The sequence below is a fragment of the Aptenodytes patagonicus genome, chromosome 3, assembly GCF_965638725.1.
Source record: "Aptenodytes patagonicus chromosome 3, bAptPat1.pri.cur, whole genome shotgun sequence".
Classification (NCBI taxonomy): domain Eukaryota; kingdom Metazoa; phylum Chordata; class Aves; order Sphenisciformes; family Spheniscidae; genus Aptenodytes; species Aptenodytes patagonicus.
The window spans coordinates 17,608,649-17,751,909 of record NC_134951.1 but is presented as its reverse complement, the minus strand read 5'-3'; the positions used below and the strand labels follow the sequence as shown (position 1 = coordinate 17,751,909).

Sequence of the window (143,261 nt, the reverse complement as noted above, 5' to 3'; positions counted from 1 at the left end):
CACAGATTTAGCATACTGATGAGAGGATTTCAGGTGCATCACAGAAACATTTTTCTTACAACATGCACCTGGTCCATTACGAAGTCTTGGTGAGGAAAGCCTCTGTGGTGGGATCTCTTTGGTCATCATGAGCACAAGCTCCATCTCAATGGCTTTGCCTTCATTCAACTGAGTTGTAGTCTGAGGATCAAACATTGTGCCCAGCCCCTGAGGTCTACACACATGTTTATTAGATCAAGTCCTCTGTGGTCTCTGAATGTGGCAGCGTAGTCTAATGCAGAAAGATGAGTTTAAGAGCCATTTGATCTTGGGTTCCTATTGGATCGTCTCTGACTTTAGTCAGTATCTTTGAGTTTTGATATTTTTCTGCCTATCTGTAGGTACTACCTAGTAAGAAATGGATTTTCTAATCTTCCTGCATAGTTACTGGAGTAAGAAAAGACTTGATTCTCCTTCTGAAATTACTTGTCTTTCCATTGTCTCTGTTGTGAGCCTACAGCAACTGCAATCCTCGCTTAGGTACCTAAACATTACATTGGGTGCATTAGACTTGACTTTCATTCTCTCTTTGGTTACAACATTTCACCTCTAAAGAACAAAAGATTTTGCTGTGCTACAGTGCTAATTCTGCAGCATGTCCTTTAGGAGAAGATGAAAGGCAGAGGAGAACAACAGTGATCGGAGAATGAAAAGGGAAAGCATCGTTGCTAACAACAGAAAAATAACTTCCTCTCCCCATCCTGAGTTGTCAGCATGCCACCAGACCTCCCTGCCCACTCGCTCCTGCCTCACTGGCTGGGTTGGGCAGCAGTTGCCCCCTTTTCTTTTTCAGTAGGGTTATAGAAATCAATACAAGTAAGAAAAAGGAAGAGAGCTAACAAAATGCTGAAAAGACATTGGTGACAGTTAGGGGGTGGAAGAGAAAGTGTGGGTGTGAATGCTAGAATGAGAAAAAGAGAAAGATTGCCTTTTAAAAACAGGAAAGAGCTGGTAAATAACCCTGAGTAAGGCCATGAGTACAGGAAAGAGCAGTGTAGAGATGGATAGCACAGATCAAATGCAGAAGAAAATAAATGCAAATGAAGAATGAATAAGAAGAGTAAGAAAAGAAAATTGAGTTTGGATGAGTTAATTTTATTTATACTCTTTTAAATATAAAGAAGTCTTTCCCTGGAGACATTCTACTTCACAGTTAAAAAAACCCAACAAAACAACAAACAAACCAAAAAAGTTATGTCAGTCAGATAAGAATGACAACTCGCGCTGCCTGCCTTCAATCCTCAGGACAAACATATGCAAACAGCTCTAAGCCTGGAAATCCTGCTGCAGAAATCCACTTATGCCAAAAGTCCTGGAGGTGCAGTAGAGAGATTGCAGCATGGATAAACAGCTCTTCTAGGGATGCCAGGCATGTATCCCACTTCATCTTGTGCCGCTTGCCTCCTTTTTCAGGTAGACCTATAGAAATGATTCAGAGGAAGATGAGGGAAGATATACACAAGAAATCAGTCCTTTAATAGAAAGCAGTGGCTTGCAGTTGGGTGTGTTTATCTCAGCTCCCTGAGGTTTCAGAGGGCTCTCTCCTCCCCCTGCTCCAACCCTCTCTTGCTGCCGCTCTTCCCTTGAATGAGTGTTAAGCTACTGCTGCAAATCTTTTTAAACTCTGATATGAAACATCCTGCCTCTGTCACTGTTGCCTAGTTTATGCTTTTCCTAGGACCCTTTGAATTAGCCGGAGCAGGGCTAGCTGGGGCCTAGTGGCAATTACTCTGAGGGAAGGATTGAGTGCTTCCCCAATCTGCTGCCACTCCAAATCAAGCTGGGCAGGGGGAAGAGAGGCTATTTTCTCATCAGGTAACAGTGTTTGACTGAAGATAAGCAGAAACAATCAGAACTAAGCTATAGCTTTTCTGTTTCATGAAAAGAAAGTAGCCTTTCTTACCAACTTTTGCTGACTGCAGGAGTTCTGCTCCACACAATTACCTCCGTAATTACCTGCTCCAGAGAGACTGTGAGCATCTGCAGATCCCACAGAAAAAGGAAATAATGGCAGGGAAGAGGGAAGGAAACAACACCCTCTTTCCTCTGGAGGAATGAAGAGAATGGGCAGAATTTTGCAACTCTTGGTAAGACGGTGTGGGAAAGACGAAAACCAAATACCACACATAAAAAATAAGCAAGACAAGCACAGAAGCACAAATTAATAACTAAATGACTCTGATCTTGCCCAGGGCCTCTCATTTAGTGGTGTTTAGCTTTAGAAAAGCTGGAGGGAGTCTAGAATAGGAGGATAAGCCAATCCAGAAGTCATACAGCATCTCTCCTGATATCAGCAGAAGATGATCTGCTCTGAGGCATGTCCCAGGTTTACCTACGGTGATGAGCTGATGGTCATGACAATCCAGCTAGATGTTTGTCTGGTCTGGTGGTAATATGTTAGAACCCCTGACTATGGAAGGGGAACTCTGCTGTTCTTGTCAGCAAGCTGCTGGTTGACTCCTAGGTAAGGAGCATGCACTTCAGTATGTGCTCAACCTTACAACATATTAAACAGTATGTCTCCCAGGAATTAAAAAGCAAACCCCAAACAGGCTCATGTTTACCCGCTAGATCCTCCTCTTGAATCTTACTAGTCCAATTTAAAAGATTGTCCGTACATCTTCTGAATTAGCCTGGTGAGCTGATATGGGGAAGAGTGTGACTCCTAAGTATAATTGCTATGGTTGGTGTGACTGATCAATGCCTTCCAAAAAGATAGGAAGCTCAGATTAGTTGTGTGTGTGATACGAATGGGAGCATACTGACGAGTTCCTCATACTTGGCTTCAGTCCTGTTTCTTGCAATAAAGACGCGTGATAGTCAAGTCACTGTTAAGACTCTCCCCATAGGGTTGAAAGCTTGGGGTCCTGGATTTAGGCAGATGTGCTCAGCTTATATGAGCCATTTGGAAAGGATGGTCTGTAGGTCGTTGTGAAATAAAGTGTGAAATCGAGCAAGTGACAGCACTAAGGCTGGTGGGAGTCTGCTATTCTGGAATCCCCAGATGCTCATTTTGTGGGCCAGCGTCCTCTGAAAATATCCTCACAGATCCATGTTGATGCCATATTGATGCATCTTGCATCCTAGCTCAGCATATCAGATGGTGTTGTAGGCTACGCAGTCCATGGAGACAGCCATGGTTTTACTTTGTTCCCTCTCTTTCCCCCACTCCTCCTCATTAAAGAGTATTCTTTGCCTGACTTTGCTGCAGTCATCCCCTTTGCTTTTCACATGTAAGCGTACAATACGCTTACACACATGTATTGTGCCTTTCAGTGTAAGAAACCATGAGGACAAGCAGCTAATGTTGGCTTTTATTTTCATTTTTATTTTGTCTTCATCTATTCCTTTGGATTGGGTTGTGGAAATTTTGTATTTATGCCAGATTTCTTCTTTTCCTTATGATTCCTCTACTCTTTATTTTTGTCCTCTTTAGTGAGGATGAGCAGCGAGCCCTTCTGCCGATGTGCATCTGGTTTTGTGCTGCACCAAACTTCTTTGCAAGCGTCCCTACTTCCATATCATTTTAGCATGCATGTTATTTAGCTGACTTCTCTCCAAGTTGCAATTTGTGCTGCATTTGTCCACATTCATTTCTGGATTGTGTATGCAGATAAGGAGCTGTGCACATTTTTGTAGATACAGAATATAGTTGTTTTTCTGACCGCAGATGGCTTACTAGGAGATTTCCTTAGATATTGCTTCAGTAAACTTTGAATGTTGTCTGTGGTGACACTGCATAAGATGCAGACAACATACTGAGCTCTAACAAAGTTGCTGTAGCCTCCACTGCTGCAATTACTAAGTAGTCTTGGTGTGTTAGTCACTGTAAACAGGGTAAGCTTGGTGTGGATGAGACCAAAGTGAGTCTAACTGCTAATCAGTACACTGAAGTGCACCCAGGATCTTATATGTGCTGTAATTACCAGCTAGGAGGAATTGAAGCTGTTGACAGTGAACTGAATCAACTGAATACTGATAACTGTGGATATGGATATAGCTGTGTATTATAAATGTTGGCCTCGGAGCCGATACTGAAAGTTGAGCTGCAACTCAACTTTTGAAAGTATTGAGCTTTTGAAAATACTGTCTGTGACATAAGACTGGCAATAAGGGAGCAAATTCAGAACTCCTGAAGGTAGGTGACAATTGGTATCTGATACCTAGTTTCAATCTCCTAAATTACAACTGACAGAAATTCTGTAGCTGAACCAGTCAGGTAAGGCCTGACTGCTGGTATGTAGAAATAGGCTGTGTCACAGCCTTCTCCTGTCGGTCGCCCCAGCATGTCTCTACCTGTGCTGGGAACTTTAGCCACTCCTTCTCCTGGAATCTATAAAATCTGTACGAACTCAGATTGTCATGATGGACTGTGTCTTTCTCATAACTGCGTACCCGTCAGCTAGCTGCTTTGCCCACTGAAATCACAGTTGTACTTCTGGGGCACGTCCATGGGGAGATGGTCCTACCACTCCATGGATGCCTGTGCTCTGCTCTGCCACCACCACCACTCTGAAGACAGGACATGCACATGTGAAAAGAAGCATCCCTGCCCAGGTATGGAGCTTCCCTGATGGGAGGTCTGACAAAGCCAAGGGAATGGCAAACTCATGACGTTTTCCTTGCAGAGAGCAAGAAAAGTAATTGCTGAGAAACTGAAGAATGAGTAATGATACTAAGAAGAACAAGCAAGTAAAACAAATGCTTATGAAGCAATAACACTTTACCCTATGCCAACAGAAGAACCAAACTTCTTTTGTGTCATAAAGCAGTGACAAACTGACCCTGATAGGAAATGAGGTTGTGTCTCCTTCCCTGTTACTTGTCATGGGGGAGGAGAGAGAGGTGTGCAGAGCAAGCTGAGCAAGGGGGAGAGCTAAGCTGTGGTCTGCCTCCGGCTGGGGGGAAGATCTTGGGCCCATGAAGCACCACCATCTTCATCTCATGGCTATCAAAACTGTGACAGTCTCAAATTACCACAGTATCACTTTCTGCCTCTGCATGGCATTTGGGTTCTTGTGAATTGAAAGTTGAAGTCAAAGTATTAAAAAAGGCTGCATAACAATATCAGGCTACTAGGCTGGCAAAGCCCAGGTACTTAAAACAGTGTGGGTATTTCTACTGCTATGGGATCGCTGGATAGGGATTAGCCCGGTGCAATGCAAGTTATCAAAAATCAGGAATGTGGCTTGCTAATGTAAAAATAAAAGCAAGTCTCGGGCTGGCTTTCTTTGGGGCAGAAAGGGTGACTAGTTTAAATTAGTTGTGTGATGTCAAAGACCACAAGAGCTGGCAGGCTTGAAAAATAAGGGAACAGAGGGTAATGGCTGGTTGCCACAGGAGTAATCACTATGGTATTGCTGACATCATGAGAAGAAACTAACCTGCTGGTATGCTTGTGTAGATGTTTTAATCAAACGGGAGTTGCACGGTCTCAGCACCAGGGTGGGGTGTGCTCTTTGACTGATGGATATTGAGCAGGATAATTCTCTAGCAGCTTCCAAGTAAACAGAGGTGAAACTGAAGTTTGCGCTGGGAGATCGAACTGTATTAAGCAATAAAATTTGCTTTGGCTTGCACCTCTGAACGTTTGCCTTCTGCAGTTGCTAGCACTGGCTCACAGATCAGTGAGTTACAATATGGGTGAGTGTGCTTGGGGCTGTGTGGGTGCTGTTACTGTGTATTATTTGTTCCTGTCACAATTCACCTCTTTTTCCAAGCGCTAAAGCTAATAGCAAAATAATGAAGAGTGACAAAAATCTATCTGGCATGTCTCCAAATCCCTCCCACCAGCCGTAACTCATTGTGACTTTATTTTGGGCCAATATTTCCTTCTCGTTGAAAAATTGCCCTACCATTTGCTTTAGTTCTTTGACCTCTGACTTAAAAAGCAGAAGCCTTGGCACACTACTTGTTTGTATGAGCCCTGGCACTTGATGAAGAGCTCTCCAAACAAAACTCTGTGCCTATATACACAGATGATACAAGTCTAATTAAATCCTCTCCTGCTTCCCCTCTTAATTTTTTTTGATGAGGTTTATTTAAAATGTAGGATTTAATGATTTCTCTTCATATTAATTAGATTAAAATGCAGTAGGCATTTTCCTCTTTTTTCTTTTTTGTTTTTGTTTTTTTTTCCCAGAGGTATTATGCAAACTTCATCTAGATAATATTCTTGCCTGCTCAGTTCCTCTTCATATATTGGCTAGAATTTTTCACCACCTCTATGCTGTAGATTGCTGCACACTCTGGTGGCTCTTGCATTTCTCTCTGAGTGGTTGCAACAAGTGTCTGAAAGCATATGCAAAGAAATATTTGTGCTTCACTGAACTTGATTGCTGTTCAAACATCAACTAACCATGCTGTTTGTTTTAAGACACTATTGTTAACGTGACCCCATTAACTACAAATTTGCTTATTATGTTCTCAGAAATCTGAACAATCAACAAGCAAGGACCATGAACTCTGGAAAAGTGCACCCTCTTTGCGTCGAATAGGGAGGGCAAACTGAAAACAGAGTACTCCAGGTGATGTCAGGAATGGAGAAGGTCCCCCTTCAACCAAATAATTTTCTGAAAATGATCTTTGTGAAATGTTAAAACTTTTTTTTCTTTCCAGGAAACTAGAAAAAGGAAAAAAATAGCTTTCATAACAAAACATGACTTAATCTCTACAATGCAATAGAGAGAGAGAAGGGGGGAAATGGGAGAAAGCAATAAAGGGGATTGATGAAGAAATGAGGAAAATGCACTGTCTTAAAAGGTGAAAAGAAAAGATGTAGGCATGGGGTCAGAGGTTTCCAAGCTTGTGAAAATTTGTCTGTAGATGGCTAAAGGTAGGGAGGAACAAGCTGTCTTTGTTTTCTTTTATTACTGAAAACATTCATAGTAAAAGTTAGTGAACCTGTCTGAAAAATGCAGCACCACTTTCCATGAAAAATGTTTATATTACATTTTAGTTTTCTGGAAATTCTGTTGATCTGACCTGTAAAATTGATGGGTGGTGGAAAACCAGAAAGGCTCCTCCCCATCCCCTCGAAATGCTATCAAGACACCCAAAATTTCAAAAGCAATAGTTGTCGTGGTGTCAATGTGGTAACTCACACCATCCAGATGGGTCTTTCTAAATACATTTATGCTGCATACATCACTGTAGCCATTGCACGTGTTCTCATTCTGCTCTAGATGTGTTCATATGCTGCAGCTTCTTATAATAACCATGTACTATTTGGGATTGTGTTAAGTGATGTGACTTATATGTGTCACATGTCAGTGGTTCTGTTCTTTTCCACGGCAAGATACTTAGTGGGATATTTTGCATATATGTGCTACATATATAGCATGAGGCTGTTGGAAAGCCTCTCACAGACAGTGCAGACTGTGGAGTTGACGGTTTGACAAAGGCTTCATTTTGCCCTAAACTAGCCCCAGAAATTTCCCTCTCTTCAACAGGCAAGGCTGCCCTGGCTGGAAGCTCTCTGGACTGGAGGAACAAGGCTGTTAGTGGTCTGCAGTCCAGAGCCCTACAGGAGGCTGCTCAGATACCCTGAAGTACCTGCAGCACGAGTGATTAGGGTTGGTTTTACTTTTTTTATCCAGCAAATATTGCAGAATGAAATTCTGTCTCAGTTGTGGCTACAGCAAAAATTAACTGCGCTGTAGACACTGTTGAAAGCCATTCTTAGCCTGACTACTACAAACCACCTGGATAAATCTGTCCAGTTTATCTACTGGGATACTGAGCAGCCTCAGAAAGAGATTTGTTATGATCCTTTAGCATCATTCCTCTTTATTTGGGTTGTCTCCATTCTTTATTATCTTTCAGTTTTCCTATGTTGTTGTATATATCAGTATAAACTGTTACACCATGGAATGCCTGGGATGATAGTGCCATGAATAAATTAACAACATTTTCATGAAAATACACAAAGAAAGGTGCTTATGGAGAACTTGCCTTGCACCAACCAAAAATAACATGGAGCACAGTGCCGGGAAGAGATAGCAAGATGTCAGTAATATAGTCAGAGCAAGCCTAGTCTAATCTGAATTTTTCTCGGGTAGAAAAGGGAAGTCGTGTGGATGGTTTGTCCTGGCAGCAAGTGTGGTAATAATATGGGTCCATGCTACAACTATAACTGTTCTATGTACAGGCATTTCTTCTTACCACCAAAGCTTTGTCAAACATGACAAATTTAGAGTTGAGTCCTAACTGCAGAGTTTGTGCTTCCTTTCTATGCAGACACAGATTCCATCATCCCAAAATAAATGTAAGATAAGGTAAACTTCAAGTTGGAAATATATAATCTGTATGTCTTAAAGCCCACTGCCCCCCCAGTCTGAATGAGACGATGTTCTCCCTTTTAGCCAAATATCCAAACTATTTAACCCACCTTTGACCTCAGTAAAGCACCCGTATCTTATGATATTGGCTTTGTCTGCATTACTGTGAAGTTACTGCATTGAATAACATCATATAGAAATTTCTAACTTTCTTGCTTAAAGACTTCTGTCCTGAAATCTGTCTCTGGCTAGTAGCTGATCAACAAATATTATTAGTATGGGATTAGTTGGAAAGAGTCCAACAGATATAAATCACCTTCATAGATCACCTCAGTGGTTAAATCTACCTTTCTGTTCTGCAGCATTTAAAAGATTTTCACAGTCCACTTCTTCTAAGCATGCCCAGTCCCTTTTCTTATCTTTATACAACAGTGGTTATAAATTGTACCAGTCAGATCAATAAAAGGGGATTTTGAAGAAGGGTGAAAATAAATGTCATGCTTCATAATTTCGTCAAGACATCACTATCTTTATTATTGTCACGCCTACACCTTGCTAAAAATAAGCACAGGTTAGAAGCCAGAGCCAAATTCATTTTCAGAAATGTCCTTTTCAGGTGTTCACGAAGAAATATTTGAGACTGATATTATGCACCACCACTATGCCAAGTTATACACCTTCAGAAACTCAGAGAAAGCCAATCTTCTCCAGGCTTCCAGCCTAAACGGTTCATGACACTGTCACTCACTCTGAAATCCTCCGTGAGCTTTCCATGCACTCAAGCCCTCTCAGAGGAGGAAAAAGTTGCCTGATCCTTAATTTGGGGAGTAAAATTGCTAGTGTTTCCATTGGATTTCCGTGTGTATACATACCTGCTGCGGAGGAGGGCGGGAGTAAGGAAGAGGGAGCCAGCCATTTCTCAGCAGTGCCCACTGACAGTGCAAGAGGCACGGGGCACAAGTTAAAACATGAAATTCCATCTGAACACAAGAAAACATTTTTTTCTTGTGAGGGTGGTCCAACACTGGCACAGGTTGCCCAGAGAGGTTGTGGAGTCTCCATCAGTGGAGATATTCAAAACCTGACTGGACGTGGTCCTGGGCAAATGACTCTGAGAAGGTGAGGTTGGACGGGATGGTCTCCAGAGGAGACCCAGTTGCAAAGGGCTGAGGACCGTTGCAGCCTCATCCATTTTGTGAGTCTGCAATTTCACATTGGACTCCAGGAGCTGCATATATCTTGCAGATGCCTCAACATATTGAAAGGGATGGTGCATTTCAGCATCCCTAAAGCTATGTTATTGTTGTTTCAGAAGGAAATTTCCCATCTACCTAGGAGTCTCCTTTCACATGTCCATGGAAACTTTTTTCCTTTGGAATATGGGGTATATAGACCTTAACACTTGCAGGGCTCGTGTCTGAATGCACAAATATAAAAGCGGGGAGGGACGAGGGAAATCTTGCTGGGCTGCAAGCTGTATTGTGAGCTATCGTCTCCTGCAGTGATCAATGAAAGTAGAGGGAAGCCTCTTCCTGTTACCAATTACCAGGTCAAGCCCTTCATCTGTGAAGACTAAAGCAGTTGAGAGAACCTGCAGAGGTTAGATTAAAGTTATGGATTGAAATCCCTTGTGTGACAGCTTGATACCTTTAGGTTTACAGAGGCAGCTAATTTATTACATCAGGATTACATTCCTTTGAATGCTCTTTGTGATCCAGCTGTTAAGATGTAGTGCAAATGCATACTTTAAATTCTTGTATGAAAGATCTCAGATCATTTAAGTGCTCTCTTGGTAGTTCCTCTACCTTTTAGGGAAGATAGGTTGCTGTATGTATGTGGAAACTTTTGTTTTTGAAGTGCCCTTGCTATACCTTTGTTACAAGCTTTATTATGGTTTGACATGTGGTGGGATAAAATAAAGTTTAATCAGTCTGAAAGAAAAATGAAGGCTACAGAAACAGCGCTTACTGGTGCCTCCTTTGTGGGTTCATGCCTGCAGCTCTGGTCTGGGGCACTGCTGTGTTCAGCAGCCTCATGGGACTGTTCCCAGCCCAGATGCTGCTTGTACAATACTAGGGTTGTGGGGATGTGGAAAGCAGCCCCTGTGATGCAGAGGGTGATTTGGAAATGCTTAGGGAACTCTGCCTTCTTTAGAAAATCTTTCATCGAAAATCTTTCTCAGCCCCAGCTGAGCCACTCTCTCTGGTGCATTTACAGCAGCCTTACTTCAGCCCTAGAAGTAGTCCTCCCTGGACTGCAGTGCAAGGGGCTATATCCCCCTAGGGTACCTGCTAGGGTTGGGCCCGTTATACTGTATTGCTGAGCTACCGGTAGCACTAATCCCTTACACCCCACACCGCAATGGTAATTTCTGCATTTTCACACGTGCAGCCCTCACTTCAGGTCATCTGAACCTTGATACATATGACAGGCCTTCAAAACAAACCTTCACATAACATCATCAGACAACTTGCATGAATAATTTTTTTGAGAAAATCTGAAGCACGAGGACTACTAGTAAGGAGAAACAAAGACAGAGACGGGGAAGTGAGGGAGGCATCAAAGGCAGAGAGACTGGGGGAGGAGGATGGCTCCAAAGTAAAACTATGCCACCCACGCTGCCAAATTGTTTATTTTAAGGAGAGGCTGGAGTTTAGCATGCATGAAAGCATAATACTCATGTCCACCTCAATAAAGAACACCGCTGTCTCAAGTAGACAAAGTTGGAGGGAATTCAGCATGCAGCAAGCCCAAAAAATTCCCTGAAAATTAAACATAGGTGGAAGAGCCAAGAAAGCCAGAATTGACCAGAGCAGACTGAGCTTAAATAAGAGTGCCTGAGTGGAGATGCAATGGCTACAGGTACACAACAGGAAACAGTAAAGAGATCAGGGATGGAGTATCACCGTTAATGAGCGAGGACAGAATGAGGAATAATGGGCTCAGTGTGGACTGGACTCAAAAGGTGACTATGAAAATGGCACCGTACCCAGGAGGTCTCTTTTTTGTTTGTGATGTTCAAATGTCTTTCACAGGCAAACCACTGCAGAGCAGGCTTTAACAGTGAGCTCATGCAGTCCCTCTTTCTTGTCTGGGAGGGTGTATATGCAGCAGAGACTCCCTTTGTAGGGCAATTTCCCTGCTTTTCTCCTTTTACTGGTACACTGGAGCCACAAGAGGGCCCAGTGTAGTGAAGAAGCATGCACCTGAGATGCCTCAGGGGAGAGGGAGTGCCCTGTCCCCCAAATCAGAACAACACAGGGGTTTAGACAGAGTAAAACTGCAGAGGCTGTGGGAAGAAGAAAAGCAAGGGAAAGGGGCAGGGATATCAGCAGGAGGGAAGAGAGGAGGCACTGGTTAGGAAGGGCGACCATGGGAGGTGAATGGAGGGAGCTGGAGCATGTCCAGCCCACGGAAGCCCAGGAATGGGGTGGTTCCTGTTTGTGTGTGCCCATTGCAGTCATCTGGGGGCTGAACTTGCTCTACTGAGCAAGTGAAAACACCAGGGCTGCTGGTGCTTACAGCATAACTGGTCACGGGTGGGCAGCATTGGACACAGCCTGTAATGCCACCATTTCCTGACTCCCCGGTGTCCAGTGCTCCGAAGAAGGGACTTGGAGAGTTCAGAGGTGGGTGGTCAGAGTGCTCCTTGGAAGGTGGGCAAGCAGTGTTTCTCCTCTCAACCATTTTAGAAGTTTGGGCTTATGCTTTCTGAAAGCTTGTTTGCAACTTCAGTAACACTGAGTTTGGTTTCCTCCTATAGCAGACAATCATCTCATTACTAAATACATTGATTTCTTTAAATGGAGATGGATACTCCTTAGCTCTGCTACCCCATCTCCAGGGCTTGTAATCATTTACTTTTGTGCCACCCTTAGACTATGAAATACTTTCCTTCTGTTTATGCCTTGTCCTGTGATGTATTTAGAAAGTCAATCATATTCCTTCTCAGCCCATGGTTAGCAAAACAAGCCATCCTTTTTCACTCTTTGTGATAAGTTGTAGTCTCCTGCTCATCCTAGTTAACTTCCCTTTACAACTGCCCTGCTTTGAACCCCTCGCTCTTGTGTGCAGTGGGCAGAACAAAGCACATGGTTGCAGATTAATTCTCATTTTCTGTTAATACAGCTTCCTGATCCTTGCTGGAAATGTCTGATGGCTTCGTAAGTGTTCTTTGGACAATTTGTTGAGGTTGGTGAGTGCAAGCTCAACAGGTCTTATTAGTCTGACTTCAAAAGCATAGAAGACTTTAAGACAAGTTTTGAAGAAAAGACGAATTAAATGGATAGGATAAGGTATAAAGTAAGGCTGGATCATGCTAGATTAATCAAACCTATCCTTGGTAAACGAGGCAAGGTGCCACTGCACTATGCATATATGAAATGGTGTTGCAGGGAGAAACGTTAGGGAAGTAGAGAAGACTGGTGCTGCTTCAGGGACTGCACGGTCTGTAAGGAACTGGCTCACGGGGAGGGAGATGCAGTGAGGATGAAAGCTTTGACAGCAGGAATTTGCTAGAGAAGTTTCCCAAGGTCTCTCCCTGTGGGAAATCTCACGGTAATGTTTTCATTAACGGCCTTGGCACAAAAATGAGTGTGCTAATGAACTGGTTTTTTGCATCCCCAATAAATAAGAATGGAAGACCATTGAAGAAGAGGCCTTCAGAATGAATGAGGTAAGTGGATGAAACAGGACCATACAAAGGTCAGGATCATGCATGTATGAGTTATGGAAATATTAATGGAAAATAACAGAGCCTAGAGCTAATGCTCCAGCAATGGAGCATTTAAGGTAACTGGAAACTTTAACTGGGTGTCTTGGACAGTCTCAGTGGCAGCTAGTGAGTTGTGTGTGTTGTTCAATATGTTGTACAATAGTTTTTCTTGTGCTCCTACTTGTAGCTCTTTTGCTCTGAGGAATGAACGCTATGTCCTTGCCATGTGATCTGCGTCCGGCTGGACTCCACGCGTTTCTGTGGGGCCCTGAGCAGGCAGAAAAGTCCATTTCAACAGACAGCACCTGGGCTGGACTGAGACCTCTGTCACCCCAGTATCATCAGCAAATGTATGCATGGTACCTGTGGTGGCTGGGAAGCAACTGCTTATCCTCAAGGAGATGGAAGAATCTGGGATGCGAAACATTGCTTTTGTCAAGCTTACCCATTCATGCATTTCAGCATTACTTTCAGGAATGCATTACTTATGTCTCTGGTTTCTGGTTGTAACAATTCACCTTTTCTGTCTTTAAAAGAACTGTTCCTTCTTGGGAGGGTATTCTTGATTGCTAATATTTCCTAGTAGGTATCTGGTCCTTATTTTAAGTCATTCTCAGGAGTGCTGGACCAAACAAACCACCTTCTGCAAAGCATGACTAAGCTATGTAGCTTGATGAAATTTCATTTACACTGTAAAGTCATTTTGAGGAAACCTAGACCTTTAATAAAGGACAGAAGAGCTTGAAAAAGAGGGTATAAGAAAAGGTATTCTCATTTTGACCTTACTTTGGATTGTCACATCCACAAAAAATTCAGGGTATGGTTTCACGTGGGAAACATGACTGAGGGGGGGACCTTTTCTGGTATGTGCATGTGATTTGCTTACCTGGATTAGAAGGAAGGACACTACTAAAGAGGTCCATTAATGGCTGTGCAAACAGCAAAGGCTTGCTACCAGTGGGTGCTGTGTGTAAGATAGGACTTTGAGTAATAGTAGGCAGACAGGTCCTCCTGGCAGGGCCAGGCCTTTTGGCAGAGGCATTAATGGAGCTGCAGAGACTTTCATCCCAGCTGAGCAGCCTATGGACATGGAGATGGCTGAGCCACCAGTGCCTCCATTGCAGCTAAAGGGATTACAGCAGGAAGGTGGCACAGCCTTGAGATGGAGCTCCCCATGAGCCTGGGGCGAGGACTGGGGGAGAAGAGAGATGAAAGTCTCAGGCATTTAATGAAAACCAAGACACACTAGGGAAGAGATTCTGGTAAAGCTCCACCAAGGCTGCTAGAAGGATGAGGAATGTGATCAGACTCAGGTAAAGATCAGGGAATGATTGATATGTCCCTGGGAGAGGAAATACTTATTTCTGAATTACTCAGTCTGTAATATTATTGCCCATGGCTGCTTCGTTTCCTCAAACAACCGTTTGCATTTATGCAGTGCATTTAAAATCAGCTTTCTGCAGAAATTATTTTAACAGCCGCCAAAGGCAAAACGATACACTTAAAGTGTTTTTACAGGGTGAGTCATCTGCCTGTAAGGCTATAGAAGGATGACCATGTCAACATGACTATTTGATATCTAAAGGTGTTATTGATTCATAACCTTGTATCACATCCTAGATGTTGGCTGTATGGGGGACAGTCTCCAGGATCTCCTGGCCTGGAATAAAGAAGGTGCAGAACAGAGAGAGCAATCATGATCTAAGCTTGAATCTCAGTGTTATTCATATATTCCTAGTCATTGAAATTACAGCTCCACCTAAATGATGACCATGGCACTGGCAGTTGTCTCAGCATTTGAAGATACACTTCCTGAAAGGAGAAGAGATTTACACTTTTCAATGAGTTGAGAAATCTTGTACAGACCTGTAAAAACAAGAATAATATAGTTTATGCAAATTTTACATACTAATTTGCTCATTATGGACTGTCAACTGTAAGAGTATGCAAAAGGGACAGATGATAATTGTGTTACCGTCTAAGAACTTGTATTGGGTTTGCGTGACAAGGTTTTGGTAGCGGGGGGGCTACAGGGACGGCTTCTGTGAGAAGCTGCTGGAAGCTTCCTCCATGTCCAATAGAGCCAATGCCAGCCGGCTCCAAGACAGACCCGCCGCTGGCCAAGGCCGAGCCAGTCAGCAACGGTGGTAGCGCCTCTGCGATAACATATTTAAGAAGGGGGGAAGAAAAAACTGTGGCAGAACAGTAGCCGGAGGAGAGATGAGTGAAAATATGTGAAAGAAACAACTCTGCAGACCCCAAGGTCGGTGAAGAAGGAGGGGGAGGAGGTGCTCCAGGCGCCAGAGCAGAGATTCCCCTGCAGCCCGTGGTGAAGACCATGGTGAGGCAGGCTGTCCCCCTGCAGCCCATGGAGGTTAACGGTGGAGCAGATATCCACCTGCAGCCCATGGAGGACCCCACGCCGGAGCAGGTGGATGCCCGAAGGAGGCTGTGACTCCATGAGAAGCCCACACTGGAGCAGGCTCCTGGCAGGATCTGTGGACATGTGGAGAGAGGAGCCCATGCTGGAGCAGGTTTGCTGGCAGGACTTGTGACCCTGTGGGGGACCCACACTGGAGCAGTCTGTTCCTGAAGGACTGTGCCCCATGGAAAGGACATGTGGAAAGGACCCATGCTGGAGCAGTTTGTGAAGAACTGCAGCCCATGGGAAGGACTCACGCTGGAGAAGTTCATGGAGGACTGTCTCCCGTGGGAGGGACCCCATGCTGGAGCAGGGGAAGAGTGTGAGGAGTCCTCCCCCTGAGGAGGAAGGAGTGGCAGAGAGAATGTGTGATGAACTGACCGCAACCCCCATTCCCCAGCCCCCTGCGCCACTCGGGGGGAGGAAGTAGAGAAAATTTGGAACAAAGTTAAGCCCAGGAAGAAGGGAGAAGTGTAGGGAAGGTGTTTTAAGATTTAGTTTTTATTTCTCATTACCCTACTCTGATTTGATTGGCAATAGATTAAACTAACTTCCCCAAGTCGAGTCCGTTTTGCCTGTGACGGTAATTGGTGAGTGATCTCCCTGCCCTTACCTTGACCCACGAGCCTTTCGTTATACTTTCTCTCCCCTGTCCAGCTGAGGAGGGGAGTGATAGAGTGGCTTTGGTGGGCACCTGGGGTCCAGCCAGGGTCAACCCACCACAGAACTAAACTCTTAACTCTTTTTGGCAAGAAATGTGAATGTACAAAAACTAATGACTTGCAGGAACAGTGAAAGGATGCCACAGATTTTTCCACTGTTTTTTATATAGATCACTTGATTGTGACAGTAACTTTAAAACTGGTCTTCCTATATTCACCACAGCTCAAGTCACACATCTCAGCAGGACAAAAACTTCAGAATTATGGAAGGGAATTAATTTTGTCAGTACTTGAACATGTGGAAATGTTAAGGCATGTCCAGCTGTTATTGTGTTAAATTTAGAAAAAAACCTGATCATATGTGCTGGAATTTGACATGAAAATTAAGTTGAATCAAAAAATATTGGAAAAATATTTGTTTAATGAGGCATATATTAGCTCTCAAATACTGGCTTCACATTTTCATTTCAACAGTGTTCATATGTTTCAGGAATCTTTGGGTTAGAAGTGATTTGGTATTTTTATCTTCAGCTCCTGGCTGTCTCCATTTCTGAGAACTAATGGAAGTTGCTGCTTTCATTTCTGCTTGAAATTCAACAATGGAGAGACCTTTTTGTGTGTGTGTTAACAGACTTGGACAGATTATATAAACCTGCTAAATATTGATTCTGCAAATGCTGAGTGTCAAATTAATTTGAATTATCCCTTTAAAGAGCTTAGGCACTGATTAAATATACTAAATGCCTTTTTAAATAATAAATTGATGCTTAGATAATTATATATATTAATATAACTGCATATTTTATGATGGTAAAAAAGCATGCATGGCAGTAAAAATGCACACTCTGTTAAGGACAGTGGTTCAGCTTTTAATTTTAAGAAGTGTCCCTCATTTCCACCCTAGAGACTTAAAGATGCTACTAGTGAATAATCCATTTAACATTTTGGGCAGGAGAGGGTTAGGAGGTCCAAGCCCTCATTCAGCTCTCAGCTGCAGGGGTGTAGCTCTCCCTCCCTCTGCCCTGGCCCCCTTTCATGAAGGTCCTCGCTGCTGCAGAGGGTTACCCAGCTGGACTCCTTTGAAGGACAGGGTCCTTTCTATAAAAGAGTAAGAAACACTTCCATATCTGCCACAATTACATTTTACTGATGCAAAAATATACATTTTACTGAACAGCTGCATAAAAATGCCTTGAGTAGCTGGGCTGAGGTATATCCAGTCACCCGTGGATGTGAGCCACTGGAGCTGGCTGCTCCAGCCTGTAGTGCAGCCAAGATGCTGGGATGCACCTTACAGCAGAGCTGACCTGGAAAGCATAGCTGACACCTTTGGGGATGGGGTCAGGCTTTGCTTTCCAGTGTGAGGGTACGTGTGCTGCACTTTAAAGTGCACTGTCTGCACATGTTGGCACTCGTCTGCATTAGCAGGCAAAATTGGCTAGAACTGCCCAGGGATCGACATTTTCCCAGTCTGCACAGACGGTGTAGTGCTGGTGTGACGGGAACTGCGTCAGCTCGCAGGTCTCACTGGGTCCTGGCTCTGGCTGACCCTACACTAGCTGTGCATGACAGGGACCTCCAACAGACCCTAAAATGTCTCTTGTGCCCTGTGCAAGAGACCTGATGCTTCTTAGTGAGTGATCTTGCAGGAGGGAAACCTAGGAGTAGCCAAGGACAGGAGTCGTCTGAATTATTTTCTTGGTAGCTCTGTAATAAAGCACAGGGCAAGGGGTAAGCATGAATACTCTGTGATGGACGTTTATTCAAGCCAGTGGAGCTATGTCCTCTTACCAGCATTGTCCCTCTGAAGAGCTGTTCCTCTTTTATGATCATGACGTGCACTTATACGATGGTTCCTGTTTGATGCTGAGGTCTTTGTGCTCTTTAAAGTTCTTGAGTGGGTCTTTTATAAGCGGGAACAAAAGTTAAATGTTCCCCTGACTTGGCTTCTCAGCTGTGCTGGTGAGTCAGGAGAAGAAGGGCTGCGATATGTTTCTGCCGCTGGAGTTTAGCCACTGGCTTTTCTGCCTCATGCAGAGCTGCTGGGACGTTAGCACACTGGCTGGTCTGGCAAACAGCAGTGATGCTCTGGTCTGAACCAATGTGCTGGTACAGAAAGTCCCGTCAACATGGAGGGGAGGGGATGGATTTAGATTATATGGAAATCTTCATAAAAACACACTTCCTTTTTGTGTTAAACATTTTCTGGCTTTCATTTCTTTTTTATTAAAATAGGTTCTCCCATTTCTACCCCTCATCTCCACCCAATGCCTGTTTTTCTATCCATCTGCTGTAACATTGTTCCTTAAGTAAATACAAAGATTTAATGAAGTGGTATCTCAGAGTAGTTGCTTTCCCTTTGAAGCCCCACTGGAAATTTCTTACGCAAACCACATTATCAGGACAAATAATATTCTTCTGACTCCTTCACATATGAGGTGTTGAAACAATACCAAGTTCATGGCACGTAAGATGCCCCTTTGAGTCAGTACTGGAGTCAAGTGAAGGAGATAAAATAAATTTTTCAGTGTGGTTCAGATTTGCTCATGCAAGTGAGTAAGCTCAGAGCTCTTGATCCAAGGCTCTGAAGTGTAGTAGCAGTCAGAAGTTCTGCTGCCAGCCTTTCTCTTATAAAATCACCTTGTTGTTCCTCCCTGTATTCAATGTTGCATAAAATGTGCACTGGCTGGCAATAAAACACTGCATGCAAGGCTGGAAGTAGAGCACCGTGTGCACTAAAGTGCTTACTGAGCACTTTAAGGAGCATTTAGGTTCCTGCCTCTTGGAGATGGTCTGTGGGAACTGTGTGTTCAATTCCCATGTGTCCTCTCCAGAGAGGGGGAGGCACCCTTGAAAAGACTTATGCTTATTCTTGCTAAAGCTGTCTGAGTTTCTTTTCCAAGTGATAGACTTTGGGAGCAGAAAAAATTAAGTCTGCTGCTCTCAGTAGAGATGGGGACACCTGCAGTGTGTGGACATCACCTTCCTGGAATCCAGGCTTGAAGGAAATGAAAGGGAGTGAAATAGGTCTCCTATAGTCCAGCCAGGTGTCTACAGGAGACAAGGTCAGGAATGGTGCACAGGTGGCTGGCAAGAAATGAGCAATTTACCAGTCCCTAGTTAGAGCCTGGGGTAGGGGATAAATTAAGGTTCTCCCATATGGATTCCAAGGAAGCTGGTTTAGAAATCCCACAGGGATGGAGTAGGATTTCAAAGTCAAGCATGGATTCAGTAGAAAGTTGTTTCATTTTTACTGTTTTATAGTTACTTATCTTTGCTTACTCTTGCTAAAGAGTGAAGAGACATCCTTTGATTTGATCAGAAGAGCCAGCCATTTTCAGGAGCACTGTGATGAAGCCCTCTGACATCAGGGGCCTCAAGTGTCTGGAGCTCATGACTGGTGAGGGAGGCAGCAGCTCAGATGAGGAGGAAAATGAGATATGGTGCAATGAACTCAAACACAGTAAAGCAATCATGCCATCATGAATTCCCAAATCTCAGACTTACAGCCTTTACAGTGACTTTAACTACTGCTTAATGGTAGTTGAGCAGCTACATCTCTTCTGAAGACGAGGACCAAAGTTTTTATTACCTTTCTACCATCTCTTGCAGATGACATTCTGGTTTAATTCCAGTCTCATTCCAATTTACGAGGCAGAGAATCACAGCTGTAACTGCTGATATTTACTCCTCTCCACAGAGAAGCCAAGTACAAGGACCTAATTCAGCACAGCAGTTAAGTCCAAAGTTTGTCTTCTACTGAAGTTTGCCGAGCCTCGAGACAAATATGTGTGTGTGAGAAAGAGTATATTTAAGTGTGTGTTTAATCACGAACCAGCGTAGGATGAACACCTGACTTCCCACCCCATGTTAGCTGGTCCGAGGCATGCTGGTTTAGTGATGCTGAGAAACATACGGCAGCTTGACCCCCTCTGTAGAAAAGAAGGCATCTTCAGTCTCCAGGGGTGGTGCCTCAGTACTTTTTGCAACATTTAAATCATTTTAAAAGGTCTTTAAGAATTTACAGTAAGCCCTTGAGTTCTTCCACAGGCCACAAACTAATTAGCTTGCTCCTTAAATTCCAGCAAGTTAAGTGGAAATGCTTCAGAGGTTCCTACCCTGGAAAATGTAAAACATCCTTTGATTAACTCCCCACTTCATGATAATGAAGGCCTGGATTTTTTTAAAGAGCTTGATGTGATTTTTAAATTTGTTTAAGTGTCAGAGTAGGTTTCCAGTCAGTGTTAGAGATTAAACTGGTACTTTACTCAAAGTTAGAGGGAAAGAATTTAGTTGGCCACCAACAAGGAGAGACCCTTCTGCCATGAGAAAAGGAGTGTCCAGCTCTGCCTGCTGGCTGAGGCAGTCTGCAAAAAAAAACCCAACAAAGCAATGTACTACTGCAAGTTGCAGATGAAGATGAACCAAAGGCTGGGGCTGCAGGCCCTGTGGGTGCCCAGTATCGACTCCACGTGTTAGCTGTCAGTTCTCACGCCTGTCTGTGTTTGCCATGAGTCTGGAGAATGAACCATAACTCATCAGAGCTGTAAGGGTGTTTGAGAGAGACTTGTGAACTCTCCCCCTGGACCAGGCTATACGCATGCTCTACCAAAGCATGGCTTGCATTGCCCTGCTGACCAGTCAGCTCTCTTTCTTGCAGTAATCTCTGGAGATTTGGGGATCCTGCTGCCTCCTCCTTGGCCTGCCTTTCCCTTAGTGCATGAACACTCGTCCATCCTTTTCAACCGCTCTCACTCCCTCAAAGATAGCACTGGCTTTCCTCTCTTTGGTGCTTGTTTCTAAGGTATGTCCTGCTTCCTGAATACTCTGGCTGGCAGATTTGAAGTGAGATCTCCTTACAGACGACAGTAAAGGAAAAATAAGTCTATTGCTTAGGTAGCTGTTAAATGCAAAGGTCAGGTGAAAACTCAAGGGATTTGAGAGGCTACAGTGAGAGAACAGGCTCTTCAGAGCTGCTGAAAACCGTGAGCTGGCCAGTCCCAGAGCAAAGCAATCATACTGTCATTTACCCGGAGATAAAATAGTCAGAGGGGAGGTGGGATTTCTTGCAGGTCTAGTTTTAACCGACCAGCTGAGGTTGGTTTGTTGCCAGGTCCTGGGATTAGGTCCTGTGGGGTTTTGACCATGCAGCCACAGAAATGGAGACGTTGGACACTCCCCCAGTCCTGATGCTGAAACCTCCTCAGACAAGGCCTTGAAAGTGCTCTGTGAGGGTGCATTGCAGTAGGGAATCGCCAGCAGGTGCAGATCTGGCATATCTATGCCAAAATACACAGCTTCACTGTGAAACAGGCAGCTGAGAGCCATATCTGGTCCTTGAGACAGGGAGTGGCTTCACGCAAGATCTGGAGGAGCTGGCATAGCCAGCGCAGTTTAAAAATCAACTTCCCCATTGCAGCACAGAATTCCCTGTTCTCGGATCCTCTCTGCAGTGAGAGTCAGGACTGGGGAGACATCCCCATGGCCTTCTGCGTCTGTGATCACTTAAAAACTGATATCCCAAGTCCTGGGGTTCCTGGTTCACTTTCACTAAATTGTGGACAAGAAAATGCTCTCACTGAGTTAACTGACATTTTTGCTTTGTAAATCCTGAAATCCTTCATGACTGACAAATATTACACCTCCAAACGGGTGGTATTTATTTTGTGCCAGTAAGCCCTGACTGTAGGAGATGATGCCACAGAGCTAGGTGCTGTACCATTATGACCAGCTAGTTGAACTTGTGAAATAGCGGACTACCCTACAGTTCCTGAAATGCTTAAAATTTCTGCTGCCCCACAGGATCCGAATACACAAGTGCCCCTGTGACATGAGAGGGCTTGTGCCTGCTGTCTGAGTGGTAATTGCCTCCCAGCCCATCACACTGTTCAACCTCTCAGTACGGTCCTGAATGAGATGTCCCCTCTCTGCTCCCTGTCCTTTTCTGCTTTATCCTCACCCCAGATCCTGTTTTTTTCTCTGCCTGCAGCTGCAGGGATGGCTCAGACCCACATTTGTGCCAACTCACTGAGATGCTGTTTTTGCCCGAGGTTCCCAATATTGGAAAAACCTTTGAAACAATGGGTGGACCCTCAACAGTAAATTTTATCTGCCTGTCAATAACCTTGTTTTAGCTACCTAGTTTAATTGGGCAAGGCAAATCTTGGCCTTGGTTTGTTAACTGTTTATGAATGCTTGCACTGTGTGTAGTGTGCAAAAAACCTCTACAAACTCTACTGCTGGTTGTATCCTTAATGTACAAGTCATTAAGGTGTGGTTGCTAAAAAGGCTATGTTGTTTTGTGTGTCATTGGCTACTCAACACTACGTTTCGTTCCTCTAGTGGGGGGGCTTGGTTGGATAAAGCAGCTAAACAACTAAACTTCAATGAAAGAGGATTTCTATTTACTTCATATGCCACAGAATTAACAATCTGCTGATAAACTGGCTCATAAGGGATGGGACTTGCAGGAGGAGAAACCATTTCTACCTGATCCTTGTTAATAGCTATGTAAGACCTGATTTTGTTTTCCAGGGGAAGCAAAGTATACAGCTGCCAAGGGTGAAAGATCTGGGCAGAAGACAATTGAGGGGAAAGATGAGAGTGTAATAAACTGAAGCCTAATGAATGAGAGGGTAGACAGAACAAGTACTTGGGCAGTAGGTCATGAAAGTCTGGGGAAGACAACCAGCCCAGCAAACACTTTATTGTGACAGGATGGTTGCTTCTGTATTACAACTATTTAAATGCTTTCATCCATTTTCCAAGTAAAAATAACGTAAAAACTCTTTCATACTCTCAAGTCAAAATGTACTGCTTTATTTTTTCTTCAGTGGAGACATTGTGGAAGGTTATGAAGTAGAAAACATTGCTATGTTGCTGCAGGAGAACCGAGTTCCTTCCCCCTAATGACAGTTTTGCACTCTAATATGCCTGAATTTCTGTATCAGCCTGCTGCTCGTCTTACTTAGGTTGTAACATAAGGCAGGATACAGATTGTGTCTTTCAATGAGTGTAGTAGTAGTTAAGGAGATAACAAAAGCCAAAGTAGCTGAAAGCAAACTACCCAACCTTTTTATAAAGGGAAAACTTGCAAAGCAAGCATGCTACAAGGAAAGGCAGTTGTATAGTCTCAGAAAGTAGGTTAGGGTACCCAAGACACAATTTAAATTAGCTAGTACAGAAAAACAGATCTGGGACTATTGTAAGACATTCCTCTCTGTTAATATTGTAGAAATGAGTAAATCCAAGGGAAAAAAAAGTCACATTTCATATATACTGTTTCATGTTGTGCTGATTTCTTAAGACCTCAGTGAATCATCTATACCTAAACTCTGTGGGAAGAGAGGATGTCAGGAGGAGACTAACATTTGTGATCCAGTATAATAAAGTTACGGCAAAATTTACGAGGGAAGACTGGGTTTTGTTTTCCATGATTAAATGTAGGGGAACATTTGAGGGTCTTTGCTTTTGTTGTGCACGGCATGTATCCATGCTAAACTGTTATCATTGCTGTCAACAAGCAAGAATAAAAGCCTGCCCTGACTGGGATGCCACTATTTAGCAAGACAGGAGTTAACACGATTACTTGGGAGGGTGAAGGACAGGAGTGAATCGTGGCACAAGTGAGACGAGGATCATGAACCGTGGCACGTGGGCTGGGAAAGGCTCTTGCTAAGGCTGCTCTAAGCACCATAGCTGCAGCTTTGGCAGCAGTGTCTTGATATAGAAGCTCACACAGTGCAAATAGCAGTCAAAAATCAGCAAGTGAACCACTGCAAAATGTAAGCCATCAGTTTTGGTTCTTGCTAGCCAAAGGCAAATCTTTATGCCTGAGGCTGCTAATGGAGGGGGCTGCAGCCAGCCCCTGCTGCAGTTTCCATGGCTCCGAGCATCTCTGGGGGGTCTGGCACTCTGGATGCTCTCATTTGGCCATCCCAAGCGGAGTCCTCAACAGAGTCAAGCCTCAAATCTTTTCATTTGGCAAGCTGGTAACCTTCTCTCCTAATGTGGAAAGGATCCTCCATTTTAAACACACTAAGTTACTGAGAGGCAGAATATCCAGTCGACCTGGAGCAGCTTTTACGTCCTTGTTCAGTTACGCTTCAGTTGTTCCTTCAGCTGAGAACTTGCCATAGGGGAAAACACCACTTATGCCCTGTCCTTATACCTTCCTAGCATCCCCAGGTGAACAACGCAGTTTAAAAAAAACCCTCAGTATTACCTTCTATCTTCTTTATGACATGGGTCACTCACCTGAAAATAAGTTCTTACCTGTTGGTAAAATTAGAAACCTTTGTGTGAAGTCAAAGTTATTTCTATAGCACTTTGTAACTACACTTATTTCATTTGGGATTAAATTCTGCAATTTCCAAAGCAGTAACTGTGAATGCTGGTGAACCTTATGCAGCAGAACTGCAATTCTGACCCCATTACAGTCTATGATAAAACTCCCAGCTCAGCTGGAGCCAGGATTACAAGACGGGAACAGGAACAACATACATTCAGATGTTCCCAGTTTTAACTGTCTGGTAATATCACTAGAGCAAAAGAAAAGGTGTATGTATGCAAGTTTGCTTGTAAATGTTTATATTGATATAGAAAATAGAATTTGAAAATTCAAATTAAAATCTTGAGAGAAAGAAGGGGTTAAAAAAAGTGGAGAAACCCTGTCCAGCAGCAAATAAAGACAAGCAGCCTGATCTTTCATCCCTCAGGATTTCCAGAATCAAGTGCTATTTATATTCCTACCTATAGGAAGAGAAGAAAGAACAAGCAGTTTTGTGTGCACAGGTACCGATGAAGCCTGGTTTCCAGTGGATTTCTCTGCCAGTTGACCCCTGGCCCAGTGGATGTCTTCTTCCTACGGAACAGAGGAACCTCATAAGATGGCTCACACAGCTGGCGCTAACGCGTGAGCTTGAGCTACAGCTTTTGCATTTGTCAAGGCACTTGCAGTACGCTTTCTCTCCCCGCTACTCGCTCAGCCCCTGTGCTCATGAAGCTTGAGGAACTAGATTATCTCTGAGTCTTGCTCTTCTGTCAACTTCCGGCTGGGATGAGCCAAAGGGTTCAGAAGTTATTAGGAGGAGACGAGAAGACAGCGTGGCTGTGTTAAGCCTCGTTCCCATAGAAACATGTCTAAAAAGTGTATTCATCCTCAAATGGCAGGAAGGGAGAGCTGCAGGGGACAGCTTGCTCTTCCTGAGAGCTTGGCCGTGGGCAGGGGGACATGCGGTAGCTGTCTGGTTTGCGTCTTCATGTGCTCGATCCCGCGCTTTGTCAGCAGGGCGTAGCTGGGCACCAGGGAGGAAGACTCCCCCCCAGTTGCCTTGTTCTGACTGCTGATCCTGGGTGAGGTGGGGACCCTATTTTGGAAAAGGGACTGCGTGCCTGCACCCCGGGAAGGCATGTGTTCAACACAGCCTCCCAGAGAGCCGGGCAGTGGGCAAAGAGACTGGGAAACTCCCGAGACAAACGTGCTCCCAGCTGGATTCAGAGAAGAGGGAAAAACAGACTTTTCCCTGGGGCTCAGAGGGACTGCACAGGGCTTGCTGCAAACTAAGAGCCTTGTTGAGCCCACCAAAGGTAAGCGCAGAGGCTGGGATCTGCCCTGCAAGGCCATGGATGGCAAGGAGGAGACCTGCTTGCATCTTATCTGGCATAGTTGAGTTTCTCTACATAAAAATCTTATTTTCCAAGTAAAACATAGCCTTAGAGAGTTGAGACTGTCTTGGTGGTTTTGAGTGTTCATGTTAGATCCACCTCTTAGTTTGCACTGGTTTGTGGTGAACCAGCTGTCACAGGTGCAGTGGTTTGCCATTGTGGGGTTTCATTACAGCATGCAGCTTTGCTATAGCAAAGAAAGCTGCTTTGAGCTGAGAGAGGGAATGATTTCACTGTGCCTTGGTGACAAGGACTCTCTATTCCTAGTACTCACATTCTGCACGGGTGTCCTATGGTCCTTACGTCCTGTCACTGGGCACCTGGGGACTTTTCTCACAGATTATTGAGGGATACCAGGTAGAAGCTGGCCAGAAAGAATAGGGTTTCTGGAAATGGGGGCTGAACTTGCTTATTTCTTCCATGCATCTTGTAGAAAATGATATTACAGTGTCCAAGTCATCATGTCGGACCAGGCAGTATGCTGCAGCATTACAGAGCAACTTCTGCATCCAAGGTCCTTCCAGATTATTTCTCCGTGCCAAGCTCAGTACATCCTAAAGCATCTTGACTTGTTCTGCACACTAAGGGTGTCTTTTGAACTCCTGACCACCTGCATGCGCTGGGTCGCCGAGCAGAGCAACGACGTGATGATGAGCTGTTGAAGATGCAGGTTGTCAGTTCAGTAGACAAGACTCTACTGGGTCTGCATGAAAGGTATTTTCTGAAAAACCTGTGCAGGGTCTTCCCTGAGCCATTTAATAATAAGTATGGGCCATGGGGGTGGGAAAGAAAGGGAAACAAAAACCAGACGAAAACCCCATAAGCAACACCACATTTTGGGCTTACTCTGTTGCTTTTGCTGAAAATCTCTTTCCAAGTAGTTACTAAACCCTTCTGGGACCACGTCCTGCTCAGTAGAGCTCCTCTTTTTGATGTCTTCAGCAGAATTTCAGCCCTTAAATGGACTGCACTTAATAGTTGGCATTCCTGTATAAATCTAAGCTGACATTCCTGTATATGAGTGCTTACGGTGGTCATCTGGGCTCCTTTTGAAATCAGTCATCGTTCTTAAAGAACAGAGCAACTGAAGTCTTGGAAATATGGAAAAGAGATGTAGAAGAATAATGAAAATGATAATAGGAAATCATACCAACCCAGTTCATGGCTTGAGGTGACTCCTGTTCCAGTTTTGACAGTGTGATTCTGTTAGAAATGTTCCTTATTTCTCCACTGGGATGATGTCGCAGCCTGGTGATGATCCAAGCTGGCAGGGTTGAAATGCCAGCTGTTTCTATCCTCCTTAATTGCCATATTGCATCAAAGAAGATGAAAAGTCTTCTGTATATGTATGTGGAGATGTGGCTGAGGGGTGAGCAGGTAGCATTCTGGTAAAGGCCTGATAATGCTGAGCCAATTAAAGATAATTCAGGATATTTCAGTTCTGATTCAGTAACTGCAGGCTGAAAACAGTTTTTGCAGAAAATGAATACATTTTCTCCCTCAACTATTTGGAGTTGTTGGAGAATTTTGTTTTATTTTTAAAGCAACTTTTTTAAACTTTGACTTTTTTTCCCTCCATGTCACTTGAATCTGATAACTGCATATTTATTTGGGTAAGACAAGCTCTTTCTTCTTTACACTGAAGTTCTTGTAACTTATTTTCTGTTTGTCTCTTTGAAATCCTGAGGTTTTTTGTAACCAGCCTAAACTTGAGGAAGTGATGAAGACAACCAACTTAAATGTGCTTAGAGAAGAACTGGGTCAAAAGTTTTGGCCTAAAATGTGCTGCTGCTTTTTTAAACTCATTTTTCCTTTGTTACATCCTCTAAAACATTGGAATGGAAATCTTCAGGCTTTCAGAATGTCATTTTATATGCACAATGCTTTTTTTAATGTCAACAGTTGTTTGTGGGTGTAGCTCACAGTTTTTAGGAAACTAGCTCACTCTCTTCCATCAGAAAGCATCTTTAATATTACATATGTTGAATTCAGCAATTGCACCTTCCATGATAATGTAGGCTGATGTGAGATCTTTCCCAAGCTATATCCAACTACCTTTCTGCACATGGTTTGTTTATTTCTCATTTGTCAAATGTATCTTCTCTCCCATATTTCTGAAATTACATACATAGACATGTAGCCATTTTACAGAGTTCACACTTCTCTTCTGTTTGTCTCTTTTTTTTTCACATCAGTATTCTGGGTACACCGTAGAGCCCTTCACCTAATGTGTGCTCTTAGTTAGCTGAATAAGTTGCTTTGCAACTGAACATCCCTTCTAAAGATGTGTTTGGGTTTTTTTAATCAGTATAGGAAAACTTTGTCTACACTGACTTTTCTAAATAGTGTCAATCTCTTGATTGTATTCTCAACCAGCCCATGACGCCAAAGCTGCTCTTCCTTCATTTACTTAATATTTTACAACCTACATTAGTACCATGGCTCTTGCTTCCTGGTCTATGTGTGTCCCGTGTCCCCTGAAGCACAGTCCTTCAGGAAGCAGCCTGAGGTTTGCCCATCTCTGGTTGGTTTTTGTTTCCACCCGGCAGAGAGAAGTGGGGTGCTGCGGGTGCCCGGAGCAAGGGCATTGCTGCTGGCCATGCTCCAGAAGCAGGTCGCAGGGCAACCTCTAAAGGGGAAGGGCTTGAAGGCAAAACCATGCACGAGGTCACCTTTGAAGCAGAAACCCAAGAGCTCCTGCTGTTGGTCTGCATTTCTCTTAGGGGCTGAATTTTCCACTGCAGAGAGTTTGGACCTCAAGTTTCCCCTAATTGTAACAGCACAGCTGTAGCTTTAATGGCAAATCCATTCACTTAACTCTCCTCTGTTTCGGACTCCTACACAATTTAATAACATTCAATAGCAAGAAATTAAGGACTTGGACTGTGTAAGACCCCCTTCCACTTCATTTACATGTGCCCGTTGGAATTGCCTCTGAACAATAATTTAATAAAGTGCAAACCTGGATGAACAACTATTCCCACATTTACGAAGACCACGTTATGCTGGCAGATTGTCATCTACACTAAAACAGGACAGGAACAAAATGTTCTCTGCTCCGCAATATGAACTTTTTGGAGAAACCTCAGGGCTTCCACAGTATACTCTTTGGAGAACTAGGCCAAAGGTCAGCAAGTGAAATTTTGGGCTATAAGAAATCAGCACTGGAAACTCAAAAATGTTGCTGATACAAAATCTATAGAAAAAACCCAAACACTTAAAATATTGATTTTAAAAGCAAGGTCATTGGAAAGAAGCTTTGAATACTTTTGTATCCTCAAAAAACTCATGAAGAATAAATCCCCACTCTTCACAAACTGCCACTTCACTTTTAAAAGAAAATTACCATTCTCTAACATTTTAACTGCCTGAAAATTTTGAGGTACCATTGCAGAAGCTTTAAACTCTCTTAACTCCAAAATTTTGCTTCTGTGGAAATAAGAATAGGGTGTAAAAGCCATAAGTATTTTTTTTTTTAGAAGAAATTTTAGCTTGCTGTAGGGGTGAATTTTCCTTTCCATTTCCATTTTCTTTTCTCCCTTCATAATAAATGAAGCATTTCTAGAGGCACAGAATAGGCTTAGAAAACCAAGGCTGATTTAATTAGTCCCTGTATTTGTGAGATTGTAGGTGCTTGACCAGTGTATCTCAGGGTCTACTTACCTCGCTGTAATTGTTCGGTTTCCCACTTTCTTATATGAAGTGGAATAAGAAGGAAAGCATTTTCTTCCATTGCTGCCACAGTGAAAAAACTCTGAGGGAAAGAGCAATAAAAGCTTCAAAGAAATGGATGGCACAAATATCTTAGTTCTGCAAATGCATGCAACATTGTGTTATTATTATTCCTGAAACAAATTCAGGCACTAAATTTGTGAGGTCCAGGGATGGTGTTCCCTGACTTCTAGCAGTAAAAATTTGAAAGCATCATAAATTATCTGATGGGAATGAGGGAAGAAAAGCATCTTAGAGGTGGGTTAGTGAGGAAATAGCAGAAAGCTATAGAAAGCCAGGGCCTGAGGGGGGAAGATAGGCCTGCAATTAGGCAGCATATTGAGGCTCCAATCTCAAATCAGTTCTTGGCTCCGTCATAGGCTTTTTTTAAGCTTGGGCAAATTAATCGGTTTCTGTCCCTCAATTTCCAATCCATAAAATTTCCCCAGAATGTCTGGCAGGAATTCAAGCGCTATTGTTACAGGCTGTCTGTAAAAACTGAGATATTTGGGGTTTAGGCTGAGTTTTTGACAATGCAGAAATCTTACCCAATCAGTAGCTCTTGCATTACTGTTACTTCAAATGGTGCCAGAAAACAGCCTCATCTTTTCCTATATAGTTCAGGAATTTAATTTGGATGTCTCCTCACTAGCAGGAACTAACAAAGCTCGAATTTTAAAGTTCTAATTTTAGTTCATCTCTATTACAAAGTCAAGGGTTTCTGGTTTTTTTCTTTGTTTTGTTTTTAATGGAAATTCTTCCCAAAATATATCAGTGATGAAGAGCATCAGACGCAATACGCAGCATGAAGGATGTGATAGCGGCAGCTCTCAGCACAGGCGGAAACGCTCATCTCCCCCGGTAGCTGGTTACTGCAGACTGATTAATAAAGCACTGATAGCCACTGACTGGGATGGTCAAGAGCAGGAAGACATGGTGGTAACACAGCTATGTCAAATAAAAAGAAAAAAACCCCCAAACCAGCAGCTTTCTTGTTTTCCTTCAGGCACAGTCCCACAGGACTTTGTACTCAGGGTGTCTGTTTTTCTTCTGTAAGTAACTTGGATTAAAAGAGACTTTGCAAAACTTACAATTTTTAGTTTGCAAAGAATTGGGGTGCAAAGACGGGAGAAAAAAGAGAGAGTAAAGATTGAATCTACTGTCTGCTGAAATGACATGTGGTGGGTTAGGTCTGTCCACGGGATGGGAGATTACTGTGTTATGAATTTCATTTCATATATGCATGGTAAAAATTTATCACCAAGCATTCCCTAAGCAATAAATCTCCCAGCATCCCAGATCACCAAGGACTTGAGCTTTTCCATCCTTTCTCTGGAGCAGTTAGCGTGAGTCATCTGTTAGGAACAGGTATCTGAATCCCAGATAATTAATCTCTTGTGATTACAGTAGTGTCATTGAATCTTCATCTGTCTTCTGTTTCTCATGTGAAACAAATCTTTGGTTATTAAAGTAGCCAACAGAAGGGAAGAGGCTGGGGGCAATGGTAACAAGAAGCAGAGGAGTGAATTAAAGTTTTTTATATATATATATATATGTATATACACTGTTATTTATCAAGCAAGTGCTGTGCCTTGGAGTACAGCAAAGGCCTGGATTAGACTTTGGCATGATGGTAATGATCAGCCATCAATGGTGTTAGGATAGACGCAAGAGAGGAAAGTGGGCAGAAATATGTGAGCTCTAGAAAGCAGGATTCAGATTTCAAGGATTACCAAGGATTTCCAGTTGCTAAAAACAAGAAAGCTGCTATGAAAAAGTATCATCTGCCTGCTCTGCACTTTTTCCTAATGAATTTGTTGTTATACTGAGATGTCATGTACAGTCACTGAACTTTCCTCCTTTTTTTTTTCCTGTTTTCACTATATTTTCTGTGACTTTTCATCTTTTGTACCTGTAGTTCTCTTTTTTAATCATAGGTAAAGCTTTCTTGGCCTGTAGTGTGAGCAGCTGATGGGGAGTGATGGCATAAGAGGGAATATAAGTCCCACTGATAGGTCGAGGCTAAGCATTAGTGGCACGGCACGGCACGGCTGCCTGCGATTGCCAGAGCTGAAGCCGATAAGCCCAGCGATCCCTTCTGCCCTGTGCTCCTGCTAATGAGTTACAAAAGATAGGAAGTTCTGTCCTTCTCCTCCTCCTCCTTGTAAAGTAACAACAGCAACTGAAGGGTAGACTGAATGTAGAGGTCCTATGAAGAAACAGGAGCTGCAAATTTTTGGTCATGCTATCAAAGTGAGGACAGCTGGTTTGGATATAATATTTGTGTAGTTGTTGCTATTTTAGAGTATTGCCATTCTCTGTCATCCAGTATTACCTGGGAAAACTGCTGATGGAGTTCAGCTGTAACTTGTGCCAAGCACTTTGTAGTCACTACGCAAAAGATGATCTGCTGTCTTCAGTTTCCTCATGTAATGAAATGTGAGGCAAATATTGGAGAGGAAACTCTTGCACAAGGAGATGAAGTGAGTCACTTGTGGTTGCGCTATCAGTCAGCTGCAGAGCTGGGACCAGCGCTCGGCTCTGGAGGGTCAGACCAAGGCAGCTCAGTCCTGTTCCTAGCTTGAATTGACTGATTTTAGCTATAACTTCCAGCTGGAAAAAAGTGTTTGTTTGTATCCTGGTGTGCTTCTTGGGATGGTGGAAACGTGGCAGGGCTGAGGGCAATGTCCCTCTAATGCAAAGTTTGGGGGTGTCATTCATTGGGGACTTAAAATTGTTTTCCTGTTAAGGGGTGTGCTGTGTGATCCATGTGTTTCTGACTGAACATAGCCAGAGACACCCATCTTATTAGCATTTCTACCCACAAACATCTTTAGTCTTTGCTTAGAAATGGGAACTATTTTAAAAACAGGCTGTGAATACAGATTCAATGATGTTGTTATAATTACTGTACCAGACAAGATGGCTCATTTTAGGAAGGGGAAAGTAGTTACAAATACAGCATCTCATAAAAGAGACTTTAATTAAGTCAAGAGGCAAAATATAATAACAGTCTTTTTAATGTAGACATGCTGTATCAAAGATCCCCAGACTGACAGGAAGATTAAGCTGGTTATGGTTTCTACATTTGCGTAACTGTTGAATTCAGCACTTGCCAAAATAGAGCCTGGATCATAAAATAGATGAGTTCCCATATATCAAACCATGGAAAGTTTTCAGGATTTTTAATTTTTTTTAATTTGGATGAAACAGTTTTATTCACAGTGAATGGTTTAATACCATGCACATTTGTATAATGAGAGATAGAAGATCCTTAAATTAATGAAAATTACCCAGATTCTACCTCAGTTCTTCCCAATACAATTAAATGCTGGGCACATCTATACACATGTGCAGCGCTCCCACTAAAGCACTGCCGGACATGGCAGCAGCTTCCATGGTTTTTCCCATGTCCTGTAAGAGTCCTTCAGTGGTGGTCCTGTGATGCTCCCCACTAAAACCCTCCAATGACCTTCCCAAAGGTCCCTAGCCCTTGTGCCTCCCTGGGGGTGACTCTACTTCCTACCCCAGCTTGTCTGTGCTTGCAGTCTTCTCCCACTCTGTGCTGCTACCTATGCTCCATCCCTGCAAGGTGGCAGGGCTTCTCTTTAGGTTGGGCTTGGGATGCAGTAATAATCTCGGAGGAAGCAAGTAAAACTTTTTCCATATCCTTATTCTCTGAATAAGCAAAACTTCCTTGTGTGATTTAGAAAGTCAGGCTGTGTTGGCTTGATCCCTAGCACTGCCTTTGGAGTGGACGGTCCACCTGGGCTGGCTCCTGGACGTCTCCACTGCTTCCATGCCATGGTCAAAGCCGCTGGGTTTGGCTGCTCTAGCAGCAGATGGGACACTGGAGCTTGTACCCCAGGAAGGAAAGGGTGGGCTTTACTGACCAAATAAGCATCAAGTACATCTTGCACTGTGGGCTTCTGCTGCCAAGTCCTTAAGACCTTGGACTGAAATCAAAAAAGCTTCAGTTCCTACCTTTGCCATAGATTTTTTTTTCCAAGTCAAGTAGGTCTGTGTCAATAAAGATAAGTTTAGGAGCCTGACTCCACTTGGAATGTTACTTATTTCTGGTTAACTTCAGTGTGACTTAAGCACCTGGACCTAGATCTTCTCTATTTATGAGGTGTGGATCCTTTGCCTCTTATTTGCCAAAGCTGGTAACCCTGTTCCCCAAAGAGCTAATTCTGTGCATGTGAAATAATTTGTATAATAGGACACTGCTACAGAAATACTATTAATTGTTAGTGAAATTCTGGCAGAGAAGTAGTAAATGAGAGTTGAGAATCACTATCTGCTTATGCAACTTCATTGGGACTTTAAAGTGGGGAGCAAAGCAAGAATATGGTGCTATAGGCTAGACTGTAACTTCCTGATAATTTTTTTTATAATGGTCCTTTTGAATGAAAGATGTTTTGTGAATGTTATTTGTAATCATTCAATACTTTAGAGCTACCCTGCTATTGCTGACTGTCATTACCAGGAAAAAGCAGGCCTTTTGGAATTCAAATGAGATGCAGAGAGCATCATTCACCAGGCTGACTCCGCTTTTGTTGGCAATCTATCAAATATGCTGCCAGTGGGAGTCCGATTCTGCAAGATGAAGAACAGTCAAATCCGCTGGCCCCACTGCACCCCATGCTGGTTTTCAGCCAGGTTTGAAGATGGGTTACTAAACATCCATTCTCAGCCACGGCTGGTGGCAGGGTTGATCGTGGCTGCTTGAAATTCTCTCGAAGGCAGGAATGTTTCGCTGGCAATGGGAGAGATGTTGAAGGCTCACGGACCAGCACCTTGTTGCAACAGCATCAGCATTTTCATCAAAAAGATCCTCAGAAAAGCATTGCCTCTACCTGTAGTATTTTTGTTGCTTAGGGTTTTTTTCACTCCTCAGGCTTCTTGGCAGTTTTTAATAATGAAAGACTTTTTCACTAGTAGTTCATGCACAGCATTCTCAGGATGCAAGTAACCCTTGCCTGGTTAAGGGTTTGGTTTGATGGTTTCTTCCATCCAACTTAGCTTTCACTTAACTAAGAAATTACAGGGAGGTATTGGCTTGGTTTGGAGCCAGGAAGCAGTTTCCCAGGGCCGGGGTTATTTGCCTGCATGTTTGGGTCAGCTCTCCGGGCACGGTCCCTTAGGCAGGGACTCTCTAGGGACATCTGGGCAAAGCCACTGTAGCTGTTGTGGTTCTGCTGTTTTGCGCAAAGGCTGCTCTGAACTGCTCTGTCCTGGGCTGCCTGGAAGATCCCACCTCGTTTCGGCTAGTCTGCAGCTTTTGGAGGTGTCCTTCAGCTGCTTGGCTTCTGCTCTGGGACTGGGCATACCATAAGCATCCCTCTCCTGCCCTCCTTGGGCTCCAGCTCACTCATACCTCCCTGCTGTCCCAGGGCTCCCTGCCTTTCTGCCCATGCTTCAGCACAAGCACAATTCCTACCAACAACTTAAGTTTTCAACCCAGGATAAGAAAAGAACAGGTTAGAGGGTAGTTCCTGAAGTTAAGAGTTCATTCTTGCTTTCACCTTTGAAGATAAAGCGATGTGAGGACCATGATGGATGGATGAGGTATTTGGAAGTCCAGCAGCATGCAGGTATACTGAAGAGAAAGTGGGAGAAAAGACTCATAGATGAGTCAGCTGAAGGTACCACCCTCCTACCCGAAAGCACGTGGAACAATAGACTGTTGGAAAGCACCTGGAAGGACCAGGTAAGGCAGGTAGCAGCAAATACAACCCGGTCTTTTAAATTCCCAGGTATTTTATCTTTATAGTCAGATAAAAGTCAATGTGCTCAAGGGAGAAAGAGGTATCAGAAGTACTGTCCTCAGGCTTTGGATGTTACATGTGAATGCTATGTCTGACCAGTAAGGGAAGCACGGTCTGTCTGAACCTACCATGACATATGTGTGAGGTTAGTTGATAACAGTGTATGAAATGTGGTAATGATTCACTTCAAAAGGAAATGAGGTTGCTGTCGGGCATTGCTGCATCTGTCCTGGATGTGGTTTTGTTCTGTGTTCTTCAATGATTACCTGGATGATGGACCAAGGTAGTCTGAGCTTGTTAATCTGCAGACAACATGCAACCAGGAGTATCTGCAAGTACATCGGTGGGCAGGGTGAGAATTCAAAATAACCTTAACAAAAATGGACTAAAACTGTAGGAGGTGAGTCAATGACAGCAAATGAGAGGTGCTGACATGTGTGTGGGAAGATAGGGAACATGAGGGTGGGTGGCAGCCCCTCCTGGGGGAGGGCTGACAGGGGTGGCAGGCTCACGGTGACCCCGGCGTGGGGCTGTTGGAGAGGCAGAGAAGAAAGGACAAATCAAGCGCCCTTGGTGGATAGGATAAGAAATAAGAAGCTTAAATTTGCAGGGAGAAAGATTCAGGTTTTACATTAGAAAAAAATTCTCAAACCGCTAGGAAAGCAAGGTCGTGGCAAAGCAGGGGGAGGAAATGTTTTCTGTTCTTATGTCTCCCTTCTATCAACTGCCAAATTATTAACAGCTGAACTGTTTCCAATGGTGGACAGTCTAGTTCATCTGAACTGGTTTCAGGCAAGTGTTTCTTGTTTTTCAGACCGAAGTGCAGAGATCAGCACTCAGTTGTCTGTCTCCATGACAGCAAAACACTAATTTTGTGGGGAGGGGAACACTCAGGGAGATTTAAATCGAGAACCTTTTGGCTCTGGAAATCTGGTGGATAAACACTAGTTTTGCTCCTGGCAGATGTTCTTAGCACAACTCTTAAAGAAAGTAAGATGTGAAGTTGGGCTGTGACCGAATGCACGGGCAGTGTGGGGCGATGTGCTGGCACAAAATGGGCTGGAGGAGAGATGGCTCTGCCTCCCTTCACAAAGTGCTTGAGAACTGGTGAAACGAAGGGCTAAATATGAGCCTGGCATTGTTATTAATGTTACAACTAAGATGCTAAGCCAGAAAAAAAATGGAGGAACTGAGTCATTCCTTTTTGTTCCTTACCGTCTCTACTTGCCATCTTTAGCTTGCCTCTGCTCATCATGCCCTCTTCTCACATCCAGCAACCAGCCACAGGCTTTGGCAGGTTTCCCAGCCCTCCTCCATGGTCCATCCACCACAGCTGGAGACAGTAAGCTCTGCTGCTGGCCACACTATCCTGAGAGGGTGGATAAAGACCCTTTCCTCAATCCGGGACTAGATGATAACATTCTTTAAAAATAATGGGTCCTACATTTTGCAAAGGTCTTGTCGTGCCTCCAGCCGTGCTTACTCCTCTACAAATCCTTATGCAGCGAAATGTCCCGGCGCTTGCTGTGGTAAGGTGTAGAAATAGCCCACTTATTTAAAGATGCAAAACAGTGATAACCTTGCTGGGTTATATTCCTGAGGCTGAATTATCTTCTTACACACTGTTGCCCATTCAGTTCCTATGAATGCCTGGGTAGGTGAAAGGCAGTGTTGGGTTTCTGTTGTTATACGTTCCTTCTAAGTTGCTGCCGAATTGGAAATTTAAATAATGTACGTGGGTAGAGTTCCAGTCAAGCTGTAGAGGTCCCATTTGGATGCTGAGTGTCAGGGTTCTATTCTGATCCTTAGAGATGCTGAAATATGTTTTGTGAGATGTAGTCAGGCAGTGGTCAAGGATACTTGAATCTTTTATGACTTACTTGGTAAATGATATTTTATTGCTATTGTAGCAATCAAGCTAACGGATTGAGTTTTCTGATTACTTTCTGATATCATTTAGCAATTCCACTTGCTTTTTTCTCCATGAGAAGCATTTCCTATTTAATTTCTGAGATGTTACCAGTATCTGCATGATAATGGTGTCATGCTTAGGGAATGGCTCTACCTGGTAAAACGTGACAACTATTAGCACGCTTTAGGTTACGGTTTTAGGCACAAGGAATTGCTCAAGTGCATAATCCTGCCTAGATGACAATCCAGCTCTTCCCAGAAATATGGTGATTTTCAGAGTTATAGAAGAGTGAAGGAACAGAGTGAGCGTGTGGCAACATGTTCACACCTTCTTTCCATCTGCATCTCCAACCTGTTGAGAGCCATGGGTGGTATTTCTCCAGGTTGATACTCTTCAGTGGGCTCCCATCCTCCTCCAGATTTGTGTAACTCCATTTTTTGCACCCACAAGCTTTTTGTAACCTGTGGCAAGGAACTCTAGAGATGTTTCATATTCAGGTATTTTCTGCATGTTCACCATTTTGTCCAGTTGGAGAGCATTAAACAAAAGTGGTCGGAGCCAGGTTCAGAAACCATCATCCTGTTTGCCCTCCCTGTCCCACTTGGACTTTGTGGCTCTCTATGGTGCTTCTGAACTGTTGTCTCTACTGGCCTGAAGACGACCGGTGTGTTGAGCCTTTGTTGCCTTTCTCTGTCTTTCCCAGCTCCAGTCGATGCTGCTGGAGGTGGAGGACACCCAACTTGCACACCATGTGCCAAATGGAGATGTTCCCTGCATGGTCCCAGTCCCATAAGGACAATTTCTTTTCTGTTCTTTGCTTCTCTCCTTGTTTTTATGTTCCCTACTTTTAACAGCTACTGTGTTGAATTTCTCAAAAACTATCCCATCCATTAACCATATGGAAAAAGGTAATTTAAAATTCATCATTGTGTAGGATTAGAATTTTTCCATGTGTGTCACTTTGTATTTATCCATAAATTACCTACCAGCTTGCTGCCCAGTTGCTGCCCGGTGAGGTCCTTCTGAAATTCCTCTGTCATCTTCAGATTTTTTTTGTTCTAAATAACTCTGTATCATCAGCAACATTTTTCATGTCATTATTCAAGCTCTTTACAGCTCATTGCATCTATTATAACTTCAGGACCTTTTCCTGAGTGGTAATGGTTTGTTCAGAAACCACTGTCATGGAAGTAAAGCAAGAACTGTTTTTCTCATGTTTATTTATCCACAGTGAATTTAATTTGCCATTAGAGAAAATTATGTTGCTCTAAAAACCAGAAGATATTTATTTAAAACAGATTTTGGTAAGAAACAAAGTTAAAATTAAACTACAATAATGAAACAGATTGTCTGTTTTAAGACATGAAACTATGACAAGTGTATTAAGGCCAGAACTTGCTTTAATATCTGAGAATTTAAGTTGACGTAAATGAAATATAATATTTAAGAATGACATTGCTTATTTCCAAAGTTTGAAAAAGAAAGAGCATTAAGCTCATAAAAGTCATCAGACAAGCATCTAAACCAAGTTTTTTGTCAAAATAATAAGACAGTTTTACAGCTATTTCATCTCAGCAGGAATTCAGTGGGGTTTTTGTTTCAGCATGTTCATTTAGTTCAGCTCAAAGACAAGTTAATTGAAAGCTGAAAAACTGTTTTGAAATAGGAAAAGCGAAGTGTGATTTTTCTGCACTAACATAGAAGTAAAGGTGAGATGTGAGGAGACCAGCTCTGCTGGTTTTAATGGCTTAAAGGACCTTGTGGCTAGTAATGGCCAGTTCAATTCACTTGCCATAGAAATGTGTATGTTAATAAATGAGAAACCTTTTCAATAGCAATCACATTTCATTAAAGATGTAAAGAGTATACAACCAAAATAATTGCTTTTTTAAAAAGTTGTTTTTGTGCTTTGTATCTGTATTTTTAGCCAAATGCATCTTGACCCCAATTACCTAGGAAAAAGTCACAAGCATGTAACAAATCTTTAACTTACATTTTGAAACAGGAAATTATGAGCTACAATAAAAATTGGCAATCTGGATGTACAAATACAGTCTATCCCCCCAGTCCTCATAAAGTAACATGTGTACCTCCATCTTTTATTGCAAAATGTTGTATCCTGGTAGATGCCAGGCAATAAGAATGATTTTTTTCTTTTAGTTCAAGTAAAATATGCAAAGTATGATTAAAATTAATTCATTTCTATCTGCAGTTGGCAGAACTTGTTGAAACTGGTGAAAATTGCAAGTGGTCAGAGTCAGCTCTTTAGGAAAGAGCTGTCGCTGTATGTGTACTTCAGCATCCTCTGGTCAGCCAGCAGCTCGGTGCGCAATTCTCTCTGGCTGATGATGCCGAAATAATCTCGTAATCTTACTTCCAAGTCTGTAAGCAAGATATCACAGCTAGACAGTCACACATTATATCGGTCTATGGCAAAAGGTTAAAATCAAGGGGAACAGCTGGGTGACTTGAGTAATATATTCTGGCTAAAGTCTTAATGCAATTTAGTAGCTATTCCAGGTAAATCTTAGCATTGATAATAGAAGTCTCCTGATCGGGAAGGAACTGGGGATTCCCTTCTTGACAATGCCTCTGATGCCCTGAGCTTATAGAATCATAGAATCATAGAATAGTTTGGGTTGGAAGGGACCTCTAAAGGTCATTTAGTCCAACCCCCCTGCTGTGGCCAGGGACATCTTCAACCAGATCAGGTTGCTCAGAGCCCCCTCCAACCTGACCTGGAATGTTTCCAGGCATGGGGCATCCACCACCTCTCGGGGCAACCTGTGCCAGTGTTTCACCACCCTCAGCGTAGAAAATTTCTTCCTTATACCCAGTCTGAATCTACCCTCTTTTAGTTTAAAACCATTACCCCTTGTCCTGTTGCTACAGGCCCTGCTAAAAAGTTTGCCGCCATCTTTTTTATAAGCCCCCTTGAAGTACTGAGAGGCTGCAATAAGGTCTCCCCGAAGCCTTTTCTTCTCCAGGCTGAACAACCCCAGCTCTCTCAGCCTTTCTTCAGAGGAGAGGTGTTCCATCCCCCTGATCATTTTCATGGCCCTCCTCTGGACCTGCTCCAACAGGTCCGTGTCTTTCTTATGCTGAGGGCTCCAGAGCTGGACGCAGGACTCCAGGTGGGGTCTCACCAGAGCAGAGCAGAGGGGCAGAATCACCTCCCTCCACCTGCTGGCCACGCTGCTTTTGATGCAGCCCAGGATACGGTTGGCCTTCTGGGCTGCGAGCGCACATTGCTGGCTCATGTCCAGCTTTTCATCCACCAGGACCCCCAAGTCCTTCTCGGCAGGGCTGCTCTCAATCCCTTCGTCCCCCAGCCTGGATTGATACTGGGGGTTGCCCCGACCCACGTGCAGGACCTTGCACTTGGCCTTGTTGCACCTCATGAGGTTCACACAGGCCGACTTCTCCAGCTTGTCCAGGTCCCTCTGGATGGCATCCCATCCCTCTGGTGTGTCGACCGCACCACTCAGATTGGTGTCCTCTGCAATCTTGCTGAGGGTGCACTCGATCCCACTGTCTATGGCATTGATGAAGATGAAGATATTAAACAGTAATTAAACAGTTATGAGTTTTCATTTTCAGGGTCTCGATAGCAATGTGCGAACAGCCAGCAAATGCTGCAGCTTCCTCTGAGTGAGATCTGGCACTCAGAACTTCCCTAGTTTCAAAAGACTCCTCCTGGACTCTTTCAGAACCTGTCTGAGCCTCGGCCAGCGCATTGATTGCAAAGAAGGCCAATTAACAGCAACCATGGACTGAGCTTTGTTTATGCATATGTGTGTGGTTTACCTCTAATATAAAAGAAATGTGGTAATTGTTCATGTTGGTAATGGCCTCGCTTCTTCATCTACCCCCTCTGAGGTATGAATCAGCTTTCTTGCTTCTCTGATGAGCTAAATAGGGTGGCCTTCTCCGAGGAGGATTCAATTAACATGCAAATATCAGATTGTATAGAGAATAGCTGACACCTCTGTCTAGACCTTGTGAACTTAATTCATAAAGCATTGTAAGCAAAATAATTGCTTCTTTTCTGAGGCTGTAATTGCCAAGTACATTATACTTGGTGTTCAGAAAGAAATTATCACTGTGCTATCAGACAAAAAATCAGGAACTAATAGGAAACACACAATTTTATGTCAGGGAAATACAAAACAAGGTCATGTAATTTCTGCACATAATTGTGATAATGTAAGGCCTAATTCTGCAAGACCATGAAATTCACCCACTGAACAGGAGTCCTGATCACAAGGGTAATTCAGGAGTGGGATCCTATTAAAATAATAATCGTGAATAACATTCCTAACTAGACTTAAGTTAGGATAACAAAGCACTGCAGTAAGCATTTGGATAAGACACACATTAGATTTGATCATAAGATGCATGTGTAGATAATGACATTTAAAAGTTTCAGAGAGTCAGCTGACTTGTTTTTATCACATGTAGATTTTCAAAGCAAATTATAACAGGCTGCCTGATTAGGGAGATAGTATCTCACTTGCTGATTTGAGGCAGAATTTGAGAGTAGATGCTCTCACTCCAAATCAGTGATCTAGTACAATCAGGCAGATTTCTTTTGATTGCAGTATTTTTATGGATGGACCAGATGAAGGAGATGGAGCTAGTCTTAAAAAGCAGATTAAAAATGTAAAAAGAAAAAAATCTTTTTTAGCAAAGAAAATATGAATAGAGCTATATTGGAAAGGGAGGATGTTAGATGCTGAAATCTCATGTACTAAACTTGTCTAAGCAAAATACCTGTAACGGGGTTATCAGCTTCAAAACAAGGCTCATGTTGGTAGCGTTGCCTTCTGAGCTATTGCAGTGCTCCTGGGATAGCTCAGGGAACCAGAACACTAACAAAGCTGATTCTTTAAAATATGAAATGAGGAGGAGAAAAAAATGTCACGTAATGTAGAGCAGGAGCAAGTAATGGCCTGGGGTAAAATAAGAGGAAAGGACTAGACTCCTGCCCAGGCGCTGCCTGCCCGGTGGGTTGGAGCAGTTCAGAAAGCACCATGCCCTTCCCTTGGGAGCTGCCCTCGCCAGGCACTGGAAGGGGATCATTTCAGATGCACCAGGGTGTGTAAATGCACGTGGGGAATGGATGGGATCCTTGCTGCCAGCTGTGGCAGGACGACTCCTAGAAACACCTCCCCATGCACAGCTCTCCCAGCCCTGCACAGCCGGTGGCAGGGAGGGGACGGTTGTCAGCACAGGGGCAGGGCTGGCCAGATTACACGTGCCTTGCCCCTTGGTGTTGACAAGGTGAAGTGCTTTGCAAGGGTGGATAAAGGCCTCAGGTGTCCCTGTCCACACCAAAGAAGCAATCTGCAACAGCAACTGAGAGCCAGTAACTAACACAACTTGGTGCCCGTTACTGAGCTCGCTTCTCTTAGTGCAAAAACATGCTTCATCCTTCCACGTGTGAAGCCCTGATGTGTTATCGTTGCATTCATTTTGAAAGGAGGCCTCTTTAACTATGCTTTTTAATGCAACTCAATGCTGTTGATGGAAGTGTGCAAGGGCTTGCCTTGGACTAGGTGAGGGAGTAAGCAAGCTCTGACACAGTTGCTGTATAATGAGAGGTGAGATTATCCCTTGGAGAGAGATTTTCATTGCTACTAGATTAATCTAGTTAGGCTTACTTGTGCCAGGCATTTACGAGTATGTTTAAATGAAGACAAGACGTGCTCCTTTTTCAGGATTCACTTACTGCCTAGGCACTGCTTGCCTTTCCCCACCCTTCACCCACGTGTCGGTATCCAGTGGCAGTAGCCACAGTCTTTTCAACTGAAACTGCAGCTTCTCACACAGTGGGACCCCAAGTCAGGGCATCCGGATACTACCGTAGGGTAAACAGCAGCATATGGGTGGTAGTATGTTACATAAACTATGGGAGAAAGAGATGTTAATATGATTATGAGACATTCACCATTGCACTCCTGAATTTCAGAAACTAATACCTTCTGCGTACACAGGCCACTCTGTACCTGGGATTATTGACAGAATTTTAATTTATACGTTAAATACAATGCACTCATAGTACTGGTGTGATATTGCAGCAATCTTCTTATCTTTCATTACCAACACCAGAAACAAAGACTATTTTATGCTGGCATCTGCATTATTTGTAAGATGTTCTCCCTATTAATCACAATAATTTTATTTCTTCTCCCCTTCCATGTGCATATGCAACATAGCAGCTGGGTTTCACCATTTTCTTTCTCTTATTGTTCAAGATTAAATTTCTCAGAATCGTATTTTCTCTTCCAAGTAAGACTGACCATGCAGTCTGATATTGCTTCTTTTCTGAGAGTATTAGATTTCTCAACAGATAAAATATGGACACTATTAGATGGCATTGACTTTTTTAAAGCTGTAAGTAGTAACTGATAAAATCAGTAACACGGAGCATTTTAAGCAACATTTCATCCTAATAATTCTTCAGCTTAGTCTGATACAGAAATTAATTTTACATAATGCGAGAAGATATATTTACAGAGTCTTGAAAGAGCATATCTTCTTCTGAGTTATTGAGAGGAGGAGCTCTATTTTCTTTTTGAAGTTTCTCTCATTCTTAGTGGTAAATGGCTAAAGATGCTATTCGGCTCTGTGTGTTAAAATTTTGAGCAGTGGAAGATCTGGGTAATCTGCCGTATAGTTATTACAGTCACGCTGTGTGAGTTTTATAACTCCGTGAGGGTCTGCAAGAGGCAACCAGTAACCGATGCTGCTTGGCTATTTGAAGGTGGGTATTTGCAGGGCTTTGTTCTTAGAGACAGCAACACCCCGATGTATGACAGTGAGATCTTGTAAAGACGAAGTCGTGAAGGTGGAATGGCAAAGGGGCCTCTGCAGTGCTGAAGTCCTCCGCTAAGGCTGTGACAGCAACTGGAGAAAGCGCGTGTGGCTGAGGATGAGGGTAGTGATGAAGCCGCCTTGCTCGGGGGCTGTGTGGTGTAGATAGGTCCAGAGCCAACTTGGGTGCATGTGTTTGGGGATGGTCCAGCAGGTTGTGATCTGCAAGGAGGACGGTTTACGTGAAGAGCTGAAACAACGTCTAGCAGATCCCTAAGCCAGAGGCATTGTTTTTTTCCTCCTTTACCATAGATGGGTGGGTAGATTAGATCCCCACATCCAGAAAAACTAGTGTCCCAGGCTTCTCCGAAAAGGAGCTGCAGATACGCACTAAGTGGAGGACAGAGCTCCCAATCTTGTTCAGAGACAAATATCTGGGTCCGCATGTGTGAAAGAGGACTGGGGTGGGAAAGGCAGCCTGCAGCGTCAGGGTCAGGACGGGACGGGAGCCAGAGACTGCAGCTATTGCTGTTACTGAAGTGGGAGCAATGGCACCTGCTTCTGTGAAGTGTGGAGATGGAAAGAAAGAGCTGGGGAATAGCTGTGATGGTAATAGAGAAGTAATATTGTTGATTCATACTGTTGTAACACTTAAGGGGCAAAGCTTGGGGCTCTGCTGTGTTAAGTGCTAGGTAAACACATAATTGCCGTCAGCAAATGAGAGCAAATGTCAGCTTTGCTTTGAGGTGAGAACCCCTTTCTAATTAAGGGTAAACTAAAGCCCATGGCAGGCCCAAGTTACTTGGAAATGTCATGTTCTGCAGCATGGTACAGGGTAACATAGAGACCTACTTTTTTGGGTAATTGAAAAAGGGATTCCTGAGCTATAATACATGGCCATGAAAGGTCTCCCTTCAGCTTGTAACTCAATCTTGCATTTTTTGTCTTTCAGAAGCTTGAACTGGGTATTTAGGAGGGGCTCAAGATGACTGCTGGCAACAAAACTTGACATTTTTCTGGCACTTAATGAGATAAAGCTTGTTTAGTCTCTAATTTTTTATGTTACTAAATATGAAGACTATTACAGGTAACTTGTATTTCATCAAGGCTTACCTTTTCTCTGTGCCTCCAGACTCTTGGAGGAGAAGACTATTTAGAGTTGCACAGCTGTGTAGACTTAGAGTTACTAAACAATTTCCATTCTCAAGTCCTGTTTTTAGTTGCTTATGCCTTGTCAAATAAGATTGAATTCAAGTGGATTACATATTATACTGCCTATCCCAGAGCTTGGTGGCTTTGCAAGCTTCAGAAATCTGATCCAGCAAATTTGGAAAAAGCCTGACGCAAACCAGTTTAATTTCCTTAAGTCAGAATTCTTGGAGCTCTTTAGCCCAAGCTGCAGTGCCTCATTTTTGAGCAGGAATTGAAGCTAAGTAGGAGGGTTTGATTTGCAAGTGGATCAGTTTTCAGTTTTCCCTCTCACCCAAATCTGGCCAAGATACAAACCTCGGAAAAAAAACACACCACTATTTCACGTACACTTTAGATATATGGTGGTGCGGGTAAGTTCTTGGATGATTTCATCTCCAAACCCGAGGCTCCAGCCCGCATAGTCTCTGGAGCTCTTCCTTTGTAATTGGGCATTGGAGCCAAGAGCAAAGAAATGCTATGCTTGCAGTTGAAGCATATGGATGCACAAAGCAGAGCTGTGAAAAGCAGATGAAAATGAGGCAGACTGGTGAATGGGGAACAGATGTAAAGATAGACAGGGTAATCTGGGTGGTAGGAATAGGAACAGGGTAAAAAGCACAGAAAGGAGCTGGGATATGAAGCAAGAGAAGATGGTGGGGAGGCAGGTGGGTCTGTAACCAATGGGACATATGACCTTCTAAGATCAAATTCAGGATGACTGGGTTTCTTTAGCATCTTCCCCAACAAATGGACTAGAAAGAATGTCAAGTAAAATGTGAGTGACTTCCTACACAGAAGGCAAGAGTTTGCTGTCTCTGTTCCACTAGCTTAGTTTGAAAGGATTCACAGATCGAAGCAGCCCGGTTTGGGTAAGGACTGCTTTGGGGTGGAGCATAGAGACAGCTGAGGTGCCCCATACACACAAGAGACAGCAGGCCAGTGTATCAGGGAAGCAGAAAAGCGTTGAGACATTTCAGTGGAAAGCCTCCTCAGTCACTGCTGCGGGACAAGGCCACCTCTGAGGAACAAGGCCTCAAGATTAAGCAGACTAGTCTCTAGTGATAGCGTTGAATAATACTGTCAAAATGCTGGCAGACATGTTTCAGAACACTCTAATATCTTATATAATATCAGCCAAGGACTGAATTGCTTTGCCAAGCTTCATCAAGACAACTGGGACAGACTGGCAGAGCATATCATACTGCAGGATGCGTGATACTTCAGGAGGGAGAAGTACAGGAGAGAGGAGATATTGAACTTAATATATTTTGTATTAACACTGGCTGCAGAAAATAAAGAGCTCTGTGTGTTTCCATGCCAAACCTGAAGCGGTCCATTCACATCCGTATGGCAAACCCTAGCACTTATTTGCCACCTGGGTTAAGGGTCTGCTTATCTCATACAGGAGAGACAACTTGGGTGGCAACGAAAGGGCTGTTAAGGATTGTCAGCATTTGAGCAGGGTTGATGTGGAGATGCAATGAATGGACCAGGCAGGTATTAAACTTAGCGGGTAGCCAAGGGGTGTTGATCATAGGAAATTGGCAATCCTGCAGCTTGAGCACAGGCTGGGTGTGATACCTTGGCTGGGAGCAGAAGTGAAAGACTGGGGGAGAAGTGAGGGATGCAGCTGAGTCATGAAGGCAGGAGGCTGGGGGTGTATGGGGGGTGCTTTGTGCTTCCATTCAGAGCCAGGGAGATGTGAGCAGCAGTATTTCAGTTGTGAATGACTGATGTGGGCTTGTTTTGAAGAAGCAGCCTTGAGTCTCTGCAAAATATTTGTTGGAGGTAACGTTTGCAAGAGCAATACATTTCCAATACAAGATTAGTGCTCTTGAATCCAACTGAGGAGGCTTTTGTGAAAGATGATTTGTCTTGCAGGGAGCTTAGGGACCCTTGTTGGATCATGGGGGCCATGGAGACCACCCAGCAGTCTTGGCAGACCCCCTGAGTGGCAGTGCAAGGGGCTGCCGGCTCTCAGAGCTGTCTGAGTGCAGTCGTGACATTAGTACAGGGAAGGGACCTTCCCCTGTGCTCCCAGTTACATCCTGAGTTTGACCACCTTGATGGGGTGCACTATGAACGATCCCATGGTCACTGAATGGTTGTTTGTAGAGCTGCTACAAAATAATAATGAATTTGCAAGAGTAAACTCAAATAATTGAATTTACTCATTTGGAAATTTTTCCTGAAGCCTTGTTTGACTTCTGCATGCCTTTAGCATATGCATATCCCGTAAGTGCCAGGATAAATTCTATATGCAGGTCATGAAACAGACCTTTGAATGGCCTCTCAGGGAAATGAGGGGATATTAAAAACAAGACTGAAAAAGTACCCCTCCAGGGCAATGCTTTTCTGGCAGAGATGGCCTAAATGGCCCTTTTCGATCACCATATCAACACAAAAAAGTGTGTCAGAGTCTTACTTCTAAAACAGAGTAGGATTCAAAACTATCAAATATTGGGTTTAGCAGAAATATATAATTTAACAATTTAATATTAACAATATATTAACCTAAATTTCATATTGAGTGCTGCTTCATCTGCACTTAGACTGAGTCTAAAATGAGGCAGGGGTCTGTGGCCCTGTCCCGTGCAGCCTTGGTCCCCATGCTGGGACCACGCTCAGGGTTTCCTTTCTGTGGGCTGAAGGGATGAGTTGGGGCGTACCCGGGTCCTAACATGGACTTGGGCAATGTCTGGGTCCCTCTATGTCCAGCAGAGCCTAACAGACATTGTGTGTGTCACAACAGGCTTTTTCTTGCCTTGCAAAAGTCCACACAAAAGAAACTAACCTTGAGACACACTTTCAGCGGAGAAATGATGTGCTTAACACACGCAGAGAACAGGGTTCATGCACTTTCCTGGAAACACAGTTTTCATGGGACAGAATTTTCTGTCGGTGTTAATGATTTACCTTGGGAATATGATTCCATAACTCTACTCAGGTTCTTCATCTAAGTAAAAGAAGTTAAATTATGAGCTTCAGAGTCTGAGTCAGGGCAGGTAGGTAATGTCTGAGAGGGTTTGCAAACCAGTTCTGGTGGTGGCTGCATCATATTTCTATAAATGCTGGTTTCAGTGCTGATACCGTCAACATCATATAGGCCTATTGCAGCAGCATTCTGTATCTGGAAGAAAAAAAGAAAAGAAAAAAAAAGCTTTGGTCTGGAGCTGAGATTTACTTTTCCCTCTTCTTTTAGGCTCATGGTTATTGTATTACTCATTTAATTCTGTGGTCACTTTTCAGGAGCTACTGCAGGGGATTTTGCCTCCTCCTCTCCCCTGCGAAGAAGGTTATACAGGGAGTTTCCAGCTGTGTTCAAGTACTGTGCAAATATAAACTTTTAAAAAAATCTGTCTTTTTAAATGGTGAGAGTCAGACATCTTTGCACAGAGTTGCAGGAAATGATGGATGAAGTTGGGAAGCTTGTTACGAACATGAGTGGTTCTGCTGCCTGATCTATTTGTTTTGTACTTAATTGTGGCTTAGCTTTAAATGAAGCTAAATGCCAGAGCTGTCAATCGAGCACAGAAATGGTACAAAATCTGGGAATCTGGCTGCAGAACTCATGTTGCTCAAGGCAACCTGCATTTGTAGTCAGAGGAAAAGGTAGCCCATCTTGCTTTTCCTACAACACAGAGTCAGCCATTTGGGTGATGTATATGCTGCTGTATACTGTAAGTGTTGGTGATACTTTCCATGTAGAAAATGCCATCAGTGTGACAGATATTCACTGCCAACACATGGAAATGGAAAGCCTGCTGCAATTCAAATAGAAATATCCTGGGAGATTCTCAGCTATGTTGAATTAAGGAAGGAAGAATAGATCAAATGTTTTTTTCTAAGCTCAGTTAACTCCACGAGAACAGGACACAGCTGTGAATCCCTTAAAGGCAGTACACATTCTCTGCCAAGTTAGAAGGCAATTATTCTTCATAAATCTGTCTTTTTAAATTCAAGCAGATCGATTGTCTCATCCATCCTTTCCCTATGCAAGCACCCAGAAAGGCTCTTTTAGCACCACCTACGACTAAGTACCCCGCTTATCAGGAGAGCCACACCATGGAGGCAATGAAAGCCTTGTCAACCCTGCGTATCCCTTTATAATGGTGGATGTAAAGGTATGTTCAGATTTTTAATGTTTTAATCAAGAAGTTTCTGTGCTGTTTTTAAATATTGTCTTGCCTTTAGTTACCTGATCTCTATGCAAAGAAATAGGACACTCCTAAAAATTTATTGTTTAGCTAATAGGCAGAAAAGTGTTGCAAGAAGACAGGATAGTTTCCTTACGTATACTGTCATGGTTGCATCAGCATAGGGCTTCCAGAGCTGTGCTAAATTGGCTTGGTTACAAGACAGTCATGTCCTAATAGCCCTGTTGTGCCAAATCACCCTGGCTCTGAAAGTCAAAATGGCTTCTGCCCTTTCTGGTGACCTGTAGTCATGGCTAGACATTCAGCAGGTACAGTGAAGGCAAATATTGTTTGGTGCAGTTGTGAGCAAGGCCTATGGAAAAACATGTGTGAGACTTGGGAGGATCGGTTGCCTTCAGGGCTTTAAGGTGCTCATTGTGATCTGAGTAACATGCTGGTCTTGATGTTTTTCACTTTTTTTCAGATAGGGAGAATGCTTTGCAGTCTTTGTAAAGTGCTTTTTGAGATTGTACTGATTACGCCCATTACTGCTATGGTGTGTCTTCTCTGGCTGACATTTGGTGGATTTACTAAGGCCCTGAAAAACCAAAAAACGCTATGAGAAAGGGAGAGGAGTTAGCATAAATTGTCCTCTCCCACGCTGCAGTGGCACAGCAATGAAAGAAAGGGTGTTCATTTATCTTTTTTTTTTTAAGACCATATTGGTATACGTACTTCATTTGCATTCTGTTGCAATGAAACAAAGCAGGTAAATGAGATGTTTGTCCTTATCAACCAGCCTCCAGAGCCCAGCCAGAGAGATGTGCCAAGGACAGCTGAGGGGTGGGATGTGGCGTGGAACAGACCCAGCAGCAAGTCCTGGGTCAGCTGCTTGGTGGCACTGGGTAGGACTGGGGCAGCCTGGGGACACACACTAACTGTTGCCAACTTAAATCCAGGGGAAAAGGGTGTTCTAGGTATGAATAAGTATGGGAAATTCTGCTGTCACCTAGGAAACTTCTGGTTTACCTCCACTGGCATCATAGAAGGGTCCCCTGGGGTCTTAGTCCCACCCCTGATCCCAATATGGCCAACTTCAAAGTTAGGTGAGGTTGCCCAGGGCCTCGTCCCATTGAGTTTTGAAACTCCAGGATGGAGATACCATCGCTTTCCTGGGCAACTTTTTCCTGTGCTTGACCACCAACCCTCATGATGAAAATGTCTTCCTCGTTTCTAACCAGAATTTCCCTTGCTGCATCTGTGACCGCTGTCCCTTGTCCTCTTCTTCTGCATATCTGTAAAGAGTCTGGCTTTGTCCTTCTCTGTCACCCACCATGCTGTTAGGCAGCGGGAGGCACTGCTGCTTCCCCCCAAAACAGCAAACGAAAGAACTAGAACTGAGCCAACATATTCATAACAGCTTCTGAGGGACTGAAAGGCCATGTGAATCTCAATTTGTGAATCATTTCTGCTACAAAAGCAGAAGGAATTCAGAAAAGTCAACAGCTTGGCATTGGCACTTCCAGGACAGGAATTTGAGTTTTCTTCTCTCACCTTGACTTTGAAGAGACCTAGATGTTGACAAGGGATGATGGGAGAGGAAAGGGTTAAACAACCTGGAATCTGAATTGAAATACTGCTCTTATTTTGGCCCATCCATAATTTTTTGTTGATATTTTATTTCCACAAAAACTGGAGAGAAAAGCTTTGAGCGTTACTTTCTCAGCTCCTAAGGAGACTGGAGCACAGCTTGCTGGTGACTTCACGGGAGCTTTGCTCCAAAACTGGTGGGGTGTCTGGGCTTAGACAAGAGGGCTTCCACTTTCTCCCACATCTCCACTGCAGTGTTGGCCAGCAGAGCTGTGTTTTTAAACCCTGAAAGCGTGGAAAACTGCAGCTGCGAATCCTCTGATAAATCACAGGAAAACAGGACTAGAAAGATTCACAAGGGCTCATTTAATCTTTTCTCCAGCGTCAAGGCAGGTTGTACCACTTTATCATCCCTAACCACCACTTGTCTGACCTGTTCATAGTGTGATGGAAATTTCAATCCCCCCCAGAAATCCAGTCCAATGGTTTGCTGCCCTTACCTGCAGATTTTTTTTTTTTCCCATGCGTGCTCTGACTCTTACATGCCTTAATTTAAGCTCATCTCTCCTGTTCACTGCAGATATCCCCCTCCACTTAAAACAACATTTTACATAGCTGGAGAATTATGTTTCCCTTCAGGCTTCACATATTTAGGCTAAACCCCAATTCAGTCAGCCTCTGCTCTCAGGGTGTTTTCCACCTCCCTGCTCGGCAGCCAGGATCTCTGCAAGTGCCACTCCTCAAGCCACAGTGCATCACTCTGGCTGGTGTGGAAGGGTAATTTCCCATTGTATGGGCTCTGCTTCTCCTTTATTTACCCTAGAACGTCTGTCTTCTCCACAACAACGTGACGCTGTTGATTCATGTTCACTCTGCAATCCACAACCACCCTCTCAGACCTTTTTTTGGCAGAGCTGCTGCAGCTGAACCCAGGCAAACCCAGTTTGCACAGCTGATTGTTCCCGTCTACCTCACATGCGTCTCTACTGAACCGCATCCGTTTTTCCAGGCCTTTTCCCCAACTTGTCAGCATTACTTTGAATTGTCATCTTGCCCTCCTCTGTGCTTGCAGCTCCCACTTGCTTTGCCTTGTCTATAAGCTAATAAGCGTACTCTCCATTTCTTCATCATCTGTACCCTTACCACATGCTCTTCTCTTCAATTGACCCTAATGTTTTTGGACACAAGGGAAATATGTGATGCTTTACCTGCCATCCACTTAAGAGCTTAAGAGCTCTAAAAAGCTGAGTCTCGTAGAGATGGCCTTTTGTTCCCCTTGCAGCAAGATCCCCACAGCAGAGCTGGATGCATTTTTGATTGATACAGTAACCCTTCCTTCCTCTCTACAGTTGCTTTTTGTGATGTCAAACAGCTTCCGCACTTGCGAATGAAGGAGACTGTATCTGCTTACAATACATCTCCTCTTATGCACATTTTAAGTTCAAGGAATGGCATGGGCTTATAGGAGAGCCTTTCACTTTGAAGGATGCCAATGCTCTTAATAAATGAAGTCTATAGAAAACCATGGCTTACCATTATGGAAAGAGCGCTCGTTTGATAGCATGCTATGACCGTACCCAATAACTTTATACTGGGAATGAATAATGCCATAACATGGAGCTCATGGAAACATGAGCTGACACAGGACAGACCCCTCTGCCATTCTGCACGTCTTTGGCCGGGAGGTGTGAGTGGAAGTGCCTGGTCCTGTGCCACCGAGAGTCACGCTGAACCAGGGCATTGGACATGTCGTGGTTTAACCTCAGCTGGCAACTGAGCACCACACAGCTGCTCGCTCACTCTGCCCCCCCCCCCCCCCGCCCCAGTGGGATGGGGAACAGAATCGGAAGAGTAAAAGTGAGAAAACTCATGGGTTGAGATAAAAACAGTTGAAATAAAATAAAATATTAATAACAATAATAATAAAAGAATATACAAAGCAAGTGATGCACAATGCAATTGCTCACCACCTGCTGACCGACGCCCAGCCAGTCCCCGAGCAGCGGCCCCCCCGGCCAGCTTTCCCCCAGTTGATGTACTGAGCATGACGTCACATGGTATGGAATGTCCCTTTGGCCAGTTGGGGTCAGCTGTCCTGGCTGTGCCCCCTCCCAGCTTCTTGTGCACCTCCAGCCTTCTCAGTCGGTAGAGCATGGGAAGCTGAAAAGTCCTTGACTAGTGTAAGCACTACCTAGCAACAACTAGACCATCGGTGTGTTATCAACATTATTCTCATCCTAAATCCAAAACACAGCACTGTACCAGCTACTAGGAAGGAAATTAACTCTATCCCTGCCGAAACCAGGACAGACATTAAAACATCTTTCCTGGAGCAGTGATAATCTTCCTGTTTGTTAGTTTGTGAGCAGCCTGCCACTTCTGGCTTGCATAAAACTGAATTCTCAGGTGATCTGTTGCTGTTGTCAAAAAAAGGCAATAAACTTCTGCCTCTTGTGTGGGTATGCTCTTTTTCCAGGAAGCAACACGTAAAGGCCAGAGTCTGTCCTGGGAAGCCCTGTGCAGAGCCTCGGGGAGCCCGCTGAGATGCTGGCACTTGGGTTGCATGGTGCCAGCCATAAACCAGTCACCCAACGCTGGCTCCTTCAGTATTCAGTTAAAACATGCCCACTATACAGCCTGACTACATATGTCAGTCTGTAAGCTATAAAAATCCCACATCCCCTTACCTGAGAGTGGCAAGTTAAATGAGTAGTCCCAAGGATTCAACACCTTGAACTGGACATTGTAATGACTGGCTTAAAAAACTGGGAAACTGGAAGAAAACATCTGTTTGCTTGCTGGTGACTCAGGGCTCAGGGTTAACGTTTTCAAACTTGCCATGAAAAATACGGACTAGAAATATAATTGGTTTGAAAATTGAAGTCTGTGTTCACAAGCAACACATGAATTCCAGCATTTGGAGCTTTGAAAAAAGCCCAAATGTGATAAGGTCTGCAAACAAATGGAGATTTTATAGGACCAGTTGTAACACAGTAGACGTGATAGTGGAGGCAGGGTGGGGGGAAGCAGGCTAAACTAGCGTTATAACAAAATATTTCAGAAAATATCCCTCCCTGTTTACAGCTGGGGCAGGAATGCTAACCTGAAACAATTTCACTCATTTCTTCTATGCTTTCTATATTAAGAGGTGCTATTTTAGATTTCTACTCACTTCATCAATCTAACTACAGGGTCTGCTTTCTCTCCCTGGGCTGAATCCATCCCAGGAGGAGCTCTGTAGAAGACTATGCAGTTCTGTCAAGTATGAATTTGACCCACTGTGCTCAGTTGTCCTACTAATGCATCTGTCTTGGGTCTAAGTGCTCTCCTGATTTGTACTATAATTATCCTAAAACTAGATTTTTCTAAATTTCATTCCCTCGTAGCTTTTTATAGTTCTGGGAGTTAATTATTCAGAGCTGTGGAAGTTCTCAGCAGCACTTTTCCCCAGCTTTTATGGACACGGTTGCATTTGGCTCATGCAGAGTGGAGTGCATGCTGGCGCTTCAGACGGGGATGAGGGAATGACTTTGGCCAAATGTTAAACACACTGTGTTCAGCGTTTTCTTCTCTGACACCATCTCCTTGAATCTTTTGAGGCACTCATAATCTCTGAGCCTAGTAACGTCTGTATTCCCTCCCTGGTATTCATAGGCTTTAAAGTAACCCTTTACCCGTTACAGGTTGATGCCACCTGTAGCATAGTGGGGCAGGAGGGTTTGCGATGAGCACAGGGACCAGTGTGGCTGCAGAACTGGGCACTGCCAAAAACACCCCCACATTTTGGCTGGGATGGGAGTAAAGTGGAGCAGGGGTGCAGTGGGGAGGCTGAAGGAGACAGACTTCTAGCCTGGAACCAGAAGCTGGGGAGACATTAGCAATCTCGTTTTGCTGGCTGGGAGCGAGTGGACGTGCGGTCGGGGATGGCTGGGCTCTAGGGGACATGCCAGAGGGTTGTCTCTCTGGGGTGCAGGCTGGGGGAAATGTGTCCTTACAGCCCTAAGGCTTTGTTCAAATTTCACTTGAGTTGGAAGTTATGAGGCATGTTTGGAGGGCATGGAGACACCAAAGCACGGACCTACAAGGCTGCTGCCAGCAGAGCTCCTCTGGCTTCCTCGGCTGGGGACAGAGTGGACTCCAGCACAGACATGTGGGGAAAAGCGCCCGCGTTGGGGTGTCACTCCGTCCCTTGCCAGGCTTGCCCCATCTGCCTGGGGAATCACAGACACTTCTTTCACTGAGCCCTTTCCCCTGGAGGTTGCCACTCACACGCTGGGGATTTCCATCGCATGGAGTGATGGTGAAGGGTCCATGCTGCAGCCGCCAGGCTCTGAGCAGGACCCCGGTTCCCCTGTGGCTGGCTCTACAGAGGCAATACAGCAGTAGAAAATGAGATTGAACCTCTTCTGCCTCCCACATCTTCGTTTGGGTAAGTGCAGAGTGTGTACTTTAATTAGCGATGATACATGAGAGAGACAGGAGATGAAGCAGTGTTCAAATTAAGTGTCTACAGAGCTGGTGAGAGGGTAAATATGAGCTCCCAGACTTGGGAGATTTTTTTCAGTCCCTTCTTCCACAGCAACAGGAATTTTTAATTTTAATTTAAAAAGCAAAGAAATTGCTTTGCAATTGTTGTTGCAGCATTTTTTTTTCCCCAAACCCACCACCTTTGATGTCCACCTCACAGCCCCCTGTGCTTTATGGCATTGCAAAACCCAGGCAGGGTTAGCTGGGCTCCTGCCATGGATGGGGGCCAAGTCCCGTCCCGTCCCCCCCCCAGCTTTGCATCAAGCAAAGGGATGCTGCTCCCATGCTGCAAACCCATGGGGAGGGCAATGGACTAACGCCTGCATGACACCACCAGTCCTCCTGCAGCAAATCACCCTTTAACAGAAGCAAAACACAACAGGTTTGGGTTCTTTCCTCAGGGATGGAGGCTTCAGCAACCTGCCCAACTCCTCTTTCCCATCACTTTGCACTGTTGGGGGGGGCTGTGGGTGCACCTCTGCCCCCACCCCTGCATGCATTTCTGCTCCCACAATCGGGAAGCGCTGCTCACAGCCATGTACTTTGTACCACTGCCCATCCCTGGGTCATCTGAACACCTCATCCTTCACGCTGAGCATCCTATTCCCTGCTGGAGTGGACGGGGGCTTCAGACTGAAAGCGGGTGGGATGCTGAACACAAATATTACACGTGCCAGGAGGATAAATGAAGGTTTACTGAAGAATAAGTTAACCTTACATTTCAAAATTGTTGTTTCTTAAGCGCTTGACTTCCTCTGTGCCCTATATGACAGATTTTTTGCTTGCTTTTGTAAATAATACAGTATTTAATTATTGGACAAAGCGTGCTCCATAGCGAAATATGGTTTCTAATGCATTTTAAACTGGTAAATACCAAGTATTCACACCTCCTTTGCTATGATTTCACTTTAATAATGATTTTGGTGTTTCAGTATGAGTCAGACAACAACACAGGAATTGCTGAAGAAATTTCATTGAAAACCTCTCTGAAAAACCAGTTATGAGTCAGAGGAAACACAGCTGAATTTTACTGGTTCAGGCCTGGCTTGGTCGGGTCTGTAATTTCAGAAACCAAATTCCACATCTGGAATTGTCTACAGTTTGGCTATTAATAGGATGTCTGTATTTTTATTTCAACACCACCACCTGGGTGGGACCTGCTTTGGGGAGGACAGCAGCTGCCAGCACCCACTGCTGCCTGGCGGAGAGGACCCCGCTACAATGGGAGATTTCCTGCAGGGATGGCTCAGAAAAAATGACATTTTTTCCAATGGAAAAATGTATTGCCAATGTGAAAGAAAACCATAAAGAGAAGCAGCCAGGAGAGGAAGACACTGGAAAACCCCAAAGGCTCCAGAGTCCCTACTTTTTGCTTTCTGCCCCTGCTAGTGTAACTTGTTTACCTACCTTTTTGTTACCAAAACCTAAATTTTATATGCCATTAAAGGCTGGCTGTTCCCAACAGGAGCCCAAAGAAAAGCGGCAGTTGCGTTGCTCTTGGGAGTTCACATATCCAAGGGCAGAAATGTGCTCTTTGCATGGTTGAGGCCAAACTGTCATTAATTAAGCAGTGCTGAAACTCTACCAGTTTATGTTAAAGGTGACCCAGTCCAGCACTTTTTAGGAATTCATCTGGTTTAGGAACTCATTGGGTGCCCTTTATTGCTTCTTAATCTCTGTCAGCATGAAGGAATGTCTCTAAAAGTCTCTATCAGACAGAATTAATGTCATTCAGACACCCCCAGCATGGAGTAAGTAACTGAACTTCTCTTACTTGCCTGGATATCATTTTATATAAAACAGGACACATGGTATCATGATAATATGAAAAATCTGGCGGTATTTGCATGGCAATCTGAGTGCAGAGAAGCTGCTGTGGCTTCAATAAGCTGTGCCACTGTTTGCCTTTGAACACTGTTGGGTGTATCGTCTGAGAGCGGCCGCACCAGCGGGTGCCATGAGCACCAGTACCTTGCCAGAACACCAGCGGGATGCTGATGAGAACATGGTGTCATGTGTTGTCCAGGATCCTGCTAGCAGGCTCTTTTATTGGATTGTTGTCTGTTTGGAGGGGGAAATATATCCTCTGCTTGAAGCAAAATGCCTCATGGTTTGTGTTGTGATAAAAGGTGATTATACTTCCCTGAAAACTGCAATTGCTTTTATTTGCAAAGTTGCTGCCCCTCTCTCTCTTGTTTCATAAAAAATGCATGTTTTGGTAGTGCTGTGGCAAAGGTAGGGCAGGATGCTTGGCAGGGCCAGAAAGTAACCTGCCCTTCAGAAAAGTCCTCCCATTTCAGCAAGAGCCCTCTACATTTTGCTGTGGTATCCTCATCGGCTGAGCAGCACCAGCTGCCAATCAAGCTCCTTGGGGGATGCTGCTCCCCTGTGTGCCTGTCCCAGGCCCACCACGTCGATGTGTCCTTCTGCCTCCCCCTCCTCCTGCACCCACCAGGTCATGCACTGAGCCTCCGTTGCTGCCTGTCCCAGCTAAGCCCGTCCAACCTAACCCTGGTGCCCAGTGGGTCGGAGGCCTTAGCAGCGCCTTTTGCTAAGCCCGCAGGCTGCCGTGGCTTTGTGGGATCGTACGCTGCGACCTCCATCCGATGGGAAACGCATGCGGATTTTTCAGGCAAAGCCCAGTGAGTGAAACATGGTTGTCCGCATGCTTGAATGATCGGAGGGATGGAACACCTCTCCTATGAGGAAAGCCTGAGAGAGTTGGGGATGTTCAGTCTGGAGAAGAAAAGGCTTTGGGGAGACCTTATTGCGGCTTTTCAGTACTTAAAGGGGGCCTATAAGAACAATGGGGACAAACATTTTAGCAGGGCCTGTAGCAATAGGACAAGGGGTAATGGTTTTAAACTAAAAGAGGGTAGATTCAGACTGGGTATAAGGAAGAAATTTTCTACGCTGAGGGTGGTGAGACACTGGCACAGGTTGCCCAGAGAGGCGGTGGATGCCCCATCCCTGGAAACATTCAAGGTCAGGTTGGACGGGGCTCTGAGCAACCTGATCTAGTTGAAGATGTCCCTGCTCGTTGCAGGGGGGTTGGACTAGATGACCTTTAAAGGTCCTTTCCAACCCAAACCATTCCATGATTCTGTGAAATCAGAGGACCTCATAAAGCAGCATTTCCCATGGGATCAAGGTCTCCTGCTCAGTATCCGAAGGCAAAGCCATGTGGATCATTCAGTGCAATTTGGAGGAAGTCAGATTAATTTTGGCACAGGCGATGGAGCACTCTTGTATTGCTCCTGTTGGTAATTAAGAGAAAGCAAATCACAGGGGAGGACAATAAAAGTATTAATTAACAACACTTTCAATAAGAAAAAAGTTAGAATTTTACAAAAAGGTTGGTTTATGCCTGGAGAAAATCCTTAAATAGGGTAATCACCTTGTTGGGCATTTGACAAATGCACACTAATAATTAAATGGTGGTATTGATTACGCATTTAGATAATCACCAGATCCTTCGTGCTACTGCAGGAATGTCCCAATTCTGCTGCCTCAAGCTCTGATTTCAAGGAGTGAAATATTATAGAATCATAGAATAGTTTGGGTTGGAAGGGACCTCTAAAGGTCATCTAGTCCAACCCCCCTGCAACAAGCAGGGACATCTTCAACTAGATCAGGTTGCTCAGAGCCCCGTCCAACCTGACCTTGAATATTTCCAGGGATGGGGCACCCACCACCTCTCGGGGCAACCTGTGCCAGTGCTTCACCACACTCATTGTAAAACATTTCTTCCTTATATCTAGTCTTAATCTACCCTCTTTTAGTTTAAAACCATTACTCCTTGCCCTATCGCTACAGACCCTATTAAAAAGTCTGTCCCCATCTTTCTTATAAGCCCCCTTTAAGTATTGAAAGGAATTTCAATATTAAGTATTTCAGGGTCAATTTATGCGGATGGAAGTGGTGTGAGGACATGGGTGTCCCAGCAAGAAGGCTTGAGCCCCGGGTGAAGGGTGCAGCATGATACAAAGCCCCTTAATCCCAGAGCGCTGGGGCAGCAGCATCCTGATGCTGGCAGGTCGGGTCCCGTAGCTCTTGCAGGCCTCTGGAAGGCATCCTGGAGCACACAGGCCAGCAGAGTGCTAAATTAGCATCTTGTTGGCTCCAACATCCCAGAAAGCGCTGTCAGGTTTCTTTCTTTTCCTCTTTTGTTCAGCCGTATGAAAAAAAAGTGGCCTTAGCAAAACCGAAAGTCGCTGTGGGGAAATACCGGGTTTACTATATTATTTTTTATTGCCCTGATTGAACAAAAATACTTGTTTTGTTTTGCTTTTTAAAGCTTTTGTAATGCCAGGCTAAAACATTGATTTTCATTTAAGCACACAGATATTTTTCACACTTAATTTCCGGCTTTTGCATTTTGCTGTTGTGGTTCAGAATAGAAAAAAGTAACAGCATTGGTATTTTCTGCTGCATAGAAACACTTGAGTTTTCTTACTCTATCCCACCTCTTTCAGCATAAATCTGCCATTTTGGACCACAAACGCAGAGTTCGCTCTGTTGCATCCCACAGACGCGACCGTCTTTCGATGGCTCTGTGGGACCTCTTCCATTTCGAAGGCTCCCTGTTATTTTCTGCTTAGACAAGTTAGACACAGCATTTTGTGTTTTGATATTGCTGCTGCTGCTGGTGTGGGTTAAAACCCCGGGTGGGAATGCCAAGACCAAAACTGCTGAGGCCCTCAGCATGCCACTGGATCAAGGGTGGATACCCAAAACCCTGCTGCTCTGCCCTGATAGCAGGTATCCTTGTGCGTAGAGCCCGCGGGAGAACTGGGTTCTTGGAAGATGCAACTCGAAATAAGCGTGTGCAGGCTATGGAGCACAGGAAATTCCAATTTTTTTATTAGTTTTAGTTAACACGCCCCCTGCCCCCCACTTTTTTTTGATAGTAAATCCCAGCAAACATTGTGGCAAACCCCAGAGTGCAAAACTACAGTAAAGCACCATGGAGAGAAATGAGGCTTTTTAATTTTCCCTATTTAGCAAGGTTTTTCCCTTTTTTGTGTAAGCAGCTTTAATATTAAAATCTTATTTAAAACATCTAACTTTAGTGTCTGGCATAGCAACTGCAGCCTGGGAGGCAAAATCAAGTCTCTTTTGGATTCCCATGTAATAAACTGGTAGACAACAGTAAATGAAATGAAAATGTGCTGGTTTAATTCATAAATTTGTCACCTCCGTCAGGCCTAATTTTTTTTTAATATTTCCTCCCTCAGTCATTCTATTATCGGAGAGAAAAACCACGCAGCCAAATTTCCTTTATGTTGCTTTAACCATTGTTCTCTTTGACTTTGAAAAGGACACCAAGTGTTCTTATAGATGTAAATGTGCTTGATGGCTTTGGCTGCTCATATGCTAAGTCCCCCGCAGGCACTGGGGTATCCCTGGGGCAACCTTAATACAAATGTAGGTAGCAAAGTGCATTTTTTTCTTTGTCCAGCTGTGCAGGCTCACATCTGCTGTTCTCAGGCTTTCTGCCAATCATCACAGCTCTTACTATTCATTTTTCCTCGCAGGGGAAGAAAGCACCCAAGACAATCTCCTGCTAAGAGAAAGAGCAGAAATCATGCAATGATGGAATATTGCCACTGTGTTTGTTACTTTTTTTTTTATATTTATCTGATGTCACTGGCACAGTGGCAGGCATAGCAAGTAGGTTGGAGATGAAAAAGCATGCAAAAAACCTACATTAAATATTGTGTTGTAAGTAAATTCTCTGAACACCCATTTCCACTTGCTCCACATTATATTATTCAAACTAGACAAAGAGACTCTGGAGGGTACTAGCAGATTTCCCCCTCCTGCCTCTCTCCATCCTCCAAGGTCATTTAAAACAGGCCAGGAAAGTACACTAGAAGATACTGCAGGGAACAATCCTGCTTTGGCAGGAGAATGCACTGTAAAAACCTACCTGCTCTTTTCCACCTCCAGTTTCTGTGATCCAGATGACTGGCAAAACCCCTTGGCATATTTGTTTTGGTAGTACATTAAATACTGGGTCTGCCTGTTCAGGCAATGCTGCTTGCCCATACTGCAGGTGAGAGCAATGTGTGCAGCTGGCATTTCCCAAGTTATGTTTATTTGCCTCTGATGTCCAAGCTGGAAATGCAAATGCAAGGAGTACAAAGAGGGGTTAAACTGATGCAGGCAAAGATTCAAGCCCCAGCATCTGGCAGCAAAAAAATGGGAAGCTTTATAGATGAACATCCAGGTTTTTTTTACTGGAAGACAAAACTTATCAAAGAAAATAGTTCTGATGATAAACAATTTTCCCTCATGTTTCCCCAAGCACCTGCCATCCAGCTTGGCTTTATCACAGTGAAATAACACCGGCTGCACTTCTCCGTTGCTGTTTTCATTTGAATTTCTCTGAAGTGATTCCTCGGTGAGGGATTTCCAAAAGCAAGATTAAAACAGGATGAAAAAAATAATTAGTGTCTTTTGAAACATTGCTTTCTTCCATCAAATGTAAGTTGTGAGGATGTTCAGTGATGGAGGGGGGTGCTCCTCTGACCGCTCCCGCAAGGTTGTCCTGCAAATGCCCTGGCCAGGCAGGACACTCCTTCCCAGCTTAAACTGCTGGCCAGCAGCTCCCCCCGGAGAAGAGCCACCCGCCTCCACGAGGGCCGCGTGGGGATGACCAGGATGACCGTGTCCCCAGCTCAAAGCCAGAAGACGTGCTTTTGCTGTCACTGTCTGCAGTGGAGGCAAGTCCTGGCTCTTCTGGGAGAGGCAGATCAAAGCCTGTCTGACCCACACAAGCTTTCCACGAGACACCTGGCCTGAAAGCGGCTGAAGCAATCAGCCGCCTTCAAGGACGCCACTGCCAACCAGCCCTTCCTGAAGCACCAGCATTTTCCATCCCAACAACCATGACAGGTATCAGGAGACCAACGGGGAAAGAGTGGGCTGAATCCTTAATCCCTGCCAGCAGTTTCTTCTTTTGTTTTTCTGGTGCTGGGCTGTCCAGGTCAAGCTGATGAACAGCTCAAAAAAGGTAAATATTGCTTTAATCTCTTCCTCGAGTTTATCATGCCAAACCACAGGAAGGCAGGTAATAATTCAAGATTACCAATAGCCTTCTGAAGATCACATTATTATGGCAGATACGTAAAGAATAGCAGCATGCCACACACATCAAATACTTTAGTTTCCATCTAATCCCTTGGTGATTATACCCCAGACAGCAGAAGGAATTTCACATGGTATTTTCAAATTCAGCATAGTTGGAATGATCCAGATGAATCTAATTTAATCCCTCTTTGTTTCTCTCTCCTGACTGTGGAAACAGAATGAAAAGCAGAAAGAAAAAACAAACAAAAGGTGAGATGCCAGAGCTGCTATGGATTTAAGTTTGAGAAGGCCCATGCTAGGTCATCATGGGAATATTACAGATAGGCTTAATGAACATAACACCATCAACAGAAGAGCTTCAAATAAGCCAGATACACCCAGTGGGCCCAATCTTGCAAATGTGCCTACTTTCATAGAATCACAGAATCATGTAGGTTGGAAAAGACCTTTAAGATCATCGAGTCCAACCGTTAACCTAGCACTGCCAAGTCCACCACTGAACCATGTCCCTAAGTGCCACATCTACACGTCTTTTAAATATCTCCAGGGATGGGGACTCAACCACTTCCCTGGGCAGCCTCTTCCAATGCTTGACAACCCTTTCGGTGAAGAAATTTTTCCTAATATCCAATCTAAACCTCCCCTGGTGCAACTTGAGGCCGTTTCCTTTCATCCTATGACTTGTTACCTGGGAAAAGAGACCAACACCCACCTCGCTACAACCTCCTTTCAGGTAGTTGTAGAGAGCGATGAGGTCTCCCCTCAGCCTCCTTTTCTCCAGGCTAAACAACCCCAGTTCCCTCAGCCGCTCCTCAGAAGACTTGTTCTCTAGACCCTTCACCAGCTTCGTTGCCCTTCTCTGGACACGCTCCAGCACCTCAGTGTCTTTCTTGTAGCGAGGGGCCCAAAACTGAACACAGTATTTCACAGAACATGAAGTTCTCATAGTATTATGCTCAAGTACGCACTTAAGTGCATAATATGAGAAGGTAACTGCCTACATATGGATCTTAACTGGCAAGTGCAGGGCCTGACTGTCTTCATGTGGCACGTTCTCTGAAGAGAAGAGCAGAGCTGGGAGGCTGCAGAGCAGGAGCAACAGCCCTCACAAACTCATTGCAGGAATCAATCTGCAGCTTCTTTTTGTCTGAGATTGTCTGTGAGCAGCCGATGACTTTCTAAGGTCATCCTTCCTTGTTTCCCAAGGGATTTCTGTAACTCAGAAATTGCTTGTTATCAAGCATTAGGACTCAAAATCATCTGAAATCTTGGCGGTGTTTCTTCCGTTGGTCATCTGGATTGCACCATCTTGTATCCAGTCACAGACGGAAGGGTGCAATTCTTGAAGAAAGAAGTTGGGTATAAATAATAGTAACACCTCATTTGGTTCTTGTTGTGTTCCCCAATAATTGTTGAATCCAGAATTATTTTCAGTATTTATGCAAGTTATCATGGGATAATATGCAGAATACTAGAGGGCTTGAAGAGAGGAGCAGCCATGAGTTCTTCTCAAGTAAGTATCCACTGACCATAAAATGTCCTGGAGTCTCCCAGCATAGGCAGCTCCTGACAGAAACATTTGAGTGCTGTGCTGAATGGGCTGCAGTGCAGCACAGGGACACCCACCCGAGGATCACCCCAAACTGAGGGCAGGGCGCTCGCAGCTGCCAAGCCCCATCGAACCAGGGCATCCTCGTGAGGAACCGCTGCAGCCTCCAGCAATGGCTGCAGGTCCCAGCTCATGACGTGTCCACTGCAGGATGCAGGGCAGCCCCATGCAGAGGAAAACCTGCTGCTGTTGGGGCTACCGGGTGACAACCGCGTTAAAAATGAAAGTGGGATTGAGTGCCATAACTGCCTCCTCTCACCAGACGTCAGCCCCAAGAGCTGTAAATCTCGGAGGAGGCCTCAAGTAGGTACTTGTTCTGTTGCCACCTATTCCTGGGCAGAGGGTGGTGTCATTGCCCACGCCACCGCCCTCCCTGGCAGAGCAGCCGGAGAGGCACGGCCGCCATGCTTACGTGCGCAATGCTCGCGCAGGGAAGGGTTTGCGGGGAAGTCAAGGGGATTACTCACGCGTAATCATCTCCTGCAAGGAGAACCCAGCTTCAAGTATGTGAAGTTGGCAGCGATGGTGGTTGCATACAGTTTTCCATTATATGTTCCTGGTCGAGTTTCTTCTAGTTTTTAACTGCTCAGGTTCTTTAGTTTCCAAGCTTGTTCTTTGCCTTGGGCTGACTTTTTTTTTTTTTTTTTTAAGCTGGCAAAATGGTTGAACTCTTTGTGAAAGGCCTTGGAGAAAATGGTTATCATTGAGTAACGTTTTATCTGTTTGCATCAATGTATTCAGTTTCAATGTACTCAAGCTTTGGAGTACACGTGAAAGGGTTGGTTTCTTTTTTCCGCTGTCCTTATAAAAATCTGTTGGACTTAGTACAGAGATAAGCTTTGAAAAACTGCTGCTTTGGTGTCGGTGGTATTTTTCTGTTTGTTCCCGCCCCCCCCCTTGCCTCCCAAGGTTTGTCGCTAAAATCTTTAAGTATCTTTTTCCTGGTGTGGCCTTGATTTCAGCTCTATTCAGTTCCTATCTCGTGACTGCACTGAATGTGCTCACTTAGTCTCCTCTAAGGGGAGGCAGAGTGAAAGCTACCTATAAGGCACAGTGGCAACTACATTAAACTCTCCATATATTTTTGACTTGAAAATGTGCTGGGCAGGAGCTGGGGGGGGGGGGGGGGAAATCCTAACGGGAGGATTCATTTCTTTGTCTGTGCTGCAGGCCATATTGCTGAGCAACGCTTCCAATTACCTCCCTCGGGAAGCAGATTAGCATCAATCCCTAAATCCCCTCCATTTTGTGATGGGGTACGCGGGTAAGCTGTGCAAGTTCACGTCTCGCACAGAACCGCGAGCGCCTGTCTCCGGCCGGATGGGACTACACCCATCCGCAGGCTCAGCTGACGGTACCAAATTTACCTGCACCAAATTCACCTGTACCGCTATCAGCCTTGGTGGGGGGCACCGCTGGGATGGGAGGGGGGCACTTTGGGTGGCACGGGGGCTCGTCCGCATCGCCCTGCTCAGCAGGGGAGCGTGGGGCGCGTTGTGAGGCTGTTGTGCTCGCTTCCAGCGGCCGCTCCAGAGCCGCCACGGCTGCTGGCAGCGTCCTCCCCGCGCACCGAAAACTTGCCACCCCCAGCCGCGCTGGAGATGCGCGCAGCGCCTGGCATGAGCCGGTGCCGCGGAGGTCCTGCTCCATCGTTTCCTTATTTGCTTTGGGGTTAAAAAAACAAGAAAAAAAACCCGAAAAATCCAAACTTTTTTCCACCCCCGTCCCCATGCCCACGCCCGCGTTGCCCGTGAGGCCGGCAGCGAGCGCCGGCGGGGCGGGCGCCCCCCCCACCCGCGGGCGCGCAGCCCCGCGGAGCCGCCTCTCCGCGCTGCCCCGCCGGCCCCGCACTTCCTGCCCGCCGGCGGCGGCGGCCCGGGGAGGCGGGCAGGGCGATACCAAGTGGCCCGGCTCGGCGGGAGCGCCGGCGGCAGCGGCGGGCGGGCCGCCCCTGCGCGGGGCTCGGCGCCGCGCACGCCGCGGGGCGGCCGCGGAGCAGCGGCGCGGTGCGCTCCGCCCCCCCGGCGCGCCCGCTGCCCCGCCGGGGAAGTTGAGCTCCGTCGCTCGCTCTCGCCGGTCCCTCGGCGACGGCTCCTTCCTCCCCCTCCCTCCAATGCGCCTCCCGCTCATTTCCTCTTTTCCTCCCCGCTCGCCGCCGCTCCGCAGGCGCGCGGCTCGCCCGGGCGCCGCCGCGGAGTTGTAGCTCCCAGGAAGCCGCCGCCCCCCCGCGCAGCAGCAGCCGCCGCCGCCGCCGCCGCCGCCGCTTCCAGGCCGCCGCGGGACCCCGCTCCGCCAGCCGGGTAAGGGGCTGGGGCTGCCCCGCTGCCGCCCGGGCGGCCGCTCGCCGCCGCCCGCGGAGCGGCAACTTCGGCGGGGCTGGGGGAGAGCCGCGCCGCTCTCCGCTGCCGCGGGGACTGTAGAAGAGCGGAGCTGGGGTGAGGGGGGGCTTTCCGGCTTTTGGGGGGTATTTTGGGGGAGCGAGGGTTGGAAAGATCCCGGCAGGACTGCGGGCGCGGGGCGCTCCGCGCATCTCTTACACCCCCGCGGGGCGCGGAGCGGGGCGGGCGCCCCCTTCGCCGTCGGGGGCTGCGGAGCGGATCCCCTCGGCCCCGCCGCCGCCGCCGCGGGGCTGCGGTGGCAGCGCCTGCCTCGCCCCGAGCAGGGGGGAGTGCCAGCGTTTTCCCCTGCCCTCGGAAAAATTACATATGTGCGTATTTGTATGTCTTTCTCTCTCTCTCTGTGTATGTATGTATATCTGTAGTTATATATATGTCTGCGTATATACACATGCAGCCCGCGTGTGTGTATTTGGGGGGGTGTGCAAGTCTTGCCTGATGATAAAGGGAGTTACGCAGCTCTGCTTTATGGTGGTTAATGGTTTACCCGGCGAAGTTCCCGCCGCATGAATGTTGCAGGGTGCTTTGAGTCAACTCCTTCAGATCCGGACTTCCTATTTGCCACCTTCCCGAACGGCCTCAAAAAAATGCTGGCTTTTGCCTCTGGTGAGTAGGCTTTTTTGGCTGCCTCCTCCCCTGGGAGATGTCTGCGGCCGTGCTGGAGGCCGGATGGCTGCGGCCGAGGTCACCCCGGTCCCCTGAACCCGGGGCAAGGGGGGACACCCTGCTCCAGGGAGGTCATGGCAGCGAAGGCGTCTGCCAGCCTTGGTTCGCATCAGGCTGCCGGGGAACCTGCTAGAGCACAGGGCTCCGGCGCACAATAGCTGCCGGAGTACTGAGAATCACAAGAGATAGGGAATAAAACAAGGCAAGTGTGCTTACAAGTGAGTTTCCATGCAAATAAGTTTCTGCTCGGTTTGGGAAAAGGTCGCGTAATGCATCATCTGGAATGAAAGGTTTGCTGAGAAAAACAGCTGGGTGTTGAGTAGGTCTGTGTTTCCTGCTCACAGCTGGGTAATTTGTACCTTTATAAAAAATCCTGAGGTTTTTTCACAGGAATACTTATAAGCGAGCACTGGAACTGAGCGTTATCCTGTAATCCCACTCACAAGTGAAAATCGGGTAGGGAGATCAGGTTTTCTCTGTGGGGGAAAGAAAGGAGGAATCAATTACTCCCTCCCCAAAATATTCCACAGTTTTCCCAGTAGGAGCCATTTGTCGTGGTTTCGGGTTCAAAAGCTCTTCTTGCCTAAGATGAAACTTGAACAAAGACCAGGGGGCTATTGCAGCAGCCCACTGACAGGATAACGCTGTCCTGCGTGGGGTCCCACCAGCATCATCGGGTGCTTCCCATGGTGGCTGTGGAGCAGAGCCAGAGGAGGGACCTGCCTGCTCCAGTGCTGAATATCCACCTTGCTCCCGGTGCCTCGACTCTTCTTAAGTGCTTCGATCGGGAGCCCTTTGATTCAGGCGAAAGGATCTTCCAGCTTGATTTGTTTGATTTCATCTAGTGTGGTGAGGCTCGGGAAAAAGGCAGATAATCTGCCCACATCTTCCCTTAGGTTAGGTGGGGAGATGCTGGCCAGCCAGCAGGGCACACGTCGCCTCTTCCTTTCACCTATTTTCTGCTTTTCTTTGTTTCTTGCCTTAAATTAGGGTTTCTCTGTGTAGAGGTGGAAGTGTAGGAAACTGGGAGGGAAAAAAAGCGTGTGCCGCTATAGAGTGGCTGTCGCAACGCTGGCAGCAGCTCTGCTGAGGAGTCAGCTGTGCTGGCAAAAAAAGTGCTTTTTGTTGGCACAGCGTAGTCCATTCAGGGAATTGCAATGGTGAGAAGAGTCCTGCCAGCTGCAGGAGTGGGGTTTGCTCTTACAGCGGGATGCTTGCACCGGCAGTAACGTGTGTAAGTGTAGACAAACCTTTTGAGTTACGGAATGAGGCTGTCGCTGTGTAGGTGCAGGCAATGCTTTGCTCTCTGTGTGTCGCAGCTGGCGCCGTGGTGCCTGGTTCTGCCACCCGGGCTCATGGGCATGTCAATAACATGGGCCAGTTGTTGGGAGCTGATGATAGAGGTTACCTTGTAGCCTAAGCAACATTAAACTTGGATTATGACTCTGGGGAAAAAAAAAAGGCCAAAAAAAAAAAAAGCATGTGATCTGTGATTAGAAATGGTTGCAACTAAAAATACTCATGCAACATGATTTTTTTTTTTTTTTCAAGCAAGACAATATTCTTTTGAGTGTTGATTAGTTTGACATGAGTGAGACAGGAATGCTGGTAGACCAAGGGGGCAATCTGAATTAAAATTATGTATTATTGGGGTTTTTTTTCTTGCTTTTAGTGATGTGAGACTATTAGGAATGAGGTTGTGCTGTCTGCGTATGCAAGATGCACTGATACTCATGGGAGGAGGATCTTGCACTTTTCCAGAGTACTGCTGGTCTTTCCTTGAAGCGTGACTTTTAGGTCAGATTAGTAACAAATGCAATATGTTTTCCAGTGAATGAAAGAAAAACAGACTTTTTTTTTTCTTCAAATGTGCAGTTCCTCATGTTCCTAGGATGCTTCCCAAAATGTCTGTATGTGGGATCAGTTTCTTTGTTTGTTGTCTGTATTAGAAAATAGTTTGTGTCCAACTTCAGTATCTTCATGGGGCTTAACTCGTACTGAAGTTAAATTTCTTTTGGCACGAGGTGATTTATCCTAGCTCATGTTGACTGTATTACTGTGTTGTGTGGGATCCTACCCATGGATTGTGGAAGGATTTGCTCTTGCAAAATTGTTGGGTTTTAGCTTTAATGAGCAGAAAATGTTTTAAATCAATGCCTGAAATTTCCGTTGTTCCAATAATCCTCTACCGTCCTGAGAGTATAACAAATGCAAACAATTATCTTCACTTCATCAGCCTTTTGCTGTATAAAAGCTTTCATGGGTCGGTTGTGTTTTACTAACCTGCTAATTAACCCATTGATTTCTGCATTTCTTGACTTCCCCAGATATATTTCTTCTGCTTATTGTCACACTCGGATAGCAAAGTAGTTGTGAATCCTTAAACCATGGGGGCAAATATTCCATGAAGGAGATCCTTACCTTACCTCCCTGAGTCTTTCAATGGATCGGAGAGAACATCCCTCAGCTGAACCTCCTGGAAATGTAACCTTTCTGTGTTATGTTGCTTAATGACTGGGAAACCCATAGGATCAACTGTGGGGTGAATTATACGTTCTCCTGCACTAATTGCACTGGAATTAGAAGGCAGGAGCTGGGGGGGTGGATCCATCTCATAATCTAAGAAATATTGCAGTTCTTCTGGATTGCACTGCATGAAATATGCCTTTATTATTATTAAGAAATGCTGCTTATAATTTGCGCAGTAGGTTTGTAGATACCTGTGAATAACCAGGGTGGAAGAGATGGCAATGGTACTTTGACTATTTCAGTGTTTCTTGTCCTGTAGGTGTGTACCTTTTTAAAGTCAAAGAAAGCACCAAGTAGTTTAAGGAATTCTCCCTGGTGATCTGTGTTAGTCGAGATACTGTGGAAACCCACTCCAGCAGCATTCTGTGCAAAGACTCCAGCTACAGCCTGGTCAGCTTTTCTCTTCTCTTGCATGTTGCATGTTTCCTGATGATCGAACTGCCTGTATCAAGCGACACAATCTACTTGAAATCTTGCTGGAGAAAAAAAAAACAGCAGCAAAACGTAGACGTAGCTATAGTTACATACAGTTCATGCATCAGCCTTTGAGACCCTATGTCAGGTTTTTTGGTGACTTCTACAAATATGTTTTAGCCTTATTTCTTTTTCTGCCCTCTCTTTTCAAGGGAGATCAGGCTGCCTAAATGGGAAAGGGTGCAGCTGGATAGATGCATGTTTAGCAACTGGGGAAAAAAAGGATACTTGCTAGTATTTCAGTTGCTGTAATCTTAATGTATTCAGAGAGGTGTTCTGAGCTGATAGTATCCCTTTAAATATCCACTTGGGTTGGAAAACACTGGATTTGGGTGACAGGGACACCTGGAGACTTCAAGGGTGGAAGGCATGGCTTGCACCTGCAGAGGTGCTTGCTGAAAACGAGGCATACTGAGATCCTGACATGCTTGCCAAGAGCGATGGCTAAACTTGGGCAGCTGGTTTAGCAATTAGATTATGTTTTTGTTTTGGACAATGGGTTTATCGTAATGAGTTAACCGGTGGACTGGTCAGAGTGGCAAAGGGGTTTGTTTTTGATTCCCCGACCATGCAGCGTGCCAGCATCGGGAACGTACTTCCCACCAGTGGAAATGCAAGAAGCGTTTCATATGAATGCCCGGGGGCAGAGGGAGCGTGTGTGTGTATGTTCTGGTGTGCAAACACCAAGTTCTTGTGATTTCTTGAAAATACAAGCATGTGATGGATGGTATCACTTGGGCTTGGGATAAGGAAATACATCTTGCTGATGCTTGAAAGTTGGCACGTGGCTCATGCAAAGTCATTTTAGAATAGGTGGGGGTGGCGGCAGTGGGAGGAGGGAGGAAAAGAAATGCCTTCGGGGGGCCAGGAGCCAGGGCGTGGGCGCTGCAAGCCTTCCTTGCCATGCTTCTCATTCACCTCTGCTCCGCACAGGCTAGTGTGTCTGTGCAGAAGGGATGCTTTTCCTTGCTCGGAGGTAGCAGGATTTTTTTCTTTTTTTTTTTTTCTTTTCTTTCTAAAGGGCATTGTGTGCAGGATGCTCTGTTCTTGGCAGCTCTCCCGTGGTGCGAGGGGAGAAAGCTCGCTGCTTTTGGTCGTGCTGCAGATAGCCGCCGTCAAAGCCAGTTAGCATTTATGGGGCATCCTTCCCTTTTTCTCTTTAGTGAAGCTTTTTTTTTTAGCAGGTAAATGGTGTTTCTCCAAAGACATTGCTTTGTCTTTCTTCAAACTTATCTGGGGAGAAGCAGACATTCCTTTGGAGGACAATTTGGAGCTGGTTGATGAGAGCTGCTTGCACGTGAGAGGGGATTGGGAGTTACAAGGGAGGACGTTGTGGATGCATAACCATTAGCACCGACTTTAATTATGAAATGTGTGTTCAAAAGAAAGCAAGCATACTCTGTGGTGCTTAGGAAGGGGCCTAGAAGCAACATCTGTTAAATATGTTAGAAGACACTTGAAAACCCTATATCCCCTTCATCAGAGCTGAAGGGAAGGCAGCGTTGGTAACTCATCGGCTGGGGGGGGTTGCTGGGTGTTGTACTTTCAGTGATGGCTGTGACCCCTTCTCAGGCTGTCAGGACAGGAGTTTGGCCACTGCATGCGTGCCTGTCCCCCTGGGGACCACAGTGTGAGCCTGGGGGTGCTGCACTCCTGTGCGCCAGGCTCATCCCAGGAGCAGCAGCTCTGCCTGGGCCGGTCAGGGGCTTTTCTGGGGTTGTCAGAAGATGTATCTGAAGATTTTTATGGGTTTTTTTTTTCCCAAATGGAATCTGGATTTCATTCCAGCTGAGGGTAATTGGAGCTGTGGTAATGATCTGAAAGCAAATGAGAATGAGCTCTGTAGACTCCAGCCACAACTTTCTATTCTGCTCGTGTCATGCTTCTTAAAATGGCATTCATTCCTAAAACTGGTGCAAAAGCTCTGTTACTAAGAGCTGTGTTTTTCTCAGGAGATATGCAAAGTGAGGGAAGACCATCCTTCATTTTTTAATTCATCCTCTAGTCCTCCTCTCCGATCTCCTTAAGGAAGAACCTGAACCCTGAACCTGCAGGCAGACTGGCCCAGCCAGGCTTGTCCCTGTGGGAAACCTGACCCTGGTGGCACTTTGTGGAGGAGCAAAGAGTCTGCCTTCATCCTCCTCAGATCGTGAACAGCTGTGGCTGGACCCTCCAAAGCAGCCTGCAGTTGCAGGAGGAGGAATCTGTGACTCCAGTAACATCTCCCTCCTTGGCCGGGAGGAGGAGAGGAGTCTGCAGAAGAAAAATCCCATCGCCGACGGCTGCCGAGGTACTGCTGGATCCTCCAGAGCGGAGAACTGAAGCAGTTGCTGTGCCCGTTGCAGGAGGGAGTCTCTCTTCTGACAAAATGACTTGTTGCACGCAGGTTTTGCCAGATCTGAGCTGTTCAGTCGCACCAACTGTGATTTCTCCTCTCTCAGATCTGGTGTTTGCCTGTGTCTTTTATCACCCCCAACGGGGACTGTCAGCAGGCCATTCGCAAGGTGTGTGCTGCAGCTTTCCAGAACTCCTGTCCCTTAAGTGAAGCAAGATGTTATGAACCGATAGCACCACAAACAAGTGAATTTACTGAATGCTTGTTTTTATGGGCGTAATTCAGAAAGCATGATCTGGAAGTGAAGATGCCCTTGCTTGCCGCTTCCGGAGCTCTGGCTGGTTGCAGGACACGTTCAAGGATCTTCTTCCTCGGCAGTTGGCTTAGCCATCGTCTCCTGGGGACTGGAGCTTCACAGCCAGGTGTTTGCTAGTGCCATTTGTATTGGCAGATTTTGAGTTAGCTGCTTCTTGGTGCTGAGCTTTGTTTTCAGATGCTTGGTGCCCCTGGCTGGTGCTGGAGGTCTCATATGCCTCATTACCTGGCCCTGCTGGCTTTTTACGCTTGGTGGGGAGACATGTTTCTAACAAAAATGCTCTGCATTGCTTACTCAGTTTCAGGAAAGCACTGCAAAAACGTTTTGGGGGAAGTTTTAATATTCTTGAGCTGTACGCATGTGAAAGGCTGGACTGGCTATTGAATATTAATGCCTGCTCAGGAGCTTGTAACGAGCGTGCCTGCTGGTGTAATAGTCATTAGATGGACAGAGAAACTGTCAGTGGCTTTTAAATATCACGAGGGGTATGGCATCGTGCCTTCCACTTTCCATGCAAGCACAACTTGCTGTCTCTTGCCTGCTGTTTGGGTGGACTCTGACCCGGGGAAGATGTGCGGGTGCTGGGGCAGAGCGGTGCTGCAGGCTGAGCTCCTCAGGGCCAGCCACCGCTGCCACCTCTGTCTGTGACAGCGGTTGTGGCATCTCTGTGCCAGGTTCTGCGCCTCTGGTCAGTTGCCCATGGCCGGCATGACGTGGGGTTTGCAGGGTGCCCATTTGCCACTGCTTGTCTCCTCTCCCCCAGCTCACCCTGCTGTCCACGTCAAGCCATGGAGGTGGCAGGCTCTTGCTTCCCATTATCGGCCTCCATTTAAACCCAAGCTTGGCCACAACATTTCTTAATGTCAGTCAGCAGTGGAAGGAGAGGGAAAAATCCCTAACTGGAGTAGCAGCAGTGACAGATCCCAAAGCGTAGACTTCAAGGTGGTCACCCGTCAGTCTTCTCCAGGTGCCTGGTTTCATGCAGGTTGTGGCTCCCACCAAGTACAAAGAAGAAGGGACTTCCAGTGCTGTCACCCAAGTGTCCCTATGGCTCCTGAGGAGGGGTTCACCCAGCTGTGTTTCAGACAGCCCTGCTACTGGCTGAACCCCATCTCCACGTCCTCCGGTTGTGCTGGGACAGCCCATGCCAAGGTAAGCTGCGGGCTGCGGGAGGGCTGCCTGCGGGGAAGTGGCAGCCTGTCCTGGCAGAGCAAGGAAGACCCATCGGCCTGGAAAAAATCTTTGTCACCTGAGGTTGATATTTTACAGCCTCTAAAGCCGTGATTGATGTGTGCAGGAAGTTTTGCTCTTAATGTTGCTTTTCCAGCTCTCTGGAGGTTAACAAGACACCGGTGCATCTGTTTTTTGCTTTGCTTTCAAGGTGGTTTTCCCCTTATAATTACAAAGATGAGAATGCACAAATTTTTTAAAATGAATAAATGATCTGCCCAGGAGCACTGGTTTGTGATAAACTCAATTTAAACACAGCTGCACATTCTGTAGCTCGAGTGTGGTTTTATGTAGCGTAAAAGAGCCTCAATATGCAGAGGGGGTTAAGGTTATATGAGGCATCTTGGCTGTGCCATAACAGCATTTATCATTGTAATTTCATTTTTGAATAAATTCAGGCTTCATTCAGTCCTTGGAAAGTTTTTGAACTCTTTCAACTACTGCTCTGTTATGTCCCTCCACCTGGTATCTTAGCTGATACAAATTTGCAATCTCCTTTAATAAAAGGCAGTTGACACTACGTCCTGCGTAGCTGCTTAGCAAATCTTATTTTAGCAGATACCTCCCTTCCCATGACCTTCCTTATTCACTCCATTCTTCCCAAATCTTTATTGTGTAACTTGAATGTAATATTTAGTTTAGAGCATCCTGTGAAGCAGGGAAATGCAACTTGAAAAGGAGGCTAAAAAGGGGAAGAGAGAAACTTCCTAGACAATGAATGTGTAATGACATAATTTAGTTAATTGTATTGGGAAAAAGTTTAAAAGAAGAAATAGAGTAAATAACTGCACTGTTCTGTCCCCAACTGCCTGTATCCTTTTTAACTGTAGGCCGATCACTTGTGTGCAAGTCAGACCAGGCAGTTTGTGGCATTTGTCTATAGTCTTTTTGGGGAGAAACCAACAAAACCAACCCTGCAATTCAGTAAGGGAAAAATATTTAAGTGAAAATAATTCATCTTGTTCTGACACTTTAAATTAGATTTAATAAAATATAATGCATTTAGTCATAGCAGAGTCTTTGAATTTCCATACCTTCCTTTCCTTTTTTCACAAGCATGCAGCTTCTGGGGGAATTTAGTGCAGTATGTGAGCTTATACAACTTACTTTGGCAATCAATTTTGTGATAATATCAACTTACCCAACTTGGATTCTAGTCTCAGTGCTAGTGCTGTAGTGAAAAAGCCTTTGCTTATCCTTGAATTTGTAAAGCTTCCTTACCCTGTTGTGGTTTCCTTTTAGTTGCTTTTGTGGAACCCAAGTTTGGGGTGTGTTTAATAAGCCAAATAGCTTTGCTGGTGTAAAACTGGCCTAAGGACTGCAGATATTAATTACTCATTAAATTGGGCAGCGGAGATATTTGTATAGCTTCCTCACCCCTCTGAAGCGGGGCATCATGGCACGGTCATCCTCAGTGGCCAAAGGTTATCAGACAACTTGTGAGAGGGTCTGTTAGCAGGAGGGACTGGAGCCAAAACTGACACGTAACACAGAAATGCAATCTGCAGCTTTGGGTTGAAGTGAGCAAAACTCCTCCGAAGCCGGGGGAATTGCATCTGCTCACCGAGATGGATCTGTGGCGGTGTAGCCCATGATGTGTTTCATGATAGGTCTTGTTGGCGTGCAGGTTTCTCCTTTGCATGGGCTTGTTTCAGTTTCCGTTGATTTCCCTGTTCCCCTGAATCTGGCAGGGATAACTGTGTTACGATAGCATCAGCCAGAGATAAGATTTTTGTACCGCACACTTCAGGCTGTTCTTCAGTCAATGGTTTAACCACTACATTGCAGCTGTGTTCAATAAATAAACCTTCGGGGATGCTCAGAGTGGGGTTTTTGGAGATGTGGAACAACAGTTACTCACTGTAGACCTAATCTTCTACTAATTTAGGTCCAAGTTTTTTGGATTGTACTCTAAGTGTTTCTGTGTTGTAAAGAGAGCTCCAGCACGACAGACATGCAATGAAGATGTGTGGGGCAGCATGGAGTGTTTCCTAAAATCCCACAGTAAAAATCGAGGGGATAGATGCGTTCGTTTGATAGGATTTCTGTGACTCCTGTGAGCCCAACTCTGACGACTCACAGCTAAGGTGTGACGTTCCTGCTTGGGTAGGAGCACAAGTCACAAGCAGTCTTCCAGACAGAGACATAGGTCTCTTACTCACTTGGAGAGTTTACGTTTAAGCACCCAGGTAAACATCTTGTTGTGCTCTCAGGACTTGTTGACTTAGCTGGTAGACCTGAGTGCCAAGGGAAACCGAAGGAAAACAACCTTCTACCAGGGTAGAGATTACACCACAATCCCCACAGCACCCAGCAGCCCCACTCTCCCTGTTTTGTTTCTTTTTTTTTAATGTTATAATATCCACCGTTCTTTGTTCTGCCTTCTCTGCTGAGAGGTGGACCTGGCTTTGCATTTCACCTCACTGTTACAGGTTAAATTCACCAAGCAGTGTCAGGGTGGCTTCATGAGCAGGTGTAGGTACCGGTGATGCTGCAACATGCTTCAGGTTGCAAAAATTTTTGTTGGAAAGTTGCCCAAATAAACTGCAGAGGCAGAAAGCCTGAAGGCAGAGAGCTGGCAGGAGTTGGATGCCTTCTGAAAATGCAGGCTGCTTTACAGCATGAGAAATCAAAGTAGCCTGGGAGCGTGTTCAGTCTGTTCAGTCAATAGGTGCAGGAGGTGCTCCAAATAAGCAAACACGGCCTCCGAGGAATGTTTTGAACTCCTCTCTGTTGCAGTTTTGTGATTCTGTCGGTGCTTGGTGTTTCCTTCGCGCTCTGGCAGACGCCTGGTTACAGTCTTCTCTGTGAGAAGTGGTGCTTCGCTACGGTGACTGCCAGGAACTTTAATCGAGAGTTTTTGGGCTGTGTGACCATCTTGGTGCATATGTCCAGTTTGATACGTTCAAGTTGAGATTCACTGTTGTTACGGTCGTGGTGACCTGGAAGCAGGTATAGGGTGTATCTCCTGTCTGCTACCAGAGCTGATGCACTTGTGGCTTGGCTGATGGCTTGAGGTTCGAGGGAGCAACATGCAATCTCTGACTTAACCGTATGCCTCCTGAGATGTTCCTGGGGAGGCTGCACGGTCTCTGTACATCAGTTTCCCATTGCAGTGGTTGGATTATAATACTTTTATGAGGGTGTTGCAAGCACATTGCTTAGGTGAAATGGTAACGGGAGAGGTGCCACTAGCAATATCCAAGGCAGAGAAAGGAGGGGCAGCAGTTTATTCTGTTGACACAACAGAAATCTCAGCAGAGAATGGGGTTAAAATCACTTTGGAAAACAAGACTAAAGAAAAATAAAGGTGTCTGCAATGGTTTTGGTGCAAACTAAGGCAGGTCCGAGGACGCTGCAGGACGTGGCAGAGCTGCAGTGCCCACGGGGGAGGCAGGTGTGGGTGATGCGTGACCATTGGGAGGGAGTTTTACCCCTGCCAGATAGGTCAAAGCGGGGTCTGAAAAAAAACCCTTTGTCACCTTGGTTTCTCCAGTCTGTCAATGAAGCTCATTTCATAAGGAGGATCTTTACACGTGATTCTTTGGAGCAGTCTCCTCCTTAAGCTTTTTGCTAGCAGCTGTGAAAATAGTAGATTGATGCACTCGCCTCTTCCTGCCCAGCCTTCAAAAGTTACTGGCGTCTCCACCTTTAATTCTGCTTTGTAATTGAATTTCTGTCATAAGTTACTTCTGTTAATTCAATTATACCTTACTTTTAATTGGCAGTGGATTTAAATGCTTCATGTGCTGTTAACATAGAAATTAACGTGTGCTGTCCAGTTACCCTCTACTCCATCAGGTTGGAGCAAAGGTTTTGTATCATTATAAGAATGTAAGTAGCCTTTTTTTTTTTTCTGAAAGTCTTTTAGGATGCCAGAATCTAGCCAAGGACTGGGAAATGCCATTTGTTTTGAACGTATAAATATGGCCAAATAATCTTGCACTATTCTGTAAGGTTTGTTGAATGGGGAAGGCACAACTATTTTGTACTAGCAACACGGAATAGAAATCGGAAGAGCTTCTGGGTTGTGTTTCCTATTTTGCCATTGACCAGGGTCAATCCTTACCTTGCCTTTCCATTGGGTTTCATTGGATTAGCAGCTTGGAGAGAGAACATCCATCTCTGTATAAAACAAGGATACTTAGTTTTCTTCCTAAAAAGATGTTGAAGCTAAAATGACTTGTTTAAATGCTTGTGTGGCTGCCAGGTTGCAACGTTTGTGAGTGCCTGCCTGGGGATCTCAAGAGTAACAGAAAATTTCATGGAGTCTTGGATCTTCCTTCCTGTGAGCAGAAGACTGATGTAGTTAACATCTGCACTGACGAGGGAAGATACCAGGATAAAATAGGAAAAGAATCATTTAGGGAGCACTCACTTAAGGGTTTTTCTCTTTTTCTGTATTTTTTCTTCCAGCTTCTCTGGGCCTTAGGGAAGGGTTTGTTTGAAACAACCCCCCAGATGTTGGGAGGATGCATGTGGCAAGGTTGGTCTTCAGTAAAAGCCGGTCAAACAGCACCACCAGTGATCAGAGGAGAGGGCACCTGCAGGGGGTGGCTGGTGACCCCATGGCAGGGCGGGATGCTGTGACCTCAGCTCCATGACACTTGTCTTGTTCTCATGATTTGTAGAAGGAGCTGGATTTCAGATGGCTGCTTGACTTCGGTTCTTTTCAATTTCTTCTGGGTGATTATTTCTGAAAACCTGTGGAGAATTTGTGAGGTTTCCATAACAATGAAAAAGTAAAAAATATAGTGCTAAATTTTTTTAAGAAGGAGGAGATGGAATTGCAGTACAGTCAGTCTGACTTTTATTTCAGTATTTTTCTGGAAGTTAATAAATTATTTCCCACCTAGACATCTTCTGGGTGCTTATGAGTAACAGTCAGCATGGATTAGTCTGGAACAAATCATGTCAGACATCCTAATTTCCTTCTACAGCAGGGTAACAGGTCTTGTGGATAGAAGAAGAGCAGATGATATGATGTACTTCAATCCTAGTTAGGTTTTTGGCACTGTTTTGATATTCTCAGAAGGAAGCTAGGGAAAAGAAATTCTGCTGAAACTTTTGCCTTATGGATAGTGCAATGTAGGTGTGCTAACCATGCTCCAGGCTTAGCTCCAGTATGTTGTCAAGCTCAGAAGAAGTATTGGGTGGGGATTTACAGAGGTGGACCCTGTGGCTTGAGTCATTGTAATTGATGCATTTGATAAAATACTGGTTCAGACTCAACAGGTAGCACCAAACTAGGGGAGATTACAAGCACTTGGGAGGAGGGATCAGATTTTCAAATAGCTTTGGACAAAACCAGAAAATTAACTTGGAGGGTCCATCATTCACACCCAAAGGCGTTAACGTGGGCTTGGAGTTATCCCTGGTGAATGAGTTGGCTGTACAGACTACCCAGGAATGGTTGGAGGGGCTCCGCTGAAAAACGTCTTGGGATTGTGGTGGATCACACACCGCTTTGCCAGCATCATCCTACCCCAAGAGCAGCAGACAGTCTTCCATAAACAGGAGGATGGACTTGCTGTGTCCTGTGTTGCATCTGCTGGTGCTTTGGCATCGCTGGAGTACTGGAGCCAGTGTGGGGCACTGCATTTGGGGGAAGACATGGAGGAAATGAGAGAGGCCAGCCGAGATCTGAAGAACAGGACCCAAGAGGAAAGATGGGAAGGAGTGGGGTGTTTGGTCTGGAGCGAAGGCGAAGGATTGGCACAACAGGTTTGCAGTGTCTAGAAGACTGCTGCGAGGGGAGAAATATGAAACCCCTGTCCCATGTCGGGGGGGGTTAGGGCAAGCGGTAACTAGTTTGAATGGTGTCACGAAAGGAAGAAACTCCTACTTGTAGGGATGGTGGAGTGTTGATGGACACTGTTGGAAGGCTTTGGTAATGTCTGGGATCTCTGTGGCTGGGGTTTTGCATTGGGCAGACCAAATGTGTGTGTTAGGGGTGGGCTGGAGGCACCTGGGAGTAGGGTCCCAAACCTGGTGGGATTTTGTTTGCAGAAGTTGTGGGGTTACTGGGTCAGACAAGGGTCTGGCAGGAAAGAAGTTGGTGTGGTGGGGCTGGAGACGCTGGGCTGGAGGAGATGAATGCTTCCCAGCTGTGCCTGGCCTTGGTGGTGGGGGAAATCATGGAAGGCTCTGTGGGAGGGTGGGAATTGGAGCAAGTCACTTGTTTTCAATTTTCTAATCCACAGACTTTGAGAGATTAGGAATAGCAGGAGCAGGTGAGCTCGCTCCTGGTGCTCTCATCTGTGACTCCTTAAGTGCTGATGAACCCTCAGGATTCACAGCTGGCAGATGCTGAAGGGATGCAAATTATTATACTCTGCTTTCTTGAGAAGCATGCTCAATGGAAAAAGAAGTGATTTCTAACCTTTCAGAGCAATGCCTAATGGCTCCAGAAAACTTGAAACTGGCTCCCTCATATTTTATTTCTTTTTCTCCTTTTTTTAGATCTTGGTGTAGTAATATTTTGAGGTATAAGCCAAGAAAACCTTCTGAATCTGAACTTGATACTTGCTTATTGTGAAAGATGAGTTTTACAAAAAAGGTTTAAAGTATGTAGGGTGGTTTCAGGATTATGAATGCCAGAAGAATTTGCTGTCCGAATTTGAGAGAAATCTGTGCATTTTTCAACATGGGAGCTGTTTTCTATTTCAGGACACATAATAAAATGCAAATGCAGGCAACAAAGTGGTTTCTCAGTGTAGGGTAAGAACTGGAGCAGAGTTTTTGCATGTTTAGACTAATTCTGATTTCTTTTTCAGCTGGGAAAATTGGTTTTTATAGGGGAGGCCAAAAAGTGGGAAGGTTGTCACTTAAAAGAAAGCTGTAATGTAAAGCATGTTTGGTTTGTGTCTTCTCCTCCAGGCATTCGAGCCCTGTGGACTTTCTCTGAAGAGGTTCCAAGATAGGTGGTGAGTACTTTCCAGAGCCTGCTCCTTTCAAGGCACTCTTTAAATGAGTAATAGAAAAATTAAATTAGTAATAGAAAATACAAGTATTGGTTTCTGTTCTCCACTGGGTGCAGAAATTTGCATTTGTTGAGCTTGTGGCATGCTTTAATTTTAGAGCTAATTTTTGAGGAGGGGTTTGGCATCAAAATGTTAAACTTTACCTTTTGTTAAACCACAACACCTTTGCACCAGAATGAATTTTCTGAGACTTGATTAGTGAAGTAAATGTTATATTTTTAAAAGTATTTGACTTTAGGGAAAATCTGTACAAATTACGCTGTATTTTTTACTAAAAGCCTGCAGTGTCTAGTGGGGCAAAGTGTTTTCTGTGTCAGAGAGCAACAGGGTTTTTTTTTTCCTTCTGTTCTGACCGTCTGTGTTAATCTAAAGGAATGCAACGTCCAGAGGGTTAAATGACCTGCGTAACTCGTGCTAATCTCTGCTGCATGTGACTGATTTTTGTCCTGCCTGCACACAAGACTTCCATGTATTTCATTTGTATGCACTTCATTAAGTCCTTCTTTGTAAGTAAGTGAAACATTAAATCAGTAAAGAGCTGCAGGAGAGTGAGATTGCTAAGAAATGCCAATGTTGTGGCGTTGCAGCCGGAGAGCCACTTCTTACGCTGATGTAAATCAGTGCAATTTCTTTTCCTCTGGTGGAGCCGATCTCTTCTGGCAAATGCCAGCCGGGACTCTGCTCTGTAGCACCCTTTGCTGTTTGTTTTCGTTGTTTCCCTGTTTCCTCTTTCAATTCTAGATTTCTTTCCAATGAGATTAACCAAATTATATCATTACCCGTTAATTGCTCAGGAAGTTTATTCTTTAGTTGCATTTCCCTAGTGCACAGGTTACAAGCTATTGAAGCTCTTGTGTGTTCAGACTGACTGATGAACTACAGTTGAATGTCCCAAACCTGTAATGGACTTCTCCATCTTCCAAATCAATGTATTTTCCATAGATAAGGTTCCTTTTGATACAGATGGTCCCAGGTTGATTTGAAGTGTCCGTACAGCTGAAATGTAGCCATCTGCACTTGTTTCTTGTGGGGGCAGGGGAGGTTGCTGGGGTTTGGTGTGTTGTACTGTGCTTGTGTCCACCTTAAATATGTTTTCATTTTGGCCAGAAAATGTTTATTTAACATTTATAAGGGTCTTATTTAATGCCACTTGAATGTATTTGTCACCAATTACATCTTGTGTCGATGAAAACATCCCCTACTTTAATAAACTGTGTTATCCACGTTTTCTGTATAAGGGGAGCTAATTTAACCCCAGACAGTTCTTCTCACTAAGGCTTACGTCCATAAACAATGCGTCTTATAAGGCCGAATTATGAATCCTGTGTGCCTTTTGCCAAAATGCTCTTGTGAGTAACAGCTTATGAACCTCTCCTCTCCCCCAGCCCTGCAGCTACGATTGGATCTGTATTATAAACCTGCACACTGTTCGTACTGATAATTGCTATATTGGGACCTGAATCATCAGTTGATCTTTCTGAGATGTTGAAAGATGAATCAAGCTCTCTTTTCCTGAGGGCAGAGGGGAGTATGGGGTTGGTGACTGTAATACCGTGTGTGTAAAGGCCAGGCAATTTTAAACTGCCAGTTTAAATTGTACTTACAATTGGATTTTCTTTTCTTGTTGTTTCAGGTAACACCTGAATAGGTTATCAGTAAAAAAAACTTGTTAGTACTCCAGACTGTGCTTGCCAGAGTTAATGTTTCTTTCTCCTAGGTAGTCCCTTTGGGCAGTGCTTTCAAAAGCATGAAGGTCCTGTGGTCTGTTGGGGAAAACTGGGCTCCTGATGCACTTTTGGCAACAGAGTTTAGAGGTGTCAAGTGTTTATACATCACATTTTTGCTGCTTTAATGTTTGATATTCCTCCTTGCCTTTTCAAATTCAGGTGTGTTCTTTATTCCAATTTGGGAATTTAGATGATCCGTACCAGTATGAAGGTACATCTCCAGGGTGTGACAGTTTCTGTATGGAGCCTTACGGTGGTCTGGCTGTCTCAGTTCATATTTAGCATATAGTAAGAGACTGACTTGAAGGCAGACCAGTGCTGAGCCAGCTGGGCATTTTGCAAAATGTAATGTGTGGCCAGTGGCGCATGGGTGGCTTCAGAGAAAAGTATAGCATAATGAAAACAAAAAATACATGAAAGTGCCTGAAAGTAGCTCAAATTTTACACCAGCTGAGCACACCTAGAGGTGAGGGTGTCAGCTGGGGAAGGGGGGAACAGGCACTTGGGTGCTCTCCTGATGGGGTACTGCGGGCTCTGACGGGGCAAGCTGCTTACCTGTGTTTCTGCCTGTAAGCTCATAAGCAGCTCTGAGCAGCGGAGACTGGGGAGCCAGACACAGGATGGGAGATGCACCTGTGTTGGGGCCGCCCTGGGCAGGACGGCCGAATTGGCACCCGTGCTGGGGGTCTCTCATGCCTCGGCGTGTTTCAGGGTGCTGCTGGGGCGCTTGTGCCCGGGGGTTGGAGGTGTGATGTGGGCGTGAGGGCCATCTCGGTCCCAGGTGTGATGCGGTGGGGCTGCAGCAGTGGCATCACCGTAGTCTCTGTGCTGTTTCGGGGGAGCGCACCAGCAGCCGTGCCCCACAGCCAAGGGAGGCAGGGGATAGGGCATGAAATGGCATGAAAAACAGCGGAGACTGCCTGTTGCTTGCATGGACATGGGGCTCTGCAGCTGAAATGGGGCTTCTCAATCCTCCAGTCCAGTGCTGGCGTGCATCGCTTCAACATCCAGGACTTGAGTTTTGAAGTGAATCTTTTTGCAGCCAAAGACTGGCAGATCTGCCCTACCAAACTGGCTTTGAGAAACATTTTACTTTTAAACTGCACGCTGAGCTGAAACCTGTGCGACCTTTGTTTTCGAGGGAAGGTGGCTCCCCCTGAATGGGAGGTCACACGGAGTACTGGAGGGTTGGGCTCCTGGAGATACCTCAGGACCACCTGTGGCTTGGCATTGAAATCAGTGGATGCTGTTGCCGTTGGTGCTGGGGTGTTTTTGGAAATACTCCTGTGCATAGAGTGGGGCCGTGGGCACCTCCCCATGGCCTGGCTCTGGGACCTTCTCCATCGCTAGGACATCCCCCCTCACTGGGATGTCCTCATCCCTGAGCCCCAGTGCCTACCGACACAGCTCCTCCTCTGCTGTCCCTGCCAGCATCTCCCGGTCTTCCCCACAGCCCACCCGTGTCCCCATCTCCAGGGTCCCGCAGGGTCACCCTTCCTCTGAGCATCTGGGCTCTGCGGGGAGGGAAAACCAGCAGCAGAGCCAGGCTGAGCACTGGAGTGGAGGAGGAGGAGGGAGCAGGCAAGACAAGGGGGAGTTTGAGGCTGTTTTCCCCTTTCCCTGCGCATCCTCTGAGCTACAGCCTTGGAAAACTCCCTGGTCTAAGGATTCAAATCCTGTTGGGGAAAGGGAGACTTTTCACCGTTGTTACCTTTTCCTGTTACCTTTCCCCACAGTCTGCTGAAACCCTCCGGAGGAAGCTGCGCGGGCCAGATGTCTGCCATACATACGACTATACCGCAGTGGGGGGAAAAAAAAAGGTGCAATTAATTGGAAAATGTGTCTTAAAAAAGAACAAATGGGGAGCACAATAGCAAATGAAGTACCTCGTGTAAGTGGCTTACGTAACGAAGTAATTAAGAAGAATTTATTATGGTTTAATGTGTCACTAATCAAAGCATGCTTTTTCCCTCCCTACCACCTTTAAAAATTGGTATTTGAGTCTGTTGTCTATATTTTTAATATAAAAAGGTTTAATTATTTTCACTGATGAGGCATTTCTATGTTGTGTTGTGCGTTTGCTTTCCATATATGTTGTTTGCTCATTCAAGGATATTAAGAAAAAACCCAGAATGAATGTGCAACGCTGCTATTCATCCATGTTTGTTTTTATGAATTAATCTTCTGCCTGGTTGCACACAGGCTTCGGGATTGCCCACTTTTTCGAGAACTCCTAAAACTCAAACTTTTTCATCAATTCTTTACTGTGATGGGGAAAATAAAAATGTGAGTTATTAGCTAAGATTTCCAAGCTGGAAGATAGCAGGGTGCTGGGTTTGGATTATTCTATAATAGCGCTGTTTTCCCCGTCGTGTACTGTGCCTCCTACAAACGCCACCTGCCTTCTACATTTTGTGTAGATGTTGCTATATAGCATGAAAAAGGAGCGTCTCCTAATGCAAGTATCTCATGTTGATTCACTGCTATACAACTGTTCATCCTCTAATAGTGTGGGATTACAAAGCATTATCATCCTCAGATTGACTCAGGTAGTGCTATTTTTATTTAAGCTGTATTAAGGTATCATTGTGAATCTTTGGTCTTGCAGCATGGGGGTAATACGATTTACTATTTTTATAAAAAATCAACATGGCTGTACAAATCCTGTCCATAGCAAGAGCTGCAGATTAGTCATGAGCTCAACACTTTTTTTTTTCCCCCCCTTTCCTCTACAGTGAGTCGTTAAATTTTTAATTTTCATGTGATCTCCATCATGTTGGCCAGGCTTGGAATAAAATAAGAGGGTGCCTTGGCTTATGATCAGGGACCTGGTACTTGCTGGGAGAAGCTTTGGTGTAAGCAGGGGCTTTGGTGTAAGAGGGCGAGCTGGTTTGGGGATGCTCAGTGGAGTTACTTGGGTAGCCACCGAGGGGATGAAGTGGATTTCATCAATCTGAGCCCTTGTGGGGTCATCTAATTTAAGCAAATGAGACCTCCTGTGGACATCATACCAGCACTCGGGTCCCTCCACCTTGCTGGCTTTTAGATCAGGCCCTGCCCCTCTTAATTAAAAACAACTGCGGTAATTTGGTGTGGATCCTTTCCTTGCTCCTCTCCTGCTTATCACCCTGCAGCAGCTTGGTGCCCTGATAAAAAAGCAAAAATAAACGTACGTCCTGGGGTTGAGGTCTGCTGAGGGGTGCAGTCAGAACTATCTATGGACAGCATGTCTGTCCGGCTGGATGCCTGCGGGTTGGACGGACCGCCAGCTGTTGTGTTTCCAGAGGGGGAGGAAAAAAAAGCATGGTCAGGGATCATTTCCCATAGGTGGTTTGGATGCAGCCCCCTTTCTGGGGAGCATAGTAGGAAGGACATCACCCACGGGTGGGCAGCACACCCCCAAACTTCCCACCTGCAGGATTTGCTGGGACGGGGGGCTGCTTCAGAGCAGGGGATGCAGCACTGTCTCTTTTGGGGAGTTTCTGGGCATCTTTCTGGCCTTTGTCGGCATTTGGAAGAAGAGGTGATGGTTGACAGAAGGGGAGCGGTGGTGGAGCTGCTCCACGTGCCCCAGCAGCATGCACATGCCTGTGGGCATCCTCCTGGGCTCTGCATCCCACGGCAGCCTGGCTGGTGAGCTGCTTAACTGCTCTAATTGGCTCATGGCACCCAAAGGCACCAGGGTCCTGGTGGGAATGCTACCATGAGCAGCCGTGGCTGTCTCAAGCATGATCCCCAGTTGTGCGAGTATGAACACATGTGGAGACACACGGTGCCTCAGCACGCAAAAAAATGTGAGTGAGTGTTTCCATCCCCTTCAAGCCTTCGTTTGAAATGAAGTAGACGTTCAACAATGGGTTTTTTTACAGCTTTCTCTTTAGTTATCAGGAATGCAGAATAACTTTCAATAACTATTCGATTTCTACCTTACACAGAAAAAAGCCAGTGGTAGTGACTGGATGCTTCACAGTTCGGCGTGGGCAGCACAGCACATCCATTGGAAGTGGTGAGAAGATGCTGTAGGTTTGCTAGTGCAGCACCGCAACTGGCTTCTTGCAAAGGGTTTCAGTCCCGTTCCCCGCTGACCACGAGCTGTTGAGCTGGGTATGGGAATCAGCTGGTGAAGTCTGATCTCCATTATGCCATTTAGGGTAGAGGAACATAAATTGTCAATTTTGCCGTAATAAAATATGTGAATAATTTTGACATGGGATGCACGCTGGGTTTCAGAATAGCCAAGCTTCAAGGAAGGCAAAATTTTCTGAATGTTAATGAAAAGGTTTTTTTGAAGTGAAGGTTGAAAACCCCAACTTACTTAGACAGTTTTGACCTATCTAATGTGTTTGTCTCTTTAAAAAGAACAGTATCCCCTGTTCATTGTACCCCTTTTTGTGCTTAACATGTATTTTAGCTGTATTTAAGTATTTCGGTAGCAAAGTTAACCATTTAACTAGCTAACCACACACAGACTTACAGGTCTGATGAGCATTTTGCTGCAGCCTCATTGCTGCATTCCTGCTGCAGCCATGGGCTTGAGCTCCATTCTTTGTTAATGGTTTGGTTTGGGGGGGTTGGTTTGGAGTTTTTTTGGGTTCTTTTTCCCTCTGACACCACCAAGTGTTGCATCTACATCAGCTGTCAAGTCCAGGCATTTCTCTCCTCCTGCACAGCGTTCTGGTGAAGTTCCAGTGGAGCATTGGTGGGGTTGGTGGGATGCAAGCTGATTTTTGTGTGAGCAAAGAGGGTCTGAGCTAAGCCAGACAGTTTTGTTTCCTTCTCCCTAAGCATTTGGTATTTATAAATACTGCCCTTCGGTTACCAGAAAATCTTGTCTCTTAGCAATCAAAATCCAGATTGCTCCCTTCCAGAGAGCCGCCCTGCATCGCTGGGGGAAGCAGATGTGGCCATCAGACCCTTCTTGCTGTTTTCTGGGATGAGGCATCAGGATCTGCAGTTGGACTAGATGATCGCTGCAGGTCCCTTCCAGCTGAACTCTCTTCTCCTCCTCTCTTCTCCTCCTCTCTTCTCCTCCTCTCTTCTCCTCCTCTCTTCTCCTCCTCTCTTCTCCTCCTCTCTTCTCCTCCTCTCTTCTCCTCCTCTCTTCTCCTCCTCTCTTCTCATGTAGACAGGATTGGGGAGCTGGAAGAGGACTGGGCTGTAGATCCCAGCCGATATCTCTGTTTTGGTGCAGGAGGGGTGGGAGAGTTTTTCTTTGCTAGGTGCTCACTGGATGGCTGTCTTACACCCTAAAGCCTGAGAATTAATTGTCTCAAATTTGATTTAATCAGCAAATGGAGTGTGGTTGCAAAATGCAGTGCATCTGCTACAGTAAAACTGAAGTGGATTGAAATACAGAATTTTCATTTCAGAAAAAAAAAATTGGTCTTCATTGAATTTCAGGGGCAATATAATTTGACATTTTCTTCAATAAAATACCAGAAAAAAATCATTTAGGAAAAAAGTTAATTTTTGTAATTTGTGGGAGAAATTTCATTTTAGGAATTTACCATCAATAGATTATTTCGTGGCACGTCAGTATTAAGGCATGTATCATTAAGGGTGTATATCATGTTTCATTGTTTGTTATGTACCATTACTACCTATATGTCAGAATAGTTAATTATCTAGTGCTGATAGATAATTATCTAATTATCCAATAGTATATTGGAATCATTAAGGCAGTTTGGTTTTAAGTCTTTTTCTAGGTTAAAATACCTTTTCTCCAAATGACGATGAGAAATTTTAATGCTGTAACAAGGAGCACGATAGATATGTTAATAAAAGAGTACGAAAATAGAAACTTCAGGATTCAAAACCTTGAGCAAATTGGTTTCAGAATATAGTAGGAGTACCTTCCCCGAGTTTTCATCCGCTTCCTAAGTGTTTTGAATCTGAAAAAAAAGAGCTGTTTCCTTTTGTTTTGCTTGGGTTTTGGTTTTGGTTGGGTTTTTTGTTTTAAGTTAGACCAAATGTATTTGACAAACTCTGCTCCTCACTTGAATAGTCAGGTAAGATGATTGAATGGTCCCCGTTCACCACTATAAAGGTAATGGGAGATGAATTTACCTGAAAAATGGCGAGTGAATTGAGGATTGGGAGATGATAGCATGTACAAAAGACGTTTCAAAGCAGAAAGGCACTAAATGTTGAATTTTGTAGAGTACCTGGGAAATGACTTCAGATTGTCCTCTTGAATCAGTGTGCTTTTACGGATCGTAGGATGGGTCTCTAAGGAAAGGGGTTCAGTTTTCCAGGCTAGCTGGTTCTCTGGTTGTTTCCAGACATCTACCAGCTCTGCGGTTGCATTCCCCTCCAGCCGCATGCTTTCTTTGCACCCTGGATAAAGTGTAACCTGGTAGGATGGTGGGCCTTTACCATGCTCTCCATCCCTTCCTGTGATGGCAAGGGAGTCGTTCTGTCTATTTCTAGCTAACCAAATATAAAAGTTTGATTTTATTTCACATTACATCTCAAGCATCCTTTTCCCTTCAGCCTCCCGTGCTCTGCGAGATGCCCCGGTCAGGGGTGACGACGACTCTGCCTGGAGTTCCAGGCACCCTGGGGGAGCAGAACAGCATCCACCTCTGTGACAGCACCCAGGCAGAATCCAGGGTTTATTATGCCTAAATGCAAGTCAAAACCTGCAAGAAGTGGTTTAATAATGGGAATGTCAGCAGACCCCAGAGTACAATGATGCTGCTGGATGCTTTCATAAATCTAAGGTTTAGGGATGACAGTTATGATGCATGGCACTGGGAGAATGTGAAACTGCAGTCATTAAAAAAAATGGGCTTTTAAACTAATGGCAGCTGCCTAAACAGTTTTGCAGTGAAGCAGATTCCCTTAGGCTACCATTCTTCAAATAATACAGGTACTATTGACTTTAAAAAAACAGGAAAATATTTTGTTTTGGTGCTGTAGCGCTGCTTTTACATTCATCCCAAAGGTCAGGCTGCTAAGTGTTTGCTAGGTTTTAAGCTGGAGGTGTTAGAAAATGAATGGCAACATTTCCAGATAATTCATTCATAGTTATTCCCCTGAATTAAGCCACCTGTGATACCAAGGATTCACACTTGTTCCTAGATGGGTTTCCAAGTGAGTATGGGGGCACTGTTCTCCATCCAAACTCAGCTGTGTTTAATCCAGTAGGTAGTTCTGGACAATGTGTCCGTTACACAGAATTTTATCCAAGTATCTCCATCAAAACCTGCTCCAACTCCTGCTGGTTTAAAATGATACACAATAAAGCAGTGTGTTGCCTTGTCTCCCTTGAAGCCATCATTCCCAGCCTAAAGCTGGAGGTGTAAAGACGCATGTATTGCCTTTTCCTTCATGCCAGCGAGGTCCTGATGGACAGGCGCTACCCATGATCTGAAGTGCGTTGGCCAGTTCCTTGAAGAGGCATTTCAAGAGTGTTTGGCGGTTGCAGAAGCCCAACCCATTCTCAGCCGCCCACTTTCACATCTTTTGTAACTTTGACTTTACCCAGGCTTAGTTTCTTCCTGAAAATAACTTGTTTTGGCTCAGTCTCCGTCCCCCTCGTTCTTCAGCTTGATCAGAACTCATCATCTTTTTTCTTTCCTTTTTTTTTTTTTTCCCCTCCTTTTATTACAAGCAATAGAGGAGAGGACAGAATAACCCTGACTGTGAAAGGATGCAGGACAGCAGATTTTGGTTGTTTTGTTTCATCTCTCTCTTCGTATCATACACAGCTCAGAGCCCACTTCTCTCCCTAGAAGCCCAATTTCAGCCTGGGGCTGGCCTTGCTTGCTGAGTAACTCCAGATTGATTTTTTTTTTTTTTTTTAAATTTTCATTATTACTACTTTTAAAGCAAACAGTTCCATTAGAAATGTATGTGAAATCCATTGCGACCAGTCATATTTCACTTTGAAGTCCTCCATGTCATGAGATGACAGTTTAAAGTTGGATGTTGTAATACTCTCTAGTTTTTCTAGGAGCCCTGCAAGACCGAGCAGAGGTTGGGAAGGACGATCTGGAGGTCTCCTGCCATGTCGGGGAGGTTGAGCGCAGCTGTCAGAACCTGATAAGTTCTCTCCCAAATGTCACCTGCAGTCCCGGCTCTCTGCAGGTTTTGGCTGTCCTGTGAGACCTGGGTAACACTGCTTCTTTCCACCACTTTTTTTCTTTGCTTCCATAGTCTGTCCTAACCATAAACGTGTTTTCTGTGAGCAGTTCTTTGTGGACAAGGAGAGCTGTCTTAACTGCGGTGACTTAGCAAGGTTTTCTTCTTCCTGGGAAGTATGCTTGAGTCAGGAGAGGAGAGTGGAAAAAGAACGGTTAAATTAACTATGACATGAACATTTGAACAGATGGCTGACCTTTTGTAACACCAAGAACCATTTACTTTTAGAAGTTTGCAGGCTGTTTTAAGTTTGTCATGCTCTTTACAACCATCTGAGTGTAGATATATGACACGGTTTATTAGCTTACCACAAGGCTCTGTTGCTTAATTTCCCTTCTGTTTGAAACACTGAGCTTTAGGTGGAATAAGTGGGATCCAGGAGAATCGATGAGATCAGCTCCCTTTGTGTCAACTTTCTTTAAACTCCTGGAAGCTGAGGGAGGAGGGATGCTCCCGGTCATGCTGGAAGGAGCTCAGCTTGCTCCCCCAGGAGAGCTCAGCCCTAGCACGGGCGAGGGCCACGCAACAGTTAATTGTGGACAGGGCAGAGACAGATGATCATCCTGCCCCAAATCACTTAACCGTCTTAAGGGTCTACCCTTGCCTGCCTGAACGAGCCAACTAATCTTTCAGTGAGCCGCACAAGTGAGCGCTGAAGTATATATGGTACAAAGAGCGAGATGGCACAAAACAATCAAATTTCCCTATCCCAACCCTCCCCAAAAAGCTGTGCACCGTATGCCTGCTTAATGGGTGAAGAACATCACTGTTCGGAGCAAATTGTTTCAGCCTGTGGTGGGTTCTTTGTCCTCTGGAGGCTTTTTAGGTCAGGGTTGCATATCTTCTGAAAACATTTGTGGTGTAGGCCAAACAGGTGGTGGCTTGATGCAGAAATTCTTGGAGAAATTCTGTGAGTCAAGAGGTATCGGACTAGATCAGTTGTTCTCAAATTAATGCTTTTTGTGAGATCGCAGCAAATTCCCAGGGGCTGCGCTTTGGACAGTTGTGTGGTGATTTGGAAAAGCAATACCTACATGGTGGCCGCACATGAAGTCCTTGGCGCTGTCCTGGAGACCTGCTGGGACAGGTGATGCCGAGGGTCCCATCTGGGATTCAGTGAGTCAAGGGTGGAGGAACAACTGTGAAGCGCTTGGAAATTGTCTTTATAAGGAGCACACCATGTTAGTCCACCAAAAAGTGAAAGAAAGAAAAAAATCTGTATCAGCGCAGCATGTATTTCTTTTACAGAGGTCTGGCTTATCACTGTGGTTGGCTTTTCTTAATTACTGCTAATGCTTCTGCAGGCTGTGCAGTTGGAATTGGAATGACTGGCCCGGAGTCAGGGCACAGAGGCTTTTATCGGGGCCACTTGGAGACAGGCCATCTGCAAGATGTATTTATTTTTCTTATTTGTCTTCCCTAAATAAAATGTGATGCTGTGAGAATGTCTGTTCCATCCTATTGCTTCACTCCACCAAAGTTGCCATTTTCTGACAAACTGTTTTAGAAAGTTATATTTGGCAAATGGCTGTTTACTTAATTCCTCTCCTATCGTTGCTGCTTGTCTGTGAAACCCAAATCTGTTTGCGTGCAAGCTCAGCTGTAGCTCAGTTGAGAGGATTCTTTAAACCATAGTTGCTTTCTGCTCGTTTGTTTTTTTTTTTTAACTCCTTTTCTCTCACAATGGAGGAACTGCAGGTACTTCATATCTGACAAAGGCAAATCCAGTACCTGCAGAGCCAAGGGCTGTTAGACTTTCCAATAGCCACGTGGTCAGGTTTCCTTGCTTACCCCAAGTGTTGGAGCTTCAACACTCTTGGCATCCCCCAGCTATAACACAGAGAGCGTAATGAGGATTAGACTTGCAGGGGTGAGTTTCTTCTCTCTGCAGAAAAACATGTGAAGCTCCACGAAGAAGCAGCCACCCCTGTTGGTTCCTGAAGTCCTGCTGGCTCAGGTCCTTAGCCAACAAGGAGGACTTCCCCATGATCACCTTCAGCAAGATTGGCTTGTCAGGAGGACTTGGGAGAAACAGCTGCTTTTTTTTTTTTAAGAAAAGTGATTTCCTCGGGCTCAGTGCCCTCTCTGAAGTGAACTTACCTGCTTGGGACACTGGGATTTGTTTTAGAAATAAAATACTCCTTTATCATGGAGCTCTGTGCAAAACTGTGCTGTTCCAATCACTGGGGGAAAAGGGAGAGTCCCTCGATGAAACTGGTTGTTGCAGGGTTTTTCTTAGACTGCTAAAGTTAAGGCTGTCCCTGGCAAAGTAAGTTTAAGCAAGGCTTAACATGCTTTGCCCACAGTTACTGCGATATAACCCAGCTTTGGCCACCCTAGCCTAGCAATGGGTGTTTCTGGAGGAAGGTAGAGCATAGGGCCTGTCGTTATAAAGGGAAAAGCAATTATAAAAGCAAAAGAGCAAACAGTTGTTTATAATCTATAAAAATTGATACTCATCGCTCTCAGGTTCGCCTTCCTTGCCTTAAGATTTTCTCATTAGAAGCAGTTTCTGTAAATACCATCTCTTTCTTTCCCTTTGGAGAGATCTCAAATTGCTGGGCTGGAATTGTTGTCTGGGTAATCAATAAACTTTAATCTACATGACGGGTTTTTTTGTTGAAGTTGGTTCTTTCTGGACTGGAGAGAACATGTCTAAAGCAAATGTAAAATGAAGAAGGGTTAGATTCAACTTGACTCACTCTTACAATTTTGCAATATGAATGTCTTCCAAAACAATTACTGTTACTGCTAAGTGGACACTAAATGATTAATCTACTAGCAGACAGCCAGCGCAGTAGTGTCTTTGAAACAATTTTTGAGCCTCTTCCCCACTGTTCTTTCCCTGCAAGACTGGTTTAAAGATAAGACACTGACAATAAAATAAATAGTGATTTGTAGCCTGGTTCTCTTTCAGTCTACTCCTTTGCTTCAGCGTTGCACTTCTGTCTCACACTGAAAAGTATGTAATGAAAGGATTTTAAAGTCTGCCCTGAGCCCCAAAAAATATTCAATCTTGTATTTCATTTGAGGCATATGCTTAAATTATCATAGGGTTGGCTGGATTTATTCGTGCACTTAGATGCATGCTTAATCTGGATGAATAACAATGCTTGAGAGCTTTTGTTGATGGGAGGTCACAAGTGTTCTTTGTGAGTTGGTGGCATCGTGTGCAGAGCATGTGAAAATATTAATTGATCATTTTACTGTCTGGAGTAGTCCTTATAATGGGAATACCTGCTTACGTCCTGGTTTTCTTTTCAGAAGGTCTCTCCTTTTGGCTGTGTGGTGCGGAGGGAGAACTTCCCAGCGCTTAGTTAAGGAGCTGAATTTGCAGCTGAATTTAGGGAGATGACTAAACACCTTAAAATGCAATGATTTGTGAGAGAAAAGGCAAGACTGCAGAAAAGACTCCAGTTTGGTTCCTCATACGTTCTGTAAACTTGTACATTTTTAACATTTTTACAGGTACAAGTCATAGCACTACATACCACGTTGCATCAAGACAACTGACTCAGAAAAATCCTCTAGAGTCTGTTGATGTCATGGACTTGCCTATGTGCTAGTGTTGGTTTTAATTGTCTTTCTGTTTGAGCAGATGTCCTCAAATCTGACTTCAGGTTAGAGGTTAAGCTGTTTCTCATTACTTTGAATAGCAATGATATGTTTGGTTGTACGCCTAGTTGAGCTGGTGAGCAGCAGTGGAGCTGGGCATAAGTCATGGAGTTACTCATATAGCTTCTTACCCTTGCCTTAAGTTGTTCTGGTTAATAATATAATAATAATTCTGGACAATAATAGGTTTGCTTCCCTGGCTTGTGTGATGGCAATTCTGTTATTGCAGAGGTTTTGAGTTTAACTCTCAGTAAACTGCAGTCACAAAGCCAGTTACTGCATGTATGGTTGAATACTGGCTTGATGGAGCTACAAAATATTTTCTCTGCACTTGGAAATATTTTCTCGTCCCCTAAAGGCAACCCTGTGCTCTGATAGTGACACTTTCATTGGAGAACGAGAAGGCTTAAAAACTGGCTCGTACTGCACATTTTTTTAATCCCAGCTTTCTCAGGTAAATGAATCACCTTTTCTTAATTCCACGTGGTGGAAGAAACAGTCATGATGGTGCTTGTAAATGATGCGGTTTGCTTTTGCTCAGGATGCTGACGTTTGGGAGTGAACTCCAAGCAGACATCTGTGCTATGTTAAGGTTATTCAGAGCAAAGCTTGGTTTTAGTCTTAACATATTTGCTACCAAATTTTAGTAAGTAAACATGAGACAGACTGCTCTCACCCAGCAACAGATATGATTGTTTTGGTGGTATAGCTTTGGTGCCTGTTCCAAAATGACTCAGATGACCAGTGTTTAAAAATAAGCACCCTCCCCTCCTCCAAACCTCCGGGTGTGGGAGCCTGTGCTGCAACTCCTGCTGAAGATCAGAGAGGGGTGATGGTGTGCTGAGGTCAGAAAAGGGGTGCGAAGATGCTGAAGGAGAGCACCAAGAGCGGTCTTGCCTGTGGGTGCTGCGGGATGAGGCTACAGGTGTCAATTAATCCCATTTAATCTTATTTTTAAGATAGTTTTCTCCATGCATTGTGAGAGACTCTCATCCTGTTTTTTATGTTTCTCTGTGAGCTGGTGGTGGTCAGCGTGTTTCAAAACAGCAGCTTTCACGAAGCCGTGTTGATTGCAAAGCCCAATCTCATGCTGTTGCAGTGAGCGACGAGTAGACTTCCAACCCAAACAAACCAACAGGCCCCTCTTGGGTGTTTGCCTTGCTGAGAGGCTGTTCATTGCCCTCTCTGCTTAGAAACTGCCCCACTTTCAGTTTTAACTTACTGTCTGTTCAATAGTTTGGGGGTTTTGTTGTCAGTGCTATGGGTTTGTTTTTTTTCCATCTGCTGTTCACCATCCTGATGCGGTTACAGCAAAAGCTCCTCTCCCTTCTTGTGCTTTCATTTTAAGATGCATCAGCCAAGTGCTGCTAGTCTGCCACTTTCCTTAGCCTTTTTTTTTTTAATTTGTATCACTGAAGAACATTTTGATCTTTGCTCTTTATTTTTATTTGCATGATCTAATCCAGCTTGACTTTGGCAATTGCTCTTTACCCCTTTGCTTCCTGACCTCCGTAACACAGCTGTCTTTGCTGAGCAGCCCTTCCTTTCCATTCCTTGCAGGCACTCTGCTTAGTCCTAAAATCCCTTTTTTGGTGATTGTTTCTCCAGTTAGATTGGGAGTCATTCCCTAGATGTCTCCCCCACTTTGCTTGGGGTTATAAGTACCAACTCTTTTTTTTTTTTTTATCTTTGCCATAAAGATAGTCTAAGCTTCTTCCAAGTGTGTCCTTGAGCACTTCAGTCCTGTTGACTTCCATGCTGAGTTCCTTTGATTCCTCAAAGTTTATGGAAAATTGAAAATACGAATTTTTATGTTTCACTTCACAGTATTCTTCTACCTAAGCCACCTCTCCATGATTACGATTGCCTCCAGAGTTACTTTCTGTGAGCACTTACAGCTACTTACAGTGTCTAAATTAGTATTGCCCTTTTCTAGCTCAGCAGCTGGAGGATTACAACTGCTGTCTGCTGCTTCCAGGAATATCTGTGGTCAGCTCTTAACGTTAATAGCAGGTTCTTCAGTTGAATATTTTGGGAAGTTACAGTCCCACAGTAAGATAAACCCTGTTAGCACTTTTATCTTGCTGTGGACCTTGCTATCTACACTGCGCTCCCATGCAAACTCTGTAGGGTGTAGGACAACCCGTGCTGTTGTCCCTCCTTCTCCCAAGCAGTGTGGACCCCATAGCACCACAGACCAGCCATGACTGCCATCCTCCTGAGTTTCTTCTCCTTCTGCTTCCTGACTTTTCTGTTGCATTGCCCTGGCTCCCAGTATCAGTACATTAATCCTTGATCTTGTTTCTTACTCATCATCTGTGAATTTCTGGCTAATTATCTACTGTCCTATCTGACTGCTGCTATCGATGTTAATATGCTCTTTGTTCTCCTAAGTTTGGATGATACTATGTGCTTTTTTGTCCACATTTACCAATCCCCCTGTCTGTTTATTAAAACCAGATGTGGGAATTAACTGATTTTCCTGATTATCTTCTCTAGAGGGGTTTTTTTTTTCTTTAGTTTAAAACTCTCAGCTGTGCCTGCTGTGATCACAGAAGGCCATCTCTCATCCACAGAGAAACGTCCTTTTTCCAATAATGCCTTCTGGTGGTAGAACACCCTAAAACTTCCCTTGCAGTGTCAGTTCTTGAACCATACGGATGACATTAACTTGTAATGGCTTTTCCCTCCTTTTGTAGCGTTGAAAGAAAGTCCCTGGGGATGATGCTCAGAGGCTAAGCCTGGTCTCTCCAGGCTCTTTATGGTCTAGAGGGAGATAGGCACCACCAGGGAGCATCTAAAACAGGCTCCTGCTCCAAATTGCCTTCCTAGTCTACTTCTCCCACTGGAAGAGAGACTATCCTCTTCTGGGCTAAATTTAGTCCTGAGCCTTGTTCATGCTTGTGGTTGAGTTCTCCATCTGCATGCTGAGAGCAAGGGCACTTCATCTCTTACCAGAAGGCCAAAGATAAATCTCTCCGGGAACGAGGAACTTGAATACTCTTAATAATAAGGACCAAATAAAGTGGTGTAAGTGAACAGAGAGCTGAGGACAGTACAATGGAGCAGCCAGGGGCATGGGATGGAAAAGGAGATGGAGAAGTGGAATATGATGGGGAAAAGTCAGGCCCCCAACACGAGCTGTGTCCTTGCAATCAGAAACAGCTGAAGGACTTTTATGGTGCAAAGACATCTTGCAGCATCTCTCCAAGCAGGAAGAATGAGTTCAGATTGCTGTGTCTACAGAGGACAATTGTTTTATTTCCCATTAAGAGGGTAGACGCAAAATCAGATTTCCACTCTGAGTTGTCTTATATTTTTAGCCTGTGATCGGATTGCAAATGCACACTGCATATTTACATTTCTGGAAGCAGGCTCTGGTGCCATCTTCTTAACCAGGATCCAAGTTAATTTGCTGAGCTTCCAGATGGGAGCCATTCATTTCTCTATTACAAATTTGCAGGAATGCTTAATTTAATCTAGATTTTCTAGCTCGGTAGTTTGCCTATTCTAACATTCAAGCATTTTCCTTCAAGCATTTTCCTTACCTCTCCTTACCTTCCCTTCTGTGTTTTTTTTTTTTTCCTTCCCCTTGAGCTGAATTATCCACTTGTGCGGAATAAAGAAAATGGATTTTGCAGAAGGAGCCACCTGTCCATCATCCAGCCTGCGTGGAAGCAGATTGTCCTTCCATCTCCTATAGAAGGTTTCCTAAGAGGGGACTAAGAGCAAGGTGTAGCTGGTAGAGCCTCTTAGCCCTGTTTCACTTGGTTTGTTGAGGCTCATTAAAGTTTGCTAGTTTCTTTGTTTTAAAATATTTAATGATCACCTTATTCTGGTCTAGTACATGTGCTGAATGAAGATGTCGTTAAACTACTGCCTCTTTCTCTGTTGCGGGTAGATAAGGATATTTGCAAGGGGAGGCTCATAATTTTCCTTAGCAACGTTCAGCCTCCAGTGCATTGAGTGACTTGTGATTGTATTATAGCCATTTCTTTAATGAAATTTTAAACTACATGTCTCTTTAGAACCACTTCTGCCTGGGGTTCTTAGATAGCCATGCAAACACTATGTATATCATTGCCGTGGCATGCAGTACATACTGAAGAAGCAGATGGGGTACAGACAGGTAAGGTTAGCTCACGAGCTGGCCTCTTTCTTCATTACTGCATTTTCCATAACAGTTAAGACTGTGGTAGGAAAAAATGATGCATCACGTTTTAGCTACTTTAGTTTCAGAATGAGTGTATTGAACCAGCTTGAGGTCAACTTTATTATTTCTTCTTCTTGTGTTATGAATTCCCAGTACTCCCAATAGGCAAACCTCATCCCAGAAAAACACAGAAGTGCTGCACAGAGAGACTGCATCCCTAAGCCCCGGGGACACAGCATGCCCGGAGCGACAGGCATGCTTGAGAGCTTGTCCTGAGCAGGTCGGGTCAGTGACCTGCAATACTTAGCACATGGATGAGCATCTACAATTGGCCTGCGTGGTTCCTGTGTTGCTTATGGTCATGCAGCAGTTGAAGGAAGCTGGGGTTGGTAGGGAATACACAATATGAAACTGTCCTACTTCATTCCTTGCTCAGGATTGTTGCCTGTGAGGCAGTGATGATGGGGATGACGTGATCATAGAATCATTAAGGTTGGAAAAGACCTCTAAGATCATCGAGTCCAACCATCGACCCAACACTAAACCATGTCCCTAAGTGCCTCATCTGCATGTCTTTTAAATACTTCCAGGGATGGGGACTCAACCACTTCCCTGGGCAGCCTCTTCCAATGTTTAACCACTCTTTCAGTAAAGAAATTTTTCCTCATGTCCAATCTAAACCTCCCCTGCCGCAACTTGAGGCCATTTCCTCTCGTCCTATCGCTTCTTACTTGGGAGGAGAGACCAACACCCACCTCGCTACAACCTCCTTTCAGGTAGCTGTAGAGAGCGATGAGGTCTCCCCTCAGCCTCCTTTTCTCCAGGCTAAACAACCCCAGTTCCCTCAGCCGATCCTCAGAAGACTTGTTCTCCAGACCCCTCACCAGCCTCGTTGCCCTTCTCTGGACACGCTCCAGCACCTCAACGTCCTTCTTGTAGTGAGGGGCCCAAAACTGAACACAGTATTGGAGGTGCGGCCTCACCAGTGCCGAGGACAGGGGCACGATCACTTCCCTACTCCTGCTGGCCACACTATTTCTGATACAGGCCAGGATGCCATTGGCCTTCTTGGCCGCCTGGGCACACTGCCAGCTCATGTTCAGCCGGCTGTCAACCAGCACCCCCAGGTCCTTTTCCGCCAGGCAGCTTTCCAGCCACTCTTCCCCAAGCCTGTAGTGCTGCATGGGGTTGTTGTGGCCAAAGTGCAGGACCCGGCACTTGGCCTTGTTGAACCTCATACAGTTGGCCTGGGCCCATCGATCCAGCCTGTCCAGGTCCCTCTGCAGAGCCTTCCTACCCTCGAGCAGATCAACACTACCGCCCAACTTGGTGTCGTCTGCAAACTTTCTGAGGGTGCACTCGATCCCCTCATCCAGATCATTGATAAAGATATTGAACAAGACCGGCCCCAGTACTGAGCCCTGGGGAACACCGCTCGTGACCGGCCGCCAACTGGCTTTAACTCCATTCACCACAACTCTCTGGGCCCAGCCGTCCAGCCAGTTTTTGACCCAGCGCAGAGTACACCTGTCTAAGCCGTGAGCCGCCAGCTTCTCGAGGAGAATGCTGTGGGAGATGGTGTCAAAGGCCTTACTAAAGTCCAGGTAGACCACATCCACAGCCTTTCCCTCATCCACTAGGCGGGTCACCTGGTCATAGAAGGAGATCAGGTTGGTCAAGCAGGACCTGCCTCTCATGAACCCATGCTGGCTGGGCCTGATCCCCTGGTTGTCCCGCACATGCCTTGTGAGCGCCCTCAAGATGAACTGCTCCATAATCTTCCCTGGCACCGAGGTCAGGCTGACAGGCCTGTAGTTCCCCGGATCCTCCTTCCGGCCCTTCTTGTAGATGGGCATCACAATGGCAAACCTCCAGTCGTCTGGGACCTCCTGGACCAGAAGACATCTTTTTGTTCTGCATCTGTACAACATAAAGTCTTGCTGCCTCCTGGTCTGTTTTTCAGGCTCCAAGGTGCTGGGGTGATGCTTTCACCCAGGTGATGCTCAACTCTTGCAATGGTAGGGCAAAGTGGGGTAGTTGGCTATGCAGTCAGGAGACTCTGGTTGCTCACTTCTGGTATAAATAGTCCTTGGTACTTTTATGTTTTTGGGATGGAAGTGTCAATACTGGTTTTCCCCACAGCAGATGAGTGGACAGGTTTTGGAGTATTTTATCAGGCGATGGAACCAATGGGGGCTCACTTCTGGAAGGCAGATGACGGAGCGTGGGGCAGGGCTGGGTGAAGCGATACTGCAGTTGTGCCTGGGAAGGCAGGCACAGGCTCGGCAGCGCAGACCAGCCTCAGGACCGAGGGCAGGGGGTACATTTTGTACATGTTTGAAGGGTCAAGGCACAACCTGGACCTGATTCTCAGCACCACTGGCAGGCTGTGAAACACCACAAAGGCAAAGGTGGTGTGGTGGAAATGATACAGTAAAAGATTATTTGGCTAATAGTATTCAGGTCAGCATCTCAGGTTAACAGACAGTAAGCCAGACAGGGTGGGAACTTATTTTAAATTATATAAATGATGCTATAATATATATTTTATTAGACAATTTTTTTCCATCTTACTCTGCCACTGTAAAAAAGGATGAATATAAAGGAGAAAGAAACAACATTGGTATTAGAAACAGAAGCTTCTGTAATGTAGCCATGCGATAAGCTTGTTACATCGAAACGATCAGCCTTGAAGTTTTCTCCCTGTCATGCTGCACATGCAAACTCATTAAGACCCTTTAGGAGTTTCTCACTTAGGACTTCTTAGGAGGTCTCCTCCTGCTGTAGTGTGAGTAGGACACTGAAAACATGGGAGGCTGCCCTGCAGCAGCCGGAGCTATTTTGGGCTACCTAGCAAATCCTGTTAAGTCAGGAGTGTCAATACAATGCGTACAACTTTGGTTCTGAAGGGGCTATTTATAGCTGCAGTAAGAGTATTGTGTGCACAGGGCTTTTCTTTCACACCTCATAAGGGACTTTGGCAGATTCGCCGTCCCCTTTACCTGCTCAGCAACTCAGGTGCCAGACCTCCGAGAGCACCAGTGTTTTAGCTGGAAATCCTGGTCATCTTCCAAGGCCATCTGAGGGCCATCATGGAGGAGGAGGTCGTGATTTTCTGCCTGCCTCTCTGTACAGCATCTCCTCCTCTCCTGGCTCACTGGGTTCAGCGGTTTGGCTCTCAGGGTGTGCAGTCCCCTGCCGTCACCACGAGCGCTGTGGTGGGAAGGAGGAGGGACACCATATATATGTCAGCAATGTCATTAAACTTCTCAAGCTCTCTCCATGATGAGTGAGCTTTCTGAAATGTTTTGGGACAAAGTGCATAAGATCTGGAGTTTGGAGGGACCGAATATGGCAGAGGTCCAGGGGCAGGGTAACAAGGAGATGTGCTTGGTCTTCATGGGAAGGATGATTTACGCACCCTGTTGGCAGTGTCGGTTCGTGGTTTTGGGGTCTGGCTGGGTAGATAGGAAGGACTCGCCTATAAGAAGTTTCCAGCCTGGTGGAGCGAGGACCTCCTTTGTGAGCGTGTGTTCACAGTCTGTCTTTAGGCTTTGGCATTTGGCGAGCATGCTAATGGTATGTCAAGGAATTGCCACTAATTTAGTTTTAAAATAACACAGTGTTAGTGGAGCACAAACAGCGAAGACCAGTGAGAACATGCTCCTTCCCACAGCTGGCCCGGGCTAGGGTCCCCCCACCACTGCCAGCCCCTGGGATGCTGCCGTGAAGTGCAAACGTGTTGTTAAAGCGTATGAGCTTTCTGCATGCTTACTGCATTACACTGAGCGAGTTGATTATAGGGATTGTTTATTTTATGGGTTTTTTATATTCTTATTGGGAGCCATTTGTCAGTCTGCATGGAAATCTGATTAGCGGAGAATTGCTAGCTCTCTGGTATATGTTGACCTATAAAGTGAAGGATGCAGCAATAAACACAGTTCATTAGGCTGCTGGAGAAGTCTGTAGGCTTCTTTGGAGGCTGGAAAGGAGAGGTCTTGAAGTTTAAATGCCTTTCCCTTGGGAACTCGCCTGTGTTTGGCACAGGGGGCCTGCACTGGCATCCCTTGGGGAGGCTGGTAGCCCATCTCAGCCAACCGGCACTGCTCTCTGCTGCTGGAAGTCTGGGGTGTGGGTGTCAGTGGGTCTCTGTGCCCACCTTGGTGGTGAGCTGAGAAGGAGCTGCCTTACTACACAGGTGGTCTCATGCAGGAAGGGAGCAGGACACTGGTGTCACCGCAGCCACAAATCCGCCCCATCAGCAAAGCGGTGCGGCAAAGCCTTGCACAGCGGAAAGGGGAAAGATGCTGCTTCTATAGATGAAGGGAACAGGGAATTGTAGCTGACTGTGGTGCTTCGGCAATGCTTCCTAGAAGTAAGTATGATGCTCCTTGCAGAGTGCTGTTTGTTAGTTAAGTAAGTTTAAATTCAGGTCTCCTTCAGGGTACAGGTGCACAGCACAAGGCTTCCACTTCACCCAGCAAATGCACCTCTCCATTGCTCTGCATAAAATAACTTTCAGTTTTTAAGCAAGGGGATATTTGACCTCGGCGCTGGGCGCCTTGGTGTGTTGCTGCTGGCAGGTGTTGAATGGGCACTGTACACGAGTGGATAAAATATGGACAAGGTGACTGATGACACCTGCAGCCTTACGGTGATATTTTTGTGAAATGTCTCCAGTGTAGCAAAAGCCCAGGGCTGTTCTCGCCAGTATCTTTTTTTTTTTTTTCCTTAATTACAACAAAATATTTAATTTGGACCTGTTGGAGTGGGTCCAGAGGAGGGCCATGAAGATGATCAGAGGGCTGGAGCACCTCTCCTGTGAAGAAAGGCTGAGAGAGTTGGGGTTGTTCAGCCTCAAGAAGAGAAGGCTCTGGGGAGACCTTATTGCAGCCTTTCAAGATATAAAGGGGGCTTATAAAAAAGATGGAGAAAGACTTTTTAGCAGAGCCCGTAGTGACAGGACAAGGGGCAATGGTTTTAGACTGAAAGAGGGTAGATTTAGATTAGATATAAGGAAGAAATTTTTTACACTGAGGGTGGTGAGGCACTGGAACAGGTTGCCCAGAGAAGTTGTGGATGTCCCATCCCTGGAAGTGTTCAAGGCCAGGTCGGACGGGGCTTTGAGCAACCCGATCTAGTGGAAGCTGTCCCTGCCTATTGCAGGGGGGTTGAACTAGATGATCTTTAAGGTCCATTCCAACCCAAGCCATTCTATGATTCTATGATTCTAATTTTTTGTTAACAGTGTAGGAAGAACCTTTGGCAATAAGGCAAGCAAAGGCTGGGGAGAGCTTTGCACTCTGTGGTGGTGCATTCAGGACACCGCTGCCAGCGTCATGTGGGGTGAGGTGGTTTGGGGCAGCAGACTGGTGCTGCTCCTGTCCCCATCCTGGCAGCCTTGGAAGAGGCCAAGCCTCCATCCAGGACAGGATAAAGGTATATTTTTAACCACTGTTTTGACAGGATGAGTTCAGCTGCTTGGTCAAGGTGGATCTGGGCTGCAGCGTGCCTGAACAGCAGGTGAGCGTGCAGCCTGCCCTGGTCCCTTCTGGGCACCCCGATACATTGACTTGTTTAGAAAATCCAGTCTGGCTGGTTGAGACAGGCGAAGAGGACTGAGTGAGAGTGAAGCAAGGGGTGGTTGTTAGCTAATGTAATCTGCTGTCCTAAAGCCAGCCTGTGTCTTACCGCGTGTTTGTTGGGTTGGACTGGGAAAAGACGTCCACGTGTCAGCTCTGCTTCTTAAGATGCACAAAAATATTTGCCAGCCTTTCCAAAAGATTTTTAAATTACTTAAGGTATCTGTAAGGCTGCATTGAATCTACTTTTTGTCCTAGCATAGAGGACCACTGAGTGGTTGGAGTGGCCCAAGTGTCTTAGCATCCACCTTTTTATATTCACAAACATCTTATTGTTGTTGAGGTTGTGGAGCAAAGCTTGTGTGTCTTCAAGCCTTGTAGTGCTTGAAGCTGTCCGGTCCATCCCTGAGCTACTGTGCAGTGGCATACCCACCAAATTCTTAATGTCTTGGAGGTAAAAATCAGCAGTGAGATACTGTAAAAGAGGCAGATGCCTTCTTACGATTTCAAGTGGCTCCATTTTATCTTTGAAGTTTCCTTTCATCAGAATGATGGCTTATACTTGTTGTCCAAGCAGTATGGTATCCAGCAAGTAGTGAGGGCATTAGGCATTGCCGGTGACGTCAGGGCGGTGCAGAGCTGGCGTGGCATTTGCAAACGATCACTCATAAAACCAGTGCTGTGATTAATTAGGGTTTTCAGAGCTCTGAAACAGTCATTTCTATATTAATAATGTTCACGTCTAAGTGGCCCTCCACTGGTGTGGGGTTTCTCTTTGAACTTAGGTTGAAGCAGGTAATTTTGCCATTAGAGCCTGAATATGTAGCCACGTCAGGCTGTGGGCACAAATTGGGTCTTGTGTAAATGTATTTGCTCCTTGAAGGTTTTCTTCTCTTCGATGCAGAAGTCTTGCTGCTGTAGGTGTAAATATGTGTATGCTGACCTAGTTCCCCCCTTTTTTTTAAAGATCTGTGAATTTCCAATAGACACATTTTGGAAAACTAGGGGATCTTTCAACTTTTTATCTTTATTTTACCTTTGAGGGAAACTAAGTGCTGTACCAGAAATTCCCACGGTGGATGGGTGACCAGCCAGGTGGTCTACTCCTAGCCCCAAAAATTCAACCTGGGGAGCTGTAGATTGCAAAACCATCAACCACTTGGAAACCCTTCAACCCTTTCTACCTGCCTGTGCCTATGAAACTAAAGTTTGGGGCGTCTCTTGAGATCCCGTATCTTGTTTAACTGAAACACCCCAAGATACTATAAGTAATGATGTCTGAGGAGCTTGCAGAAGAGAAGCAACAGCCAACTCCGGGCTAGCAGGGACTCAGACCTGTGTTTGAACTGGTGGGAAGGGACAAATAATTCCACGCTAGCTCTTCTTTCCCTGAAATGTCTGCAGCGAAGCTTTGGAGGTGTAAGCTGCATCTTCTGCCGGTGCTCCTAGATGTCCTAAGCCGGGATGGTTTTTGGGGAGGTGTGAAGGGGGGAGACAAGCTGAGAGCAGAGCCACCTGCCTGCTTTTACGCCGTAGCAGCGCTAAGGACATGTTGCTTTTCCGAGCTCTCTCTTCAGGCTTTGCCTGCTTCTTTACTTGAGAGACTTAATTTGGTGTTTGAGAGACTCTTATCTTGCCTCTGTAGGAATGGGGCTGCTGAGGGGGGTAATGGAAATGTTCGGGGTGATAGGGTGATGTCTGTTCTCCACCATCACTCAGGAATTTCTGAGTGTTGGAAGGATGTAAAATGTAAAACCCATCACTGGGTGGAGTGAGGGTGAACGCATGGTTTGTGCATGTGTTTTCGCTTCGTATTTAAGTAAAAAAAAAAATCTAAAAATAAACTGCTGGCTCGCCTCCGCTTCCTGGTTCACACAGGGCTGTGGCGGAGCAGCCGGAGGGATGGGGCACCCGGCCCAGCCCAGGGAACCCCCCGGCTGAGCCCAGGGCGGCTGGAAGGGCAAGGTGAGGGGGCGAGCAGGGAGCGGCTGGCACCCCCTCGTGCAGCCGGACACAGAGTGGGGCTGATGGCGAACGGCCGGCTGTTCTCCGGGTGTGGGGGGTCACGCTGCTGTCGGTCGGTATGTAGGCACCCTGTGGGTGTCTATCCTGTGTGGGGTGGCTGCGTGAAGTCCCTCTGCAAATACACATCGTGGCGTGGTGGTGCGAGCATGTAGGTCCTCCGTCAGTTCCAAGCGTATGAGTTTTGACGGGGAGGGCGGTCGTTGGCTTTGAACCCTAAATCACAGAGAGTGGTTCGGAGGTCCAGAGTGGAAGAAGCAGCTCTGGGTGAAACGGGTGAGCAAGCAGAGCAACGGTGAAGCCATCAAAAAATGTATAATATAATGGCAGCCTCTTGTGCTGATGCAGCAGCGTGGCGTTACAGTGGTGTAACTGGCACTGAAACTCAGCTTGAGAGCCACCAGGACACTGTGCAATGGCAGCCGTGCCGGCTCGCGACAGGCTTTGCTCTCCGGGTAGGGAGGAGTGGCACGGCGCTGCGGCAGTTTGCTGAGCCTGTGCTAGGAGAGCGGCAGATGGGAAGCAAGAAAGGCAGTGCCCAGCTGAAACCATGGGGCGGTGTGTTCGTCAAGAGATGCCCTGGGAGCTTATTTTTTCATTAAGGATGCTATGACATTTCCTAACGTGTTGCCTTTTTTTTTTTTTTTTAAAGAAAACCTAATGATATTGTGCAGGGGATGCACAGGCAATTAGAATGTTTGTGATACTAAAGTGTTTACGAATAAACTGATAAAGGCAATAGGAAGTTGTGTAGTTTTTTTCTGCTCTTTACAGGCAGGATTGAAACTCCCCTAGCTTGTGGTCGGTAAGATATTGCAGAGCCTCTGGCCTGAGCTGTCAGCAGGGACCTTTAGTTTCTTCTCCATGTGAGCTAAATTCATTTTACTACATGAACCTCCATGAACCTTGTTTTTACCTCCATGAACCTGCCTCGCTAGTCTCAGATCCAGAAGCTGGTGATTTGGAAAGATTTCTCTGAAAGTCCTTCTAAGTTTCATCAGTGATTTCTCGTCATTAGTCCTACCAATATATATATTGTCTGTATATTTACATTGCATATTTGTACTTCACAGCTTGTTAGTTCTCAGAGGTTTAGCAACCTCCTGGAAAAATTTGCGCTGATGGTGGAACCAGTGGTTTCGGTCTTTCGTGATCTCGGTTTTCTGACCTGTGTTAACTCTTTTTCCCCCAGACCAGAGGAGATGGCGCTTGCAGGTTCAGCAGTGGGCTGGTGGAGCAGCACTGGGGAGGTACGGGCTTGCCGAGCGGTGGGTTGCCCAGCTGGGGTGGCCAATGAGAAGCATCCGGCATTTTAAAAGCATTAGTGGACAATGGATCTGTATGTAAAAGGTCTTTAAAAGTGCCTGGAGGGGTTGCAGATTGCCCATCTAGCTGGTGAAGCATCTGAATAGCAGAGCTGCATGGGGGAGCATCTTGCCTACTTGGGGCTTTTCTGAGCGCTGATAAAGTTGATGGATGCAATTTAGTTTCCGGATGACTGTAGGCAGTTTTGCACAAGTAATCATGAACGGAGTAATCATGGGTGGAAAGGGAAACGTGGCTAGTGTGGCAGAGCCGGGCTCTGATGAGTGTCACAAATAATCTGGGTTTCTTTCCACCTTTTTTCCCCTGAAGAAAGTCCAAGCCCTGGTGGCTCTGTCTCTGCTGCACGGCCCCGTGCTTTGCGGAGCTGCTGCAGCCGCCTGGGGGGATGCTCTGGGCTGCGGCTGCTGGGTACCAAAGCACCCAGCGGGGAGGAGATGCTTCTGCATTGACTCGAGTGGTGGCACGAGGGACGGGGTGTTTAACGAGGGCTGTCATCGTCTTGTCCTTGCTGGTGTTGCAGCCCAGGAATGGCTAGCTGCTTTTTATTATCGCTTGGTTTTCCTCTGTGGGGGAAGAACTGCTTATAGTGCAGGGATGTTCCTTGCTGTACCCGGCAGTTTCAACTCGCCTTGAATTTCGTGACTAATTGCTGCAGCAATTAAATTCGGTGTCTGAAGGCAGCACTGCAGTCACGCGAGGCGCTTGGGAGGGAACTACAGTAATTTTTCTATTTAGCTTCTCTGAAGACTTCTTTTCATCTGGCTAGTTTGGCCAGTTTTGTTGTTGGTTGGTTGGGTTTTTGATATTTTGAGGTGTGTATGTGGGTTTGTTTGTTATTAAAGAAAAGATGAAGTAATAGCTCCTTGCCTCTTTAATGTAATGTAATTAGACAGAGGAGCAAGCTATTGAATGGTTCTGGCTAAAGCTGTGGAAAAGGATAATTTTAACTGCTGTTATACGAAAAAATCTTCCTTCTGCTTTTATGATGACTGCCCATTTGTATTTTAGCATCTGTTCCTGTAAGAATGTGGAAGCAAATGAGCTGGCTCAGCAGAAACTGAAACCCAAACTAATCTCATGCTGGAGTAAATGCTCAATAGTCTCATTGTCCGTGGGCACTTCAGCAGCAAACCCAGAAAATAAAAAAAAAGGGCATTAAAAAACGGAATAGACGGCAGAGAAAGCATCAAAGCCCTTTTGTTGTTTTCCTCAGCACCCCGCGGGCTCCATGCATGTGCCCGGCAAGCACAAAGCTCGGCAGCAAGCTGCCGGGAGTTTTGCCCTGCTGCTCGGGGTGCCGGGCATGGGGTCCCGCAGCCAGCGGTGCCAGAGCCCAGCTTCACCATCACTGGCAGGGTGGCCGGTTCCTGCCAAAGCTCTTTATGAGCTTTCTGAGGCCGGTTGCCGTGCATCCTGCAGAGTCCTCCCGTCCTTTCACCCTGCGCTTCCCCACTTGCGCAACTGACGTAGGCGTGACCCTCCCTGCTCTCCTTGCTGCATCTTCGGCACTTGTGCATCACTTGGCTTCTTTGTTTTGATAAATAACTTTCCAGCCAAGTTACTCTTTAGGTGAGGCTGGGAATGTTTTGAAGCAGAGACACTAAGTTTACATTCTTGCCTATTTAATTTTGCAGATCTGTTTCATACCTAAACTCAGTGGGGTTATTTACCAAAAGTATATGGAGAATAATATTTGTCATTTAAAAAAAATACCAGTTGCTTGTAAACTCTCGATGCTTCCTCCGGTCAGAAACTGAAAGCGGAATGGATTTTTTTTTTAATTACTTTTTCAGACTGAGAGAAATGTAGAGATTAGTAGAGCATAAACATAAGGAAGTAAAGTAGCTCTCAAGTGTTTTAATGATCTGAGTAGCCAGTCTATTTAGTATGAGTTGTCATTGAGCCTTCAGTTTGGCACTTAGGGTTTTAGTTTGTTAAATTAAATAAAGCATGGAAATGGAGTTTCTAGAAATTGTGGTCCAGCTTAGCTGTGCATACATTCTTCAGTCCCACATGCAGAATTGCTCCGTCTGTGCTGGTGTTCCCCATCTGGGCTTCTCCTTGCGAGGTGTTGTCATGTATTTTAACTTATTAATGCCATAGACAGTGAGATTGAGTGTGCCCTCAGCAAGTTTGCAGATGACACCAAGCTGAGTGGTGCAGTTGATACGTTTGAGGGAAGGGATGTCATCTGCAGGGACCTCGACAGGCTTGAGAAGTGGGCCCATGTGAACCTCATGAAGTTCAACAAGGCCAAGTGCAAGGTTCTGCACCTGGGTCAGGGCAACCCCCAGGATCAATACAGACTGGGGGATGAAGGGATTGAGAAGGACTTGAGGATACTGGTGGATGAAAAGCTGGACATGAGCCAGCAATGTGCGCTCGCAGCCCAGAAGGCCAATCGTATCCTGGGCCGCATCCAAAGCAGCGTGGCCAGCAGGTCGAGGGAGGTGATTCTGCCCCTCTGCTCTGCTCTGGGGAGACCCCACCTGGAGTCCTGCGTCCAGCTCTGGAGTCCCCAGCACAAGACAGACATGGACCTGTTGGAGCGGGTCCAGAAGAGGGCCACAAAAATGATCAGGGGGATGGAACACCTCTCCTCTGAAGAAAGGCTGAGAGAGTTGGGTTTGTTCAGCCTCAAGAAGAGAAGGCTCTGGGGAGACCTTATTGCGGCCTGTCAAGATATAAAGGGGGCTTATAGAAAAGATGGAGAAAGACTTTTTAGCAGGGCCTGTTGTGACAGGACAAGGGGCAATGGTTTAAAACTGAAAGAGGGCAGCTTTAGATTGGAAGTAAGGAAGAAATTTTTTACACTGAGGGTGGTGAGGCACTGGAACAGGTTGCCCAGAGAAGTTGTGGATGTCCCATCCCTGGAAGTGTTCAAGGCCAGGTCGGACGGGGCTCTGAGCAACCTGATGTAGTTGAAGATGTCCCTGCCCACGGCAGGGGGGTTGGACTGGATAATCTTTAAGGTGCCTTCCAACCCAAACCATTCTGTGATTCTGTGATTATTTCTGTGAGATCTGGTGCCAAAATCTCCATTTGTTTACTGGCAAAGGCTGCAATGTTTCTTAGCTGATACTGTATACTTATACTGTACTTGAATGACTGTTGGCACTGCTGATGAAGGCAAGCAAAATTCCTATGTCTGAGTGGAAAAAATGTTCCTCAAGTTTAAGACGTGAGGCATCTAATATTTTCAGTCAGGGTAAATTTAATGATACTTTATGGGCTGGGAGGCAATGGTAGGAAAGTGGTCTGTAACCCTTTGAAGGAGAGGAAGCAGATTTTTTTTTTTTTTAGGCTTGCCAAGCGTTGCCATTTATCAGGCAGCTCCTCTTTATCCCCAGCCCCTGTCCTTGGACCTGCCCAGGACTGATTTGAAAAGACCCTCCACTTTGTCAATGCAGGGTGATGTTTGCTGCAGCAAGATGTGTTTCCCCAGCCGGCTGCTTGGCAAAGCAAGGAAGTCCCGTCAGCTGTCTTTTGTACTTGAATTATCCGCTTTTTGGCACAGCGACAGGCTCTTTTTAGCTCCATGCGTGGTGCCTGGCACGGCAGAGGCCAGGTCTCAGCTGCCACTTCTCTGCATCGCAGCAGGAGCCCTCCAGCATCCCGCTTTTGGGCTGGGGCGGCCACCGGCAGGTGCGATCCCTGTCGCAGAGCCGGAGCAGTGGAATTCCACTGGTTAACTTTTAACATGTACCGGCCTCAGATGTGCTCTTAGCAAAGAAGCGGTAGCTCCCACCACTTGTACAGACACGTGAAACCAGGGTACTCTTGTTAAACGTAACGCTGGCCGGAGTGTGTGTGCGCCGTGGTTTTCTCCAGGAAAGCTGCAGGCTTGGAAACACTGGCTGCAACGGCGGCGTCAAGAAATTGTATGTGTTTTAGTGGGGTTATTTGTGAGTAAAGAGAGGTGCTCTGTTGTTGTTGCTTCATGGTGCAGCCTGGAGAAATGTGCTGCCGCAGCTTCCCTCCCTGCCGGAAAGAGCAGTTTCAGTCAAGAAACAGTTGCTTTTTATAGGAAAAGTAGACCTGGGGGATTTATGCATGCACCAATTTTATTAACTGGTGTGCCAAGACATGTAGGGGTTTGAAGCTTTTTCACGACTCCTGTGTCAGAAGCAATGGGCCATTGGAGCAAGCACCCAGCTGAGCAGGCTTGTGCCTGGCCAAAGCTACCTTTATGCCCCAACGTACATCCAAACGCTGTTACGGCATAGACCAAAGTTTTGGCAAATGATCAAACTTGCGGTATTTTTGCATGATTTCTCTCCATCCATTTGCTTGCATGGTGACCCAATCCAGGATGCCTTTCTGGTTTGCAGAGGGTCCTGCCATGTTGCTCTGGTGTGAGCGTTGCTTGGAGCTAGGGGAGGAGTTGTGCCAGACCACCACGGTCCTGCCCGGGGGGTAGAGCTGCAAAGGGCATGCTTCTCTTGATGTCAAAAAAAAAAAAAAAAAGTGCTTTTCCTAGTGGCAAATCTCATTGACTGCAAGTACCGTGTGTCTGTAAGCGTGCATGAACACGTGTTTGCTGAAGAGTTTCCCCTGCCAATACAGCTGATCCTGAGGCCCCTCATGCTCCAAGGGGGCTGCAGCCTGCTCGTAGCATTCAGGGTTATTTTCAGTCACCTTTTTCACTGCTCTAGTAAAGGGGGATTTTATTTTTCATTTTCAGAGCAAACTGCCTAATGGCCTTTCTGTTTGTTACAGCTGTTCCTCTGATGTGCCAGATCTGAATCTCCCCCTTCAGGAGGAAAAAAAAACCTTATTATGGATAAAACACAGATATATGTGTGTGAGAAGCTGCACTTGCTGAGCATGTTTTCTAGTACACAGATCTTATTGAATAGGAAATAGAGAGCAATTGTGGTCTCCCCTAGTTAAGGCTGTGGTTAGATTTGGTTGGTTGGTTGGTTTTGTACAAGCCTGCTGTTTTGTTTATAAAACAAATACACCATTATTCCCTGCTCTCCCACTGGATGGGCGGTAGATGTGGTCCTCCCTGGTCACCCAACACTTATAGCTGGGGAAGAAACTGGAAAATCCTTGTGTGAGATGCACCGCTAGGTTTTACATGCAGAGATGTTCCAGAAATATCTTGGAACACTTATTTCTTAATGTTGTTTTTCCGCTGAGCTTCACATCTCTTCCGTTAGACCTTATCAGCAGATGGGTTTTGAAGCTCCACATTTGGAAGTGCCCAGGTCAGGTATCTGGTGCCACAGCACTGGCGTTTGTCATTAATGTGAAGGAAGATCAGGACAGGGTTTTGAGAGAGCTGGTTAACTCTGGGGGTGGAAGCCACAGAAAAGGTGTGAAATGCAGGGGGAGTCTGTCTCTGAAGGGGGGAGAAGCTGCTCATCTGGAAGTGTGGAGAAGAGCCTGGGCAGAGCTGAACACAGATTGACCCAAGGCGCTAAGGTGAAAAGACAAATCCCCTTCTTGGATGAGTTCCCAGTGCAGATAAGGAAACTCGGTGTCACTGTGCAGGCGTGGGCGAGACCTTGTCCAAGATGGTGCAGTGTGGTCCCAGTGGCCAGGAGTCGGGAGGCTGTCACTGCACTAAGTGCAGAGGAGGATTTCTACAACATGGGGAAAGGAAAATGTGTGTCTGAGAGGGGGCGAGAAGAACCTGGTCAGTTAAGCCAGGAAAGCCAAGGCTGATGTGGGAGTGATGGCTCTTTATATGTGTGTGTAGCAGAGGGGAAGTTCTAGAGAAGTTTATGTTGGGACCAGAGCAAATGCTGTAACCAGCACTGAATATGTGCAGGCTGGAAGTTAGAAGATGATTTTGAGCTGTTAGAGGAATCAGGCCCGTGACTGGGGTGGTGGAAGAAAAGCCTGGCTGGCTTTTGGGATGAAGCTCAAGAAGAAAGTCAATGAGTGATGCTACATCTGCAGTACCAGGGCCTGAACCTGGTGAGCTGGATGGTGCCTTCCACTGTTGAATCCCCACTGTTAGCTCAGCCGAGTGAGGGGGAATTGCCAGCACCATTAGTTCGGTCTCACCAGTCATGCCAGGAGGAGTAAAGCTTGCCTGGGCTTGTGCACAAGTGGCCGTTGTGTCTCAGCAAGAAGCAGGAAAAACGTGCAGTGCAGGGGGGCAGCCAGGGCTTTTTAGTGCCACTCGTACCCTGGTGTGACAGATGAGCTTGTTTGACATGAGCTCCCCTAACGCTTACCTAACCATCCAAACATGCATCCCTAACGCTTACCTAAACATCCAAACATGCATCCGTGTTACACTTTAAGGGCCTCAGTGTGACCGTATTTCCAAGAGGAGCAGCTCATCCTTAGGAATATTGAAAATAATGAGTATTGATTGCATTAAAGGGCGAGTATATTGAGATACATCCACCCTGGCATAGCTCTGTACGGAAGCCATTAGGACAAAGCTGAGTAACGGAAGCTTGTAAGACACTGAGACAGTTTGGAAGCAACAAGAAAAAGAGAAATAACCTATAATAGCTGAACTGAATTTGCAGGAACGGTGGCACTCAACATCTTTGCCTCAGTGCATGCCCGTGGTGGATATGCTGCCTCTCCAGGGCTGGTGCTCGGGCGGGCCTGCCCCTCTCACCCCTGGCTGTGAATTCGGTGCTGCCACGGGCTGTTTCTTACTGCACTTTGTATAATTTCAGCCCAACAAAGCTGCCTTCTCAGCTGAGTGCTCACCGTATTGCCATAATATGAATTAGTAGAGATAACCCAGGAGTTTTATAACAACAGTACATTTACTGAGCGCATTTTGTTGTCCAGTGAACCCAGAACCTGGCAGATAATTGCTATGAGAAATAGTTTTGACTCTTTCTCTCCCTTGTAAAACCGCGGAGGAGTTGATAACTTTATTTCTCCCAGTTTTGGACCAAGTGCAGTTTCGATGGCTATCTTGGCAGGTCAAAACCACAGACGTCTGTTCCAAACCAGTGGGTAATTGCTTTGTGCAAAGCCATTCATGAACTAATTTTTTCCTCCAGGAAGGTGAAGTTTGTTTATTCAATCCCATTTCAAAGCAATGCCATTTCTTTCCAAAGACTGTAGCAGAAATGTGTGCACAACTCGGTTGTTTCCGACCTGCCTATATCTTCATTTTTGTTTTAAGAATATAATTTGGAGCATATTTTTCTGCATTGCTTCTTAATCTGTCTAGCCTGATATTTTCCAAACCTGTGGTTTCCTTCCTACTCTCCCTTATTTTCCTTTATTAAATCTTCCAGCCCATTGAAAATATCCGAGATGTAGATTTAAGCAACTTTGGCACAGCACAAGTCGTCTTCTCTTGGGTTAATAGGCAACGGGTGCTCCAGCACACTAAGGATGGGTTGAAAAATGATAAACAGGCTTCTTCCTGCGGTCTGACGCTTGGGGTGGAGAACAGGGCAGGCGAGAGGTGTGACAACTGAATATATACATTAAAAATGGACAGGTAAGATAACTGATGCAAGACTGTACAGAGAAAAGATCTGGATGGTCTGTAAATATGTATTACTGTATTTAGGGTCTGATTCTGTTACATCCAAGCAAAGTAAATATTCCATCGGTATTCATTAGGAGTGGGGGGGAAGGTCCGGTGTGGCTGCAGAGGTCGGGAGGGAGGGAAGGAGCTGGGAGGCATGGATGGAGCAGGTTGAGTGTCTCCATCTGTCAGAATAAAGGGGCTGCTGCAGCCCTATGGAGCATACAAGAAAGGGCTAAAAGGTAAATGGGGCTGAGAAATAGTGTGATGTCGAGGTGGCATTGCAAAGTGTAAATGTAGCTTCTTGATTTTCCTTTTTCAGCAAAGGATGTTCTCGGGGGGCAAATCTGGCTTCGCACCTTTGGTGGAGGAGCTGAGTGCCCTGTCCCGGGCTCTCCCCGGGCTTTTTTATCTGGATGGTGCCGGTCATGCCAGGACTGCAGGCAGCCTTCCCATTCCCACCGACATGGTGGAAACAGCAGCAGGGCGGCCGTATCCCCTGGGAGACGCCCGGCAGCCTTCAGCCAGGTTCCAGCCAGATAGAACTTTCTTCCAGCAGCAACCTTTTTGGTCCTCAGCAGGGCTCAGGAGGAGGGTTATTTAAAGCCCTCATCCTTTCTGTGGAGTATAGGAAGTAGGAAGCGCTTCCTCCCCGTAGATCTCTATCCAAAGCTTTTGTCCACTTCCTTACAGTCCCACCCTGCTTGGAGTCACTCCAAAACCCAGCATGCCGGGGCGACGCACCGTCATTCAACAGGGTCATCCTCAGCTGCGGCTCCTCTCCTTCTCCAAAACAGAAGGTTTCAGCACCAAAATGCCAAAGAGCTGTGTCCTGGGCTGGGCTGTTGGATATATAAATGTCCATCTGTCTGCCCTGCCCCACCACCCCTCCTGCAATTGGAAATGTTGGTGCTGCAGAGAGGAAATATGGGGGTTGACCTTCCTTTGGGAGCCCGATTGATGCTTGCTGCTGTGTTTGAGTTGTGAAACTTAAGGGAGGTCTCAAGATCAAATCTGACAAGTCATGATCTCTGCGATAGAGGGTCAAGAAGCTAAAAAAAAAAAACGTTAACCACAAGGATGCGAGGGCCTGAAATGCTTTTAAGGTACTGCCTACTCTCTTCAGAGCATGGGGGGGAAATGTGGGACTATTTCTGTTGTGCTGGGTGTATCTCAGGGAAGTCCAGCAGCAGGATCGTACCTGTGTTTGCAGAGGGGAGAGAGAAGAGGCTGAACAGGAGGCTCAGCCAGCGCAGAGCATCAGCTGGAATATCTACCTGATGCCTCCATGGTCCGGACTGCCTTCAGCTGAGCAGATAAAGCTTCACCTTCCTCTGGCAGGAACCTCTTCCCCAATGCCAATGTGACTCCAAACATCTACATCAGTTTTGGAGCTGACTCCCCTGACCCTGAAGGTGGTATATTCACTGGCTTTCCCTTTTCAACATACATACTGCCAGCAAAAAGCTGTTAGCAGGCTTCAAAGCAAAGGGAAGCGGCCTCGCTCTTGTGTGCTGACAGATGATGTCTGCACACCCTGGGAGAAGGCATCACTTCAGAAACTTCCAATTAGTGCACCATCCTCCACCAGTGTAGCCCTCCTTTTAGCCACTGCCACGTCCTTTAAACACTTTTTTCCTGTTCCTCTCAAGAGGAAAAAATAAATGATGAATTATTGTGTTGACGGTATGCAAATGTTGCACTTACGGAAGGGCCTTGTTGACATGGTTTCTCGCACAGAATACCTTCTCCCCATGCAGAAAAGTTGCTGAAAATTTCCAGGAAAATAGATATGTCACCCTTGGGGAAGGGAGATTAAAAAAATGACAGCCTGGTGGCTAGCATGGATCTTGGTTTGTGAAAGATGCAGAAGTTGGTGAAAGTGTTTGGTTTAGTAGGATTTTCTGTAGCCCTGTTAGAAGTGCAGCTGACAAGTAGTTGATACCAGGTATAGCTTAGGGTCTTTTCAGAGACCAGAGTAATAAATGAAAAGATCAAAAAGTGGCTGAGGTCAGTATCCTGGTGTGGCCAGACCCAGAAGAGTTTATCTGTCCATGGCCTGACATGTTAAAACCGTGCCTTTTTTTTTTTTTTGCCTTTGCTAAAACAAAGTTCATGAAGATAGTGCCATTTGAAAGAGAGACCTTTAGGTGGTATCAGGAGTGGGTTTTCTCCCTCATCCCCTTCTCCCCCCATGAACATCCACCTTCGACGTCGCTGTTGAGAGAAGGCACTCATTTCCTGTTTTTCCAGTCGAGACCTTCACCGAGTCAGCACCGAGGTGGTGGGACAGGATGTGCCCCATGGGTGGTCTCAGGTGGAGGTCAGCTCTTCTCATCCCACGCCTGTTGGGGTGCTTCCTGCTTCAAACCCATCGCATCTCCTTCCTGTTACTGTACCAGTTACGGATGAAAATACACCCATTTGGCCACTAATGGCATCACTTAGATAGAAATATAAAATTCAGCATGATTTGATTTTCCATTTGCTGCCTTGCTCAGGCTGCTGGCAGAGACTCAGCTCCAGGCAGCCCTCACCCGCAGCGCTCAGAGAAGCACATTTGGTGTGGATATTGCTGGGGATGGAACCCCGTGGTGGAGGTTAATGAAAAAAGTGATGTCTTGACTGCGGATTGCATGGTTTGCTTCTGAGATGATTTGCATTCGAGTGTTGAATGCCGTGCAGAAATGCCAGAGGAGAGAAAGGATTTTCATAGGGCTGTTCTTGGTGGCCCTAAAAATGTTGTCGTGTGTCTGGATCAAGGGGTCTTCAGCTGTCTCCTCTGATATGGAGCACTCCCTTTTCCTCAGACAGTCATACTGCTCTTCTGCATAATTTATAGTGAATGCACTTAAAAGCAAATTATACTGTCAAGTGTTCAGGAGTAATGCAAGTTGCAACTACTTAGCGCATGGGCTGGGATTGGAGGTGTCCTGCCATCCTGCTTGCATCAGCCACTGCTTGCCATGGACTCAGGTGGTGGGAGAGTCCAGCAAGTACGGTCCCTCACAGCTCAGCGAAGGGGTGTTGTCCATCTTTGTACTGCTTTTGCGGGAACTAGTCACAACATAACCCGATGTCTCCTGTTTTCTGGAGAACTTCTCCCATTTTCAATGATGGAAACTTAAGTAAGAGGGAGTATTACTCAGTATCACTGAGCATCGTGCGTGGCCGGAGAGATAGTCTGTCATATCACCGCTGATCAAGCAAAGATGTCCTTCTCGTCTCTGCAATGGGTATGGAAAATGGTCAGGATCCACCTAACAGGGACAACAATGCCCCGCTCATCCCTGCAACCACCAGGTCTGAAGTTCACACGACCGAGATGCTGCCTTGGGCAAACCCCCATGTATGCCCTTGCACACGCTGCCTGTGGGGAGCCGCCCGCCCCGCCGTGCCTTGGCGTGGGCAGACCGTGCCATCCCAGGAGGACAGCAGGAGTTTGCCCCATATGGTTGTTCGCATCCCAGCACAGATTTTGCTATAATTCAATATGAGGTGTTTGGCATCGCGTTCTCAAGGCATGAAGGCTTGTGGTTGTCCTGATACTAACCTGAGCATGAACCTCGCATTGCATTCCTCATGTGATGCTCTTGTCCAGATGTGTGCTGGGTACGTGGCTTTCCTGCATGTGTGATAGTAGTCTCTGCACTTTTGTCTCCTTGATTTCAAAAATAAATTTAAAAAATCCTTGAGGCTGGTACAGTCACCTGCACCCAGACTTGAGTAATATCCTCAGCTAGCGTAGAGCTTGGGCTGATTCCTACCAGCAGAAGATTGGGTCTCCTGCTGCCTGAATTGCTGCATCCAGTGGAACCAGGTTCCTTCCTTACTGGTGGGATGCTGTTCTCGTGTAGTTATTTTACAGAGTTTTTATTTCACAGGGTTTTTACACCTCTGCAAGCAAAAAAAGTTAAACACTAGGGTTGCTTTTAGATTTTTAACTTCAGCGTCTTTTTCATTCAGCAAACAGGAAAATAAAGGTGTGAAACAATTAGATTACTATCATTAGTGGTTGCCACTGAAGGAGAAAGAGAACAGTGTTTTCAGAAGAATTTTGGTTTAGTGAAGTGTATTATACAAAGATGTTAACCAGTGGCTTTTGTGCTATTTTAAAGTGATGATCTGTGTAAAAATGCTCATTTAGAAAGCTAGATTAATAAAATAGATGGATGCATTTATATTAGATTTGAGATTTTTGGAAAAAAAAAAAGGGGTAGTAGTAGAAATAGTTGTGTATTTGGTGGATGAAAATGTTAGTGAAAAACAGTCTTTCGCTTTTGGTAGATTTTATTCCTCACAGTGTTTCAGTATTTTTAATTAAGCATCTAAATAAATGTCGGTTGAATTTTTGTTAAAGGTAGCTAGTTAGCATATCTCCAAAATCACATTTTTCAGCATCTTTTTCCTAAGCATACCTGTGCTAAATAATGCTTTTTTAAAAAAAAGAAAGTTTACTTCCGCTCTTTGAAAACAAACCCAGTTCTCCTCTCTTCCCTGTTTCAAATTAGCTACCCTGAAATCCCCTTGATTCCTCCAAGCCCTGTATCTCAGCACAGTACCTGCAGCTGGGGAAGGATGTCAGAGCTTGATCTCTTCCCCCCCCCCCCCTCCATTTAGGCATCATTAGCAGTGAGGATGGTCTTGCAGACCAGCCTCTGAGGACTGATTATCATCTGTCATGTCTCTTTAGCAAGCATCGTTGTCCCCAAACTCTCCATCTTCTGCACGTGAATGGCTCTGATGCTACGGGGTTTGCTCAGGTGCAGTTGGCTGGCTTTTGATGCTGCCATATTTTGGCTAACTCTTCTGGAATTTAATCCAGCTTCCTTTCTCCTAGGGCTGTCATTATTCTGTAGAGAGGACAGCTATGTAAAAAGTGGGAAGACAACCCGTATTTGTCCCTCAAATCAGTACATAGGCATCCCTTAATGCAAGCAAACAAGAGTCCTAAGAAGTCAGTGCGCCACTGAAAATCCTTTAATGTTTTAGGGACTTTATGAAGGTGGCTTTGCACACCAGAAGAGGAAAAGAGGCTGATACATTGCGTCTCCACTAGTGTAGCAGGGTGCTCAATATGTGATGCAGCACAGAGTATCTCACCTCGCTGGGCAGCGCCTGGGATGCATTGCTGCCCCTTCCACTGACCCCCTGCACAGAAATGCTGTGTTAAGGAAGCTTTCTGGGGATGGCCAGCAGGGAAAGGGTGGGAAGCTGGATGTGATTTACCCTCATCAATTAAATAAATGCATCATATGAAACTTTTAATATCCAATGACAAGACAGCCCAACTGTGCTAATTCTGTGGTTTTAATTATGTTAAAAGTACAAGGCCTTGTGCTGATTTTTATCACTTTTTTCCCTCTTTCTAAACTGTGAGGCTGCAAAGTTCTCTCTGGTTTCCCGGTTCACATCAGGCACCTTTCCCTGTCCTGCAGGCCTGCACTCAGAGATTTATTTAAAATTCTATATCACAATAGTATCTTCAATGAACATGATGTGAGTTTTTCCTCATGCAACGCAGCCTTCCCCGAAAAAGACTTGTACGCTAAGACATTGTGCTGACATGTTTTCCTTGCTCTGTAATATTGTGTAAACAAACTGTAATATTTTTTTTTTTTTAAGCCTTGCCAACTTTGCACAGCATCTGAAGACAAAATAGGGCTGGCTGTTTCTCCCTTGGTTTTGTTTAAACAAAAAAAGGAAGGGGCAAAGGGAGGAGACAAGGAAAATCCACTCATGATTTTCTTTTCCTGTCTGTAATCACAAGCTGCATTGCTGCCCAATCTGCTCCCACCCAAATTAACCCAATTTCCTAATTTACTCAAAATATTTCTGTGCTTTTCTTATTGCATTGAGAATATTTGCTCTTTACAGTAAAAAACTCTCCTCCCTGAGCTGGGGAACATTATGGAGAGCTCCCTGAGGAACTGCCACTTTTCTGGTCCCAATGCAGGTCTCTTTTTTTTTCCTCATTAGCAGCAATACATGAATATTTGGGGGTGTTTTGTGGTTCTTTTGTTTCTTTGCAGTGAATTCGTAACCATGCCCTTGACGGCAAACTCACCTCCTGGTGATGGGGATCAGTGTCGGCGGGCGCAGCGGGTACCAGCATGCCCCGGCTCGTTGCAGTGACTGCAACAGCTGGGAAGATACTGCCGCTATCATCTGCAAATGCCTCTGCACTGCATACCGATATTTCAAACATAAAATGGTTCTCTGGTTAATGCATTGATGCTCGATGTCAGAGACTAATTGATTTTTCCCTGTAAATCAGGGATATAATCCCAAGTAAAGTGACTTCAATAGACAGGAGCAATCCAGAGACCTAGAAGTTAATTTCTTAGGTTTCAGCCCTTGCAGCTGACTCCATGAAATTAATGTGCCAGCCTGGAAATATTCCTCTCACATAGCTATTTGCAGGATTGGAGCCTTTGTACTTACATCTATCTTTGGCAAGCTGGGGGTAGGTGGTTATCTATAATGGGTTTTCATCCCACACATGGAATCGGGTTTTCAAGACCACACAGTTCCTGGGTACGTGTTTATGGATAAACTTACAAAGTAAGGTGGCTTGAGGTCTGTCACCAATTCACTGCGCCTTTCGGAAGGACGTTCAATGTACATACCTGAATTGTTACTGAGTTTTCTGTAACTGAAAATGTGGGTGATACAGGGGGTGGTCCTTCCCCTTCCCCCACTTCTTTTAATAACCTTCTGAAAAGGATTTAACTTGAAAATAAGTTGCAAGTAAGCAATGTTACTCATTTAAATAAAAGAGTGATTAGTCATTGAAAATGAAAAATTTTAAAAGCCCGTTTATTTATTTAGTAAGGTCTGTTCTTTGCTTGTCAGGTTTTGTTTCTCTTTCTGTTCCCCTGAAGGCAGCAGAGGAAGGAGCTTCAGCTCCTCTTGACACCAGCCTTTTGCATCTCAAACCACGCAGCGTTTCAGCAGGGTTTGAATTTTACGCGGCATTACTGATTGAGGTTTCTCTTGTCTCGCTGCTTCTATTATTAACTTTTCAAGAGGTGAAGATACTCCTTGTTGCACTTCAAACTTTATAAAAAGGTGTTACTTTTGGCCCCGAGTCTACAGCTTGGGAAGACAAAGTGGGTGCTGCAGTAGCTGGTGTGCAAGCGTCGGCGCTGCTTTTGCCACAGGGCAGGAAAGAAGTTCACATGAGTTTACCAGGCAGGACCAGATATCTATAGCAACGTATTTGTATATCCTGTGCCTTCTCTGTTGCAATGCCCGTTGCTTAGGATACTGGCATTAAAACACGTAACAAAATCTGCTCTTTACTCCAGAGTTCATTATCTGTCCCAGGCCCATGTAATTGCACGTTTCCCCTCCCAGTTCAGATCAGACCCGTTGACCGGCCCTGGGCAAAGCATGGTCCAGAGGATGTCCTTATAATCCCATCTTGCAGCCTATTTGCTACATGATCTTTTCTAACCGCTAGGCATTTGTTGCTAGCTGGTGTGCCCGAGAAGCTGTCTCCCTCTTGCAGCTTGGCCCACGGGAGCTGGAGTCTTCTTAAATACATCTGTGCGTTGACTGAGTTGGTGAGTGCTGGTGATACCAGGGCCCAAAACATTTTTTTCCCGAGAGTGTGTTCCTGAAGCGTGGCAGCACAGATCTTTAGTGACTGAGGCTTTTATTTGGACTACCTGTGGGTTTTTGTGGTTTTTTTGTTTTGTTTTGTTTTTTTTAATACAAGGATCAAACTTTAAAAAATACAGCCTCAGAACAAGGCACCATGGTTGCTGAATTGTCCCAGGGGAGCAGGACCTCCTCGTGGCTCTTGGCTTCACCTGGCCGTGGGAAAAAGGATATTGAGGCTGTTTCACAGAATGGTTGAGGTTGGCAGGGACCTCTTGAAATCATCCAGTCCGTGCCCCCTGCTCAAGCAGGGTCAGCTAGAGCAGATTGCCCAGGACCATGTCCAGCTGGGTTTTCAGAATCCCCAAGGATGGAGACTTCACAGTTTCTCTGGGCAACCTATGCCAGTGTTTCACCACCATCACTGTAAAATAGTGTTTCCAAGCAAAGCCTTTCTTAACATGATGCTCACAAGGTCCCTGTGGGCTAAGTCCTTTTGTCTCTTCTTCTGCATCCCCAGGCAGAAGGCATCAGTGAAGGATCTGATGCTTTAGGTGTTTTAATAAAAAATCTTCTACCCCTATGGGAATGGTTCTTGCATTTCAGACCAACTTAGAGCAATATTTGCTGCCTGGCTTATGCTATTCATTTGGTTTGGGCTTCTGCAGTCCCAGAGGCACTGTGCTACAGCTTCAGGACCGTAACAGATCTCAGACACACTTGTTCTGTTTTATAAGTGAGCACTGCAAGAGAAATGGTGCTAGAGTTCCCCCTGCAAAGCAGATAGCTCAGATAATATAAAGACTATTTATTCTATTTCTCTGTTGCACTTTCTCTGCTGGAGAGCACCTCTGTCCTACAGACAGGCGTTTCATCAGTTTTCTTCTTTTTATTAACACTAAATCAGTATGCAAGTGGGTTTGCACAAGGAAGTGCATCTCTAAGGAGTCATTCCTCCTTTTGCAGCTGTAACTTATGCACTAAGAGGATCCCATCAGTTCAGTTCAAGGGGTTTTTGCCTTCAGAAGGTTTGCAGTGAAAAAGCTGGGTTGATCTCTGGCTTTCTGGCTTATGTGCTCGGAGAACGCTTCTACCCGCTGTAACTGGTGGTTGACGGAGAGTTCATGTAAAAGTAGCTTTGTTAGAAGTATTTCAAATGCTTCAGTGCGTGGATGCTGACAACCAGTCCATCTATTGGTAAAAACACAGAATTGCTACTTTAGCTACAGTTACTCACCGTAGTGCTGCGTAACTGGTGTGCATCTTGGCCTCAGTAAAAGACCTTTTTTCTCATTGCTAGGCTTTTGCTATGACATTATTGCTTATTTTTGGTGAGCCTAGAAGGACAGAGGATATATTCAGGTAGGAGTTCTCTGGCATCTCAGTTTCTAGCCTGGCTGGATGTAGCTTATTGCAGGCAGGCAGCAGCACAGTATAATTTTAACAAAAATTTTGGTGTGAAACTGGAAGAAAAATGCACCTGCATTTCCCCCTGTTTGAGCCTTACATGACTGAGCATCGCTTTCATGAGCAGTGATATACTTGTGAAGTCTACTGGTCTGCAACTGAAGCTTTTCCTTGTCTGATCACCTCAAGGGCATTCCTGTGATTATTTTTCTTACTGCCATGATAGTGCCGGATGCTCTGAGGGCTTTTGCTCATCACGCTAAGCAGGGACGGATCTCACTGCAATGTGTGTGGCATTACTTCCCTGGATTTCACCCTGGTGTGGTGGGAAATGAGGGACAGGCAGGCTGTGTTGGAGCTAGGTCTCTGCTGACTGCCCAGGGCAACACTGGGTGCAAGGATGTCTCTCCTCCCTTGCCTTCTACACCCACTGCAGCGAGTGATTTGGCTGGTACAGGCTCATTAAAAAAAAACCCACAGCCCTAATCACAGGACTGACCTGAGCATCCCAGACGCACTCCCTGTGATTTCCATTAGCAGCCATCCTCCCAGTGGTCTTGTGGCTAAATCAGCCGCTGAGCCTCTGGAAAGTGATTTGATGAAAGCGTTTTATAGCGATCGAATGAAATGTCAGTTGGATGCCAGCAGCAGGGGTTGCTGTCATGATTAATGAGATATTTAGGCATTTCGTTTTGGAGGAGCTACCTGCAACACAATTCACGTCGAAGCTGGTTTTTTTAGATGGGCTTTAATAAATTAATGTTGGTTATTTAATTATTCGTAACAAATTGGTTACAACAACTGCAGGGTTACATTTGGGTTGAACACATTATGAAGCCTTTCAGAAAGCTCACATGCAAAAAAGGGTTGTGTTCAGAGCATTGCACCTTACTTCTCTGATATAAAAAGATGTACAAGAGGAGGAAGGGTTGAAATAACCTGTAACTTGTTGAATGCAAAGACTACTTGAATGTAAAGCTTTTGAAGCTGATATTAAATGAGCATCCGTCCAAATAACAGGATATATCTTCCTGCTAGTAGAAGTAGTGAAGTCTAATAAATGAAGTTAACATCTTACCTCTCTGTTGTCTAGGGGCCTCTATTTTTAAGGGAACAGGAATAATAAAGGTATTATAGGAACAGGGAGAAATGTCATTAAACTTTTCAAACTCTTTTTAACTGCCAGTTGGAAGTTTTACCATGTGTTCCCCAACCCTGCGTGTGATTAAAGCTGAGTTTATTTCTGCTTAAAGTCCAGCTCCTGCATTAAGCGGGCTCTGCTGCTCCTCCTGCCCCTCTCCCAGGGAAGTCCAAGACAGCTGCCAGCGAGGCAGGAACTGCTTTTGGACTGGGCATCATGAAGCCAAGGGGATTCACTGAAGGACAGGATCCAAAGGCACCTCCTCGCCCAAGGACAGAAATGTAGTGTTACAATTTCTGCTCCTAAAAAAGGACCATGGTCGATCCGTTATTTGCTCCAACCACTGTTTTCTACAAATTGACTGCAGCAGAGTAGAATATTGTGTTTTCTGCCTTCAGCACCACAAGGATGAATATCTGGAGCAGGGGAGATTCAAAGATGGAAAGGCAGCGGGAACAGCTGGGAGTTCATGATTCAACTGGAGGGCAGCCCAGTGCTCTCCTAGGGCTGATGCTGGCAGGGACTGGGAGCTGTAGCATCCCTGCATGTTGGGAGCAAGCAGAGGTGTGTCAGGGGCCCAGAGAAAACTCTGCAATATAATGGATAAAAATAAAGCTTTGGAGCTGAAATATTGGCAGCTTTTCTAGAAAACAGAAGTGCTAATGATAACATAGTTTTCCGTTAAGCCCGATGCATTGTACTAATGAGCAGCTGCCTGGTTTTTGTCTCTGAGCATTAAGCCACAGAGCAGGATGTGGATTTTTTTACATTGCTGAGGCGACGCAGAGACTAAGTGGAATACAAATAAAACGAGCTTAAATTCAGCTGTTGAAAATCTCTGCTGTAGAGCAACTTATTTTTTGCTGACCTTTAACATTATTTTTTTTTTAGGTTCTTATGCATGCCTGGAATTTTTACTCTCTGGGAAGTGCTTAGCCCCTGTTACATTTTTCCCCGGTCTCTGCACGCTTTGTTGCTCAGCTCTTGCAGTTTCCGAGTAGGCCCGTTGCTAACCTGCCTTCTGCACCAGCTGTGAGCGAGCCTAACAGTGGCAGAACAGACTGTGCAGAGAAATGTCATTTATGCCAGACCAGTCACAGGGGTTTGGATGTGAGTTTGTGCAAAGCTTGTGAATAAACCTCTTGAGTCTGGGGAAGGAGATGCAGCTCAGCCTCTTGCTTGGCAGCTCGGTTTGGTATTGCTGGCAAGCCGTGAAAGGCTGAAAGGAATAAAAGCCAAAAATACATCATGGTATCTTTTTTCCCTGTTGTTTCCTAAGTGCAGATTGACCATCTTTCATTTTGTTGAAGGAGCTTTCCCGTTGCTGGGCAGCCTCACCTGCGCAGTCACCCACGCATCACGGGCACTGCCAAAGGAGGGGACAAACCCAGCCCCCTCCTGAAATCCTGATAAAATCCTGAGGTTGAAGTGGCCTTGTGTGCCCAGATTGGGGAATATTGAACTTACCAAATAAGCTTATATAAAAGTACAAACCCCAGTAAACCTGGAAGGAGTTTCTTTGCCAAACATTTTGCTTTAAAAAGCCCTTTTCTCTGCTTGTTCAGGGAGGCAGAGGGTCGCGATCTGCTGGAAAGGATGAAGTCCCTTGTGCCGGTGCTGCTGTCAGGGGAGGAGGGAGGAGATGCTCCATAAGCCAAGGGGTTTCAAAGAGCATCTGGACGATGCAAACACGACTGGCACAGAGCCACCTGCCCTTCCTGCCCCTCGCTTCATCCCGGCTTACTTTCACTTTTGAATAGATGGATTTTACTTTCCATCACTGCTGCTGTCCCTTCCCGCTCGGTCATCACAGCAGATCAGCCTGTTGGGGTGGGTCAAGAGTTGGGATCCAGACCTGGGCATTGCAAGCCATATGATAGAGGAGTGGGATCGTAGCAGAGAAATAAAATAATGAGGATTATTATTTCCCAAATAATAAGGATTAATAATAAGGGTTAACATTTCCCAAATAGTCCCTCCCAAACTGCCTTCCCTTGTCCTTCCGTGGCATACTAGTAACTGAGAGAGCCTAGCGGAGAGGAAAAGAGGCCAGATGAAATGAGATATTTTCCTAGTGATTTATAGCATCCTTTTTCTCCTCTTTCCCCCTTGCCCCAGTCAGGGTCTGCGTTTCCTGCAGAGCTCTGCCTGCCCCCAGCCCCTCTCCGCCGAGTGGGGCCGGAGCTCAGGCGGATGCTCTCTCGCTTTGCAGCCACTGAACCCGGATCCAGAAGAGGATGGGGAAGCAGAACAGCAAGCTGCGCCCTGAGGTGCTCCAGGACCTGCGCGAGAACACTGAGTTCACAGACCACGAGCTGCAGGAGTGGTACAAGGGCTTCCTAAAAGATTGCCCGACGGGACATTTGACTGTGGAAGAGTTCAAAAAAATATACGCAAATTTTTTCCCCTATGGTGATGCATCGAAGTTTGCGGAGCACGTCTTCCGCACCTTTGACACCAACGGCGACGGGACGATTGACTTTAGGGAATTCATCATCGCCCTGAGCGTCACCTCTCGGGGCAAGCTGGAACAGAAGCTGAAGTGGGCGTTTAGTATGTATGACCTGGATGGCAACGGGTACATCAGCCGTGGGGAAATGCTAGAAATAGTGCAGGTGAGGCATTGTCTCTATTTTATATTTTATTCATGTTGCTGTAACCTCTTCACCCTGAGACAGCTGGAGCTGGAGATGAGGGGTTTGCTGAGTTGGGTCCCTCCTGCCCCAGGGAGGCTCCTGGGCCCCAAAACGACGCTGGGGGCCATGGTGGGACCTACGAGGTGCAAATGAGGAAAGAGCCCAAGAGACTAACAGGGTGCTGTACAACTGGCCCACAGCCAAAATCTTGCAGCTCTCCCTGGGGATTTCTTAGTGGGGTGTTGATGGGATCAAAAAACCCTAAATGCAAATTTTACTGACCTGATTAATCTCAAAATTAATACTTTGAAACTTCAAGTCTGAGTCAATGTGAGCTCCAAATGAAAGGCTGTAGCATGTCTTTGTCTCCCAAAGGCTGGGGGCGCGTAGCCCATGGGCTGTACTGGGGGGGCGTGTGGGGCAGAGCCCCCTGTGCCCCTGCCCCATGTGCCAGCTGGGACTCGGCCTCAGCAGTGGGCTGCTTGCCATCAGATCTGCAGCTGAGAGGTGTCTCCAGTGCACTGCAAGGGGCGCTGGGAAGCATGCAATGCATCCAGCCAGTGCCCCAGCCGTTGGTCCTCGTGGCTGAGCAGGGATAATTTAGGAGGAAGGCTAGGACTGCAGATGTCCTAACGAGGTCTCGTCTCTATTCACATTCTTGTAAGTCTGAAAATGCTTTTCCTTATCCATCCACAAAGAAAAACAACCCCTATTCCTATATATTCATATTCACCTGTAATCCATACAACACCCCACACGCATGCACGTAACTGAGTGTATGTTGAGAGCCAGCCGAAGAGGCGATGGCTTAGCGCAGTTGCAGAAAACAGAATTACATGCCATTGCCTCCTGTATTTTTGCTCAGTCCTGCTCGTACATTAATCTAGACCCTGACTTTCAGTTAAACTGACCCAGCGGTGCGGGAGCTTCTTTTGAAGTGTGAATGAATACAGGAAAGAAAAATAAAAAAAGCTGCAGTCAGAAATTCCTATTTGTTTTGGTTTATAAAGTCCCGCAGCTGCCTGCCAGGGCCAGCTGCCTTTTTTTATTGCTACAGGCTTAAATTCTTTTTCTCAGTCCTAATGCTTTATTGTTTGGGTTGTGTTTTTCCTATATCTTCTTTTCTTTTTTTTTTTTTTTGTTGTTTAAATACTCAGGCAATCTACAAAATGGTTTCATCAGTAATGAAAATGCCAGAAGATGAATCCACTCCCGAGAAGCGAACAGACAAGATCTTCAGACAGATGGACACAAACAACGATGGTAGGATCTCCACTGGCACCCCTTCATAGGCTCTAGAAATACAGGTTTTCTAGCCCAGTGTTGGTCGAAGCAGATGATGAAATTTGGGCGGGCGGGTAGAGGGCAGGGATGACCCCACCGGCACCTCTGGTCTCTGCCTGCCTCGGTGAGCATCTCTGGTCCATAACAAATAGGGTGAATAAGTGGGCAGTGGGTGAGAGATTTTTCCTGCTGGGGGGACGAAGGGATGGGAGGGGAGCAGGATCCTCTGTGACTCCCCTGAGTCCAATGTCTTTGGGTTATTTTCTCTGGGCATAGCACAAACTAGGCACAAGGCTTTGCTCCCATTGCCCTTGATAGGGTTGCAGTCCTGGGCTTGTCAGTAATGCGGGTTGGGGATGTGGTTGGGTACCTGAACGCAAAAATTCCCCTGGGTCCATAATACTTATTTTCTGTGCATGTTTATGGCGTGTGTACATGTACGCATGGTCACACACGGTCCTGCAGTGTTTACTCTGTTGCAGCGTGCGCGCTGGGGGGATGTAACAGCTCCCGAGCCAATTATGGAGCCACTTGATAAATTATCTGACAGCGTACCCATCACGACCCCTCCACCTGAGCTAACTCATTTCCTTAGGCTCAAAAAACATAGGCAAAGTTGAGCAATTTCCTCTGCCCATCAGCCTGCCGACGTGTTTCCTCTCGTCCCGGTCGAGGTGGAGCTTTCCCTGGGAATTACCCTGGCAGTGGCCGAGGCGGCAGCTGCCCGTGTCAAAATCAGGAGCTGTATCCTACTGATGTGCTCAGTGGGAGCAAAGATTCGATTCTAGCGCTAAGATATGGAGACCTGGAAAAATACGGTCTTATGTATAGAAAGGTTTTTATTTAAGAGAATTTTACGGCTGCGTTTTGGCATCTGCTGCTGCAGCCCCCGGGGCAAATTCCTGGCCTTGCTGAAGTCCTCGAGTATTTTACCTTTGACTTCATCAAAACTAGCACTTCATCCCCTGACTTCACATGTGGAGGGCCCTAAAATAACATGATTAAAGTATTTTTGTTCTGCGGAAAGTAGCAGCATGTGCAGAAGTGCGACAGAGTAGTGGTCACAAAACCTGCTATATACATCCTCCACCTGTTGCACTTTGTTGCTGAAATAAAGTCATCCTATTCCCAGTAAAATACCAGTCCTGCAAGCCATGCAGTGCCAAGCAATAAAGTCTGCGCATGGGGAAGCGTGTGTGTTCTTGGTGGCTGGAAATGTTTCTTCTTCCCCATCTGGCTGTTGGATGTTGCAAATAGATTTTGATTTGTGCTTTGCTTTTAAGTATTGCAAGGAGAGGGCAAAACTAATAAATGTCCTGATAGTTACGAGTACTCTTTTTCAGGCTGATAAAAACTTAAGAAAACACTTGGTTTGGGAACATTAGCTTAAAAGCCAGAAATTAGGACAGAAGTGTGCCATGGGTTTTTGAGCTTCTGTAATTTCTGCAAGAGGAAGGTTTGCTCCTTCCTCCCTGTTCAACCTTGATTCGGGAGCTGGCCACCGTGCTCAGTCCTCTCCCCATCCCCATGGCAGGCTGGGAGCATCCTGGGGCTGGTGAAAACCGGTGCAATGAGATTGTGCCTCCCTCCCTTTGGGGGCACGTGTCCAAAAGTGGCAGCAGGCGGCTGCCAAGTGCAAGATATTCGTGCGTGGGTCCTGCCTGTCTCGAGCAGAGCAGTTTGGGTTGGGTAAGGATGGCCCTGGGGTGTTGTGTGAGGCTCGGGGTAGGCTGTGCTGGGAGCACGAGGTAGATGGGAGATCACCGGACACGGTGTCAGGGACGCAGCAAATGCTTGTCTCCTCCAGTTCGCAGGGAAAACTGTTTCATTTCTCATTAATATTGCTACGGCTTATTTCTGCCATGGTTCAGAGTGCTGAAGCGGGAGAGTATTGGTGATAGCAGGCAAGGCAGAGGCTGCTCACGGGCTCCTGATGGCATTTGCGCAGGGGGCTGGTCCTGAGCTCGGGAAAAACCTGCCAGGAGGCTGGGTTGCCCCAGGATGAGGTGTGGGAGACCAGATGAGACCTTTCCTCCTTACTGTGCCGTGCCATGCTGTGCCACGGGACTGTTGCAGCCAAGGGATGCTGGGGTGGTTGCTCCTCCAGAGATCACCTTTTCAGACCCGCAGGCTGTTACAGGGTCCATCCAAGTCAGTGCCTCTGACCTAAACCGAAGACGTATAAACCAGGAACACTCAGAAGCGACACGTGGCAATAGGTGGCTCTCCCAAGCCTGGCTTTTCTCACTGCCCCGTGAAACAGGTCCCGTTCCTGTACACCCCACAGGGCACAGCAAGTGTCTTGTAGGCGCAGGAGGAGCCATCACTGCTCAGCCCTACACTTCACAACAAACTGAGAGCATGCAAAGTGGAGACATTTGGGATATTTAGGTTTAAAATGTCGTAGTAATATGGGCGTAATTTTCAAAGCGTACATGTGTTCAGGTACCATACCTTGTGTTCATGTGTCATGTAATTTGTACAGTCTGCTTCTGTGCAAAAAGCTGCCAAATGATATTAGAACAGTTGTTTTTATATTTGGTACTGTCTTTTTAAATAAAATATGACAATTATTATGCTAGATTGTTTTGCAGAAGAAAAATGCATCTGGGCTTAAGGGCTTGAGTAGGATTTGGCTGCTGTGCATTGCACTAAATTCCCCTCGATGCCTTTGCAATAGATTAAATATACATACGTTGCTTCGGTGAGGAGGGTTTTTTTAAGCTACAGCGACGGTGGCAGCAGCAACTGACTTTTTTTTATTATTTCCATTTTGTTTTTCCTCCCTTTCAGGTAAACTGTCGCTGGAAGAGTTCATCAAAGGTGCCAAGAGCGATCCCTCCATTGTGCGGTTGTTACAGTGCGACCCCAGTAGCGCAAGTCAATTCTGATTAAAGCGGACAGTGTGCACAGAGAATCTCGGCTTGTGTCCTTCAAGCTTTGCTCGCAAACGGATGCCTTCTCAACCATCCCTCCACACTTCGCGAATAAGATCCCATTGCCAGATTGTGCGTGTGTGTGTGTGTGTCCGAGCGAACCAGCCCTCGCTCCCCTCACTAACACCAGTGCAGCTCTCCTTCGGCAGCTCCGTTTCTGCTTCCCCATAATGTTACGATTCAGTCTACACATTTTAAACGTTAATCGAAAGGTATGTTTACATGCAGCTACAAAAGAGTTCAAATCGCTGGTGAGATACCACTTCACTTAGTCCGTAAGAAAGGTGATGTTCTAGTAGTTCCCGAGAAGATGCTAGGTAGGACTTTTACCTGACATAGCAGATGGTAGATAATTTATTTTGCTTCAGAAATTACTATGTGGAAGAAAAAAAAGTGGACTGAATGGAGTAGAAAGTTCAAAAAAAAAAGGAAAAAAGAAAAAAGAAAAAAAAGCAGCTTTCCTGGGCATGGTTCCAATTTTCTTTTTGAGGAAAATTGCTTGCACTTATCTGATGGTCTTTACTTTCTTTTAATATATATATAAATTATATATATATGGTGAAGTAAAATTTTAAATATTTAGGTCATCTATTTAAGGCATAAAATAGAATTCAAGCTTTGTTTCTTCTAGTCGTCTGTGATTTATTCAAATCTTGGAGATTGTTTTTTTGTGATATTTATGCATTAGCAAATTGCTGTTCCAAAAGAAATGCATGACTAGCAGTTTGTGGATATTTCACTCTGTTTAATTCCTGAATGCAAATATTTGTTCATTTTTACTGTCAATCGTTCCAATGTTACCGTATTAACAAAAGACCTGAAAGGAGTTCATCCCCATTTTGTATTTCTCAGTGGAGTCCTACTTTCTGGTGGTTGCTGCGTTAAATGGCTTTTGAGTGCCCCGAGGTGATGTGACTCGCACTGCTGTTCTCGACTTGGCTACACCTCCTCCCTTTTGCTGTCGATATGTTAATAGTCTTGTGCATTCCAGTGTTATTTAATATCTGCCTAATGCCAAGAAATATTAATTGAAATAAAAGACTACTTTTCTGGTCACTGCCTGTCTTGGTCTAACACATGCAACAAGTTCTTAGCACCGCGTATTTGGGGGAAGGACGAGGCTGGCTGCCTGCCCAACGTGTCCCCATCTTGCCCGAGACACGTTGCCTTGTAAGTGCATAGGTTTTTTTGGGAGCCCACTGTTGCGGCTGAGTTAATGCAGCGGTGTTAGTGCCTGTGGGTGCCTGTGGGATCCTGCTCCGTCCCAGCTGGGTCCTGAGTGAAGGCAATTCCTTGGTGAAGACCACAGGAAGGTGACAGCTCCGTTTCTGCTGGATGCGGAGCAGCTTAAGGCGCCAAAGGGAAAGCTGCTGGCCCCGCTGGCTGGGCTGTTGTGACCACGAATTTAAAAAATAGAAGTATCTTGTTCCTGTCAGGTACCAGGTACGTGCTGTTAGAGTAACGTTTGACATTGGCAGCGTGGAAAGCAGTTTTCCCCGTGTTCATCGCGTCTGCAGGTAGCTCCTTAAGCCCGTCCTCTCTGCAAAGTAAAGTATCAACAAATTATTTGGCCTGAGGTTAATGTTAAACATGTAATTAAGGGATTTTTGCTGTGTAGAATGACCTAGTAGTGGTTAGGTATTAATACTTCAATATTAAAAAGAGAGAGAGATGGTTGCAGTATCCAAATGGAAATGCATTGTTAGGTCAGACTCGGTCTACAATACAGGCTCGTGTCAGTGCTGCCAAGCAGAGAAGTGTGTTCATTTTTTTTTCCTAGAAATTCAAATCTGAGCTATTAAACAGCAGTCCTTTCAACCGCAACACCCTGCTGATGAGCGCAACCCTGAAAGGAGAGTTAATCAGAAGCCTGCCTGCTTTCTCTGGGTGAGCCCAGCAAAAAAAGCAAAGTATTGGGAAAAAAAAAAAAATAATTCCATGGTTGCTTATAGTCTGTCTCCAGACTATTTGTGTTCATGCTGGCTGGCTGGCTGCCAGAAGATGCTGTGGTGTTAAAGATGCTGCAGATGTTCTTATGCTAATGGCTCTTCTTGTACGGGCTGGGTAGCAGTTGTTTAGATGCACAACGTTTAGATGCGAATCGACCACCATGGACTTCAGCATCTCTCTGCACTCGGGAGAATGGGCAAAAACTTCTCTGACCTTTGTCACGGGATGGTGCCTCTGAGAGGGACCACAGCATTTGAATCTTGTTTGTGCGATCATAAAATGAGTCAGGCATATTTTTAGTCAAGCATTGCACAATATCCTTTTCTTAGGTACCAAGGATGTAGAAACTGTTTTGCTGTAGCATTCATAAATGCAGCAGTTCTTCTATCATCATTCATCTCCTCTTCTAAGTGGGACTTTTGTCACCTTTTCCACATTTTCCTGACATCTCTCCTCTTCTGGTTTCCACGTCTGTCTGTAGTGAATAGCAAGTTAAGTAGCTGTTTAACAAAGCCCAAACTCTTCTCATTTTCAAGAAAAAAAATCTCCTTACAAAAGCTCATTTTGACCTTGTTTTGCAGAAACAAAATGAAAGAGTCTGAATTTTAGCGGTCAAAAAATTCCCATTTCTTTGACTTCATGATTTTTGCTCTGAAATGTGCCAAGGTATCCACAATGGAGTTTGCTGCCCGCTGCGGGCTGACAAGCCCTTGAGCAGCCCCGTGCAGACACTGGGATTGTGTCCTGCTTCATCCGGCCCAATTTCTTCTGCCTTTCTCTTTGCCTCATTAAACTTTCCAGTCCCGGGTTTGATTTTTTTAGATTGTCCCCCACTGCTTTCCCAGCTTTTACGGAGTTTCTTCTTTTCAAGTGGGTCGGCTCCATTTCGGACCGGGGCTGGCACAGGGTGTGCGAGCAAGGCGCTCCCAGCTTACCTTTTGGAAAGCAAGCGAGGAAGATGCCCAGAAAAGGTGGTCGTGCATGGCATCCCGGGGACCGGGGAGATGCTCTGAAGCCCAACCAGGCTGAGCTTTTCAAAGGTGGCTTCTGATATGGGGAACCTTTTGATTACAGGCCAGCTAAGTACTGGAAAGGGCTTTACCTGCTGCTGCCAAGCAGCTCTCTTAAGAAAATCAGACCTGCTTCAGAGGCTGAAGTTGTGCATCTGCAGTCACCGGGTTACTTTGAACATCTTGGCTGTGCTTTGAAGAACTCCTCTGAGGACATGTCTGCTTCCCTGGCTGGTAACGAGGACTAGAAGGGGAGAGCAATTTCCAGGCTCATCCTCCAGAATGTGTCGTTTGAGAGTTGACCCAGGCAGAGTTCAAAACCGATGGAGAAATCAATGAAAAGCTCACAGAGCTTTACTGCTCGTTGGGCTCCAGGGGTGTCTTTCAAGGAGGGGCTAGTGTGTAGAGGGGTTAATCACTTGCACAATGATGTCCAAGTGATTAATAGAAAACTTCAACTTGTTAAGTGACTTTGGTGTTTTGGTGAATTGTATGTTTAATCAAAAATAAAGTCTAACTTAGTGAAAGTGGAGTTTAGCACAAAAAAAAACCATCAGCGGGTCCATTTTTACCTCACTTTAATAAGCTATGTAATTATTTTCTCATCACAGAGATACCTAGCACTCTGAAAGCTCTGGCTAATTACTACATAAATTCAGACTTTTCTGTATGAATTGCAGGTCCTGTTAAGCTAATTCAGAATTATGTCATTGCCTTTCAAATTAAGTTAGTGCCTGTCTGGTTGCAACTTAACTCCAGCCTGGGTGGTGGAGGTGCTTGGATTCAGTCTTGTGTTTCTCTGTTGCCAGGTTTGCATTAGCCCTTTGTTTTTAAATAAGGCCCTTTGCAATGTATTTTTAGCATTAGCCTCTGAGTAATAAACTCCTGTGAAGAACAACGTGAGCATTTCTGCAGCCACCAGGCAGATGGTCTCCAATCCATTATGCAGGGCACCCTCTATTCGTATTTAAAGGTTAGGAACAGCCATCGACTTTAATGGTCCAGTGGGCAGACTGGCATTTTGAGATCCCCAGGCTGCGTGATGGCAGATATATTACTGATGAACCCGATAATTGCCATTATCTCTTTTGGGAGGGGAGAAGTTTCATTGGAAAAGAAGGAAACGGGAGGAAAAAATAAGATCAGAGCATCTCTCTGTGTAGAAGCTTTGGAGATGTGCCTGCATTGCCGAGAGCTGTGTGCCTGGAAGCAGACCTTACCTGTTGCCCGTCTGTATCAAGTGTGATGGTTTGGACCTGGACATGCTTCTGAACACTCTCTCATGGTCACTGTGGTGGGCAGTGCATCACCAGAGGGTTGGTTTAATCCCAGATCGATGGCCATGCCAGACAAGTTAGAAACCACTGAGTACTGAAGGAGCTGGCGGATGTTATGGCAGGACCCCTCTTGATCATTTACCAAAGGTCTCGGGAGTCTGGGGAGGTCCCTGCTGACTGGAAGCTAGCCAATGCTATTCCAAACTGCAAAAAGGGTGTGAGGGAAGACCCAGGGAACTACAGACCTGTTAGTCTAACCTCAGTTCCTGGAAAAATTATGGAGAAGATCATACTGGGCACTATTGAAAGGCATTTAAAGAATAATGCAATCATCAGGCACAGTCAACATAGGTTCACAAAGGGAAAGTCCTGTTTAACTAATTTGATATCCTTCTGTGATAAGGTCACCAGCCTAGTGGATGAAGGGAAGGTGGTGGATGTAGTTTTTCTGGATTTTAGTAAGGCTTTTGATGCTGTCCCTCACAGCATCCTTCTGGACAAGTTGTCAAACTGGGATGAGCGGATTCACGGTGCACTGAGTGAAGAACTGGCTGAAGGACAGAGCTCAAAGCGTTGTAGTGAAGGGGGCTACCTCAGGCTGGCAACTGGTCACCAGCGGTGTTCCTCAGGGTTCAATTCTAGGGCCAGTCCTGTTCAATATATTTATCAACAATCTGGATGCAGGAGCTGAATGCACCATTAGCAAGTTTGCTGATGATACTAAACTGGGAGGTGCTGTTGACTGTCTTGAGGGACAAGAGGCCTTGCAGAGGGATCTAGGTAGATTGGAGCATTGGGCAATGATTAATAGGATGAAATTTAACAAGTCCAAATGCCAGATCCTGCACCTAGGATGGAGTAACACTGGGCACAAGTATAAATTGGGAGAGGAGTGGCTGGAGGGTAGTCCTGCAGAAAGGGATCTGGGGGTGCTGGTCAACAGCAGGCTCAATATGGGTCAGCAGCGTGCCCTGGCAGCAAGAGGGCAAACCGCGTCCTGGGGTGCATCAAACACAGTATAACCAGCCAGTCAAAAGAGGTGATTATCCCGCTGTATTAAGTGTTGGCGCGGCCTCACCTGGAGTACTGTGTGCAGTTCTGGGACCCACAATTTAGGAAGGATGTGAAGGTCCTTGAATGCGTCCAGAGGAGGGCAACAAAGCTGGTGAAAGGGCTGGAAGGAACGTCCTATGAGGAACGGCTCAGGACCTTGGGTTTGTCTAGTTTGGAGAAAAGAAGGCTGAGGGGCAACCTCATCGCTCTCTACAGCTTCCTGAGGAGGGGAAGTGGAGAGGAAGATGCTGTTCTCTTCTGCCTGTATCCACTGATAGGATGCATGGGAATGGTTCAAAGCTGCGCCAGGGGAGGTTTAGACTGGACATTAGGAAGCATTTCTTTACCGAGAGGGTGGTCAAACATTGGAAAAGACTTCCCAGAGAGGTGGTCAGCCTGTCAGTGTTTAAGAGGCATTTGGACAATGCCCGTAATAACATGCTTTAACTTGGTCAGCCCTGAATTTCTGAGGCAGTTGGACTAGATGATTGTTGTAGGTCCCTGCCAACTGAAATATTCTATTCTATTCTATTCTATTCACTGGCCAGAAGAAGGAGGCGAGGAGCTGTCATGGTGGCTGTCTGTTGTCTTCAGAGGTGAAGGTAAGCCCATGATCAGCAGTTGGGAGGGTTATTTTAAGAGGCTGACAGTGGGCTGGCTTTTCCTGATGGAGGAACAATTTATCCCAAACAAAATCTTTACTGGTTGGGCTATTACTAGAGGGAGTTGTCTCTTACCTGAAGGGGAGAAGAAAGGTCCCCTCGCTCATCCCCAAGGCACGTTCCCACATCTCAGTGTTTGGTGCTACTGGGGCTCAGGTGGGTCAGGGCTGGTACCCCAGTTCATCCTCAGCTCCCCCAAACCCTTACTGCCTGTAGGGCTACAGCTCTGAGCACATCTTTGATGTCTTCTCTGCCTGGTCCTTGGCACTGGGAGCTGCAGCACTAAACCTCTGGGCACTGCCAGCCCACCTCTTCCCCAGCTGTGTTTCCAGGACCTTGTTCCAGCATTTTTTTACCTTTCCTGTACTGTTTTGCCCAGGACCTTGGCAGCTTCCTTTGCCTTAACTGCATCTGACATGCAGCAGTATGAAACTCAGCGCACAAGGCAGGTCACACTCCAAGTCCAAGTTGGTCACAGAAATATTATAGCAAATATAACAAATTACATCCCGGATGACATTTGCCTCTGCGTTCCTGCTCGTGTCACCCAGGCCATTCTGCAGGTAATGAGGTGTAAGCGAGGGAGCCTCTTTCTCCCCGGTGATGGTGTCTGCCTGCTCTTCCCTGGCAGTGGGAATGGAGTTGCATTGCGGAAGAGAGCAGGAGTGGGGACAGGTCCTGCCTAAGGGTCCCATCCTGTCAAAGTCACCCACAGCGAAAACTTTCATCGTCTTTCCCAGGTTGGGACACAGGTGTCTTCCCGGTCGCTATTTGCATTTTGCTCTTTAGTTTCAAAGTGAAAAAAGTAATATCCCGAAAGCCCAGTGTGGCTACAGATTCAGCCAGGGTTGAATCCAGGCTTTCTCCAGCAAAGTCTGGAGAAAAGGAGGCTGAGGGGAGACCTTATCACACTCTACAACTAGCTGAAAGGAGGTTGTAGCGAGGTGGGTGTGGGTCTCTTCTCCCAAGTAACAAGCGATAGGACAAGAAGAAATGGCCTCAAGTTGCGCCAGGGGAGGTTTAGAGTGGATATTAGGAAAAATTTCTTCACCAAAAGGGTTGTCAGGCATTGGAACAGGCTGCCCAGGGAAGTGGTTGAGTCCCCATCCCTGGAGGTATTTAAAAGACGTGTAGATGTGGCACTTAGGGACATGGTTTAGTGGTGGACTTGGCAGCACTAGGTTAACGGTTGGACTCAATGATCTTAAAGGTCTTTTCCAACCTACATGATTCTGTGATTCTATGAGTCTAAAGTTCCAGCCGTGTGGCCGTGCGCGGTTCTAGAAGCTCCAGCCTGTCCTCACTGGCAAGAACAGCCACGTATTTCTTCTGCGTACTGAAGCACCTCTAATGCATTCCTTGACTTGTTTGCACAGGAGGAAAATGCAGACTGCCATGTCTAGCTGGTGTCTCCAGTGTGGGTACATGCAAGAAGAAACACTCTCTTCTTCCTACATGGGGTTCGGGTTGTAGCCAGTACTGCGCTGGGCACGCCTCAGTGGTTGAGAAGTCCAAAGGAGGTATCTGGCAGGCAGCGTCACCAGGGTTTGCTCCTTTTCACCTCTGCAGGACCCTACGTTGCTTCTGAGAACTTTTCTACCACATCTTTGCAGTGGCGGTGGCTGCAGGGACAGCCCACGCTCACCGCGCTGTGGCTGTGGGAGCTGGTGGTGGGGGTCTGTGGAGCAGGGCTGGGGCACTCCTCGCCCAGGTCTTAAACTGAATATGTGAATAAAGCTGGGCAAGAATCCAATAAGGGAAATCAGTGGGTTGTTTGGAGAAATGCTGAGGTGCTCAGACTCGGAGGAGGGTGCCAGCTAACTCATATAATTAGGATATTGGCCCATCCCCTCTTATGGAGAAACACAGAACTGGTCTAGATAATCCTGTGCCTGAAGCTGGGATTCATCTTCCATTTGGGCTGTTTCTCCAGGGGCAAGATATCTTTGTGAGTGTTTTTAAAAGTGTTTTGGAAGCAGCCAGGGGAAAGGCCACGTGCTGAGCATCACAGCATGGAGCTGGGGAGCGCAGTCCTCTTGGGGACACCAGGACCCCCCACTTGCTGCAGCCGGCAGGAGCAGCAGGCTGCTCATCTCCAGCACCCACAGGGATGCCATGCGGGAACTCTGCTCTCCCCCCCCCCTTATTGCAAAGGTGCAATGGCAAAGCAGTGGTGGGAGAAGAGACCCTTCCTCCTCCCACCAGACCCAACTGGTGCGAGCAAACACCCGGCTCCTGGGGCTGCAGCGATGACTGAACCTCTCAGCGGAGAGCCAGGTTGCTGCTGAACCCGTATGGTTTTCCTCTTTATTCTTTTTTCAACACTTTCCTGGACCCTTTTCAGGGCAAATCATTGATTCCACTGCTGAGCAGATGCCGTGGGCAGCAGGTGCAACACTGGCAGCTGGTTCCTCAGGGAAAGGTGAGCGCAATGACTGCGCCTTAATATGCCATTAATAACCAGGAACAAAACACAAACACTACACACGCTTTCCTTGGAGAAAATAAAATAAACTCAGCTCATTTACATGTTAGTGTTGCACAGCCGTGGTTATTCCTGTGCTGCTTTCCTTCTGAATTATTAATACTTGCGAGGTTTGATGCCTGCTGAAGGACATGGGTAGCGGCACTGCATGCATACGGTGACACTGAGGAGCAAGGCTGCATGCATGTTGGGGACAGTGCCAATGCTCTAGAAATGGGTGCCACACCTGTGTCATACCCCATCTCACCAGCATCGTGCGCGGTGATGCCCCAGTGAGCTGCAGCTGCCAGGCACCCTGGCCATGCTGGGGAAACGTGGTCTTTGGGGAAACTGGCTTTGGTTAGCCTCTCCCCCCCACCCTGCCCCACCTGGGGAGCCCTATGGGCTAAAGATAACAGTATATAGAAAAGAACTTCATTCTTAAGCAGGAGTGGCTTAAGCCAACTTAAAAGCAGCTGTTGAACCCTTCTGAACTACTTGGCAGGAGATTTCACAGCCACTTCTCACTGAGCTGCTGGTGCTATCAGCTACCCTTCAGGCACGCTGCCACCAGCCCGCTGTCCCCTGTGGGACCCAGTGACGGCTGCATGGTATAGCAAGGCTCCCCAGGCAGGCCCCCACGGGGCTCCAGATGTCCCACGAGTATCCCAAAGTCTTTTGGGACTGAGGCATCACGGGCCACGTTGGTGAAACCTATAGGACTGCTCAGTCGATGCAACTTGCCAACTCCAAGTCTGCTCAGCCCTTTGATAACTGCCAGCACTGCTGCTGGAAACTAGGTAAAAAAAAACAGGGAAAAAAGGGGTTTTTTTCTTTTTTTCCTTGAGTGTAATGCTTTCCCGTGATGCCTGTGAAGGGAGATGCTGGCCACCCTGGCTGCACCTCCATGTAGCCCCTCCTGTGCCCACCTCACTGCTCTCCAGGCAGTAGAGGCCAGGGCCACCTCAGTTTCTATGGCAACACCCAAAAAGGACCCAGGAGTATATATTTTTTTTTTTTCCTCTCAAAGCAAAGCAACTTGCTTGAAGAAAAACCTCACTTACCGTTTTTTGGATGACTTAGCAGCCCCCCACGTTCACCTTCTCCGCGCAGTTCACAGCACCCGCGCTGGGCAGGATGCTTGAATGGGTCAAAAAGTCCCTGCCGAGCAGCATGTGTGCAACCATGCATGGGATGGTCCAGTGAGGTGGCAACGGAAGGGACCAAAGCCCTCTATTTCTCTGCTCCGTTGTAGCAATCATCTGGCAAAGTTACTCTCGGCGCAATTGTGCTTTGCACTCCCCTGCATTTCTGGGGGGTTTTGACACCACCCAGAATACAGGGAAAGGGATCAAAGGGTCTGTGAAGGACAATTATCATGAATTTCCATATTCTGGTAGCTGATTCTCAAAGCTGACGTTAGACCATTCCTCCACCAGCCAGCAAGGTTTGTGCCGTTTCTTGCATTTCCACCATCATTTTTCTAGTTTTAGTTTCTTCTGTGCCAGCTGCCTTTGTGTGCTGCTTCTACCCAGCTACAAGTTTCAGTGCTCTTATTTGGCTTGTGTTTTTAAACTTCCTTTTCACGCTTGAGCCAGCACCAATTGATGGTAATTCTCCCACCAGCCCATGCTTGCTCGGTTTGGGTGTGTCACAAATCTCAGCAAGCCTCCCCGCAGCTGAAACCTGCCTGCAAGCAGGAGGCACCGGTGACAGCCACATGTCTTGCCAAGAAGATCTCCTGCTCCTGGGTTTCCTGTAGACCATGTGGCAATTTTGGACATACCCAATCATCAGCAATCATCATTTTGAGTGGAATGAACTGCCATGTTTCCTGGAAAACCTTTTCTGTATGGGATCAGCTCTTTTAATCTATGTGCATTTGCTTAGCTGTGATGCTCCCTCCTCCACTGCAGCGTGGCTGGAGAGCTGCTCTCATCAGGGATGAAAGTATGAGCACGGGCATGGACACTGACATAGACAGTGGGATCGAGTGCACCCTCAGCAAGTTTGCAGATGACACCAAGCTGAGTGGTGCGGTCGACATGCCAGAGGGACGGGATGCCATCCAGAGGGACCTGGACAAGCTGGAGAAGTCAGCCTGTGTGAACCTCATGAGGTTCAACAAGGCCAAGTGCAAGGTCCTGCACCTGGGTCGGGGCAACCCCCGCTACCAATACAGGCTGGGGGATGAAGGGATTGAGAGCAGCCCTGCCGAGAAGGACTTGGGGGTACTGGTGGATGAAAAGCTGGACATGAGCCAGCAATGTGCGCTCACAGCCCAGAAGGCCAAGCGTATCCTGGGCTGCATCCAAAGCAGCGTGGCCAGCAGGTCGAAGGAGGTGATTCTGCCCCTCTGCTCTGCTCTGGTGAGACCCCACCTGGAGTCCTGCGTCCAGCTCTGGAGCCCTCAGCATAAGAAAGACACGGACCTGTTGGAGCGGGTCCAGAAGAGGGCCACGAAAATGCTCAGGGGGATGGAACACCTCTCCTATGAAGAAAGGCTGAGGGAGTTGGGGTTGTTCAGCCTGGAGAAGAGAAGGCTTTGGGGAGACCTTATTGCAGCCTCTCAGTACTTCAAGGGGGCTTATAAAAAAGATGGTGGCAAACTTCTTAGCAGGGCCTGTAGAAATAGGACAAGGGGGAATGGCTTTAAACTAAAGGGGGGTAGATTGAGACTAGATATAAGGAAGAAATTTTTTCCTCTGAGGATGGTGAAACACTGGCACAGG

At 45.8% G+C, this 143,261-nt stretch overlaps 1 protein-coding gene across 4 annotated transcripts; it reads left to right on the top strand.

Moving 5' to 3' along the window:
• Positions 1–49,255: 49,255 nt before the first annotated feature.
• On the top strand, positions 49,256–133,169 carry HPCAL1 (hippocalcin like 1). Of its 4 annotated transcripts, none has more exons than XM_076332790.1 (5): positions 49,256–49,307; positions 80,966–81,012; positions 127,470–127,872; positions 129,051–129,156; positions 131,971–133,169. In XM_076332790.1, the coding sequence occupies exons 3-5, from the start codon at positions 127,495–127,497 to the stop codon at positions 132,066–132,068; spliced, it is 582 nt and encodes a 193-aa protein (XP_076188905.1). In that variant the 5' UTR covers positions 49,256–49,307; positions 80,966–81,012; positions 127,470–127,494; the 3' UTR covers positions 132,069–133,169. The 4 variants fall into 4 exon arrangements, with proteins under 4 accessions (XP_076188905.1, XP_076188907.1, XP_076188904.1 ...); XM_076332789.1 differs by lacking the exon at positions 49,256–49,307 and adding an exon at positions 66,171–66,440; XM_076332792.1 differs by lacking the exons at positions 49,256–49,307; positions 80,966–81,012 and adding an exon at positions 66,170–66,440.
• The last annotated feature ends 10,092 nt before the right edge of the window (positions 133,170–143,261 follow it).

Excerpts from the sequence above, each read along its gene's own strand:
- HPCAL1 (XM_076332790.1), top strand. The coding sequence starts at position 127,495 with ATGGGGAAGCAGAACAGCAAGCTGCGCCCTGAGGTGCTCCAGGACCTG. Across the intron at positions 127,873-129,050 it reads AAATGCTAGAAATAGTGCAG|GCAATCTACAAAATGGTTTC; the intron begins GTGAGGCATTGT and ends TTAAATACTCAG. Across the intron at positions 129,157-131,970 it reads GATGGACACAAACAACGATG|GTAAACTGTCGCTGGAAGAG; the intron begins GTAGGATCTCCA and ends CCTCCCTTTCAG.